This window comes from Sciurus vulgaris, assembly GCF_902686455.1.
Source record: "Sciurus vulgaris genome assembly, chromosome: 15".
NCBI classification, from domain to species: Eukaryota; Metazoa; Chordata; class Mammalia; order Rodentia; family Sciuridae; genus Sciurus; species Sciurus vulgaris.
Genome location: NC_136476.1, coordinates 65786045 through 65930223, shown reverse-complemented (window position 1 = coordinate 65930223; position 144179 = coordinate 65786045).

Below are 144179 nucleotides of genomic sequence, written 5' to 3'. Positions count from 1 at the left end.
AGAACTGGGGGATGAACCATGACCTTGGAATTTGGAATTCTTTACTACCATATTCCAATTCAACTAGAAACCCCAGAGAAATGGAGAGCAATAGCTAGTGGGGTCATATAATCAACTTAGAGTAAAGGGGTCACATGAGGAAAACACAGCATGGCTGTAGAGGACCCTGTTAGTTTTCTGCATGCTTCTTCTTCCCCTCTAAGAGAACCTTGGTCCTGTTCAAATACCACCTTTCTTGCTCTGGGTAAAACTTAGTTACTCTGAATCTACACCTATTAGCTCAGAGCCTTTCCCCCTGGCAACTCTTCTGGTTCTGGTAGAATAAGTCTAAATGGGTCAAATTAGACTACATGGAAGCCAGTATTCCTTGGCTGGAGAGCAATCTCTTCCTTCCCGATGCTGGACTTGAACAGGAGGTGTATTTCCCCAGCTGCAGTGGCAGTCATTTTCCACCATGCAAACAGCAGTCCGAGCTCAAAGCTGATACCCTGAGGCTTCAGAGTAGAAAGATGTGAGGAATCTGGGTTCTTGATATCATTGCCAGTTCACAGAATCAAGGAACCGAGAGGTTGCTTGTCCTCTGGGCCTTCGAAAATGAGATGACCAATTTTTATATCACTTGAGCCTTTTCAGTTGGAGTAAGGGGCAGCTGAAAGCTTCATAGCAGAACAGGCATTGCGCTACAAGAAGAATGTTTGGAATATATAAAGTTTGACACAACAATGAGAAGTGAGTGTTCTAAGTTTGTTGAGACTCATAATGGTGGTCATTTAATCTGGGGTGATATCTGGAAAGAGAAGAGGAGAGTGGAGAAGAGAGGGGAGAGGAAAAGACGAGACTGTGGAGTCTCCCTGTGAGGCCCTCATCCCTCTCTCCCTCCACTGTTGACAAATTCAGAAATTCAGACAGCTTTACAGTAGCAGTTGTCTCAGTGGGTCTCTATAAAGTTTCCCTCTTCTAGCTCTTTTATTCTGTTCTCTGTGTTCTTCCCAGATGAGTGTGAAATTCACCCATCCGAATCCCAGTGATATGGCGGAAAACATTTTGGTGAAGGAGCTTTGGCCAGCAAGATGGCGGACTGAAATCATGGTTTGGTGAAAAATGAAAATTTTGCCATCATGATTTTTTCCCAAATAGATGGAATATCAGTGAATTATGCAGTGAGCTTGTATTTTTTGTGCTTCCGTTTGTGACAAGTGAAAGCTGAAAGAGCCTATGTATCTGGTGGTAGGCAACTCATCGGAAAACCCAGTGACCAGTAAAGATGATTAGTTGGAGTAAGTTAAGTGGTAAAAATAGGAGATCAACCAAAATGAATTAAGCATTGCTTATACTGTTTGCAAAAATAAAATCATAGCCAAGTAAGGGCAAAGGGCAAGCATAATTGAGTGAGAAAAAATTATAAATATTTTAAGAGGGAAAATTGAATTTCCTAATTTACAAAATTTCAAATTCTAGATCTTTTTCTTTATTGTTTATTTTTATTCAGACTTACTATCAAAGATTAAAAATGAAAGCAAGTAAAAAAGCATACCCTCACTCCCTTCTTGTTTAGAAATAAACACTGACAATATTTAATTCCTTCTAGTTTCTGAATGTAGAGATAATCAATAATGTATCCATACCTGAATATAATATATATGTTCACATGTTAGCATTTTTCTAATTGATATGCACATACATGTTATTACTTTTTTACAAAATGGATTTATGTCATTTTGGGTATAAGAAAATGTTTGTAATTCAGACAATAATTTTTTAAGTCTTCATCACATCAACTGAAATCTCTCTTAAAAACCACAGAAATAAGGATTAGTGATGATGAAATAGTAATAAAGTTGGAAAATACATTTAAAATTTTGAAATACTTTGAAAAACAGGTCAAAATGTTTAAAGACATCTGAAGGGTTTGCCAAACTGCCTTAGGGTGCATTCAGATTATTAGTGCTTAGAAAAATCAGAGACTGGGAATATTTACTTTTGAACATGATTGTGATCATTTTCTGCACTGCCTGTCTCCAGTAGCTGGAGATAGTTGTTGGGGTGAACCACAAGTGATGCGGCATTCAACCAAGTTCCAGGTTGAGGGAGGGATCACAGTTGCATGGGGTCATCTGATTTCAGAACTAAAAATCCTGTGTCCTGGGAACCCCTCAGTCCCAGGTAAAACAGAACAGTTGCTCACCCTATTAAATCTCTACTCCCAAACCCAGGGAGTATTGGAATGCATTTTATCTAATGGAGAGAAGGCATTTTGAGTAGCCATCTGTGGGTCCTCATCTAGGAGTTGGCTGGAGTAAGGCTCATCTGCTGTGTCTTTCATATGTGCAAGGATCAGTGCATTAGCATATAGGAAAGGAAATAATTAGGACTACAGACTGATTTAAATGTTGAACTCTTGGTGTTCAAAGAAAAACAACAAAGGCCCATGCAGGAATCCCCACTTGTCTTTGGTCTAGCCACACTGCCCTGACTACCCCTCCCACCTCACTTTTGAGCCTATCTAATCCCTTGGGGATTTGGAGATTTACTGAGCTGCCCCATGAGCCACGGAGCTCAGAAATTAGCCAGAGGCAGCTGAGGACCATTTGCTGGCAAGGGACAATCTAAGTTTTCATAAAGCAGCAGGGCACCGGAAAAAGGAGCATGGACCACAGGATCCTAGGAGGGATATAGCCCCACTTGCTGGTATAAATCAGAGATTTCATGTTAGTGCAGTTAACTGGTCAGACTGCTCAAAAAGAGGCAGAACATGAGCAACAGAAAGATAAGAAAGACATTTTCCAGGTAAAAACTGGAAAGGAAAACAGAACAGAGCAAAAACACAAACCAACAAGCACAAAATACACCCTTACACATGATCTTAGAGGTGGTTATTCTTGGCTAAGGAAGGGAACACCAGAAGTGTGCAAGGCAGCTCTGAGACTCTAGAGGAGGATGGGGACTGGCAGGACAGTCACACGCAGGGGACGCTAAAGCATGTGGGACTCCGGACATGTGTGACTTTCTTAGGTTGGACAAATTGTAATCAGCCTTCAACGACAAGAGGATAGACTTAAGAGTGGTCCACATGGCCAAACAGTTGATGCTTCATTGTATTTAAACAGGAAGTTGGCATCGAGCAAGAAAAACATCCTAGTAATTATTTTCTCAAGTCAATAAGTATGTTGTACAGATATGGTGAGTTTATCTTATTTCGAATTTTTTTTTATTGTAAACAAATGGGATACATGTTGTTTCTCTGTTTGTACATGGAGTAAAGGCATACCATTTGTGTAATCATAAATTTACACAGGTCAATGTTGTTTGATTCATTCTGCCATTTTTCCCCCTTCCCCCCTCACCTCACCCACCCCTCTTTTCCCTCTATACAGTCCTTCCTTCCTCCATTCTTGCCCCCCTCCCTAACCGTAACCCTAAACCTAACCCTAACCCTAACGCTAACCCCTCCCACCCCCCATTATATGTCATCATCCGCTTATCAGCGAGATCATTCGTCCTTTGGTTTTTTGAGATTGGCTTACCTCACTTAGCATGATATTCTCCAATTTCATCCATTTGCCTGCAAATGCCATAATTTTATCATTCTTTATGGCAGAGTAATATTCCATTGTGTATATATGCCACAGTTTCTTTATCCATGATCTCGAATTGATTGATATATCTCCCTATCTCTATCTGATGTAATATGTATTTTAATTTTATTTTATTTACAATTTGGTTTTAAAAGTAAACACAGGGCTTCTGTTTTTAACTGAGATGGATTATAGGGACTAGATTTATCCTTTTTCCTAAAACAATAGAAAAAAAATAAAACTAGACAAAATAGATGAAACACATTTCACAACACTGGACACCAGGCAGTGATGTGTCTTCAACCCCTAAGAGGTGGGAAACCAATGAGCTGAGCCCTGTGAATGTCCCCATTTACTCTCTGGAGAGATTTCTAGGCTGTGGAGCAGGGAGGGGTAATACAGAAGAGCCAGGCAGACACCACAGTTGAGTTCCTAGAGGCCGAGGCAGGAGCACGGCAAGTTCCAGGCTGCCCCAGCAACTTAGCAAGCCCCTGTCTCAAAAGACAAAAAACAAAACTCCCAAGGCCCCAAACCAATAAAGCACACGACTGCACACAGGAGAAGGAGACTATCTGCATGACTTCTGCGGGCGCTGCTGTGAGCCCGCAAACTCTCTGGAAGTAAACGGACCACCATCAGCATCGGCCAGGCAGGAGGGACAGCATTGGGAAGGAGGCAGGACTCTGGAGAAGCTGAGGAAGACAGCCAGACAACTAAGGGCATCTTTGGTTTTCTAGCAGGGAGGGATTGTACTTAATACCCGTTCACAGTGGGGCTTGTCTGGTGAATGATTGGCAGGCTTATTTTGTGGTATTTATGCTTAAGGACAAAATAAACAGTGCACATTTCCTATCACTTGAGTTCCCCTTTTGTTTAAAGTCCTTCAGGACTCAGGGAGGGAGTCTGAACTGAGTGTGACCCAGTGGCCATTTGCAGCACAAAGCTGGGGGTTTACTGTTGAAGGTGACTATGGCTTCGGGGTGTCGTTCACATGGGTAGTGATAAGGATGAAGGAAGCACAAATTAAGCAAAAGGGAAAATGCAAAGAAGTAAAAAGACTACACAAAACCCCTGGATGGGTTTCCTCTGCGTGTGTCCAGGTATGTATTATTTTTCCTAAAACAAGGTGAGGAATTATTTGGAATGTTTTATAGCAGAGATTTCCTAGTACTTTAATTTTATGTCCATATGTATATGATGATTTGGTACACACACACACACACACACACACACACAAATATGTGTATTTATTATATTTATCTTGTAATTAGGCTAATCTTTTAATCTTTATATTCTGGTTTTAGAAGAACATAAAGAACCTGGACTACTCCAACGAATGCACTAATGAGTGGGATGGAGCGCCTCTCACACACACCACAGAGGTGGAAAGCTGAGCTCCTTCACTGGGGGCTCTCGAGGTCTGGCCCTGGGGGATTGGGGAGGAAGAACTGGAGGCAGGGACTGAATCGGGAGGCCAGCAGCCAGGTACACACATGTGGATGGAATGTGGCAAGCAGTGCCAGAACTGTCTTCAGAGGTTCTGCGAGGGAGGCAGAATTTTCAGATTTTTAGGAAGCAAAGGTGACCTTATATGGAATCTACTCCAGTGAGGAATCACACCCACGGTTCACATGGGAGCTGCGGGCACGCGCGATGCCCCGCTCGTGAAATTCCTTCTGCCACTTCAGTATTTAAGCATCGAAATGTGAAGACGGGCATTTTCTGAAATGTCGCTATTACGCCTCACCATAAATAGCAGGGAACTTAACAGAATTATCTCGGTGTCCTATGGGTGATGTTAGAGACGAGGCTTGAGTAGAATGTCACGTTCCTGGGGCTGGTATGTCAGGCCAACGCCCCGAATTCCCATCAAGTTTGGTCCTGTGGCGGTAGAAGTTCACTGTTGGGTTTGGGTTGAGTCACAGTCATGATGACTCTTCATCCAAGAACTGTGGCATTTTGGGGCCCCAAAAGCAAGTGTGAACTGGCATTTGTGAGATTTTCTAACTAAAAACAGCAGCTGAGGTGGGTGACTAGAAAGTGGTGGGGGTGGGGGAGGGGGTTCCCTCAGGAGATGCACCAGGTGGAGCAGCAGAGGTAACATCCAGCTGTGCTCTGAAGGTGCCACAGCAGCCCTGGGACAGGGGTGAGAGGAGGGTTAATGGGTAGGTCTTATGAAAGGAAAATATTTTTTAAAAGTCATAAAAGTCAAAAGGCGGCCTTGCAGAAAGCATTAGCTTGGTGACTAATGTAATCCAGCTACTAATTATTCAGGGAAAAGTTGTCTGTTTGTCCTGACTTACATGTTAGGGGCAGCACAGTGAGTCACTGGGGATTTGGTTGTTCCACCAGAAAAATCAGAATGGGTCTTGTGAGCAGAATCCTTTGGATCAGCAGAGTCCCCACTAATTTTACTTAAACATTTAAGCATTTAGTTTCCTTTTTTTTTTTAAATGTATTTTTATTGTAAACAAATGGGATACATGTTGTTTCTCTGTTTGTACATGAAGTAAAGGCGTTCCATTTGTGTAATCATACATTTACATAGGGTAACGTTGTTTGATTCATTCTGTTATTTTTTCTTCCCCCTCCACCCCTCTTTTCCCTCTATACAGTCCCTCCTTCCTCCATTCTTGCCCCCTCCCACCCCCATTATGTGTCATCATCTGCTTGTCAGTGAGATCATTTGTCCTTTGGTTTTTTGAGATTGGCTTATCTCACTAAGCATGATATTCTCCAATTTCATCCATTTGCCTGCAAATGCCATAATTTTATTATTCTTTATGGCTGAGTAATATTCCATTGTATATTTATACACCACAGTTTCTTTATCCATTCATCTATTGGATGACATCTAGGTTGGTTCCACAATCTGGCTATTGTGAATTGAGTTCAATTGTGAATTGAACATTGATGTGGCTGCATCTCTAGTATTCTGATTTTAAATCCTTTGGGTATAGGCTGAGGAGTGGGCTAGCTGAGTCAAATGGTGGTTCCATTTCAAGCTTTCTGAGGAATCTCCACACTGCTTTCCAGAGTGGCTGCACTAATTTGCAACCCCACCAGCAATGTATGAGTGTACCTTTTTCCCCACATCCATAAATGAATTCTGGAAGTACCTTGTTAAGCACTGAACACAAAGTCATCAGGGACTGAACTTCTTTCAGTTTACAGCATTTCCATCCATAGGGTGGTCCCTGTCTTCACAGTCCAAGAAGGTGGCTGGAGCTGCACCAGTTACATTCCAGCAGGCTGGAAAGGGGAGGCAGAGGGACCCCTTTTTGCTTTTAAGGAAGCATCTGAGAGTGCCCCGTTATACTTAAATCTCACTGGTCGACCTTAGTCACAAGGCCTCACCCACCTTGAAGGGAGATTGAGAAACACAGTCCTTAAGCTGGGGACAGAGCTACTCTGAATAAATTCAGGAGTTTGAGGATTTGTTCCTATGGAGTGGGAGGACAACAAATTTTTGGGAGACACCTGGCATTTTTGACAAGTTTTCAATTAAATGATGAAAATGGACAGAAATAGTAGGCACAGAACATATATCAAGTGATAGCAACTAGTTACCATTCATTCAGTCATTTGTCTCATTCAATCATTCACTTATCCTTCAATAAGCCCCAAATGACATGCTGGTCCTGGGGATAAAGAGATGGCTAGGCTCAAGAATGATTCCTGAGGAGCTCTGTCTGGTAAAGCAAAGCCATGCCATCTAATTAGAATAATTTTTGGTTGGGGTATGGGTTTGGGACACTGAACATCTGTGGGCTTACACTGTGTCTCTGAGTAATTCTTAGTGCCTATTACCCTTGCACAAGAATTTTAAGTTGTACTTTGGTCAATTCCAGTGAACAGAATTTCTCATAAGCTTTCTCATAAGATCAAAACTTGTAGATGAAAATTGGTTTCCTTGGAAAACTTTCAGAGCTGTCAAATACTAGAAGGTGCGAAGCAAACTTTTACACTGTCTGAATCCTTCCCCTCAGCCTGGTCTAGGACTTCAGTCCATCTCATGTTAGTTCTGCCTTTGGAGAACCAAGAACGATTCTTGAGTCTCTCCTTTCCTCTCTCATCATCTTTTGGTGCTTCTCTGAGCTTCATTTTTTTTCACACTAGAAAGTCCTAATACTCCTTCAACTCTTTTCCAAAAAAACATGATTTGTGGAAAGGAACGAAGAGGAAAAGAATATGTGCTGGACATGCCGCTGGGGCTTTGGTACACATTATCTTCTCTCAACCTCATAGTGTCCTGTGAGGAGGGTGACAGTGGTCACAGTTTGCAAATAACCTGCACCAGTTACCTCAGCAAGTTCTCACACTCAGCATGCAGGCGGGGTTTGATCCTGCCCTGTTGGGGACCCATACTGAACATCCCCACATACGTTGCTTCTCCATCCTCTGGCTTCATCCGTTGCGAAGATGCTAGATTGACTCAGCTGCAATATGAGACTTAAACCCCACCTGCTCAGAAGGAAGCTTCCAGGGAAGCTCAGTGCACCTGGACATGGGTTTTCCTCTCCCGGAAGCTTGGGGTGAGCATGGAGAATATGGGCTGTGTGCCAATTCCCTGCCCATGTAGGTAGGGAGTCATGGAAACAGAGTCCTCAGAACAGCAGAGAGGGCCAACGTGGGTCTCAGCCTGGTACAGGAATGCTGATGGGGGTTTCTTGAAAGGTGTCTCAGTCAAGTAAACCTTAGCAGCAGGTGGCTTTGTGGGAACTTGAAGGCTGGGGAAACTGACCTCCCCTATTACCCAGCAGGCTTCATGCTGCTAAATGACTGTGTCCTTTATCTACATCAAAGGAATGTATGCCCCTGCCAGGGCCGACGGTGTTTTTCATTTGGATGTCATTGCTCTTGTCAAAGTATTCTGTGCCCAAGAGTTTGTTGTAATTAATTACAACGTTCTCACAGGAGAGTGTGGAGGATACTGCTGCATTAGAAGAAGAAAGCTGCGAATGAAATGCTATTGGTTCGTATGATTCCACCTTCAAAGAACGCCCCGTGAGAGGTGGTGTTATCCAGTATGTCTCCCTAATTTCACAGAGAAGAACACTGAAGCCTAGATCAGGGCTGAATAGCTAGCTGGCCTTTGGGGGGAAATTTACATAAGTGCCCCAAATTCAAACACATCACTTTAGATACAAATTAGGTTTAAGGGCAAGTCAGAGGCCAGGTATAAGGTGCCCAGTGTCTGTGTGACCTGGCCAGAGTTACTTGGCCTCCTTAAGCCTGTGTTTCCCCTCCTTCAAATGGTGATACCAAATATACCTACCCTTAAAGGGTGGTTATGGAAGCCAGAGGGACGACTTGGACAAAGCACTCAGGATGGCCACAGGCACATATTAAATGGCACAGAAATGGTCATTAAAAAATGGAAACAAATGTCCATTAGAAAAGGAAATGACCCACAGGTCTGTGAATTTGGAATTCCCTTAGTCTACCCCTTTTGGTTACTGACAGCATTTTGCAGAATCTGAGTATTTTATACCTTATTGAATAATTTTGTGTGCTTTGTATATTTTTGCCTGCACAGAATCCTGTGATCTGGATCCTACTACCTCTTTTTTAAGTCAGCTTCTGAGGGCCAGAAAGGTAAAGTGGTTTGTTTAATTTCACACATCTAGCCTGTGACAGAGCCCATGTTATTTCCCTCTAGTACTATTAATTGTTACCATTTGGATAGCCACTTGATGTGAGCCAGGCAGTGTGCTAGTATTTTTTTTTTTTTTTTTTTTTAATATTAACTCTTCCCCTCTCAGCAATTCTGTAAGGTATTATCTCAGTTTTAAAAGGTGATAAAAGTGAGGCTCCAAGAAGTTAAATAACTTGCGTTAGGCCCCATAACTGATAAAAGGGGTTATCAGAATTCAAAACTGGGTCTGCTTGAGACCAAGATCCTTGTCTTTCTTTCTCCAACACATTAACTCTTGCTGCCATCTTCCAGAAGAAAAGATGGATTGTTGGTGGCATGGCAGACATCTTTGGTAATAAGGAACACGTCTTTTCATCTTTCTGTTCCCTGGACCACAGTGTCTGGCACCGAGCCAAGCATCCAGCATGAGGCATGTGAGCTGATCTAAATGGAACTGGTACCTTCTGGGTCGTCTCTCCTCCAGCTATGTAAGAGACTCCTCTTTGGCTCAGCTGCAGCTCTCTGCCAGTTTTCCACTGAATGTAGTTTCTAAGCTATTTCATTTCTTCTCCATTCCTGGATGACAGCAAATATCATTTCCTTTGCTTTTTTTTTTTTTGGCTGTTCTTTGGGAAGCTGCTCCATGTTATGATTTCGCTCATCCATGGCAGAACAAGTCTTCAGTAATGCAACGATAATTGAATTGTTAATGAAAACAGGTTTTGGTGAAATGGAAACCTCAGTTTTCTGCCAGTTAGGAGCATTCAGAAGTGAGGCTGTGGGGAATATGCTGGATGGACTGAGTTCTGCTATCTAAGATGAAAACGAATTGTTAGGAGACGGGAGGGACAATGCCTGGAGGAAGCTGAGACTGAAAACTTCAAAGTCAGCCCTGGGGTACTCGATCACTGAATGGGGTTTAGAAGGCAAGCGACTTAGGTTCACTTTACCCAAAGGTAGGGTCAAAGCCAATGTCTCTTAGGCTGATCCTCAATTTCACTGATGAGGATGTGGAGACTCAGCAGTGGTTAAAGTCATAAAGCAAGTTGATGGCAAGACCGAGCTTGGGACGTAGGTTCCTCATTCTTCATCCTGGGCTCTTTGAACACAAGATTTGGTAATTGATTGGAGAAGAAAATGCTGAGGTTGACCCCCATGTTTCAGGCCCTGATGCTGGCAGAGGGAGGAAGGAAGCAAGCCACAGTGCTTTGACCAGTTTCCTCATGGCCACTAGCAAGGTGTTGGTTTCTCTGTGAGTTACTGGGCTTAATGGCAGTGTGTACTAGGCTTGAGGGTGGTCCTGTTGTGATGGGTTGAGGGCTAACGGGAACTGAGGTAGTAGAGACAAGTAGTATGGATTACACTTTTAATACATTTGGTGAAAGGAAGAAGCACGAGTTAAGGTGGAAACCGGAAGGGGACATAAGAATTATTTTGCTTTTAAGGAATCTCCAAGACTCAAGTCTTGTTTGCAGACTGAGAAGAAACCCGTGGGAGTAACTGGTGACAGGTATGAGAGGGCATGGTGGAAGGAGCAGCGTCCTGGGGAAGAGGAAGGGAGGGCCTCTGTTCCACAGGATGACAGAATAGCTCTGGAGGTGGGGGTGGACGCTGAGAGAGGGAGATAAAAAGACATGGCTGCCGATGTGTTTAAATTCAGAGGAGGAGGTGGTGTGTTGAAAGCCTCTAGTCTTCTCTGTGAAGTGGGAAACATTCGTTGATAAATGGGGTTGGACTTTAATAAGCTTTGCAGGGCTCACAGAGGAGACCAGATCAGCCAACGCTTTCACATAAGAACATGAAAATAAAGGACCATGTGTGAGTTAGACAAATTACCACTGTCTTTGGGAACTGAAGCATGGACAGAGGGATAATGCTGGCTTTGCTAATTGTTCTGTCTTGTGGGGAATAGAAGCTGAGAGCTGATCTTCAGCCAGGATGTTTAGGGATGTGTACACAGAACTGATGTTTGTGCATGCTTGTTAAACCTACCAGAAAACTGCCTCCTGCCGGATCATTACCATTCCCTGATCCATCATGGGCTCCTAATCACTCTAGACCACTGGGTGGATTCCAGCTTTCTTCCCATTTTCTGCTGAAGTGCAGCCACCTCAGAGAAGGAGCGTGAAAGTGAGCATGACAGAGCCAGGAAATTCTTCCCCTCGAAAGACAAGGCTGCTGAGTCTGGTGTGTGCAGACTGCAGTGTCCATGTCCTCTGGGAACGAGAAGAGTGTGGACCTGCTTGTGGACCTTGACTGGGCTGTCTGCCTGCTGTCCCCTGTGTTCAGCCCATATCACTAGATGTCCTGTCCAACTTAAAGTCCACCTGTGCAAACTCCTGAGACTGGTACTTGTATTAGAAAGTGTTTCTGTTTGGAGAAAGATGTGCCTGGGTTTAAGCCCAGGTCTCTCCCACACTACCTGGGCCTCTAATGGCACCTCATATGACCTCTTTAAATGTCAGCATGTCTCTTGGTAGAAAGGGGTGACAATTTCTCCCTTGGCTACCAAGGTTCATTGAGAGAAGTACCCAAGTCAATGAATATGAACAGTAATGTATAAGATAGGTCCCTTAATTAGGAATTGGGGTGCTATCATTTACTGAGTACCATTGAACACTAGGCTTTGTACTGGGGGCTCAACTCTTGTGATCACATTTTCTCCTATGGAAAGCCACTGAGTTTAGCAGTGTTCTCAATTTTACAGAAGACAAAGTGTATTCAAGGGTAGGGCGACCCTTTATCCCTTTTCTCCTGGGTCATTTTTGATTGCTATTGTACTACAGCAATCATTAATGAACCCACCTTTCACTCCCAAATTTGTATAATTTGGAATATTACATGGTCATTCTCTGCAAGGGTGAGAACCTGAGCATAGGTAAAATCCTGTCTTTTTTTTTCTGCCTGTTCAGACCAGAGTCTTCCTTCCTGGGAAGATGTGGGTAAGAGGAACTTCCTTGGTGTGTGTTTGTGTGTCTGTGTACACACTCTTTATTTTAGCTCTGCAACAGGCTGCAACTCTTCTGCTTCAACGGGAAGTGAGAGACTCCCTGGTACTCTGCTGAGCTGTGCTTGGGGTACTTTTAGCAAGGCCCATGCATTTAAGAATAGAGGTTTAGAAGCGAAGCTGTAGGAAAGGACTATTTGGTCACGAGACTGTAGGTCAGATCCACTCATTTACTCTTGGCAGACCACTTACTAGTTCACGCAAGGCCCAGTGGAGGGTATGAGAGGGGAAAGAGAAGAAGACGAAAATCACACCAGCCATCAAGGGTGCTGTCCAAAGGGCAGATGCAGAAATGTAGACTTGAGGCAGACTTGAAGGGATAAGTCAGAGAGTGCATCCTGGAATTTGGGGATGGAGAAATCACTTCCTGCTTAGGACAATTTGGGAGAGTTTCTTGTAAGAGGTGGCTTTTGGGCTAACTTTGAAGATTTGGTAAGTCAGAAACCCACACAAAGCAGGAGATCAGGAGTATTGTAAGTGAGGTAGGACATATTAAGATCATGTTCCAACCACGTGTGGTGGCCCATGCCTGTAATCCCAGCAGCTCTAGAGGCTGAGGCAGGAGGATCCCAAGTTCAAAGCCAGCCTTACCAACTTAGTGAGGCCCTAAGCAACTTAGTGAGACCCTGTCTCAAAATAAAAAGTGAAAAGGACTGGAGATATGGCTCAGTGGGTAAGTGCCCCAGGATTCAATCCCTGGTAATCAATCAATCAATCAATCAATCAATCAATCAGATTCCAGGAACAGTTTGATTTTACTAAAACAAAGATTGTATAAAAGGGTATGGAGGGAAAATAAAGCAAAAAATTTGGTTGGACTCACATCATGGAGAGAACGCATTCAGGACTAAAACAAAGTCTAATTTTAATTTGTTTGCAATGGCTAGACATATAAAAACAGTTTACTTAGTTGGTTTGTTTATATATGTTAAAATTTATAGCAGGAAGGTGAAAGGATCAAATCTGGCAGTTGAGTGGAGGTGGTCTGGTAGAGGGAGGCCAAGGGCACAGAGACTGTTCAAGCGCATTGTCTAAATAAGAAAACCTCTCTCTAGACAGAGAATAGAAAAATAATCCCAATCCAGTGTTTTGCAGGGCAGTACAATTTCCGTTTATGTCCACATGGATTGTGTCATACTGGGCAGGTGTGATTAGTGTCAAGGCTGCTGAGAAGTTGAATGGCGTGACCCAGGGAATATCTCGGAGCTGCAAATGGGGGTCTTTTTCAATTTATGCTCTGAGTAGGAAGTGACTTTCTGATCCCAAAGGAGATTGAACTCCCATGGATCAATCATTCTCAGCACTAAGAACCTGATTAGGCCAGAGAGATTGTGGCTGCCCAGGGGAACATGAGAAAAAAGAATTCTCAGGTCAACGAGACGGACGGCTCTCACTTCATCCATTGATTCTATTGAACAAAGCAGTGGTTTTCAAAAAGTTTGCATACCAACAGTAAAATCTTCCTCATGGTAGAATGGTAGCAATGCACTTCATTTCTCAAGAGCCAGTCAGCAAAATAAAACTTAAGAGTAATTCTGTAAATCTGTTACTTAAAACAAGAACAGAGACAACAAAGATTGCAAAGTCAGCCTAAAATCCCAAGGATGAAACTCTGTGAAAAATGTCTAATTTTTTCCCCTAAAAATTGCTGGAATTCCAACCATTTCAGTTGCATATACACAGTAAAAGCTTTGTGGCTTGTAGAAGTGGTCAGATTTTGGGGTAACTAATGAATATAAGAATTCAGTACACTTTAACAATGTGCTAATTTTAGTATAGGAACATCAAATTTTAGTAATCTTTCAGAGCTCAGTAGGTAACCAAGACATGGACATGAAAAGCTGTGAAATATTTTACTGTTTGCCAGGTAGAAACAGTTCATTGCATATGAGGGGTCACTTTGGCATAAAACATACTGCCAGCATTTTTCACAGTAAGCTGGAAATTAACTGACAAAGAGTCAATCATTTGATCGTGGGTATAAGCCAAGAGTGAGACTTAAAAATGAGAATCCTGGGCTGGGGATATAGCTCAGTTGGTAGAGTGCTTGCCTAGCAAGCACAAGGCCCTGGGTTCGATCCCCAGCACCGCAATAAAAAAAAAAAAAATAATCCTAAAGGTGAATATCACACATTTCAACTCAGGTCCAATTGTGAGAGAGACACAGTCGGTGTCAGACACACCAAGGAGCACCAGGACCTGCATGGGGTAGAGACTGTCCTTGTCCCCAGGTGGGGTGCAGGTCTGCTCTAGCCCCTCAGTGTGTGCAGGCTCAGCTTAGCCCATTGTAGACAGAGAAGCCAAAATAGAGGCACCAAATGGTGCTCATTTCAGAGCATGGGTGTGTGGCCATGCTTGGCAAATATCTTAACTTCCTTAGGAAATTAAAATGTAAAAAAAAAAAAAAAAAAAAAAATAATTCTCTTGTAATGCAATCATTATCAGATATGATTGGGACAGGAGTGGGTTGACTGTTCTGCAAATGTGGCTAAAGTGGGAAAAAACACACCATAGACATTTTATTTTATTGTAGCGCACATACGTGTCCACGTCTTTGCCAGCCTTTTGATGTCAGGCCAAAGCTTTTCTCTGGGTATGGTTGACTGACTGGAGTCATTCTTTCATAAACCGCAGCCATGATGCACAATCTACAATTTCCAGTTCTGCTCTCTTTAACATGTAATAATAACTTGAAAACCTCTGTGAAGCAACTTGGGCATAGAATCCTTCGAGACTTTTATGTCTTTCTTCCCCAGTTATTTACAGCCATCTCACCCACATCTATTTCCAAAGCATTTACTTAGTGATTCATCTTTATTGAGTCTTTTCAAAGTATTTAAATTATTTTTTGTGGAAGCATTTCTATTTCACTGAATTTCATAATATTTAAATTGTGTCATTGTAGAATAAATACAGTTGGCATCAACACATTTGGATGCAAACCCAGATGACTCTTAGAAGCCAGTAATAGACTTGTGGGCCTGCTTGCTATTCCTCTTTGCTCTGGATGTCTGTTCATGTGTTTTGGGTGCCTATCCACTTGTTGTATGGGACTTGAGAATGTGGTTAACTCAGCAAGGAGGTTAAATGGAATGTTCTCCACGTAGGGTCTCATACTTGACTGAACCTTTGAGATCCTGATGCCTGCAGAGGTCAGCCCAGCTGGATCCCCACCGAAGAGTCCAGAATTCTTTGTGAACAAAGATTATTTCCATCTGAGTGAGTGGCATGTTGTAAACGTTTTCACTTTTCACTGCTAAGTGGGATGTTTCTTTAAATCTTATTCTTTTTCTCATAGCTGAGTGATCTGTAAAATTGTAGGTGCTTGGTATATGTTGGTTTGATGACTGAGCTTCAAATATCTACCTCTTTGAAGTGGATTTTCAAAGCTTTCTCTGTACCTTTTAGGGATTGGCATGGAGGTCTAATTATCTCTGTGTTATAGGTGAAGTAGCAGAGACCGAAGTGTCATGGGATCCACCCGGTGTCATCAGGGAGGGTAAGGAGGAGGTGGGAATGCCTTCAGTCTCCACTGCCACACCAGTGTCCTTTGGCAATGCTCTTTTAACATGCATCTCTCATAGTTTACTCTGAGTTTGAACTTGGCACTGACAGTGACTGAGCTTTGTGACTCCAGGAAGTAACCCGCTAGACACCGTACAGTTTGCTATCCAACTTCATTTCATCTCCCCACAGACTAGGGAAAATGACCCACCTTGCAGAGCATTGCAGGACCAAAAAAGAATGACATAGGTCAAGTGCTCAGCATATGCCTTGGCACTGAGTAGGTGCTCAATAAAGGGCACAATAATTTTTTTCATCATAATTGCAACAATGTTCCAGTTGTGACCTAAATGGAAAGCACTGTTAGGAGAATCACTAGCAGTGATTGTCACGTGCCTCTGAGTCTGCCATGCTTCGGGGATCACAGAACGTTGCTGTTGCCTCTCCATCACTTTCCCAGGCCATTCCAGAGTTTTGCTGCCTTTGACTGAAACTTGCAGAATTTTCTTCACTTCTATATGAACAGTAGGAGCACTACTTTGTTTTTGGTAGTCCCAGCAGGTCTGCAATCAATGAGGGTGCCTGCCCGCAGAATGGGGTCACTCCTCACCTAGAAAGACCGGGTCGAAGTGGTCACTGGGGTTGAGTCAAGAGAGACTTTGGCTGAATCGGTAACTTTGATAGTTTCTCTGGGATGATGTGAAAATAGAAGCCAAGAGTGTTGTGCAAGGAGAAACACAGGCACGAGAAGCTGAAGCAGAAGTCAGAGACGGTGGAAACCCCGGCTTTCATTCCCGTCCCTGGGAAAACAAGTGTGCGATCAGCTCATCCACCACGACCCTAAGGCTTTAGAGAGCATCCAGGGGAGATGTTTCGCATGTGGCCCAGTCCCAAGCCTCTCAGTGCTGTGTGTCAGGTCTTTGTGATTTGGCGGCTCCTACCCCATTGCTAGACCTCCCTTCTCATCCTACCTTCTCCCCAAGTATCTGCCTCAACCAGACTAAACCTCCATGCTGAAAGTCCCTGGTTTTCCTCCTTCCCCATTCTTCATCTGGAGGACACCCCCAATCCTTCAAAAGAAACCTTCCCTCTGAAGCTTTTCCTTACACCTTTACCCTGAGTCTCAAACACTTCAATAAAACATTAGTCTCCTTTCTCCTCCTCTCCTCCTCTCTCTTCTCCCTCTTTTCTTCCTCCTCCTCCTCCATCTCCTTCCTTTTCCCTCCTCTCTTCCTCCTTTTCCTTTTTTCGACTTTTTATTCAAGACCACCCAGGCTGAATGGTAGTTCCCAGCCATATGTGGCAATTGAGCTTTAAATTAAAATTAACTAAAATCAAAGATTCCACTCCTCAGCCACATTTCAAGTGAAATAGCCTCTCGTGGCTAGTGGCCATCACACTGGACAGACATGACACAGGATATTTCTGTCAGTGCACAGAGTTCCATCGCACACTGGCTCCTTGAGGGAAGGGGCTGATTTTACTTCTCTATCCGGGAAAATGTCTGGAGGTTAGTGGAGGCTTGAGAGAATGAATGGGTCTGTGGGCTCTGAGGTTGGAATTCCCAGTGGCTCAGCTTTTCATGCAAAATTCCAACTCCTAATTCCTTGCTAACACCCCCAAATGTATCAAACCTACCCATTTTCAGGATAAAAGCAAAAAAAAATTGTGATTTGGTGGGATTCTTCTTGTACTCTGATTTTTATAAGGCATTTTAAATGCATTTTTCCAAAGGTGATAGTGTGTTGATTGAAATGAGAACGAGAGGAAGGGAATATGAAAGCAGGATTTTTTAAAAAATCTTAGATGGATGTCACCTGTAACCCCCCACATCTGTGCTAAGAGACTCATTTGTGAGAAGTGTTTAAAATTCCAAAATCTTGTTTTGACAGTTGGTCACTGAGGTGGTTGAGTTTATCTTTGCCAAAATTCCCATCATTTTTGAGGGAAGTGAAATAGACCTTCCTTCCCTGGAGGAGGCCAAACATTCAGTGGATTCATTGTACGTGTTTGATACAAGAGCTTTCAAGGGCTTTGCATAGGGAGGGAGATGAGGATCGAAGTTGTGCTGCTACCCTTCACCGCTGGCTTCCATGGACTCCCACGTTAAGCCAAGGAAATGTGAAGTCCCTCTTTCTGTGACGATGCCAGAGTTATGGAACTTAGCAAGATCATGTAACTCAGTGTGTCGTTGGACTAATGAGTCACTGACTCCAGTTGGAACCAAAGTCCCAGGCTTCTTGCCTCAAATACAAGCTTTCTAAACTTTTCTGAATCAGTTGGGATCTCTTGTTAAAAACAAAGGAAACAGACTTATTGAATCAGAATCTCCAGGCTAAGATTCTGGAAATCTGTTTTTACCAAGTGTCTAATGTGGTTAATATGCATATGAAATAGAATGCATCGCTTTCCTTTGGCATTAGAGTCTCATTCAATATATATGGATTTTAGCATAAAGGACCCTACCATTTAATCACCTCGCTGGAATTTCGAGTTGGATTTGGTTATTTCACACAGGGTAAGAATCGGACTCTAAGAGCTGGGAGGGATGTTGAGGTCATTTATTTTTCTTCACCCTTGAGGGCCAGAAGGATCTGGTCTTTATCCTCAGAACACGAGAAGCCATGACAAGCCTGCATTTTAAGGTTCATCTGGCTCTTGTGCAAAACTCAGGTTCAAGGTCAGTCAGGGTGGGTGTTAAGTCACCAGTGGCAGGTGAGGAATTTTCTGCACAAGTTCAGTGGCGTGATGAAGGTGGCCTGGGCTAGGGCTTTGGTGGTGGAGATGGCAAGGCATGGTCACCTGGAGATAGTACTTGAGCGGTTGAAGAAGTGAGACATGGATTGAACACAGGGTAAGAGGTTCTTAAGAAAGGAGTGGCTAAGAGATCCACATTAAGGAGGGCAGTGACTTCTCAAACCACCTAGCTGGCACATTACACAGCAGAACAAAGACTGGGGATCCTAAGACTGTTTCTCTGTACCTCCAGATGCTAGATGCTCAGGGACTAGGTTGGAAGACCGACTTTGAACCCTGGCTTTGCCCTGGATAAGTACTGTGATATTAAGTAGTTTCCTTTACTGCTCAGCAGGAAAGGAGGAGGATAGGGATGATAAAGTTCTCTCTTTCCTGGAGGACTTGGGGGAAATTAAATGAGATAATATTTATAGATTAGGAGCACTATGCCTAATACATACCAGGCACCCCCAGTAACCTGGCTGAGGTTATGGTTAGTGTTTTTAAGAGCTACCACATCTTCCTGAGTCTTCTTCAAGCCCAGATCCTTCACTTATTTTTCATATGTCATGATTTCCAGAATAATTCCACTTCTCCAAATACTACCGTAACATAGCCTGTGTGCTAGATCCTCTGCCAGGCTCCTCTTACACAAGATCAAGAAGCCGCAATTCTCACAATGAAGAAGACTGATGCTGAGATCAGAGCAGTTGGATGTCACAGAGTCACTGAATTTGCCTCTGGTGGCCAGAAAGACTTTCTAAGCTGTTGTTCAGCTCAGCCTTGAAAGCGAGAGGGTATTTGCCAGGTGGAAAAGAGGCAGGAGATGGCAGTGGTGATAGTGCAGGTGGTGGTGGGACATTTTATTAAGATAGAGCATGAAGCAGAAAATCACGGAGGCCTGGGAAAGCCTCTCCTTCTTTAAGGATCTGTGTGAAGTTCAGTGGGATTGAGGTAATGAGTTCTGTGACTGGGTGGCAGACAATGTCACTGGAAAACTGGCCTGTAAAAGGATTGCAGCTCAAGACCTTGAGCCTTAACCTGTGGTCCAGTAGGAGACACTGAAGCTTTCTTTTCTTTTTCTTTTTTTAATTATTTTTTTATTTTTACAGACTGCATTTTGATTCATTGTACACAAACAAGGTGCATCTTTTCGTTGTTTTGGTTGTGCATGATGTAGATTCATACCATTCGTGCAATCATACATGTACATAGGGTAAGAATGTCTGTCTCAGTCCACCATCCTTCATACCCCCTTCCTCTCTTTTCCCTCTATGTAATCTAAATTTCCTCCATTCTTCTCTCACCCCCTACCCTGATTATATATCATCATCCACTTATCAGGGAAAACATTCAACCTTTGTTTTTTGGGGATTGGCTTATTTCACTTAGCATGATATTCTCAATTCTATCCATTTATCTGCAAATGCCATAATATTATTCTTCTTTATGACCGAATAATATTCCATTGACACTGAAGCTTTCTAAGTTGAGCAATGTAATCAGAATTGTGTGCAGAGGGTTTTCTGAAGAGGTTACATTTGTCTTTTCTCCAGTGAATCATTGCAAGTAGTTTCTTTCACAGGGCTGATTTTAGAGTAGGCTTTCTTACAAGGTGTCCAGAAAAAGGGAATATAATCCAATCCTCTGTTTTTGCGTGTTTCAATGAAGACTGCCCATTTCCTTGGGGTTAATCTCTGAGGAAAAAAGGGGATGTAGCTGGGATCTCTGTAGTGCTGGGTTCTGAGACTAGCACTAAGAGTGCATGGTGCTCAATTTAGGATGGGAACTTGGAGATGTGACCATTCATGCCCAAGTATGTGGATAAGTGCAGACAGGCTAAAAGTACGTCATCAAAATCAAGATCACCCAGGTGCATGTCTCAGGAATCTGGCAAGAACAGAGGGGATAAAGTGACCCTCAACTTGGTCGTAGCATCTGAAAGAAGAAAGGTTTAACCTCACTTGATTTACCTTCTCGAAATAGAATCTATTTGACAAATTAAAAAATAGAAGACTCCACAAAGTGTATCTTATCTAGCATTGATGATCATTGCCAAGTGTGTTCCATTCAAGTATCTGCATATAACATTCAGAGGGGTGCTTTATGAAGATGTATACAAGTTTTGTTGACAGGGACTTAGCCCTCATTCTGAAATGAAGACAATTCATAAATATACAGTCCAACCAATATATTTCAAAGAACCCTGGGAATCCATATATTTGACTTCTCAGTTCTGAAGTTGTTTAAGACATTAATCTGTTCTGTCTGGATTTTCTGCCTCTCTGTCCCCAGATGATCGATATCATCCATTCTGGTCTGAATCATTTGAATTCTTTGTCATTTAGATAAAATGTTAGCCTCAACTGTGCTTGTGCCATCTTGCTCTGTTATTTTTTCTTTAGTGGCTTGATGCTCTCTGTGTTATGATCACATGGAGATTTTAAAGTTCTTTTAGTTAAAAATTGTTCTCTTGTTGGTGTTTGAACTGAATATAGGTTCCCCCATTTAGGTCACAGCTTGACAATCTCCCATAGTAATTTAAGGCTTCCCTAGACAATATTAGTTTTAGTATTTTTTGTTTGTTTTTATTAGTGCTTTATAATTATACATAACAGTGGAGTTCATTTTGACGTTTCATACCTACAATATCATTTACTTCATTTCAATCCCCAGTACTTCCCCTTTCCCTCCCCTTTTCCTTCTGCCTGATCCCATTCTCTACTCTATTGGTCTTCCTTCTACTTATTTATTGTTCATTTGATCGGTGCATTGTAGATATATAAACAAAAGTGGGATTCATTATAATACACTCATACGTATACCTAGCACCATTTGGTCGATCTCATTCTGCTTTTCATTCCCTTTCCATCCCTCCTTTCCTACACTTAGGTCCCCTTCCTCTACTCCACTGCTCTCCTTTCTTTTTTCATGGGATCCCGTGTTTTTTAAAAATCCTTTTTCTCGCTAGCTTTTGCATATAAGAGAAAACATTCAACCCTTGACTTTCTGAGTCTGGCTTATTTCACTTAGCACGATATTCTCCAGTTCCATCCATTTACCAGCAAATGACATAATTTCATTCTTTATGGCTGAGTAAAACTTCTTTGTTTATATACACCACATTTTCTTCATCCATTCATCTGTTGATGGGCACCTGGGCTAGTTCCATATCTTGGCTATTGTGAATTCCACTGCTATAAACATTGGTATGCTTATATCACTATAGTATGCTGATTTTAGTTTGGGGGTAAATACCAAGAAGTTGGATGGTTGGGTCACATGGTGGTTCCAATACTCGACCTTTGAGGAATCTCCAAACTACTTTTCAAAGTGGTTCTACTTATTTGCAGTCCCACTGACAATGTATGAACATATCGTAGCTTTAACCCCTACATCCTTGCCAGCATTTATTGTTGGTATTCTTGATAATTGCCATTCTAACTGGAGTGAGATGACATCTCGGAATAGTTTTGATTAGTTTCCCTGATTGCTAAGTATGCTGAGAATTTTTTCATATATTTGTTAGCCATTTGTATTTCTTTTTTTTTTTTTTTTTTTTTTTTTTTTTAAGAAATGTCTGTTTAGTTCATTTGCCCACTTACTGACTGTGATGTGTGGTGTGTGTGTGTGTGTGTGTGTGTGTGTGTGTGTGTATGTGTGTGTGTATTTGGTGTTAAGTATTTTGAGTTTTTGCGTATTCTGGATTGTAATCCTCTGTCAGAAGAGTAGCTGTGAAAGATTTTCCTCCTATCCTGTAGGTTCTTCATGTTATTAACTGTTTCCTTTGCTGTGTAGGTTTTTAACTTAAAGCCATCCCATTTATTGATTCTTGGTTTCATTTCTTGAGCTTTAGGAGTCGTGTTAAGGAGGTCTGAGCCTGCACCAGGATAGTGGAGTCTTGCCTTGTGTTTTCTTCTAACAATGGTAGTATTTCTGGTTTAATTCCTACATCTTTGATCCACTTTGAGTTGATTTTTGTGCAGGGTGAGATAGGATCATTATTTTGAAAATGATCTCCTCCCAAGCCTAGGCTGAGTCCTTTTATTCATATGCAGTATTGACCCAGAAGTCTCATTGTGTTCAATACATTATTTCAGGAACTGGGTGCTATGGAATCCATGCCACCCAACTCCTGAATGCAGACAGACTAGAAGTAGTTCTATTTGACCTGCTTCACCTCTTTAGGAACTTTGTGTTCTACCATCTTCCTCCTGGTCAGTGAAATGTGATGTTTAAGCATGTGAAGGAAACCAGGGGCAAACTCTCTCTTTAGTAGCCATCCTTTCTTTGAACATGTGAGACCTGAAAACTCCAAATAATCAGCTTATTTAAGCAAATCAGAGAAAACAAAGGAAGTGGCTCTAAGTTGCCTTCTAGTCATGAATTCTTGCATGTGATATACAAACCAGGGATGCTACTTTTATGAAGAGTTTAACATTTCTATTTAAATGGCAATGATGATATTGACATTTTTTGGAATAAAAAATATTCCATGGTAAATGGCATCACTTAAACTTGTGGGAAAAGGGACATTTCTCAGTACATCCAGGAAAAGCATGGGGTCTTTTGTTGTTGTTTTTTTGCTTTCATTATTGTTATTTATTTATTTATTTATTTTTTGCATGAATTTGGAGGCACTTCCTTATAAGAATGGTCAAACACCTGTCAGGGTTGGGAGCAATATTTTGGAATCTTTTTTGCTCATTTCTAGCCTACTTTATGAACTAGTGCTAATTTGTCTTAAACCCTGGCTATTTCCTTCAGACTCTTATGTGTTTGAAAATGATGCTTATTTGTGGCTCATGATTATTAGATTTGCTTTATGGATATTGGGGGGATATGCCTTATGGATTATGATTCTCCCTGCCCTACATCTCTGGTACAGCTTCCCTTCTGCAGCCAGTATCCCTGCTAAGACTAATTTCTGGGCATCCAATCTCAAATGTGGAGCAGAGGAAGGGATTAAAATAAGGGTTAAGTAAGGAGAAAATCTGCAGACTGGGGGATGGTCAACTGAATCAAATAGAAGAGACATTGGAAATGAGCTGAAATACAAAAATCTAAAAATATTGGTTGACAGTAACCCTCAGTTAACTGAAAGATAGTTAATCAGACTCTCTGTCCCTCAAACAGTTCCATTAACTCTGAAAAAATTCTAAATAAAGTCATTAAAAAAATAAAACAGATGGATGAGGTCTGGTACTTCAAAAGAAGCAAAGTTTAATACAAGATTTTAATGGGACCCACCTGACAAAACAAAGACAGGACTTGAACTTGTGCTATTGGAAATAAAGAGACAAAGAAACAGAGGCATACGGGACAATGTCTTTTGGGTTACAAGAGCTTAAATTAACCTTGAATGCAATTTATAAAGAACTAAAGAATACAGAGGACCTGGAGGACCTGCTTGGAATTAACTTCTGATGTTGCTGACTTCAAAGACTCAGGATATAGACCCCAAACAGAGCAACTCTTCCCACACTAAAACAGGAGGCATATTTCATGGCCAAGGATGCAGCCAAAGAGTTCATTGCTACAGCACAGACAAGAAAAATCAGATATTTCTCTACATTAGAGAAGACAGTTTTTCCAAATCACTCAGCCAGTCCTAAGCAGAACATCCAAGCCTGTATGCTGGACCTGAGGGTCAGAGGCCAGAAAGAAAAGGTGAGTTCATTAACAAGAGGCAGCAGCCAGATTAGCTGGATTTTTATTGTGTTTTCTCACAGTTAGTTAAGGTGAGGGCTTAACTAGTAGTTGCACGACTGATTACAAGATGTAATGGAACCTCCAGTGGGAAGAAGATTCAGGCTGTGTTGAGCTCTGGTTGGAATCATAATCAGACTGTAGGGGTGACCCAAAACATAGCACCTAAAATGTTTTCAATTTTCACCTGAGCTAGACTTGATAGCCAAGGGCATTTGACCAGATGACAGAATATAACAGCGAGTGTTTCTGACAAGTAGTGATTCTATTCAGCTATGGTCATAGGTAGTCTATTGTCCTGAGGGCAGAAACCAAGCACTTCTTAGGAAGGAAGCAGGGACCAGCCTCCAGGAAGATGATGCTGGCCAAAAATAAGGCAGGTGACAAGGCCTCAGACCACTAGCTGATGTGAAGAGCAGCAGTCCTTCCTGTAACAATGAATAAAGACCAAAAAATGGGAACCAGGGAAGAAGCTCAGTCATATGGTTGAACAGTTGTGTAATAACTATGATAAGGATCACCCTGGAGATATGGTGTATGGCTGGCTTAGACAGCAGCCTAATTTCAGAACATCCTGAGTATGCTAATGGACGGGCCGCCCTGGTTGGCACTGGCTCAGGGACCAAGTGGTAGAGAACTCTTCAGGGCTACTGCGGAACAAGGCTTGGAGGACAGGATGACTGAGTCCTGGACTTGGCACAGACAGGTGCAGACTAGTTGGGTTGCTTTGCACCCATCTGGAACTCAGATGGTGAAATCTCAAAGATACTGGCCACCCAGCCTTTAAAAATCTTTACCGTGTTCATGTCTCTGACATAGGGAGAGGATAAAGAAAGAGGCTGAGCTTGATCTTTTTTATTCATCTCTCCAGGTCTGTCTTACTCTGTTTCCAGCCGGCTCTGTACCCAGGGAGGCTGAACTCAGTGGACCACACCAGCATGGTCTCCTTGCTCTCTGTCTGCTGGCTGGGCCCCACCAGTGGGAAGCCCCGGCACTCAGACAGCTGTGGATAGAGAGCAGGGTATTTTTTTCTCTGGCTCCCTCCATGCTGATTTGGGAGTGTCTGCCTTCCTCACTGAGGGACTTGTCCCTTCCAGGTGACCCCTTCTTTTGCCATATCCCTTGTTGGCTTTCCTTGGCTACCGGCTCCCTCTGACCTGGCCAATGGTGGCATCTTCACTGTTTCTAGATCTGCTTTCTTTGCATCACTGTCTTTAGTGATTCCCCTTAACCCCGGAACCAATAGCTTGATGCACTTTTGGATTGTGCCATGCTGTCGGGATCTGACCTGTATATTGGTGCAACCAAATTTAAATGTGAGGATCTATTTATTTATTTATTTTGCTACTTTTACTAACAAAAAACTGGAAACAAACCAAATATCCACTGGTAAAGACTGGTTAAATCATATATTCATATACTACAGCCTTATTTGACCAATAAAATTGTGTTTTAAATGTATTTAATGACATGGGATAATGTTCAATATATAATGTTAAGGAGCAAAAGTATAAAATGGCATGTACAGAGTGGTATCTAGTACTCCCAAATACATTTATTGGGAATAGCTAAAACTAAGAAGGGATAAAATACAGTTATCAAAAGTGCTTTCTGCTGGTACAATTGAAGGCAATTTTTGTTTTCTTATTAATTTCTCTGTGTTTTCCAAACATGCTCTGATGAAATATGATTCTTGATATTCACAAAGCAAACCTCATTGAAAACAAAATAGAACTTCCTGTGATCTAGAAGAATATTTGTCACTGACATATATTTAAGGGTTGTTCTGGTGTACTTGGTACACATTCAGATATACCATCGGTCCCTCATCAAAAGTGGCTGGGGGTCCCTTCTCATATCAAATCCCATGGATATGTGCAGCTTTCCTGTTATATTTACCCTGCTCAGCCCTTTGAGGATAAAGCGAGGATAAAGCCCTTTAAGGACATATCACATGCCTAAGTTTTTCCAGGGAGAATGCTTGCCCCAACTCAGAAACCTCTGTGCTACAGTACGGAGCAGAATGTGGATCACATTCGATGACAAATAGCATTCCTAACAATGCTATTTCTGAATAAGAAAATAAGAAAGCAAGAATCAAGCACCACCTCTCACAGAGGAAAGCCCAGAAGCAAATGGTCACCTCCAATTTTTGTGCTGTTCTTTTTTGTTTCTGCTTTTGAAATGGTTGGTAATTAACTGGCCATGGGCTCCCGTTGCTTGGAGAGGTCCTGTAGACGCCTCAAGCTCAGACAGTCTCCTATGGAAGTCATTCTTTTTGTTTGCCTCTTTCCGTGTTACTCCTTCTGTGGAATTTCTCATCTTGGTGAATATTACTGTTATCCATCAAGTCACAATAGTTACAGGATGATGCACAGAGTTAAAAATCCAAACTGATTATTTCCAATTCCAGGGTCAGTTCAGGCACAATCAATTGATATGTTGGATTAGAACTTCTAAGAACTGAAATGCATATCTGTGCTCTTCCTGGATGGCTCAGTGGCTTCCAAATATCGAGGGAGCATCTATGACGGGAAGATGGTGCACCAAAGCTTGTGGGTGTCAGTGCGGTTCTTTGTCATGCCATTAAATCCTACACGAATTAGTTCTTTGTTAAAATGTGTTAGTATCAACCCTAACAGTTCTTTCCTTTTAACAGGTACTGACTTTAATCCAAGAAAGAAGAGTCCCGAGTAAGTGGAATTAAAGTGTGATTTAAAAACCATTTTTCCTCATTCCACACATAAATATTCTTCCTTATATTTATGGGCATGTGCATTATTGGTGTTCATGTTGGGTAATACCCTTTCTTCTTTGTGTCTTCTCACTCTGGCCTTATTTGCCTCCTAGAAGATCACTGTGCTCCTCAAAGCTCTCTGCTGGGACTTCTTGGGGCCCCCTTAAAGCCTCCTTGGGGTCCCTGCATTGGAATTCACACTTTTCTGCTTTCCAAGTGAGGCTCATCTATAACATTTTAATGAGTGGGGCAATTACTCATGTGCATGAGAAAATCTCTTATAATACTTACTTGAGTCCAGTCCAAGTTTGAGGTAAGAGATAATTGTGCCTCTGGTTGGGAACTCCATACTCTGTTTATGGTATTTGGGTTTTGTTTGTCTTTCAGTAACTTTACCATTTCCCTCCCTCCCTGCTGACTTTTATGGAAATGATCTTCCTGCTGCCTGAAGTGTATCATTCTGCATCTTGCCAAGAAGAAAACCTCTCTATAGGGAGAACGACCTGTCTCTTCCCCTCTGCAGCCATCTGACTTAATTACGTACTGTGCTTGGCCCCTGGAGAGCTCGGCCAGGAACACGAGGAAGCCCTGGCTTGATCGCCAAGCCCTAGGGTCTTTGTCAATTATCATCTGGCACCCACGAGTCTGGCCAAATTTACAGGCATGTCTGTCTCTTAAAACATGTCAGGCCTGAGGAGTGAATCACTTTTCTTTTGGAGCTGCTATAAGTAGAACAATCTTTTCCATTAAAACCCACTTTACTTTCTTCCCATCACCCCAGCCTCCCGAACACACCTTCCACGCCACGTGTGAAGCCTGGGAGACAGCGATGGAACAACGTTCCTTGTTTCCCAGGGCTCATGGCTTGCACAGGGCCATTGTAGTCTGGAGGGGAGGACACAGCTTTGCAGGCAGACAGAGGTGCATTTGAAGTACCCATTCCTCTCTCTGCTGTGAGTTCTTGGCAAAGCCACCTACCTCTCTGAGCTTCCATTTCCTCACCAGTATGATGGCAATTAAATCTACCTCGAGTGGTTGGAGGGCAGAAACTAGATAATGCACACAAAAGTAATTTGAAAGAAAATCTCTGTGTTTTCTTTTCCTTAGGACTTCATAGAACTCAAGGCAGGCTTTCCTAACAAGTTTTGAGACCCAGATTTCCAGGGCTGTGCACGAATGTCAGACCTTCCCAGAGGCCTTTTGATCTTGACTTTTAATATTTCAAGCAAAGGATTTCCCCATGTGACTTGGAGTGTTTTCACCTTTTCAAGGGGGAACTAGCACGAGTCTAGTCCTGGTCTTACTCTCTTGAGATTGCTTATTTGCCACTGTCCCCCATTAAACTCCAAGGAGGGACAGGGTCTGATGTCCCTTCATCTCAGTATACCCAGGTGCCAGCAGCGGCACTGGTGCAGAGGAGGTGGTCAGGACGTGCTGATGGGAGGGGGGCAAAGGAAGAGGGGAAGGCACAGCAAGAGAAGAAGGGAGGAAGGAAGAGCTCCAGACTTGGTATTCTTAGAAATCTCGAGGCGGGATGGTTGTAACTCTCTATGAAAGCAACCATCTTAGGAGAACCTATTATTACACACTGGCTTCCAGAGTTGTTTTCATATTTGGGAGGAAATACATTATTTGTGTCTTGGACTAGCCCCATCCATCTGTCCTCTCCAACCCTGTCCCAGGCTTCCCGGGGAGCTGTGGGCACAATGTGGAGGCTCCTGGTTTGATTTGGTAACTAGGGGCTAATGATGTTTTCCTGCTCAGAGCCAGATACTTTGGGTTATTGACAAGGAGGTGGAGAGGAAAGCCCTCCAAGAAGAATTTTTGGGCTCTTGCCTTATCCTCAGCCCTGCATGTAGCTGCCTGTATTTTGGGAAGCCTGGAAGTTTGAAGAAAACAGCCAAACACTGCTCTAATAGGTTCATTTATTTTTAAAAACAGTTCTATCCAGAGTTCTGTTGGTTGGATGTCAAAAATCAGTTTCCATGCATTTCTTCACTGAAGGGAAAGCACTGAGCTTCTTGCCTTGATTTTCATGCATGTCATGGAGACCACTTCTTCCTGTCTGGAATAATCCTAGTTACTATTTACAGAGGCAGGAAAGAGTTCTGGCCTTAGTGTCAGAGGACCTGAGTTTCAATTCTAGTTTTCTCATTTTCTGTCTGTGATTATAGGCAGCTTACAAACCTCTGATGCTCAGTTTTCTCTTTTCAGTGGAGACAACAATACCTACTTTTATAGTTTGTTGTAAGGTCTTAATGATTTAATGTACATTAAGTACAGTGCCTGTCCCATGGCAAATCTCAGAATGTGCTTGGGATTTGTTGGGGGGAGGAAATGGACTCTTGGCCATCTTTTAAGGGCCACAGGTGACCTTGAGTGCTGACATGGGCTGCAGGATCTCTCATCCTTCGAAGAGACTAGCAATGATTCCAGGTGGACTGGAAACACAGGGCGCTTGCCCCCTGGCTAATGATCACGAGTGGGTGGACTCCAGGTTGGTTGGCAGATACAGTCACATAATGTTTTGTAAACACATGCACTTGGGCAGTGATGGTTTTTCTCCTCCACCATGATGGAAATAAGCAAGTGTAAAATCCCTCCCCATGACCAGTCACCTGACCACATGGGTTTAGGTCCTTGCCTACCTTTATCCACATGCAGATGTTTATCTTATGCCGTGGCAGGGCCAGAATGCAGAAACTCTTACCCATTCTCCTTTTTGAAGCTAAGTGGTTTGCTGAAGTGACTGGCAGCCCTGAGCCTGGGCAGGGGAAGGAGTGACCTGGTTACTGTTAGGGCTGGATTCTGCATGCAATGCTCATGGAAGAAGAGGGGAAGTGGCCATTGTCTCTCTAGAGCACTAGTGCTGCACCTGGGCAGCTGTGCCCCTCCAGGGGACATTTGGCAACGCTTAAAGATATTTCGGTTGGCACAACTGGTGGGGGACGGACTACTGTCATCTAGTGGGTATAGACCAAGAAGTTGCTAAAATCCTATAATGCAGAGGACAGAACCCCACAACAAAGAATTATTCAACTCAAAATGTCAATAGTGCTCAGGTTGAGAAATAACGCTCTCGAGAAAGAACAAGAGGCAATGAAGTCAGAGCACTTCTTGAAAGTGTGTGCAAAATCGTGCATGTAAATAGATTTTTATGAGAGTCTGAAGTTTTTGGGAGATGTACGAGGGCTAAAAATGTCTCAGAGACCTGGCTTTGGTATGAGCCAATGGCTCCAGTCCTGCTGGGCTTCCTCTAACCAAATGGATGGTGAACAAGTGTGTGTCCCTCAGAAGAGGTGGTGGTCAGCAGACCAACTGGTGGGACAAAGAAAAATGGAGTCAGGGGATACGTATGCGCTGTCTCCATGGGAGGCCATGACTGACAGGTAAGCACCCACTTAGCACGCCCCCCACCTCTATATCCCGTTCTATATCTCTGCTAGAGATCAGTGCTTAAATCTGTCAGTGCTTGATGCTGTTGAACTGACATTACTGTCACCTTTCCTGGTTAGGGGTCGAACTTAGCAAGGATTATAGGATCCCCCCCATTCTAGAATTATCCACAGTGTTACTATAAATCCATTACTATCCCAAGGGGGGAAGGGCTGGATACTATTTATCTGTATTCACATTGCTTAGGAGTATCTGCCAGGGAATTCATATTCAATGATCACGTGCTACAGTGAGCAAAAGAATTGAACTGATTTTGTTTACACAAGCATGTCACTCATACTACAGTAATATTTCCTTTTATAAAGTGAACTACTGGCTTCCAGTTTTGTATTTTAAACTGCTATAAGCTTGGCTGGTATGAGTTGGTCTCCCCAAGTCCAACTGCCTTGGAGTGTTGAAAAGATTGGGTTTCAGAGTCTGTAGGTCTGGGAGGCAGGTGTGGGTACGTTATGTACATACTGGGATAATGCTGCCCTGTGGTACATCTTGGGAGACAGAGGGCCAATTAGCCTTTTCCTGGTGATGTGATGCCCTTGTGACTCTGTGTACCATCCTTCAGTCCTAACACCAGAACAAAAGGGAGCCTCAGGGAAGCAAGGCTTTGGTTTATTTACTCTCAGATCTACTGCTCACTCTTCTGCTCCATTCCCAGTCACCGTGAGGCTGACCTTTGGTGCAGTGGGTTTCTTGGGCTCCCATACCCGTTGGTTGCTATCTGGGTTTGGCCAACAGGAAGTACAGACAGGAAATTGGAAGGTGGGAATGGGGGTAAAGCTGGAAGGATTTCTCCCTGTCCTCAGCCTTGGACCATGTCTCCAGCAGAGGTAATATTTCCCTCATGGTTCATGGTGGATCCAGGTTTTGTGAGGCTTAATGCTTCCACAGTTTGGGGGACTCTGAAAGCAAAACAGTGTACAATTATGAATACAAAATTAGATACACAGTCTGAGAAGGGACCTTTGAAGGCAGAGAGCCTGCAGCCTTAGCTACAGTAGCTCCATGGTAAATCTGCCACTGGCAAGCTTCTGGCTTCCATTGTGCCTGGCCCCTGCTTCTCCTCTGTTCTTCCAGCTGGGAGGGGCAGCAGCTCCTGCTTCCAGCCTTGCCTCACCATTATCTGCTTAAATATCAGCTCCTCCATTACCTGTGGAATCGATTATTTTTATTGGAGTCCCTCGGTATTAAATACAGTGACTTCTTGTTTCCTGATTGGATCTCAGATAATAACACATTGAATCAGAACATTAAAAAAACTGATGAAATTATTTTTGTTATCCATCACCTATAACAAGGAGCCTTCTTGCTTGATATGAATACAGTTCCATTGTATGGGAAGTTAGGACAGGGCATTCATTACCCCTAAAGATTTTGGAATAGTTAGGGTTATTTTATATAACTGCTTGGAAGAAGCTCTTGATCCTAAAATAATCAGAAGGCCATTTTGATTTCAGAGAGCAAGGCTGGATAGACTGGAGAGTGTTGACCATCTCACCCAGGTGTGTGTTGAGCATGTTGGCTGGCTCCTGAGGATCCCGAGAGACGGATCCCAACACATGTTCCCATGACTTGTGGAGGAGTATGGAACGCCATGCTAAGGAGTTGGTACAGGGGCTTCTGATCTGGAAGGTAGCAGTCTCTGTGCTCTAGAAAGACAGCAGTGAGGACAGGGCTCTGATAAGGCAGGAAGACTGGTGGTGAAGCAATGGCCATGGCCCAGGTAAGAGGCTGAAAGGTTCTGAGCAGGGGCTGGGGCAGTCAGGATTGGGTGAGATAGAAGGAGTTGAGGATGCCTGCCTGAGTTTTCTACCCTAGAAGGAAAGGGAGCAGACCACTCACCAAGGTGGGTTTCAGTGGAGAGGTTGGGAGGAGTCTGTGCTGACCTTCATCTTGAGGCTACTGTAGGACAGGCAGGTATGGATTCCACTGGGGGCTGGCTTTCCTGTTCTGGACTGGTGGGTGGGGAAGAGAGAGATGAGTTAGAATGAAGACTCTGCATTTTGGAAGGAGGAGAGGCTGGAGGAGGAAAGCTGTTGAAGGCCCACTCTTGGAGGTGGACAGAGGAGGAGGGGTCAGCTGATGTGAACTGGGACAGTGGTGGAAGGGTGTTGGGAAGACTAGAGTCTTCTAGAAGTGTGTTGAGGGGTGTCGAAGTTGAAAGTGCTGAAGTGGGTAGGTAGAGGCTGAGACCTGGTTGTGTTTGGGAAGGTCACTAGCGATTTGCAGGGACCATTTCAGTCTCATGGGGGAGGCAGAGGGCATTTCAGAGGCTCAAAGGTGAGACGCAAAGGTGGGTTTGGGGTACTCTGAGCAGCATACAGTGTAGAAGGGAGGAACTGGGGTCTGAATGTGGACAGGAGAAGTTTCTGGAATGTTTACAGGTTTGAGGATGAGAGTCGGAAGGCAGGAGGGGAAGAGTGGATGGCTGGAACTGAGCAATGTCTTCATCCAGAAGTGCTCTCACTTTCTAAGCAGGTGGTTTGGGGCAGGAATCTCAATCCTAGTCTGAGTTGGCAATACCAGCCTATCTGCCACTGAATCCCAATTCTAGAACTAGAAGTGTTCCTGGCTGATGAACTGGCTCTTCTGATTGTGGAAGCTTGTTTGGAGCTGTGGGCCGTGGGGGCACTGTTTCCCTTCTCAGTGAGGTAGGAAATGGAAAGGGTGTTGCACGTGTGCTTAAAATACACAGATGCCTCCAGCCTGCACCATAACTGCCCTCCCAGAGAGAGCAATTGTCAGGTGATCTCAGGGCCTTGCGGATTCCTATTGGAAGCTGGGCACTGGGCCAGAGCAGCTTGTCGAACCAGGTTACGTGGGAATGTGCCCAGGGCTGCTGAGAACACGCAGCTCTGATCTCTGTGCACGGGCTTGTTTGACTCGGGCTGGTTTTTGCTTTCCATCAAAGGGACACCTGAGCCTCCGGTGTAGGTAATCGCTCTGGGTTCGTCCCCATTGCTCTTGTTTGCTTTGGTTACTGGTGCTCAGCAGAGGAGGCCTCTGTCTTGGTGAATGGATCCTTTCTGATTTCTGAAAGCATTCTTGGCAAAAGAGGTCTTTTCCATTGTAATAACAGTGGCTAGCACTTACAGAGGACCTGCTCTGGGCCAATACTCTGCCAGGCACCTAGCGTGTGTCTCCGACTCACACCAGCCCACTGGTCGTGGTTGGTGTCATGACTGCCATTATGCACATGGGACATGGGGGCTCTGTGAGGCTAGCTGAGTTGCCCAGTGTCACACAACTGGAAGTTCTCTTCTTGGGTCTTTCTCCCTCTCCGTGCTATCTGCCTCTTGCTTGGTGCTGTGTCCTGCAACATTTGTCCACTTGGTGGCAAAAGTCCCCCACACTAGCCCACCTGCATGGCTTTGAGGCTGCAGGACTTACTCCTCTATGGTTCCTTGTAGATTTGATGCTACACTCCAAATAGCAATAAAATTCTTCCTAACTTGCCTCCCTGCCTTCAGACTCTCCCTCACCGTCTATCTTCTCAGTACCCCAAAGCACCCTAAAGATAAATCTGACCATGTCACTCACGTCTGAAAGTTCTCAAAGGCTCCTAGTGGCTACTGGATAGAGGCCAGGCTTCTTACTTTGGCACACAGGGCAGCCCTTAATGACTTGGCTCTCGCCCATATCCCTCGAGCATCCTCCACAGTCCTTGCCTCCAGACGACTTGCTGTTTGTCAAGAAGGAAACTGAACAAATTCTCATGCTCCTTGACCTCTCTGAGCCTTTGCTTAAGATGCTCCTTTTGCCTGCCATGGTCTCATGCCTTTGTCTATTTGGTGAACCCCAAATGGTACCTCCTCTCTAAAGATCTTCCAACTACCCCAAATGGAATTGGTTCTAGAATATTCCATGGTGAATTTTCCTTGGTTTTGCATACCATGCTCTCTACTTGAGGTCAACTCTGGACCTGACATACAGTTGGCACCAGAAAATGTAGTTTCATGGGGATTCAGTGATTTTGCACATGCCCTTGAGTTTGGTAACTTTAGAGTATAGTGGGTCCCAATTTCCTCCCAGTGCTTAAACTGAAACTAGTTGGAGATGGCTGGGTAGAGGGGAGGAGACTTTCTAACCTTTGAGCTGGAAGAGGCACAATCTAGTCCTAAAGAACTACAATAGCTTTTCTGTTTCTTCTGTACCTCCAAGGAGGAAGTTTTATACAGGGAACATTTTATGGTCCCCTGAAGAAAGACAGCAGGTATTTAATGATATAACCTTAATTAAGTCTCTATTATTTCAGGGTTGATCATTGTTCTCATGGAGGTAGGGCTCCAATATCACTTTCTGCCTTCCTTCTGGAACCTAACTGTGGTGTTCACACATGTATCCAGTCAGATATCTCACTCTCTATGTCACCTCGGTGTCCCCTAAACCTGCGTAGGATTGACAAGCTCTATCCCTATGGGGTAAGGAGTGCCATTATTCCCAGCTTAGGGTGGACTGAACTGAGGTTCATGTACGTTTTCTAAGTCCTTTGTAAAAATGGCATCATCTTCCATTTTTCCTCTTTTATTGTAGCCAGAGGTTCATAAAATGGTCATTTGAAGGCCCAGTGAATGTCACTTTTACTGCAGTGTCCCTTCTAACAGCACCAGGCAGGACAGGTGGCCTCTCTTCTTACTGATGTGAACTGTAGGGTTGGGAGTTGTGTTGACTCTTCTTGGCTCCCACTTATTAGAGTCAGTAAATGCTAAGTGCTCGAAGCAGAGTCTATTCCTTACCCAGGTGCTTCCCCTGCCTTCCTTGCAGGGTTTTAATTTTTAAAAGTTACTTTTTCAAAATTTAGATTTCTCAATGCCTAAGATTTTATGTCTGCTCATGACTTTAAAAAATCCTTTTATTTGGACATTTTGAGTACTATTTCTAATAAGAGCAAAGCACATTCCCTAGCAAGAGAAGCATTCCAAAGTACTGATGCCATGAGTGGTTCCGTGATGTCACCCTTTCCTCCTTCCTGGTTATTATGCAAATTGGGAAGGTATACTGCTACTTCTTGACCCCATCCATTGTCACTGATGATCCCCAAATGGAAGATCTTTTGGCATTATTACACTTTTTAGTGTGGTCCAGCTCCCAGATCCCTGTTGTGGACATCTTGTTCATTCACTCAGTACTTCAGACTCGGGAGGTCCCCTGGAGACAGACCATCTGGTCCAAGACTCCTTCAGTTTCAGAGGCAGCTTGGTGAGGCCCAGGTGAAGAGGCTCCCCAAGGAGCACGGAGAGTGAAAAGCAGACACTAACTCTCCAACTCTTTCATTCTCCCACCCTTTACCTGGTGCTGTTTGTATTCTTCCTATTTTTCCTGAATTTATATTGATTAATAGTCTCTGTTTAATGACCACCCCTAATGAATTTTCCAGAATGAGTGAGCATCCCTGTTCAGGGTTTTGTCAATTTAACTTAACACAAGCTGGAATTCTTGTGCTTGTCCATCTTCTTCATTAATAACCCTGCCTTGTCTTTTGAAAAGAAAATGAGGTCTCTTTTAGGCGTGGGGGAGAGAACAGGAGCATGTGTGCAGGAGAGGTTGGTCTGCTCTGCTTGGTTGGAAGGGGCCTAAGCTACAGAAGTTCAGTTTGAGTGAGGGGTGTTCAGAATCTTAACACTGATTGCCACCTGGATTTGGATGGCTGCTTCTCTCACGCTGTTGTGTTGGTACCAATCTCAAAGCACATGACATTGACAAACAGAAGGCTTTGTTTGCTCTCAACTACAGCAAGACATGTGCATATAATATATCTTTTCAAAGAAAATGACCTGAGAATTAATCACAAGAGTCACTGGTCTTGATAATACATTACCTGGAAAAGGAATTCTTGGGTTTCAAAAATGTGGCTAGCAGAGGGTAGGTGGAACCCTATTGAATTAGAGCATGGGAAATAGGTTTACAGAACTTTAACTTGATCCCAAGGTTTGACTTAAAGTCAAACAGATTTGCTTTTATTATTAATTTTATTCTGCTAAAGGGGAAAAAAAATAAAAGGAAAAAGAAAGGATTTGATTGACTTTTGTTTTTCATTATTTTCCCATTTCACTCATTTCTTCACTTGTGGCTTCCAACTGTGATTAGGGAAAGGGCCAAAATATCAGGCGAGGTTGTCCCCCTGGAACTTAAGTCTGACCAAAGCCTGAAAATATGAAAACTCCACCAAAGTGAAAGAATCCAAATCCCAGGCCTGTTGTGCACACCATGAGTTTAGGGGCATTTTCCTTAGACTTTTTAAGGTTATTACGGTTTTGTTTCATCAAACTAAGTGTTTGAACATTTTCTAGTTCACTGACAGATCTTAAAGTAGGAAAACTGGCCATCAGAAGAGGAAGAAGGTGGAGGAAGGGCACAAGGAATGGAGAAATGACACCTTTTTTGGACCTTATTGTATCCTACATATTTGATCTCATAGAATGCTCATAAAAATTTTATGAAGATTCATTTTGCAACTGGGGATATTGAGAGTCATCGAATGTGAGTTTCCTACAGAGGCAGAACTGGGATTCAAAATCCAATTTGATTCCAGAGCTCATTCCCTTTCAACTTCCTCTTTCCTGATTACCTATTTGAAAAGAGCACAAAATGGCAGACCTCTTTCTTTTTTGCTATTCTCCATAATCCCAAGTTATGTTTTTTAGTTTACTATAATTCCTTAAAGGAACAATAATTAATTTTCTCCATAAAGCCAAAAACATTGGTCAAGTCAATTGAAGTGGATTTAGATGTTGAACTGGGTATTTATGTCTTCGTGATTAAACAATGAATTATGGTAATCATGGCTTCCTGCTAAGGTCCCCGTAGCAAACGTTCTAGAACCACCCTAACCTAGTTGGGTTGGTATAGGAAAAGAAGCTCTGAATTTATGGACAAGAGACTGTGGTTTATATCCCATCTTTGTACTAAATTGTTGGGTGACCTCCGGGAAATTTCTCCTTTCTGGCTCTGAATTTCTGCATTTAAACAATGACAGGGTTGAATTATAGTTTTTACGAGGTAAATTTCAAATTATAATATTCTGGGATTTCATTTTACCTGATTAAATGAAGCATAGTACAGAGAGGGACTTTGTTTATTTGCTGCTGTATCCCCAGCATCCAGAACATGTGCTAGCACATAGTTGGCATTTAGGATATACTTCTAAGTATGTGAATGAATCTGCTTTATTTATAAATTGGGTATAGATTAGTTAACTATAGTTCTATAGTTTTCTGAGCATCTATTGGGTGTCTGTTACTGTGCAGGGCACCAGATATCCTTGAATCTGTTGTTAACATGGTCCCCATCACATGCCAGTGAATAAAACTTTTTTTTTTTTTGCCAAGTATTAATTTCCTTTAGGTTATAAAATTGTCTTTTCAAAGAGTCCATCTATAGATTCAGTATTACTCAAGCATCTATTAAGTGTGGTAGGGTTCCTAGTTAGTCAATTACATTTCCAATGTTTACTTGCCAACAGTTCTCTAACACTGCCTGCTATTTAGAAGTATTATAAAAGTAACTCAGGTAGAAGGTGTCTCCAATATTACCAGTTCCTCTAAGACTCAGAGCTAGGAAAAGGTGAAGATTGGTCAAAAGGATAACAAAAGAAATTCCATCTTGCTAAGGGAATTCTCATATTGTCAATTCTTTTAAGTCTTCTGCAGCTTCTTTTGGGAAAATGGAGAGGAAACAAATGAGGAATTATTTACTCAAGATCCCACTCAGAAGGATCATACAGGGCTTTCCCCCGGAATATTTCTCAAATATAAGTGTAACCATGTTCATCTCCTGCTTACATTCTTCATTGTCTTGCCATTATCCTCAGGAGAGATTCAAGCTCCTTAACACCTTGTTTGTAGAAAGAAAAATGAGAGAGGATATGCTCTTAGACTTTGCCTGTGAGTGATAATGGGTACGGCAATATTTTCTGGGAGGAACCATTTCTACTTGATTTGTGGTATGATTGAAGTTCAACCTGATCTCATTCATTTATGTACACACTCATTCTTGCTTTGTTCATTTGTTCTTTGACACTTTTACTTATTCCTCTACTTCTACTTCGTTTTTAAATCATCCATGCACCCATCCTTCTATTCATCCATCCATCTATTCATCCATTCTCTTGTCCATTCACCCATTTTCTCACTTATTCATACAATACTTGTTGATTACTAAGTATCCATGTTTAAGTCCTCTATTATTTGCCTCCCTACTCTAGTTACTTCCTTGGATTTTCTCCTAAGTGGCTCATTAGCACATTCGGTTGGATTGTAGGGTTGGAGAAGGTTCCCAGTGGAATCAGACAACCAATATCTACTCTATCTGCATACAAGTGTCACTAAGGAGTGACAGTAGCAAGAAGTGGAGGTGAAGGAGCTGGCTGCGTTGGTTAAGGTATGTGGTATTCACATGTCTTTACCCAAAAAACGCAGTTTCTTCTCTGAACTTGAGCATATGGACTAGATCAGCTTATACCAAAAAGGTCTTTCACGGAGTACTCTCTCACTGAGATTTATAGATATGCAGACCAATAGGAATTCTCTAGGCAAAAAAAAACTTGGGAAACATTAGGTTAATTAAAAAAAAAAAAAACATTTGATATATAAAAGATTTTAAGAGATGTTTGTATTACAGTACTTTTACGAGCTTCTACTATGGTAATGCATATCCTGTTTCTCTGAAAGGAAGATTCAGCATGAAGCTCTGATGTATCAAGAGTGGATGAACCTTCAGAGCCTCAGGTATCCTTCCACGTGTGTAACCCTTCAAGTGTTCAAGGGGTGAGCTGGACAACAGACTTGGCCCTTCCACATCTGGAACTGCTGAATCTAATGAAATGCAGTACAGAGTGACATCACTAAATCATTAGATTTCTTTAGCATATAATTTGGCATATTGAAAACTGGTGGTGGCCCTGGGAGGCGAGGTGGGGCAAGACTTGTTGACAGAGTGGAGGGAGTCACTAAGTCTTTGGCTCTTCTCTTCACACCATCTAGCTATAGAAAGTGCAGACAATTCATAATGTAGAGCGATCTTTTTCTAGAGGGCAAATCACTTAACTTCCCAATCTCCCCACGTGCCAAGTGGATAAAAAGAGCTCCAAGTGATTTCCTAGCTCAAATGGATTTTGATTCTGCAGTTTGCTCTCTGGATACTCACCAAGAGCAGGCCTAACCTTGAATGTGTATGGGAATTAATCCTGTCATGGGGGAACTGAAACAATATTTGTTTTGATTATGTCACTGTTAATTAGGTAAAGTTCATCCTGACCCTGACTGAATGGTGCGGGCAGGGGCTTGTAATGTGAGAAATGAATCCAAGTGAGACTATATTACCAAAGCTGAGAGTAGGAAGCACTTAAGTTCAGACTCTTTTCGAAGTAAGGTGTATGACTAGGACAGTTTCTTTTCTTCTTTTTGGTACTGGGGATTGAACTCAGGGCTCTTGACCAGTAAGTCACATGCCCAGCCCTCTTTTGTGCTTTTTATTTAGAGTCAGGGTCTCACTGAGTTGCTTAGTGTCTCACTGTTGCTGAGGCTGATTTTGAACTTGCGATCCTTCTGCCTCAGCCTCCCAAGCTGCTGGAATTACAGGGGTGCACCACCGCACCCAAAAAGGACAGTTTCTGAAAAGGTGAAACCCATCCTTGTAAGAAAGGGGTGCTGAGCTGATTCTTATATATTCTGATTTATATCATAGTCTTCACCATTCACTTTTGGCTAATGCAATGCTAACAGGAAAACTAAGTGCCATGGGTTCTCTTAAAAACTTTGCAAATAATATATCATTTAATCTGCACAATAGTTAGTTAGGAAGCACTTATCCCTATTATAAGCATGAGGAAAACAAAGCTCAGAGGAGTTAAGTAACTTGCTTGAGAAATCATTTCATTGCAAGGAGATTCAAAATCAGGTCTATCTGATTTCAAAGCAGTGTTATTCTGGGATTTTCTTTTTTCCTTTTTTTTTTTTTTTTGATACTGGGGATTTTAACCCAGGGGTGCTTAACCACTGAACAATATCCTGAACTCTTTATTATATTTTACTTACAGAAAGGGTCTCACTAAGTTGCTTAGTTCCTTGCTAAATTTCTTAAGCTGGCTTTGAACTCCTGATCCTCCTGCCTCAGTCTCCCAAACTACTGGGATCATAGATATACGCCACCATGCCTGGCTCTGATACATGTTGAACAAGCAATTTGTGTGTGTGTGTGAGGGGCAACAGCTTTGATTTGAAGTGTTTGCTGATTTCTGTGCTATAAATATTCCCATCAGGGTCAATTTCTAGCTACTAATGTAGTGTTATTAAACACAGATTTGAGAGAGATGTATACAGTTGGTTCTGTGGAGCTGGTAGGAGCAGCTTCCAAAATACTATTGCAAAAACTGTGCTTTCCCCCATGGGCCTGAGAGATTTGTTCATAGTTAGCGTTACTGAGACCTCTTCTCAGTTCCTGGATGTGTAACTGGACAGGTAAGGGTATCTTTCTAACTTAGCCTTGTCATTTGCAAGTGTCTGGATTTTTATCCCATTACCAAGAAAATAGTGTTCCTTATGTCACAAGAGTGCCCTGGACCCCTAAGAGCTACCCAGTCCAGATATGACATGTTGAAGAAGATGCTGGCAATGATGAAGGTCACAGTGGGGATGATGACATGTAGTGTTCTCAGTAGTTAAAACAGTGATTATTGTTCAGAATGTAATATGCTTCAGAGACTGTTCTAGCACACAGAGAAGCAGCAGAATGGAATGGTTAAGGGTGTGGCCTCTGGATTTAGACTGCCTGAGTGTAAGTCCAACTCTTTCTGTGCTTATTAGCTATGTGATTTTGCACAAGGGATCATAATGGCACCTATTTAATAAAGTTGGTGTGATTCTCTGTCTAGGATAGAGGATTATATGAGATCAGCAATATATATAATGGCAACTCCATGCTCAATAAATACTAGTTTCTATTATGTTATATTATCCTTCCACAAGCCTTCTACTAAGGTATTTTATTCCCATTTCATGTATGAAAAAACGGATGGGTGAGGGATCAGGAAAAAGGCCCCAAGTTCAACAGTTTGTGGGTGGAGGGGCAAGGACCAGAACTCTGGTCAGCCTAGCTATAAAATGTGTACATTTTTCTTTCAGGCCATTTTGAATATAAGAAAACTAAAGTAGGAATTTTGTGAAATGTTCATCCAGAGAAGAATCCCAAATGGGGAATGAATGCTCTCGTGAATGTGTTTACGTCTTCTGAGGGTGTTTAATGTGGGCTTTAGGAAAGATGCCTTTTCTCACTGTACAGTATAGATGGAAGAGTTGTTGACAGGGCTCAAGACAGTCCGCTCTTCCAAGCTCAGGATGAACTTTGCACCCAGGAGCTTGTGGCAAATGCCAAATCCTACCTCAAATCTCCACTGGAGGTGATATATTTCCCATAAATCAGTATATGCCAACCCCTTTCTTTCCTTTGCAGAACAGATGCTGGGCCTTTTAGCAAAATACACAGGCTAAGAAACAGTCTTATGTTAAGGTATTGAATTAGCCAAATTCACTAATTCTTACTGATTAGTAGTAAGAGTGGATAGTGAGCCAGAGAGAGGACTGTGGGGTTCTGCTAATGGGGCTTGCTGGGAACACTAATACTATGCATTTTTGGGGAGTTCTTTTTCCTCGGCTCTGTGCAGTGCATTCTGAAATTATTGCAATATGGACTGAGCATAGAGAAGTTCAGGTTTCAGTTTTTCTCTGCGTAAACAAGCAAAGCTTGGGCACTACTTGGAGAACAAATGGAACGATAGCTTTCCTATTAGCAAAGGTCCACTGTGAGGGCCACTTAGTAGAAATAGCATAACAATCGAGTGTTGTAATTTGCTACGGGCTGCTGAGTAAATATACATGGTCTATTTTTGTTATATAGCTAAGAAAATTCAGTCCCAGTGTCTGTCACTGAGGCCTCAGTAAGGGGTGTTTCATCTTCCATAGCTCAGTACTATCCATCCTTTATGATGAGCCAGAGCTTAATAAATCAGGTGTCTCCTTACCTGCACACAACATCTCAACAGTAAAAGAAAAAAGAATCTAATTCCTCACTACATGCCATATACCTTGGCAGAGATTGGGACATGGAGCCAGGTATGACACAGCTTCTGCCATGATGTTCAGCCTCACCTTGAGCCCTGAAGAATGCAGTCTGCTGTCCATGGATTGAGATCTCTGAAACTGTGAGCCCCCAAATAAAAGTTTCCTCCTCAACAGTTGTTCTGGTTGGATCTTTAAGTCACAGCAGAGAGAAAGTTGATTAAAACACTGCACCATGATAGTTTCATCCTCACTGAGCTCATGATACAGTAGAGGAGGGCAAAATGGTCTTCTTTAAACTGTGAGAATGCAGTAGCATTAACCTTTGGTGTCAGTTTGACTTTTTCACCAACCACTGTAATTAAAAAGTTTTTTGCTTGTCCATTTGGCATGGAGGAACTGAAGGGTACAAGTCTCTATCTCTTTCCACACATAAACCATTGGGAATGTGAGAGATTCCTCTTGGTGAACATGGTCTCACAGGGCAGGACTTTACTGACTGTGAGTAGTTTTTAATTGCGATCCATGAAACATGGTTCATTGCCTACCTTTTGACTTTAAGCCTTCTGAGAAGGAGAAGATTCTTCAGGATGATCCTCTGAATGTGCTAAATATTGCATGAGGGCCTCTGATAGAACATAAATATGTCATACTCGTACCACCAGCCCTCTCTCTATACTAAGAGCAGACATTGTTAATCCATCCCTGAAACTCTTTCCATCTGAGCCCAGCAGTAGACTTCAAGTGTCTTTTCTATCAACTACTATGAAGAGAGAGATCAAATATATTTATCCTTAGCCATCTAGGACTTAGAACATAATAGGTAACCTGAACTGAGATAGTCTTATTGTCAATATACTCTTTGCACTGTATAACCAATATTGATGGTTTACTCGAGTTAAAGATGTAAGTCTTAGAGAATCAGGGATCAATGGAAGACTGAAGAATTTGGAAGAACTTTCCGTTAAGGAGTTATTTCAGGTGTATCTTTCCTATTGGACAGTAATGTAATAACCATGCTTGCTTTCTAATTTGCAAAGAAGAATCTTCCGAACTGTAAAGCAGAGATCCAAATTAAAATATGCATTCTAATCCTCTGGAATTCTGTTAAGATGAAGTTCAGAATCACGAGGTTTAAGATGAGGCCCCAGATTCTGCATTTCTACATTTCTAAGTGTTGCCAATACTGCTGGTCCTTACTCCATACTTAGAGAAGCAAGTCTCTAAGGAATCTTGAGCCAGATTTGGAGGAAAAATATATCAAGATGAAAGAGACATTTTGGAGGACCTTGTTTAGAACTATAGGGTTTCTAAGAGTGAACCTCACCCATGGCCAAATCCTTAACCTAATATAAAGCACATTTGTATTGACTCTCAGTTAGATCAAGGGCTTTATGTTTTCCTTCTGGCCCTGCTTCATGCCAATGTGGGAGCTTTGCCATGGGAATCTATGTTGCCTGACTATATCACACAGAGGTCTTGGCAAAATTACTTAGTGCTGAGGCATGTAAGTCATTCTGTGCGCTGGGCTCTTTGGATGTAGCCTTTTCCCTTTGGAGGTTATAATCAAATTGTTCTCCATAAATTACCTGTGGGATATTCCAGTTTCTGGAGAACAAAGTGTCCTTGAGGCTTAGAACAGCATGAAGAGTACCCAGGGCTGGGTGGAGAGTGTCCTGAAAGGTATTATTTACAGCAAAAACTCTTTGTCCTCTTGTGGATTTTCCCACTGATAAACCTCTAACCCATGTGCTATTCACATCTTATGCCCTTCTAGAAGATCCTGTAGTTATCTCCATGGACAGAGATTCTTTTTTTTTTTTTTTAATTTTTAAAATTTTTTTGATGTATTTTACACAAATGGGTACAACTTTTCATTTCTCTGATCTGATATGTTTTGAAAACATTGTAATATTTGTTGAATATATTTCAAATATATATCTAAATTTATTCTGACATTTATAGTCAAATTTTTTTTTACAAAACTCAAAGTTATATTTTAAGATATTAGATTATATAAAACTGAATTACTAAATCTACAGACTTAAAATTACCTTAATACAGCAAATTTGATAGGATTTCAAGGACAGAGATTCTGATAAAGGAAAAGTTCTAGCCTGATAGCAAAACCTATGTCCATTTCTGGAAGTAAATCAACAGCCCATAAGAAAATTCTCAAAGAAACTGATACTATTAACATGCTCTCTTACAGAAAATGGTTCAGCTAAAGAGTCAGCATCTTTTCAGATACTTTCATCAACCATCACAGCACAGCGACACTGGAAACAGAATCCCACATTTTTTTTTTTTTCCTTTAAATTGCTGCCTGCACATTCACAGGGAACGCAGTTCTACCTCTTTATTTCCTGTAATTCAGTGGCTGTTGGTGCTAAGGCAAATGTTTGTAATGACTAGGACAACTTGATAAATGGAACACTAACCTTTTAGGGAAATTTCCAGGCTAATTTTCTACTTTCTTCCTTCATCATCATCATTCTCTCTCTCCTACAACCTCCCCTTAACATGACCACTAAAAGCTCCTCTTTGTCTCTATAAATATGCAATAAATGTACATTTGAAGGTACACCGATACATTGTTGGTGGACTACAAATTACTACCACCTCTCTGGAAAGCAGTATGGAGATTTCACAAAAACCTATGAAAGAAACCACAATATGACCCAGCTGTCCCACTCTTCAGTATTTATCCCAAAGAACCAAATCAGCATGCGATAGTGATACAGTCACATCAATACTTTTAGCAGCACAATTCACAATAACCAAGATACGGAACCAGCCCAGGTGCCCGTCAATGGATGAATGGATAAAGAAAATGTGGTATATAAACGCAACGGAATTTTACTCAGCCATAAAGAAGACTGAAATTATGATGTGTCAGTAAATGGATGGAACTGGTGAACATTGTGCCAGACTCAGAAAATCACGACATTCTTTCTCATGTGGAAGCTAGAGCAAAGTAAGGGAGAAAAACTGTGTGTGTGTGTGTGTGTGTGTGTGTGTGTGTGTGTGTGTGTGTGTGTGTGAAATGTATCAGAGGGAAGATCAGTGGAGTAGAAGGTGGTTGAGGGGGAGGGAGGAGCAACAGCAAATGCAGAATGAATTTGACAAAATTACACTATGTGCATGTATAAATATACCACAGTTGATTCTACCTTTATGCATATCTATAAAGGATTAATTAAAATATATAAATGACTGCAGGTAGACCAGTGGAAAAGAAGAAGGGGGAATAAGAGGAGGGAGGAGGAAGGGGAAAGCGGGGAGGCACTGGGGACTGAAATGCAGTAAATTAAATTCCATGCATGTATGAGTATGTCGAAATGAGCCCAACTATTATGTGCAACTATAATGCACCAATAAAAGAAAAAATCAACAAAAACAAAAAACACATTTGAATTTGTTCTGTGCCTTGCATGTGAATAGTAGCTTACATTACGAAGGTGTGCTTTTGTAAGAGCAAAGGCCCAAGAAAAAGAGGGAAATTGGTTCAGCATTTTCCCAGAAGAAGTGATAGACTTTCCTTGTGCATTCCCTCTTGGTCCTCTTCCCCCATCTCTGCATTCTCTTCTGCCCTTTTCTCTCTTTATTAGTGTAGTGCAGAGGAACGTGCTTGGACCGTGGAGCCTCATTCATTCATTCATTCAAGTGATACGCATTAAACCTGAAGCATCAGGTACTATTCCAGGCAGTAGAGAAAGAGCTGCACAGGAAGCTGGCCATCTCACTGTTTTTATGAACCCTTCATTTTGTTAGTAGGAGACAGATGACAAGTCTAAAATACTTAGGTGGTAATAAATGCTCAGAAGAAAGAGTTTGAAAAGATGCAGAGTAATGGGGTGCTATTTTACATAAATTCTTCAGGAAAGCTCCCTCTGATGCTTAAGCAGAGCTCTGAATGAATCCATGTGCACCTCAGCAGGAAAGCTTGCCATACAGAGGTACAGAGGCCTGGAGGGAGGGATGTGTCTGGCCCATTAGAGGAATAGTATGTGGATAATTAGATTGTGTGTGTGTAGTTTCTGACACGTGGCGGGGGTCTGACACATGGTTTCTGACACATGGAGGTGCTCAAAAATGTCAATCAGAACCCATTCTCTTCCCCTTACAAAGTGCCTAAGTGATATTAGATTGAACCACATGAAACTGCCCAGTTTGGTCCACTTCTAGCTAAGGAAATGGCAATTTCATATGATTCAACTTAGTCATCGAATGGTAACTCAACTGTACAGAAGTAGAGTTGAGTTACCTCTCCTTTACTAGTCTGTTCTCTCATAGTAAAACTTCAAGGACACATTTCCCATTTCATAAGATCTCCAAAAGAATACCATTCTGGTGGTGGTTTCTAAGCTGCTCTCCAATGCTTTGTTGGGCACTCATTTTCACATTGGCACACATGGGACACAAGGTCCCAACTTTGTCCCCACATGATGCTTAGTGCTTACAACACAGATGTGTGGACTGACAACTCAGTCTCTTCTTATGGAGCTCTGCACTGCTTCCCGAGGACTCCTGTGATGTCGGCCTTTCCTGGAAGCTCTGATCTGCAAGGCGGTTGCTATTGCCATTCCCCTTCACCCTGGCGAAGATGCTGTGGAGCAGCCTGTGGTGTCAGGTCCAGGGGTGAACACTTCCACCCAGCTCCTCTTCTGCTGGAGCTGTTCTCTCCACTGCACCCACATCCATGGGCTTCCTTAGTCTTGAGTGCTCATGGTTCTGATCAACTAGGGGTTCAGTCTCTTGGCATATCTCAATAAAAATATAACAAAATAAAATAAAGCAAAATTATTTTTTACTTTCCAAAACTTGGCAGAAATTTAGAAAGTGGTTAATGCCCATCAACAGTATGATTCCCCAAGGATGCACTTTATCTAGAGGCAGTTTTAAAACCTCTCCCTCTCCCTCTACCTCTACGTCTCTTTGTCTTAGTTCTTGGTCCTGGAAACTTGGGTTTATATATGCAAGCTAACTCATTAAAGCCTCAGTTGGCCACTGGGCTGGCCTTTCATTCTGAAGGGCTACACTACCTTTCCACAAAATAGCCTTTGGATGCATTTTTAAAATAATGCCAAGCTTTTCAATGCAAAAAATAAAGTTTTCTTTATTTCCCTCTCCACCATCTCAAGAATAGGAAAAGCATCCTTAAGACTTTAGTAAGAAAGAGTGAGGCAGTTTAAGTAAAATTGCCTTGTTTGGTGTACAGGGTCCCTTAGAGTTCGGGGAAGGAAGACATAATAAGAATGAAGACCCTACAGACAAGTTCTGAGCTTTCTATCCTTAAACATCTGCAACCAGATTCAAAGGAAGTGGAAAAACAAAAGTTATCATGGAAGCAGAGGGAAAAGCAGATAATAGTTGCTGTAGCTTTTGTCTAGATCAGTCTATAGTTGTATGTACATCTCATCTATTCCTAGGGCAAGTAATATTTACATTTTACAAATAAAGAAGGTGAGGCCCATAGGGGTTAATTGGTTTGTTGAAGGTTAAGCAGTGATAAGCAGCAGAGACAGATTTTGAACACAGGTGTGTGGGTCTCATAGATTCTGCAGGTACACCTGATGGACTCTTTGCATTTTCTTTCTTTTATTTTCTATAAGGGATGCATTGTGAGCAAAGAAGGGCTCATCTCTGAGAAACTGCCTGCTATTTGGGTTATTTATACTAATCTTCACGGGAGCCAGACAGAAGCAAAATTCAACATTTCCCACCCGAGACAGAATGGCATAATTTTTCCATGGACTCTACATTGGAGCTGAATTCTTGTCTTGAGTGAACTTGGGTAAATCATTAAATTTCTCTGATTCTTAGTTTCCTCATCTGTGAAATGAGGATAGTAATCTATCCCTACTTCATAAAGTTTGTTATGAGCATGAAATGAGCATAAATCATTTGGTCCCAACCCCAGAAAATAGTACATTAGTTAGCAGCGTGGTCTGTGGTCAAAATGCCCGTCACCTAACTCTGGCTACGCATAGGGAGCAGAGGAGACCATTGTTGCACAAGTTTTGATGCTGACTCCTGTCTCCTGCTTTCCTTTTGCTTCAGTGACCCAGGGTAGCTCAGTGCTTAAGAAGCAAACCTTTTAAGTATCTTTCAGCCTACTCAGTTTAGCACACCTTCTAGGAGGAAAATCCCCGAATGTCCACAGACTCTGCAATCCATCTCCAATGCTGCAAAATATATCAGGACATCTGTATTTATCATCCACTTAACCTTTTCATTTTTTGTTCTTACTTGGGCATTAATGGGAAGAGTCCTAGATTGATTTAGTGGACTTTCAAGGGCTTGCCCCTCAAGCATCCGTTGTCCCCCTCCTCCTCCTCAAGGGCTTCTGATTTCCACTGGGATTTCACATAGTTCCACAGAAATTTCCAGTACTCCAGGCTAAGGAGTTTTTCAGGAAAGTTGGGACAGTTGCCCACTTACTTTCCTACTGGATCTGGTTGAAAACCACATGGACCTGGGAATTGCAGACAGCCACCCTACCACCATGAGGGAAGCTGATCTCATGTTAAAATTGACCCTGGAGAAGGCAGAGTGAGAGACTGGGGAGACCTGGTTCTTGGTCATGCCACTGACCTGGTTAAGCTTTCTTGATGACGGTACCATCTCATAACTCCTTCTGTTATGAAAGTGAGACGTATGTTTTCCATGTGAAAACCTTGCAACTGCAAAACCCCCAAGTGACACACAGGAGGCAGGTGGCCTGTGTGGCTGGGCCAGTTCCTCAAGATTCGTAACCTTTGGCACATTACTAGGTCTGAGTCTCGATTTCCAAGTTTGTAAATGAGGAATTAGATTATGGAGGTGAAGGTGCTTTTCAAACTATAATTACAAAGGTAAGGTGTTATGATCATCATCATTCACATGTGAACATAATGCATGCTTCTGCGTTTCTTTGACACCAGAGCTCTGTATTGGCGGACCCCCAAGAAGCATACAGGCTCCTTGACTGGCATTTGGTACATTTCATCCTTGCTGGTTTTGGTAGGTGATGATGAACTGTGGATTCCACAGAGAACCTACCCTACAGTTTGCCAAATCACTACGAATAAGTTTGTTCCTGATACTGTAAATGTGAAAGTCACCCAGGCAGTGATTTTCTATTCTTTAATTTCCTTTTACCTATTTTTTTTTTTTGAGGTTTTAAAGCAAAGTCCAGAGGCCTAAAACAATGTCATGATAATAATGATGAGGTTATACATCTAAATAACTCAGTAGATGGAGGTCCAATGCCTTTAACCCAGAAACCAGTAAGAGGGACGAGTGATCATTTTGTAGTAGTTTCTAACAAGAGGAATTTCTTGGTGTGTGAAGGGAAAGGAAGGGGAAATTATACTTACCAAGCAGTTGCCTTATGCCCAACGCTTTCCTGTGACATTTAAATGACTCTGTAATGAATCTGTTACACCATAGTAAGGAGCCCTCTCTAAACCCCAGACAATATTGAAAAGAGAAAGAGCTGCCAGAAAATTCTACAAGCATATCTGTAATACCTTTATGATCCAGTGTGAAGCAAAGTGAAAGACAGTCAGGCTTGTACTGAGGAGCCCTGGGTTCTATTGACCGAACTTTCTAGAGTCTGGAATTTTCATTTGTGGAAGGGGAACACCAAAACAAAGCTGTACTGTCCTCTTAACAGACTTTGACAAGGGATTAGGATGAAATATACCCACATATATTAACCACTGTAATATGCTCCCTATTATTACTATTTTTATTAATGTCAGGTAACAGTGATATCAATGACCTCCTAAGCTAATTTTGATTTCAATTGCTATATCTCCATTTCTAACTTGGAGATTCTTGATTCAAGGTAATTCTTTACTTTTTGCTTGCAAAATATGCAGAGAAAAATGTCATCCCGGCAGAACAGAAAAATACCACATGCGGGATTCTTTCCTCAAAAAGTTCCAGCAATTCAACTAAGGAAGACTCACAATTTGAACAAATGTTTTATCCAGGTGCAGTAAATTATGTGAAATAGTATGACATATTGTAACGCATGTTAAACGAAAGGATAGTTGTACTTACGAACATAAGTGATAGGAGCTTAGCTCTTTTATTTATAAAAATAAAAGTCATACACAAGACCCTGGGATACAGAACAACAGTAGAATACAGAAACTTAGATTTATTCCATTATTGGTCAAAAAATCCTATTTACTACCAGACTACTTAAATGGCTACTCCTTGTGTAATGTGCTCTTAAATCAACATAGGGATTAAAAGTATGACTTTTTATTCCTGTGTTCTAGATCAGTGCTATCCAAAACAAATAGAATGCAAGCCACATGTAAATTTTTCCACATATATAATTTAATTTTTTTCAGCAGCCACATGAAAGTAAGAGGAAGAAGATCAAACTAATTTCAATAACTTATTTAACCTAGTATATCCCAAGTATTAGCATATGATCCACATAAAAATTGATGAGATATTTTGCATTTTTTTAAAAAAAGCAAGTCTTCAAAATTTGGTATGTATTTTATTTTTCTATCAGCTCATTTTAGACAGCTGTGTATCACACATGTCACAGACAGTTGTGATGAATGGTGACTGCAATGGACAGGGAAGCCCTTGATTTTGCAGAGAAGTCTCTGGATTCAGAAAGATCTGGATTTAAATACCTACTCCATCCCTTGTTTTCTATGTGACTTTGAAGTCCTGCAGTGTTGTCATGACACTTAATTGAGAAGAATCATGTGAAAGTTTACCTTTCCCAGCATTTGCCCATAGCAGGTGGTCTGTGTCAGGCTTCATACCAATATTTCAAAATGGCGGTGTAGGGTGCGGTGGGAGAAAGGCAGAGTCCTTGGAAGCAGGAAAACCTGGATGAAGCTCCTTACTCTGGGAAGAGCTGGGCACAGAAGTGAGGACTGGATGGTTAAAGAGAGCAGAGGTGCTGAGCAGGGTCAGTGAATGGAGGCTGAATGAGCATTTCCAAATTATACTATCTGGTTACCATGTAGTTACTCAAAAAGCCAAATCATGGGTCTTCTCTGCTTCTGACAGGAAAGGTTAAGCAATGTCACTCTGTTTAGGGGAGAGCTATCAGGGATGATGGTACACCTCAAAATCATGTGCCAGAAAGAGTGGTTGAAGGAGCCATTATGTATCCAATTGAGAGAGAGTTGCCGGGGAGAGGGCACTGGGGGGAACATGATCTTTATCTTCAAATAAACCAGCTTTGTCTGGCATTAAGAGGCAGAACTAATGTGGAAACTACAGGAAGGAAGAGTCCAGCTCAATAAGAAATGTCTTTTTAAAAACGGAGATATTTTTGAAAATGTGCTGTTTGCCTTATAAGAGATGTTGAACATGTTATTAAAAGATGACCTTTGACACTGGAAGGGATACTGAGGTGGGATATAAGGAGGCAACACACATAACACTTGATATTCTGCATATCATTATTACTCATTTTAGGTAAGGGTAACAGTAAATGCAGTGACCTCTTAACTCTGGTGTAATCGGATTTTATGAAATATGAGACTACTCCTTGGAACTTTCTTGGAACTTTTCTTGGTCCACTTTCTGCTAACATAGCAGAATACCACAGACTGGATAAATCATGAAGAACAGAAGTTTATTTGGATCATGGTTCTGGAGGCCAGGATGTCCAAGATCAAGGAGCTGCATCTGTGGTGTCACCCCAGGAAGGAAGGGCAAGTGAGCACTCATGGAATGGACACAGGGGCAAGAGGGAGCTGAATTTATTATAGATCCATTCTTAAGATAATAATCCTTTCCCTCAATAATGGCATTAATGTATTTATGAGGTCAGAGACTACCATGATGGTGGCGATTAGATTTCAACCTGGGTTTTGGAGGGGACATTCAAACCATGGCAACCTGCTGCCCAGTTATCCAACATGGGACTCTACTAGCTTCTTCAAGGATGTGATACATTGGAAACCGAGTAACTTCCTTGGCTCTGGCCATGAGGAGAGTGACTTCCCAAGAGTCAAAGTGAATCTATCTTTGTCACAGGGATTTCCCTCCCAGTCACAATGGCATCCCAGGTCCCTTGGCTTGGCCAGCCCTGGGGGTGTGGGCACACTGTCCTGTGTTGGGGTTTCACGTGGTACACTCAATTTCCTTCTGATTTTCTCTCAGCTTATTTTCTGAGTTCCCCTGTCTTCCAATTTGTGATTCTTCTCAGATCCCTACTCCTCAGCTCTAGGGATTCCTGAGGGGTCTGGCCTTGGTCCCCTTCCCTCCTCTGTGTCCTCACTCTTCCACAGTGATCTCATCCATTCTCTTGGTCCTGTTGTTGACTTCCACATCTTCTCCCTCCAGCTGAGGTCCCCCCTGAGCTGCCCTCAGAATGTCCCCACCTGCTGTGTCACAGGCTCCTCTAACTTGCCGTACTGGATTTGTTCCCCAGCCTGTGCACACGACTTCAGGACACCAAGAAGCCCACCTCCACTCAGGACTCTCAGGACCCTGCAGTGTTCCTCCGTCCCTTCTTCTCTGCCTCTGCAGCCCATGGCCAGGATCTGCAGGTCTGGCCCCGTCTACATCTGCTTCCCTTCATCTCTCACCCAGGCTGCTTCTCTCGTCCTCTTCACACAGCATTTTCCTTAAAGCTCTGAAATTTTGGGGAGGCCTCAGGCCTGAAGGCCTCAGGCCTGTTCCTGGACCCCTGCTTCTACCACGCAGCTCTGATCTTTTCTGTTTCATACTGTGAGATCCCGTTTAACATTTGGCTTGAAAGAGGATTCTGACATATTAAAGAAAAAATGGGAAAAGTACTCTTTTCAGAAGAGAGGTTTTTAATCTCTCCTAAACCACATTCTAAATGCACACCAGAGAAATATTTTCTAAAGCAAAAGTCTAATCATGTCATATTCAAGTTTGAAACATTTCCTCAAGTCCTCATTGCCTAACAGAGAAAAGGTCAGCTTCCATACCAGGACCCAACCTTCCCCTTTCTCTGACGGTATCCCACATTCTCTTCCCATGATCACATCATTTTCAATATCCCTGAATACTAGGACTGCATCAGCCATTTGATCTCTTAGCTTCTACTCTTGGAAGTTGCCATGAAGCTGCAACTTATCTTGTAAGTCTTGGTTCAAGAATCACCTTCTCTCTGAAGCCTTCTTGAGTGCACAAGAAATGGCCATTCCTGTCTTTTATTTCTATACTCTATCCTTCATACATGGGTTCCTGTAACATTTAGTGCTCTGAGCCATTTATTGTCTCTCCCGGATTCCACCATGAGCAGGATGCATGGCTGTCTCCTTTTGTATTTGTGCAGGTGCTCAGAAAAGACTGACTAAAAAAAAGTTTGATAGCAGAGTTGAGCAGACATTATTACCTTGTGTATATATATGACTGCCTGACCAATGTGATTCTACAATATGTACAATCAGAAAAATGTGAAATTACACTCCTTTTATATATGATCTATCAAAATGTATAAATGCATTCTATTGTCATGAATAACAAATTAGGACAAATAAAAAATAATTTAAAAAGTTCGAACTTAAGAATTAACATCTAAAAGAGCGAAGCTTTGAAGAAATCTTGTACTAACTTCCTTTGTAGAAGGTTGCAGGTGATTTTTTTAAATATATTTTGGAACTAGATTGTAGGATGACCAGCAGACACTCTGATAGCTCAACAGCAGCTTACAAATGTGTTTGTATTATGTTCTAACCAGTTTCCATCTAGTCTCTCTGGATTTGATTTTTGGATGACACATTTTTATACCATGTATAATAATGGTAAAAAGATTACTTGTACTTAACTTTGTACCTACAAACTATTTTGATTTCTGTCATCTTGCCAGATAGTTACAACAATTCTGCAGGTTGGAGAGGGAAGACATTCCTTTTATTTATTTATTTATTTTTATAGATATGGAACCAGACGCATGACTTTCCTCAAGTCACACAGCTGATAGGACATAGAGCCAGATATTCAAGGCTTCTTACTTCAAAGCCAGTTAGCTACTCTGATCTACTTGGGGTCCCATTGCCACCAAAGGGGCACCCCCCTATTTCCTGGTAGAGAAATAGGTCAGTGGGGTCAGGACGAGAGTCCTTGTCGACTCACCTGACACTTTGTCACCTCACCTGGGGAGTGGGGTTTTCCACCGCTTTGTTTACTTGTTCCCCCATTCCTTGCCCCGGGGTTTCCCTGTGTCAGGGCTGCCAAGTCTCCGCTATGGTCATTGCAATTTGTTGACAAATAACAAAGATGCTCCTTGTCTTCTGTCAATTTTACATCCTCTGGGTTTGCCAAGTGAGCCCGACATGCCAGGAAGGGCTTTGTTGTGGTCTGTGACTCACTGAACTCCCTCCTCTGCCCCTCCCTGGGTGCAGGCTATTACAATCTGCCAGTTGCACAATTTCAGAACATCTCTGGGTAGATCAGCAGGGGATGAAAAAAAAAGCTCAACAGACCAGCGATTCAGAGACTGCGATCATGGAGAGGAGCTCTAACCTCATCTGCATGTTGCTTCTGTCACCATCCAGAGACTTCTTGGAGGCTTTCACCGCGGGAGGGAAACCCTTTTTCCTTAGGTTCACACACAAGGTCTCCCGTGTCTGTGGAACAGGGCTGTGAGCAGGAGAAGGGTCCCTTTCACTCACGTGGAAGTAGCTCAGTTCAGTTCTGTGATGAGGGTGGCTTCCGGCCTGGCCTGCAGAGATCTTCCAGGAGCTCAAGGTTTGGTTCTGCTCTGGGGTTCCTGGAAATGCATTTTTTGAGGGGAGAGGAGTGACTTTATTAAGACAGCAGAAGGATAATTTGAACATTGAAATTCAGCAGAAAATGAACAATTTTCCCATAGATAATGTATTTATAATAAATCATAAATGGGCTATAGGTGTGACCAGAGTTTATTTCAATGACCATTGTTAATTGCCACGATGTCTTCCAAAGGTCACTGATGAAACTCAGCCTGGAGAGGTAAAGGGAGTTAGTGTCTGGTCAGCATCCTTCCTTCCACCACCACCTGCCTCATCAGCCCACTCACTGGTCTTTGGGTAAGAGCTGCCCTCTGGTAAAAGCCTGGGGTCCAGATGATGAATGAGGTGCAGTCTAGGTTGTCAAGAAGGTCCCAGGTGGAGAGAGACACAGATCTAGGAAGAGATCGTTGTAACATACTGCGCTAAGTGCAGACTTTAAATACCCACAAGGTGCTTTGGAAGTAGAGAGGGACAGTACCTAGCTTGAGGTATCAAGGAAAACTGCATGTGGGGAGGCAAGACTTAAGCAGAACTTCTGTTGTATTTGTACAGGAAGGGTTCTTGCCCAAATCTTGAGTTTTAGAGGACACTGCTGTACCCCTCCTGGTGGATGGAGGAAGGAGTCCATGAGTCCAAGAGGAGGCCCCACCTGCAGCCAGAGCCTGCTCCCTTCCACCTCTCAGAGGCTGCTGCTAGGTCCTGTGTGGGCCTCTGTCCTGGGTCCTCTGTCCCTGCATCTCAGGATGACCTCCTAGGCATGGAGGGTGTCATGTGTGGGGAGAGCACTGAAGATGTTTGGATGTGAGGTTTGGAGCAACCACTTATGTGTAGGAGAGACTCTGTCACTGCAGGATGGGGCTGGTGCTTGGAAAGGAAGGAGGCAGGCCTGGGTTTAGAGCATAGGTCTATTTATTTCCCTGTGACGTCGGGGTCTAATGCAAAGCCCAAAGGAGTCCTATAAGTCTCAACTTGAACCTGGCCTTCCAGATTGTTGAGGTTTGCTTTTGGAGGTTAAGAGGATCACGTTTAACTGGATGACTGCTGGGCTTACAATTTTTCACTAGTTGAGATATTTGCAGTTTGGGCCACTGTAACCTCGTCCTGGGCCAGCCCGGTCTAACGACTGATGGTCTGTGCCATCTCCAAGCTGTACATCCATTTAGGTTCTTTGGGATCAATGGGACTCAGCCTCAGGGGTTCCATTTGTTGGGTATGCAGGCAAATTACCAGTCACAGAAATAGATGCTGAAATAGTAGTATCAGATGCTGAAAATCAGAGTAACATGTTGAAAGAGTGACCTGTTCCTGAGGCATGGAGGAGAGAGACCTTTCCTACTGGAGTGGTGGGGAGCAGGTTAGAGAAGCCTTGAACAGGAGCCTTGGGGTCTGAGCCTTGAAAGATAAGCATGTGAGTCTGGTGTGGGCACGCAGGAAGACATTTCAGACTCAAAGAGCAGAGGCCCATCAACACATGACAGCGTGACACTTTGGGAGAAAGTAGTCCAGTACATGGGGGGAAGAACCTGAGCAGGGAGAGGAAAGCAGGGGCTGGATTATGAGAGGTCTTATAGCTCAGGCTAAGAAGGGTCTTATCCTACAGGCCATGAAGGCTTCTCAATGGTTCTAAACAGGGAGTGAGGTTACAGGTGTTCTGTTTCGAAAGGATCTTCCCATCAATTGGGTGGAACAGATTGGAAGGTCTAAGCCTAGGCCTCAGTTATAATATGCATGGTTTCTCTTTTGGTGGTGCTGGGGATTGAACCCAAGGCCTTGTGCTTGCAAGGCAAGCACTCTACCAACTAAGCTATCTCCCTAGCCCCGCAGTTTGCATAGATTTTGCCCACTAGATTTCTATTGCACTAGTTCAGTAGGTTGTGCTCCAGCTATTCATTAGATTCACTTGGGGGATCATTTAAAAACACCAATGCCTGGTCCTGGCTCCAGGCTGATTGAACTTTCAGGGACTTGGGTCACCTGTAATTTGTAGACAAATCCTAGGTGATTCTGTGGCACACCGAGGACCGGCAACCTCTGTAAACCACTTCTATTTACCACTGCACAGCTTGGTGTGAGCTAAGCACATTTAGGAGGTGGGTCCTGACTCTCACCCACCCACCTATGCAAACTCTGCCTTCCCTCTTTTGCTCTGCATTTCCTGGGGGAAAAGGCTTCTGGTTTTGCATGCAGCATAGGATGTTTCTCCTGTGCCAGGAGCTCTTGTCTTTGGGATGACTTCTCAACTCCCACCTGCAAAGTTCTCCCTGGGGAGCAGGGAGTGAATATTGCCTACTTGGCACCCTTTGGTGATTTTGCAATTTAACTGTTTCATGCCCACCCACAAATGGTTAAAACTGGTTGCTTCATCTCTTAAAGGAGTGCTTTGCCCTTTAGGCTTAATAGATTGTTCTTGTGTGCCAAACCCTGTGGTGGCAGACTCCCTCTACCTCCCTGTGCAGGACGTGAGTAATAGAAGGAATTGGCTGCAGGGGAGTGTTCCAGTCCCTTCTGAACTGAGCTGGACTCGAGGGAAAGGCTGTGTCCTTGTTGGCTGACCCACAGCCAGGATGTCATGAGTTTGGCTTCTTGTCAGATGCTCCTGTGAGCACTGTGGTTCTCTACAGAGTACACTTGAGTCCTGGACAGTGGGAGAGGGTTTCCCAGGGACACTTTCTATGACAGTCTGGGTCCTAGCACCTGGAGCTACTGTAGAGGGGCAGGAACTAGGGGCTGGGGAGACTGTGAAAGGGGCTGGATCTGCCATATTTAATCTTTTGCATATATTAGAAAGGTACTAATTCATGAAATGAATGAATGATTAGGAAACACATCCAAAGAACTGAACCAGGCCCCGTTGATGCATGGCACTGATATCGACTTCACCAGGAGAGAAATCAGAACAACAAGCTTATGCAGCTGGAGCAACAGGGGCCTCTGCAGAGTCGGGCCCAAGTCCAGTCAGAGGTAACCTGGAGGGTCTCCTTCAACTTCAAGATTCTAGATCTCTCCAGTGTACTTTACCTCGCTTCCACACCTCCCTCCCACCTGTGCCCAAGGAGCACCAACATTTTTTTTATCTATTAATGCCAAATGTCCCCATGTCCTTCCCTCTGCCCTGTTGAGTCTGCTTCTTCCAATATAAGGATGGGTTAGTTCCTCATTTTCATTTCATTTCAGAACTTTTATGATTATAAAACAGTTATAATTATATGTAGAAAACTTAGTGGTAAACAGGGGAAGTAGAAACAAGAAAATAAAAATGGCCCCTTAGACCCTTCAACAGATAATTCTGTTTGTGTTTCCTTTGGTCATTTCTAATGCATATATAAATATATCCTAGAGCTAATTAGGATTTATGTAGAACTTGTGTTCTGCTATTTAAACATACCCTAGCGTATTTCTGCACATCATCAGTCATTATTGAAACAATTACATTAATTAACTAAGGCACACCAACTATAGAAAGAGTGTGAAATACAGAAAAACAAAACGAAGATAAAAATCACAATCTCAATAGTCCGTGATAATCAACATTAGCTTTTTGTGGTTTATCCTTATGTATCTGCTACTTTTTCTGTGAGCAATTGAGCCTGTGTATGCACAGAGTAATAAACATTCATAAGAAAATTTCAGGCATGACGGAGATATGGAATGATGTCTTCCTTCCCATTCCTTTGACCCAGGTTCCCAGCTCTGCAGTTAACCCTTGTTTATAGTTTCTTTGGTAGCCTTTGAAGATACGTATAGACGGAGATAGAATCTGCTTATCTTCATATAGCTCTATCTGTATATCTATATAAGCATGTGACAGCCACAGCTAAGCGTCATTTTTTATTCTCTGCAAATGAGAACATACTCTTGGTACTGTGCCTTGGATTTCCCACTAAATATCTCCAAAATCTTTCTGAATCCATGCAAATAGATATGCCTGATCCTTTTCCATCCTGCACACGGTGGCTAGTACATCATTAGGTCACTTAACCAGTCTGCAGTGAATGAACTCTAGATTGCTTCAAGTTGGTTTAGTTTTTGCCATTACCAGGTTGTAGTAACAAGCATCCTGTTCACGTATTGTTACATTTGTCTCTCTCTTTCTCCCCCCCCACATACATTTTGAGTTTGTTTTGAGAATTATGTTTCTAGGCTGGCTTTCTCCTCAGTCACTATTATATGACTGTTTTTCTTATAACTAAATCTATTTCTATGATATATTTTAAATGATTAGACTGTATCCCATTAGGCATAATTTATTCAACAAATTTCCTAGTGTTGGACCTTTAGTTCATACCCCTCCCTCTCTTTCTCCTCCTCCTCTCTCCTTCCTTCCTTTTTTCTCTCCCCCTTCTTCTCTCTCCCTTCTTTCATTTAATTATCAACATTAAAATAATATCCTTGTAGCTAAATTAAATTTTAGTGCATTATGGTCATACATAATATTGGGGTTTGACATAATCATACTTGAATGGGATATAATTTGCTCCATTTCAGTCCCCAGTGCTTCCTCTTTCCCTTTCCTCCTCCCTCCCCCGCCTCCCTTCCTCCTCCTAGCTAAATCTTGATGCCAATCTTTAATTATTCCCACAAGTTAGGCTTCTGGAAGTACATTTGCCAGATCAAAAACCACTTTTCAGTTTTAAAATGTAAATAGCCAAATTGCAGTTGAAAAAAGTCTAGTTAAACTTCTTCCATGAATATATAATCATGTCCATTCCTCTATATCTTCACATTTTCAAGTTTAATACTTAGCACTTTCCCACTTATATTTGATAATCACAGTATTTTACTTTATATTTATTTAAAGGTGATTAACTTTTAAAATGTGTTCATGGGACATTTGTTCCATTACTTGGTCTTGTTTGCACATTTCTTCTGCCATTTTAAAAGGTCTCTACCTAATTGATATTGTTATTCTCCTAATTGATTTGTGAGATCTACATTTTATAGCTAGTTAATCCAATGTCATGTATAGTGCAAGAATTTTATCACAGGTCTCCCTGGTGTTTTAACTTTGTGGCAGGTTGTACAGAAGTTTAAGATTTGGAAATCAGTTTCATCCTTCATAGCTAACTTTGAGTACTCTGCTTACCAAAGTCTAAGACCATATCCATATTAACAGGTTGCATTCACATTTGTATCTTTGATCCACCAAACCCTTGTTTGTATACATTTCCTGAAAGTCCTAGCTAGTTGAATAGTACTCATTGATTAGGTTTTTCCACTTCAAATTTACAAGTCTACTTGCTCTAAAACAAATCTGAATTTGATTTTGAGCTATTACTCTTTCTACTTACTTCTGCTTTGTCCCCATCTGTTAATTGTTCCAATGGAGAACATTTCAACATCTCACTGGGCAAGTTTCCACCTCAGTTTTATTCTGTATGTGGATCCAAGAGGTAAAATTGTAATCATAAGTGGAAGCTGCAGGAAGATAGCTTTGGCTCATTTTAATAGCTTAATAACTTAGCCACTGAGAGAGAGTCTGATTTGTAAATGAGAAAGTAGTTATGAGGGGCAATTATCAGTGATATGAAGGTCACACCTGCACCAAAATGGGACTTTCTTCTTGAGTAATGAAAAATATTGAAAATACTTGAAAAGAGAGTAAAAGTGTCACACTTTCAAAACATATTATGCAATTTAGGTATTCCATCCAAGATAATTTTTCATGTTGCTGGTGGTGTCTGCCCATCACCTTGGAAAGCTCCCTGTTTATGGGGTTATTGAGAAGACTGATAAAGATTAATTACTTGAGTGACCCTCTGGTACATTATAGGTGCTTGGTATATGGCGATGATTAAAGATAAAGATGAAGATAGGGATTCAGCAGGATGTGGTCTCCCCTTCTCTAGGGTTTTTCCAGCAGAGAGTGAATGGTCATGAGATGAGAGCATCAAGGGAGTCTTCCTGAGACCTGGATGTGCATTGAAATCACCTGGGGGTCTAGTTAAAGCAGAGTTTCTGATTCAGTGGGTCTGGGTAGGGCCTGGGATTCTACATTTCTAAGAAACTGACATGATGCTGATGCTGATAGTCTGCAAACCATGTTTTTATTCATTTTGGTGGGTAGGTTTAAGAGTTCCAGTTGAGGTTAGAGGAAATGATGTGGGACCCCTTTCAGCCTCCAGATTCTTGAATCTGTCTAGACAAATCACTCACAGTAGAAATAGGAGCACCAGGGAGGGGTAAGTGTGGTGTATATTTAGAAAAATCTATTTGTTTATTGGCAATGCTTATGCTACAAAATTTAAAAGACAGGAAAATTGTTGTTCAGTGAATAATAAATATTTTCTCCCCCCCTTATACTCCAGACACCTTGTTCAAGATTAGTTACCAGGTGTTTTGTTATATTTTTCCAGAGGTAATAACGTACGCATGTATAAGCATATATTTTACCTGTTCTATTTTGTGTTTTACACATGAAAATGTATCGTGGAAATTATTTTATGTTAATATAGATTGGGTGGCTGCAACAATTAAAATAACTACACATGGATATGCTGTAATTTAATTAAGCCGGCCCTATTGATCAATATTGTTTTCAAAATTTTGCTCACACAACCAGCGTCACAGTGAAGATATTTGGAGTCATCGCATATCAGACAAATAGAATGTATTCCTGGGAGCAGAAGTGCTGGATCAAAGGACATGGGTACTGAACATTTTGATGGGTGGTGCTGAATTGCTCTGGCTGGTGTCTCAGGGTGGATGACAAGTTCCTTTCCCCGCATCCTGGCCCACACAGTGCATTGCCAAATGCTTTGATCTTTGCTAGCAGAGCCATAGCTCTGATCTCATTGTGTTTCAATTTGCATTTCCCATCTTCTGTGTGCTCTTGAGACATCTTATCAATTGTTTGGGAGCTGCTTGCTATCCTTTCCAGGAACTATCTGTTCATGTTCTTTCTTATTGCTTTGGAGACGATTCTTTATTAATTCAAGGAACTTCATTCTTTACTCATGATATGAGCTATAAGCATTTCTCCGATTTCTTTCTTTTAACTTAAAACATCAGACATAGTAACATGTTATAGTTAGTCCTGTGGATCAGCTCTTTGTTGTTGTTGTTTGTGTGTTGGTCATACTGAGAATGATTATCCCACACCTTCAAAGCATAAAAAAATTATTCTGTTCACTTCTAGTATTTTTCAGTTTTATTCCTTCGTGTCTAGATCTTCAATACACCTAGGATTGATGTAAGACGTGAGGTGTGGATCCACTTTATTTTTCTTTCTGGATGGCTACCTAGTTGACAAAAATCTATTGAATAATCTTTCTCCCACTCACTGATTTAAAATGTACCTATTCTTACACATGTTCCCACATATATTCACATCTATTTCTTAACTTTCTATTTCATTTTATCGATTTGTGTGTTTGTGAGACTTTCTTACACTATTTTAATTTTTAATTGCTTTTAAAACATTAAATACCCAGAAGGACTGGTCCTCACTCATTACCCTCTTTTTCTCCCACCCCCTGGACTTCTGTTTTTTGATTCTTCTTGCTTGTTTGTGTCCTATGTAGACTTGAGGAAGGGCTTGCCTGTGCTTGTCTGGTTAAAAAATTCCAACTGCTAATTTAGTTGGAGGTGGATTAAATGTACGGATTGATTCAAGAGGATGGGTGCTTTTTATGATGCTGAGTGGACTTATCAAAGAACACAATGTGCCTTTTACTTCTTTGCTTTCTTTTTGTAGCATTTTAAAGTTTTCTATATATAGATTGCACTGATCTGTTTTCTTCAACTTGATCTTGGTTATTTTCAGGTCTTTTATCTTTTCTTGTTTCTATTGTAAAGGAAGTTTCCCTTTCATTATGTCTTCTACCTATTATTTACATATAGGAAAGTCATTGTTTCTGTATATTAACTTGGTATCCATTAGCTTCAGTGAATTTTCCTGTTTCTAAATATGTATCCATGACTTTTCTTTTTCTAAATATTTTCAGTGTCTTTGGTGTTTTGCAAGAAACATTGTGCAGTGGTTAAGACTGAGATTGTTCCTATGCTATTCACTTTGGCACATGTTTGTGCATTTGAAATCAACAGGAAGAGTTAACGAAGTTTCTCAGGGGAAATATTTTGATTATTTTCATTCCTGTGCTGCTGTGTCTAGAAGCCCAAGTCCTGAGGTAAAACTCACTGTTTACTTTGGATTGTCTAATGAGAATATTATCTGAAAGTACTCATAACTTTATTGCCACCTCTTTCCCAGTTTTATATCTATTATTTCTTTATCTTATCTAATGTGTTGGTTAGTAGTTTCAAAGAAGGTATAACTACCCATGGTGGCAAAGTGCTTCCTTGCCCTGTTTCTGACATTAGTGGGAATGCCTCCTCTACAGTTTTCCTGATAAGCACAGGGCTGCATTAAGTATATGGTTGGGACATACACTTTCTAGTGTTGAGTAAGTAACCAGCTGTTCTTATTTCTAAATACCTTCTCAAAAATCAACAGTGAATTTTGAAAATTTTAGGTACCTTTCCAGGGTTTATATGTGTGAGCACATGATTTTTTTCTTTCAATCTATTAATATGACAACATATTAAATTGTATTTGAAATCTCCTGTTATTTAGTGAGGAATCTCCTCTAAAACCTCAGTCTTGCTCTGCTTACACTACCAGCAAGCTTTCTTTGAGGCCCTGGAGGTGGATTACCACAGCCATGTTTTGTGGTTATATGGCTTTCTGCTCTCTTGCTCCGAGGTTCCACAGTGCCCCTAAATGGGGCGCCTAGGTCAAGCCACAAGTTCATGTCTTTTCTCCTGCTGTAGGAACTCACTTTCTGTGGCCTTTTGTAAACTCTTTGTTCCTCAATATTTAGCTAGAAAGATGTGGAGGGGAAAGGCCCACTTGTTAAATTTCTACTTCTGACAACTCAGAGCTACCGGGGGTCCCTCTGACTCCCTGGCGGGAAGCACTCACTGACTTTGCACACGTGCCACATCCGTTACCTCACTGGAAGAGTCAGCAGCCGGGAGCCTCCCAACACAGCCCCGGGCATGGCTTGTGCCCACTGATTCAGGAACCACAGCCTGAGACCTGGACTCAGTCAGGCTGGTCTGACATGCGTCCTCAGCAGTTTCTGTCCGTGTCGAGTCAGCCCCGCACCTGTGATCGTCAAGCATGGAGTCATGCTTCCTCAAGTCCTTTTATCTCCTCATCTCAGACAGACCTGGGGCCATGATGGTTTTCCAGAGGTAGCAAAGACTTTGCCCTGGGAAATCTCATCTTTGCAAATGGGAGAGAGTGTCAATTCAGTATAATCTGATAAATAGTCATTGGCTTCTCCCTTTCAGCTCCATGCAGGGTACAGAAGAGGCGTGTAGCAAGATGAAGAGTCTGCCATTAGTGTCATGGAGTTCTCAGTTAAGAACTGATGATATAACCCCAACAAATGGGGTTAAAAATTCTGCTTCAAGTTTCCCCCTTAATCGTTTCTTCTCTCCTTCGCACTTGACATAACAGCCTGTAAGTCTTCGCGTGGAGCGATTCTCAAAGTTGGAACCCGGAAGAACAGAACCCCCATTTCTAGTATTTGTATATGCTGTAATGTGCCAAATATGTTGGCACAGTGGTACACGTATATTCTTCATGACTAAAATACATGTACCTACCTTGCAGTTGTGTGCTTCAGAGCTGTTTAACTGATAGGGTTGATAATTGAAAACCTGAAGGTTACCTGTCTAATCATTAGATCCTGGAATGCATGAACTCTGTCTTATTCATAGGAGCTCAGGGAAAATGAGCTTCTACCTGAACAAAATGATAAATGCTTTCAATAAGATACAAACAAGATGTGAAGGTTAGAAAGGGTAGAAACACGATTGTGCGTTAGTTCAGGATCCAGAGAGCCCTGACTTCTGTTTCTTTAAGGAGGATTCCAACTACTTACTATATTGTCTTAGTGAGGTACTCGTGTTTCTAGACCAGGGTCTGCAATCTTTCTCCATGGAACCAGATAGTAGATGTTCAACTTTGCAAGCTTATAGTTCTACAACTACTCAACTCTGCCACTATCACAGACAATATGAAAACAAATGAATGTGGCTATGTTCCAATAAAACTTTATTAACAAAAACAAGTGACTGGTTGGCCCAGGGACTGGACAGTGTGGATATGTATGACATACAGTGCTTGCAGGCACACCTTGGTTGTGCCTTCTGACCTACCAGGTGACATCTTTTGGTCCTGACTTCCACCTACTGTCTGATGCCAAGACTATCATCTATTCTGTGTTCTGAACTGAATTTCCTTCGAGTTCATGTGTATAGATCAATCTGCTTCCCATTCAGAGCTGTAACCTCCCTCAGTAGACTTCTTGTCCTAATCCATTGGATAAAAATCAGTGGTCCTCTGACAACTAAAGCCTAGAAGACGACAGGTTCTCGACTAGGATTTCTTAAGGTGCTGTATATGGAGCACCTGGAGTGGAACCACCCAAAACTGTTAAGAATGGGAGTTCCTGGCCCATCCCAGAGTTAGGATTTTTGCTTTAGGAATCATTTAAAACCAGGTTTCCAGGCAATTCAAACAGGCCAGAGTTGGAAACCTGCTTCTGTTCTGACAAAAGCATTTTGTAAAAACAGATTCAAGCCCTCCCTTTGAATCTTATTCACTAGATCCTTAACTCTTTAAAACCAGTGTAGTCAACAAAAGTTAGAAAAATATGCCCACCACTAGCTAGCCTGGTTTCCTCCATAGTGTTCACTGAAAATTTAAAATAAACAACATGATGAACAGGTTCATGTCTGTGTGGGTCTCAAAGTTGCAGGACTCTTTTTTAAGGTACCCCTTAACAAGCAGCCCTTCCCAGGTGGAACCTGAACACGCCACATCCCAACTTGGAAAGGACCTGGGAGGCTTCTCTCTGCTGTGTTTTCCCACCTGGTCTTTTGGGATTGAGAGTGTGCACCTTGGATTTTCCTGATTAGGACTCCTGCAAGGAGTTCAAACACTTCCACAGTTTTCTCCCAACAGCCCCTGTAAATGGATGACTGGGTTAGGGAGACACTAATGACTCTACCTCAGGGATTCTCACTTTGGTGGTCTTTTAGTGAATCTAGTTTACTCTTCTCAATGGAATATATATTTTACCCATCATCAAAAATTTACCCATTTTTTAAAAGGTCATTTTCTTGCCTTCATGGTCATAGGACACAAGGTTTAGCTTCCAGATATTTAATCAGTGAATTATTACTGATTGTCCATACCCTACACGTGTCAGAATGTGCATAACAACATATATAATGTGTGTATTTATTTTCATGATTATGGATGTTTGAAGCAAATTCACATATTATTGACTTCATTGGTTTAAAAATTTCCTGGCAATGTAGAGGGCCACGTTAATTTCTCCATCTTTCAGGTGAGTAAAATGAAGCTCAAGGAATGAAATGAAGGGTCCAAAGTCACATGACTGGCATGTTGCTGAGCCAGGGCGGAGTCTTGAGATTGCAAGAGGGTCATTCTCATCCTGTTTGGTAGAGCCCACTTCTACCCTGGGCTCTCTGAAGACGTTCTGGAAGAAGACATCATGGAATACTTTGCAAGTAAAGAACATCCAAATAGTAAAACCGCTTGAGGTTCTGGCACCCTGCACGCTAGATCTCGGATCCAGCTGGTATAGGAGTGTGTCTTTATGATACTCCTCTGGAAAAGCCACAGCAGCCGCTAGATGGCAGTAAGTGAACGTCAACAGGGAAAAGGGCTCGTACTCCTGATTTTGAGTATCCTGGAACGGCCATGGGGAAAGCCAAGGGCATCCCAGTGGAACTAACCTTCCAAGAACAACGAATTCTGAGAGATGCTGTGCCTCTGAGCTCCAGCCTGAGGCAGGCGGCCACACTTTGGTTCCATGAGAAGCTAGATGGTGGTTCTCATCCAGACATTAGCATCGTCTGCCATTCTGATTCACTTGTTTGGAGTAGGGCCCAGGCATCTATATTGTTTTTGTTAACCCCCTGGCCCCCACCCCAGGTGCTCCACTCTGTTAAAAGTGTGATAATCTATACCCCAAACAAAGCAGACTCCTATGTGACTCCCAAGATGTGACTTAGGATGTGACCCTAAGATGTTCCTGGCAAGCCTCAAGTAACTGGGGCTACAGAAATAGAAGAGGCATTGCCATGGTCTCTATTCTCAGGAAGTCATAGTTCCAAGGAGGCTGAGATTTAAAATCCTAAATAGGATCCAGGCATGGAGGCATTCCTGCAGTCTAGCCCCTGCTCTGCCCTGCATGCCCTTCAGTAAGTCAAGTGGCCTGCTTCAAGACTCACTCCTTTTAGTGGGTCTCGAGGAGATTTCTTTCTGGAAAAATGAGGACATTGAAATAGGCACCTCCACAGACCTAGAGAACTATGCTTCTAAGGGTAGAATATTTTCTCAGTCAAGCTCATGGGGGAAATCTGACTGCTCTTAGGGAGAGATGCATTCCCTGGCCCTTGCACTTCAGGCAGGGCAGAGGGGACCTACTGAGTTTAAGGTCTGATGGCTTTCATTGGCCAGTGGTGGCATTTTAAAGCATTACTGAGCAAATTAGTTGCTGATGACAAAGCGTCTAAAAACAACCACAAATTCCACGAGCTTGTGGTTCCAGATATACATTCCAGAGCAGCAGTGGAGGTGGGGATGGGACAGCCATGGAGTCCCCCTCCCCGCTCCCTGCTTCCATCTCTATATCTCTGTATCCCTGTATCCATAGCTTCAATACCCTGTCGGAATTTCCCCTAAGCTAAAAGGACCTCATAAAGTAGCTTCTTAATCTGTCCCTCTCAGGGGTGGTGGGCACAGTCAGGAATGGAGAGGAATTCACAGTGGTAGCTTGGGAGACCTGATTGGCAGTTTATACTTAGTAAAGACTTGCCGAGTACAGGCAGAATCTGACTCATCTCACTCATTTTAATACCTGGCACAGGGCCTGGTTCAGAGTAGGTGTGAGCAAATGTTTGTTGAATTAAGTTTCTGTAGTTTGAAGTATTTAACTATGTCAAGTTGACATTAAATAGTCAGATCTTAGCATCAGAAATAGCTTTGATGCTATTTGTACCTTATAGACACAGAAAATTATGAAAGAGATCATATTTCCCTCTTTGTACTGCCCTCTAGGAAGCTCAGAGATCAGATAGTGGCCCACCTCCAGCAAATAACTAAAAAAGACTTTGTGTTACATATATTCAATTATACAATGCCCAATTTCACTTTTTCTTTTGAGATTGATATTTATTGTACTGAACTGCATCAAATTGCCTCATATTCTCTTTGGAACGAGGAATAAGGAAACTCATTAAATCCAAGGCAGGTTCTGGAACAATTCCTGGTACGTAATTGAAAATCAGAATATTTAATGAATACATGAATAGTTGGTATTTTAATCTGAAGCTTAAACTTGAACTCAAAGTTTAAACAAATTTGTTGATCAACCTGAAAGTCACTCTTTCTAAACAAACTGGATGGGAAGACATCTGGGGACAGGTCAAGTGAATTGCCCAAGGTCACACAAGATTCAGTGGCTCTAAGGCATAAGCCCAGTTAGACTTTTTCTTCTCTTCCACTTACCTCATTTTTCTTTTAGTCTTTAACTACCTCTTTTGATCATATGAGAGAGAGAATGATCCTCAAAAAGCCTTCAAAAATGAAATATAAAGACAGGTGTTTTCATCTAGTGACCTTTCCGTGAAAACCCCTGGGATTGAAATGAGAAAGTGTTGCCCCTGGGATTTGATGAGCTTGTCAATAACCCTATTGTTTCTCCTTTGACCTCATCAAGGGGGGCTCATTGGTGACCCACAGTATGATTTACTTCCTAAAATGCATAAGGAGAAAAGGTTAGAGAGTACTGGTAGCTCCATTCAGCCGGCAGCCACAGTCTCCCGGGAGGTGGGGAAGGAATCGTTTTACTAATAAGGTTTATCCTGGACAGATGCCAGCCAGCCTGTCGGCCTAAAACATGAACCACTTTGTCTTGTCAAACATCTTCGTCTAAAATGTGGCCAGGGGAGAATTAAGGCAACTGAATTTTGATGGCGATTTATCTCTCATGTATTTATCTTTATTCAGTGATCCTGTAGAGAGCAAAAGAAGTCATGTTCCTATGTAATGACCTGCTCTGTCGACTTTTCCAGCATTTTTCCAAAACACTTCCCTTCGGTTGTACCATTTTTATGCTATTCTACATCCACAGTGGACACCTCTGCCCAGCAGATGAGTTTTTAAATTGAAGAGTCCCTCATCAAGAAGTCTTTCCCCCACTTATTCATGGCCCCTGGTGTACCTTGACAGACGTAGATACACGTGTGTAATTTGCTCTACAGCCAAATTGACACCCACTTCTGACCAATCACTTTTCACTGGTAAGTACCTCAGTGGAAGGCATAGTCTACCCTCCAGTGCACTTGGAATCTGGGGATCACCATCTACCAAGGAAACAGTCTATAAACAAACCCCGAGCCCTTTATTACCCCAAGTAGCTAGAGCAAATGTCTTGCCTCTGAGCCTGTCTTCATGTGCTTTCCTCCTTCCTAGTGTAACTTCTCCTTTTTGGCCAACATGGAAGTTCTGGCTCAGATGACATAATGTCCACAAGAGCTCCCCAGGGACAATTTATTGCTGTCTTATCTGTGTTCCCTTAGTGGACCCATCTTCATGAGGCCTCACTGTGGTATGTCACCATTATGAGGTTGTGCGTCAGCTTGTCCCCATGCTCTGTGAGCCTTGGAGAGCAGGGCCCATCTCTCCTTCATCCATGGCTCTCCTGCACCTACCTAGGGACAAGGCTGTGGGAGGTGCTCACGTGCACATTCACTCATTCCACTGTTGATTCATTGCGGTTGCTGCTGTTGCCTTATTCAGATTTCTTACCTTACTTGTGAGGAGCGGACTCTGCAGAAATCCTGGCCAGAAAGAAATATGATGTGCTAGTCAGAGCAGCTCACCTGTTGGCTCACCAGGGTGAGTGTGATGTGATGATCACACAGCCCAAAGGCCTGGGCTTTGTTCACAGGCAGATACATCTGAGTCACGCTCGGCCAGCAATTGCCTGAGTCTCAGTCCAGGGATGGAAGAGACCCAGTTCCCGCCTGCTGTCTCTTCTGGAGATTTCAGCCATTCATTTTGACTGCTGATTTTTTCTGCTGTGGGGATTCTCTGAGTTTGACTTAGTCTCACTTTCCATTTGAGATGAAATTGCTGAGGCAAACACCTTGGGGAGGGGAGCATTTGTTTTAGGAGCCCTGCTTTTAATCCAAACTGAGATGATCAATTATGAGCTGCATGCCCAACGTACCAGACAAAACTCAGGTCTTCCTCAAGCTAGAGGTGCTGTGGACTGAGCAACACAAGTTGTCACTGGAGAGAAGACTAACCTGTCTGGGGCCATGTTCTAAGGCAGGGAAATTGGATAGATAAGTTGAAATGCTTAGCATTTCAGCATTTGCCTATTTTCCTTCAAGAGAATAGAAAGGAACATCTTTTGTTTAATAAAGATGTGATAAATTTGGAAAAATGAAGTTGGCATCTGAAGGTCAGTATTAGGCCTCTATTGGCCTTAAAGTTTTGAGCTCTTAAAAGTGTGGTTGCTTTTCCCTCCTCTCCCTGCATCCTGGTGTGTATTAGGAAGATCATTCAACCAAGTCCACATTCCCAAGCTCTCCCTTGCTTGAATGGCCCCATTCAAGAAGTTCTCCAAACTTAATTTGGCTCTTCCTTTGACAGTTAGCCCCAACCCTTCCCTCCTCCTCTCTCCAATCTGGGAAGCCATTCTGTTTTCACATAACACTGTCAGTTAAATACATTTCTCTTCTAATATTAAGCAGGATTCTGTCCCTTTTGTGGTTCCTACCAATTATTTCAGTTCTACCTCTTGGGATAGAATAAAGATGTCCCTTCAGTGCCTCCTCCCAAAACTTATGCGCCTTTAGCTAAACGGCTCAATTCTTTAAGCTTTCCTTCATGTGGCACCACTTAGGATTTTTGTCACCTGAACTACTCTTCTTGAAGGCTCATGTCTCACTCAATGAAGCCCTTGTCAACAGCCATAAGTGACTGAGCAGAAATTTATATACTTAATGAAGTTACTTGAAAACTCAAGGATCATTTCCTAACTTCCAGGAAAACGCCATGCAAGTCATAGATTCCATTTGTTCTGCTTCAACTTTAGTCTCATCCTCCTCTATCCAAATTCTGAGAAAATGCCTCAACTCAATCCATTCAGGCTCCGAAAATTTCTCCTCTCCTGTCTTAGGCTCAGTTCTTTTTTTCTAGGGCAGAAGGAAAGGTGAAGTGGGTGGAAGAGATTGCAGACACATCATTTAAAATTTTCTTTGTTATGGATTTAGACTTGGTCATAGGAGGATGAGGGTGAATGGTCACCTAGGCTGGCACAGCAGGACAAGTCTGCACCCCTTCTTTTGGCACTCCACTTCCATATCGTTGGGTTCTTGGGGTAGACTAATTCTTCTGGTCTCTCATAGTCGATTTTCATGAACTCGAAAGACTCAGAGAACTTATTCAGGATCTGGAGTTGAGGGGGACACAAATTCCAAGATCCTGCTGATTAAACTGGTTGAAGTTTCCTGGCAAAGATGTAAGGGGGAAAGAAGAAACATTTAAGTTCTTCTAGTTTTCTTTGGTTAAATTAGAAGCCCAGTTGCTTGTAAGTGAAAGATTAGTTCCTTGCATAGGAAGTGAATAAGATGGAGGTGTTTCCCTCCTCTAATCCCTCCCAGTTTGATTGACTGGACTGTTGTCATTTGCTGAAGTCATTTGTGGGGGTGAGGTTGGCACTTCCTCCTGTGGCTCATTTCAATCTAGTAGGGGTCTGCCCTATTGTTTAGGGTGCAGGGGCTGCCTGGGATGCTCTTATAAGCACTGAGATTTTCTCTTCTCTTCTTGGGCAATGGACTTGCCAGTGATTTCCTCAATTGTCCTAATCTACCCCACATGTGACAGAAATTGATCATATATTTCAATCAATGACACCAGCCCTAAGGCATTTTGTTATTTTTAAAAATATCTTTAGTTATTTTGACATACATTTAGGAATGAGAAGAATTTAATCCTTGGGCACAAATGGATAACTTGAACCAAAACTTATTAAACCTAAATTTTGACCACATGGGGTGAGGGCAGCATAAGAAGGACTGGGCCATAGCGTTGAAGCTGTTTTTTTTTTTTTGCTGGGGATCGAACCCAGGGCCTTGTGCTTACAAGGCAAGCACTCTACTGACTGAGCTATCTCTCCAGTGAAGCTGGTTGTTTTGATGTGATCATGATGAAGTTTCTTTCTACACATTTCTGAAGCATGTCCATACATATTTTATTTTTTACAACAGATCTAAATAGGGCATTTTACCTTTATTACCTGTTCTCTGCTAATTCATAGGAAAATGCATGAAGAGGTTTATGAACTTACCCAGGAGTGGTGGACTTGTGAGCCCCTCAGATCTTTCAGCTTCTACGATTATGGATCCCTCTACTCTAGGTAGGAATTTGGGTGCTATCCTCACTATTTTTGCAAAATTTATAACTACTTGTGATCATATTATTCTGGTTCTTTTTCTTTAAACCAACTCATTTTAAAACTTAAATAATACATTTAACAAGAAAACTTTGTATCCTTAAACAAAAAATAATCTTGCTTTCTATAACTGGAAAGTAATTATGAAAATAAAAACAGTGAAGTAAAGCAATGTTCTTGTATTTCAGCTAAGTACTGATTCTTGTTGAAGTCTCTGAGCCTAAGTTCTGTTGAATTTTTGTTAAAAAAGGGCAATTTTAGCATTTTTTAAAAGAGAGGTGTTGAAATCATGTAACCTCCAACTGAGACTTTCTCCTTTACATCATCAGAAATCCAAAAACAGAATTGGAAAAGAAATAACTTTCCCAACATGCTAATCAGGGTTATTTAATATTGTGTCTGTGTAGGATCCTCTCATACCTAATTTAAAAATTCTTAAGTTGTTTCTCACTCTGTGAGAAATACTGCATAATACCATGGTTACACAATTATGAAGTAAATATCAGCTGTAAGTTTACTGATTCTGGTAGACTATGTAGATGTCAACAGTTGTGCTAGATCAGTTACACATATAGATAAGTCAGTATTATCTATCCATTTTCTCACTAACATTGAATGAATACCTACCATGTGCTTATCATGTAGAGATGAAGAAGACACAATTCTATCTCAGAAGGTAATATATGATCTCATTTGCATTAGCAATGGTACAAACTCCTAAGTTCTCTCATGTGAAATACATGTCAACGATTCTGTCTGAGGGTGGAAGAGGAATGCTCCAGACATGTGGATATCTGAGCTGGGTATTGAAGGATTGGGCTTTGTCAGCTCTTGGTCTCCCAAAAATACTACCTCTACAAAGAAACAATGGTAGGAAAATGCAAGGTAGTGTTTAGGAGCAACTAGTTCTCTAGCTTGGTTAAAGTGTAGAGCCCACAGAGAGAAATATAGTCTGGGGTTGAGAGGTCAGAAAAGGAAACTGGAGTGTAAGATCCAAGACAGTTTGAGATGAGCTTTGTGTATTATGTGGGAGAGTTTGGATGGATCCTGCAGATAGTGGGGAATCAGTCAGAATTTGTAAGCAGGAGATGACATGATTAGATGTGCATTTTAGAGAAGTCACTTTGATAACACTGAGGAGAGGTATGAAAGGAGAGAGTAAGATAGCACAGGGGCCTGACTGGTATGCCAAAACCAGCTTAAGTGATTCCATGCAAATTCTATGCATAGTTGTCCTAACCCAGTAAAGAGTTTTGGCAGCTATTATCCGGGTCAGGATGGATGATGTTCTGAATAGAGGGTTTGTTGCCATGGACTTGGCAGAGTTGCCCCGGAATTTCTATTATTGTAGAACTGCTTCTTAAGAGTGATCCAGTTAATGTGGACTTCTTCAAGGTCAATATTGGAAAAAACCCTACACATTCATTTCACAACAAAACAATTAATAAGTGACCTTAGCCTTCCTTTGATTTTGAATGACTTGAGTGATTAGGGACTGATTGTGTGTGTGTGTTTTGCAATTCTCTCAATTCATTGATGATATACAAGATGGGGAATCCATGCAGCAGGACAAAACAAGAGGATCTTCAGCATTATGTAACTCACTTTCATGGGGGAACCTGAGATAGCTACATATCTTGATCACAATAGATGCTCTGCAAGGGAACACAGACATTGTATATAAATAGTGTTCTCCCCCTACACTATGTATGTTGTAGATTAACAATTCAATTCTCTTTTAATATTTTATATTACACCTTTCTGTCTACTTTGTAAAGAAAAGTAATTTTAACTTAGTAGATTGGAAAGTAGAATCTCTTTATAACAGCACAATACATTGCAAAGTGACCTGAACACTTTTGACTGACAGCAGAATTTAAGGGTTTGTCTGGCTACTTCCTATATATATTGGCTGGGACAATTTGCTTCACCTATCTGAGGCTTACTTTTCACATCAGTACATCTGGATGCTTGAGCTACCATGAATTTCCTTTCGTGAGCTGACTTTGGGAGGTTGCTGGCAATTGCCCAGGGTGGTTGTTCTCAATCTCCTGAGGAGTCTTTTCAGACATTTTTTTCTTAGTCATCTCCCTTCCTCGTGTAACTTTAATGCCATGGATATACTTTATATCTGTTTATGTACTATGATGCTTTGGAAGGGTACAAACCATTATACTATTAAAAACATCTCTTTGTTCACCAAGGACCAATCTTTGACTCTTGAGTGCTCTACTGGTTGAGAATGTATGGCTCAGAGAACTTGTCCAATAGGGACTGTGAGGCCATGGTCATATTTAGCAAAAAAGAGGACTGGTACTATCTGCTACATGCATGGAAAAGGGAGCAGCAAGTTATGAACTTTACATTGATCTAGATGGTCTATACATGCTTTACCACTTGAACATTCTGAGATTCCATGTTCAATATGGTTATGAACTCTATAGTAGCTTGAATTTATTAGTTATTGTTATTATGGTTAATCTGTTGAGTGTTGATTCAGTATTGATATAACTCTCAATACTGAAAAAAAAAATCTCAAGGTAACCAATTTAGTAGCCGCAGGCACACAGACCATATTTGTGAACTCTCTTGTTTATAATACTTAATATAGGTATCTCTTAGAAGAAGAGGAGAACATCTAAGAGATACCTATATACCCTTGCAATGCATCTAAAATTATTCACATTTGTCTTTGTGGATTTCTTAGGATAAGTTTTGGAGGGAGAAGTATCTGTTTCTCCATGGAATAACATCTAGTGATTTCTCAGAGGAACTTGAGTTCTTTATAAAGAGAATGTATCTGCACCTTTCTGTTCCAAACATTTATGGTATTCAAATCTTCTTTGAGTCAGGAATTATGTTAGTTGGTGGGGGTGGAAAGGCACATAGTTCTTACTCAAAAGGAGTATACTGAGACTTTCAGCAGAAGTAACTAGTGTGGTCAGGCCCAATCAACTTACAACTAGAGTGAATTCACATTCCTTTAACACCTGTGGCTATAGATTTGAGTCTTTCTTAGCTTCAATGACCATCAGGTATCCTCTTGGAAGTATTCTCAGTTCTCAGAGTTCCTTTGAATGCTGGCTTAGGTGTGCAAACACACAGGTCCCTTTTGTAGATCTGTTCGAGTCTCTTTGCTATGCTGTGGAGCTTCTGTTATTGCCAGTCACTCCTCCATCGAGTGTGACCATCCACAGCTCATTACCTGTTCTCTGTTCCCTGTTCTCAGGAGAGGACACTACTTTCTTCACCATTTCCCCCAACATGGAACAGGCTTTTCTCTTAATTTATCATACCACACTTCAACCCAGATTGCAAATTTTGAACACAACTTTATTGAGTATTTAGAGTGTAGGAGGTAGGTATAAGAAAAGAATATTAAAAAACAAAAACAAACAAAAAAACCTGCTGTTTCAGGGAACACAGATCCAGAACCCCCTCCACAGGTCTCTTTATGGTTATTTCCCATCCCATCTCAAAGAGGCCATTTTACTTTCTAGGTGTGAGTCTCCTTCACCTATAGTATGTCTCCTTCACCAGAGTCTAGACCTCAACTTATGAAGGCAAAGAGTGAGAATTGGAATTTTATTCTTGTCTTCCTCCCACGTCTACCAGACCAGTCTCACTTCCTTAGTCCTCACATGTTATCCTTGGCTTGTCTACTCTTGAGGATAATGCCCAGCAGGGATACCCATTCTTTTCAGGTAAAACTCTGTTGCTGAGGCTATGGTCCCCCAAAGAGCGCCATATTGGAATGCAAGGTTTGATCATCGTTTCAACAAGGTTGTTGTTCATCTTGAATAACCTCATGATTTAGTTGAAGATGACTTAAACATAGGCAACCTAATGTTAACTCCAGCTTGGAGGTGGGCTTTTCATTATTTTTTCCTGTAGTATTTTTGGTCTTTATTCTCAGTATCTCCTGAAAAAATTTTAGAACACACACACACACACACACACACACACACACACACACACGCATATTCATGCACACATACATTGTCTCTAAGTACAAGTAATAATGTAAAATCATAGTGAAGATTAAAACCATATAGAAAAGAATGCTTTCTCCAAGGATGCTACCAAATCTGCAGTGACATAGCTAGGCTGAAACAAGTATCTTCTAACTCATATACCAAAGAGATTCTTTTCTTAGTAAAACTATTTACATCCAGATTAATGGTGACTTCATTTTTTTCTCAAATACAATGGGTGGATATTTTGCTTTAATCTGGGTAATTAAAGGGCCATTGGATTCATATTTCAAGGGCAAAGGACAAAGGGTAGTGCGACCCATAGGCTAATTTGGTCTTTCGGTTCCTATAAGATAAAAATGACTTGCAACATTTAGATGATTTTGTCTTTTCAGTTTCATGATCTGTGGAAAATATCAGCATCCACTTTGGTGAGATTATTCTATTACATTAGACCAAATTTTGGCACACAATTTCTATAATGGATCAGAGAGTAAATATTTTAGGCTTTACAAGCCATGAGATCTCTGTCTAACTACCCAATTCAGCCACTGTAGTGCAAGAGAAGCCATGGACAATACATAAATGAATGAGAATGTCTGCGTTTGAATATATTTTATTCATAAGCACTGTAATTTTAATTTTGTATAATTTTCACATGTCACAAAGTATTGCTCTTCTTTTAATTTTCCCAGCCACTTAAAAATGTGGAAAACCAGTCTGAACTTGAACATCATGCCTAAATAGGTGAACAGCTGGGTTTGCCCCTCAGGGTTTAGTTTGCTGACCCCTGGGCTAGGGTCCTGATACATTATAAAATTATATATTCACATTAAGTTTTATGATAAGTCTTAAAATAAAGGAAAACTCAGAGCACTTTGGGACCATGCAGAACCCATAAAACCAACTTGGAAGAATCTCTATTGCTTTAGACTTTGTGTGTGATTCGAAACACATCCAGCTCCCTCTGCGAGCATTGTGGAGCCTTTTGCGGTTTCAATGTGTGTGCCCTTGGAAAAAGACAACTTCCTACATGTCAAAAAGGGAAAAAAAAAGATCTTGGAAGGCTTCTGGCTATTCAAACTCAAATGTGAAAGACAATTTTGATGAACTAGGCAGAAACAGGGCAGAAGCATATGGTTTAAATTGTACTTAACGGAGACATCTGTTTCGATCTTACCACTTTGAGAAGTGTGACTAGCAGTTCTGATGGGTAGTGAGCACTCCCAGGGCTGGCTCACAGAAACCTGGCTGAGTGGGTGCAGGTGTGTGCAGGCCATTTGGAGGCCGGACACCCATGTATATGTGTGCGCGTGTCCATGTCATGGTGAGACAACTAACACTTGCTCATCATTTGCCTTTGGTAAAATATTCTTCCTTCACTTCCACCTGTCCAAGCCCATTCCTTTATCAAGGTTTAAATCAAATGTCACGTCTGCTGAGAAACCAGTTTCCATTTCCAGCCACCCTTCCTCCTTTCTTATTTTACTTTGTTTGCTCACTCCTCCAAGTTCAATTTAGGTTATGGTTGCATCTCACAAGATTATGGGCTCTTGAGGTAAGAATGATTATTCTTTTTCCTTTTCACGTGCTCTTTGTCTCATCTAGTACTTAGTACAGGCTACATGCTAGAAAGTAATTTATCAAATGTGGCAAAACGATCTCTCTGTGGTCGTGACCATGGCTAAATGAGACTCCTTTGATTTTAAGCACTTCACCTGTGTTCAGGAAGGCTCTTTTGGATATCTGCATGTATATTTGCAGGGATATCTTTTGGATATCCCTGATGGAGGGGAGGGTCCCCCTCACACTCACAAAAGATCCTTCCTCCCATCTGAGAGCTTACAGGAACCCTAGTCCTTGGTTGTGCTAACTGTTCTTCCCTTCAGTAGGTGGTCACGGGACTGATGTCGTTAGCACTAACTTGTATGTGCACCTACATACCTGCCTAGCTTGACATATGACTCACTGGAGTGGGGGGGCCAAGGTGTTGTCCATTTCTGTGAATGTGCACTCAGCTGTGGGGTGGGAGACAGGGAGACAGAAACACTCTCAGTGCAGGCTTTGGATGCTGGCTGGCTAGGTAAGACTTTGAATCAGATACCATTTGAGGTCATCTAGACTGACCACTTTGCTGTTCAAATGCAAGGGACGGTGCCTGGGTGGTATGTATTCGGCTCAAATCTGTATAATATATCACTGTCAGAGCTGGATTCTGACTAACCCCTTTGATCCCAGTCTAAGGTTCTGTAAATTACCCATTTAATTAATTAATTAATTAATTAACTAACCATTATGGAGGCCTATCATCCATTGGGACTTCTGCTGAGTGTGGGGAGACCCAGGACGACCCAGGCACACTTCCTATCCTCTCAGATCCTGCAGCTCAGTGGGGGCAGTGTGCAGGAAGTGTGCTTGTTTAGGTTTCATGCGGATTTGGGTGTGAACCCCACCTCTGCCTTTCTCTGACTCTGGGAACTACATAAATGAAAGGCCTATGCGAACCTCTTAAAGTCATTGTGACACTTTAATGAGGTAATTCGTGTAAAACCCTCAACCTACTGCCTAGTGTAGCAAATGCTCAATGACAGGTAGCTGTCAGTGTTGTAAAGGGGCACTCAGTTCTTGGACCAGCCGGTTGTCTCAGAGGCTGTGTTTGCAAAGTGTAGGAAGGCAGGGAAAATACTTGGAGAAAATTTGACTCAAAATCGCAAGATGTACTCCCTTCCCTTGGACACAACTGATTTTAATCTCTCTCCTGAAATGCAAAATCCATTTTCCTACCTCTTTCTAGACTGAGGGTGAGGAGAAGAGGGAACGTGATGTTCAGATGAGGAAAAAAAAAAAAAAAAAAAGCATCTGTTCAGGGATAGTTACATTCACTGTTCCCTGGTCACCCAGCTGACTGCCGCCCAGCCTTGCCCTGGTCTGGTCACCTCAGGGGTTCCCCATGCTGGGCATGGGCTCCAGGCTGCCTCCCTGACTGGCTGGCTTCAGCGGGTCACTGGTTCCCAGGCACTTTTCAGATCTCGTCTGTGGACAGAGTCCCATGGGGTGCAACTCACCCTGGTTTCATGCGGTGTTGCAATCGAAACTATTGAATCTCAAAATGGAATATAATTAAGGCTGGGTTAATAAAGCGTGTTCCACTCGTAGCCAGCAAAGAGTGTCATGTTTCTGCTTACAGCTTTAGGCAAGGAAACTTAATCTCCAGCTTTGTCAGGGCAGACTGAATCAGAGGTGTGTCATGGAGCGGAAAGCCTCTTGTTTTACTTGTTGCAGTCACTACCCGACCAGCCTCATCTCTGTGGCTTTGTACTGAACACACAGAAGCTCATGGTGGGGCCCATGCTACCTCTGCAGGAACTCTGGGAGGAATTAAGGGACCTTGCTTTGTGTTGGGTCCTGATACCCATCCAGGAGAAAGTATCCCACAGGCACAGGGGTTTTTGGGGCTCAGAAACAGCTGGCTGTAAGCAAAAATGGAGCATGCTATTTTAGACTCCAGGGCTCCAGAGCTGCAAGAAGTCTTCTTGGCTTTGTCCAGTGTTTGAGTCCTTCTCTTTCCTCTTTCCTGCATGTTCTCTTGCTCATTCTTCAGGACTCAACATGGTGGGTTTCTCTGACATCCCAAGCAGAGATGACCATCAACACTTCTTTACCCTTGAACCCTCGTGCTATCAACATTGAATCATGCTGGCTGCTGACTTGGTTTACCACGGTCCAGGCCCTGTGCTGGGCATGTTTACGTGATTTAACCCCACCATGCAGCCATGACTTACATTAGAGATGAAGAAACTGAGGCTCAAAGAGGGTGAATACATTTCCCAGGGACATAGAGTGAATTCATTCACCCAATAGAAGTTTATTTAACACCTGTTATATTCCAGGCACTATTTTAAGACCTGGAGGTACAGCCCTGAACAGACCAAAATATCTATCCTCAGAATTTATATACTAGTGTTTGTAAGTGTGTGTGGGTCTACACTTGTGTACAAATCATAAATAGATAAATTACATAGCATGTTAGAAAGAGATAAGGAGAATAACATAAAAAGATGCAAAGATGAGGCTGAGCTGCAATCTGACCCCACATCTTTATGTTCAACATGGCCCAAACCACTCAGGTACATCGCCTTTGGTTTTGGTGTCTAGTAATTACCAATGAACTCACCAGCTTCTTCCTTCTAGATTGCAAATTTCTCTGGAGCAGGACCTCTCCTCTCAGTCCCCTGTCCTGGTGCACAGCTCATGGTGTGACATGGAGTCAGAACTCAATAAACATTTGTGCAGTATGTGAATGAATGATTGACCACATGATGACACAAGAACCGGCAGGAAAGCAGTAATTTCCCAGGAGTCTGGCTAGTCTTAGAGGCTGGCTTCCTCCACAAACATGTCCTGTTCCCCGAGGCAAGTGATGGAGCCTATAAAATCTGCAGAATGGGAAAAAGTAATGACTGTTTTTGACTTCCTTATGGATGGGTCATGAGGATTAATGAGATGGTGTGTGCTCAAAGACTGTGACTTCTTTGGAGACAAGGGACTTGTTATTTGCAGTAGAGCATTCACTGTTCAAAATTCCATGCAGGATCTCGTATGGTATTGTCAAGAGGGATTGGTCCCAGAGAAATGAAGCTTGCTTTACGGACAGGATTTCTTGAGCAAGTATTGTGAGCTGCCTGTCTTAGTTTGTGGGCCTTCATAGACATGCATGACCATTTGGAGCAACTGTGAAAACACATTTATATCCCCTTTGCCAAAGGGGGCTCTCAATCAGGATCAAAATCAAGTGTCTGTGGGTATTTTTTTCCCATTGTGCAAGTTAAACTGAGTTTTTTAAAAACAAGTTTTGAGTGAAATCTCCTTTGTTGGCTCCACAAAGGCAACTTTTGGAAAGCTTGTTGGCCAAATGCCAAATATAAGTCACCAAGAAAAGTGACCCTGGATCCATGATCCCTAGAAGAAAAGGGTTCTACCATTGGACAATGGGGACAGAAAATGGGAAATCCCAGGAACGTCACAACAGCATGAAAGCTAAACAGGAAGGTTTTGTTTAATCCTCTTCTGTTGCTGACGACTCAGCACCCCAAACCTGTTCAGTCACTCCTACGCACAGAATGCAGGAGGGAGTTGCTCTCAGTATTTTCCTGTTCACCGGTGCTGTGTCCTTAAGCATAATGAACTCAGTCAACTAAAAGCATTTGCCAAGATCTGTTTGACATTGGCAAGTAGGTCAGTCCCGTAGCACTTGCTTGATATGGACAATGTGCACACTCAAGACTGGAGAGCTGTTTCCTGGTGGGGAAAATCCCCAATTATCACGCAGCAAAGGCAGGTAATGATGGCTTGCATTTCTTTAGTGTCTCTTCTCTAAGAGTTCAAAGGTCTTTATCTCAATCTCTACAGCTCTGTTGTGAAGGCAGGAGAGTTATCATCATCCCTGTTTTGGAGAAGAGACAACTGAGGCACATTTTGTAGAGCTGTCCCACTTCATGTGGATGTTACCTGGCTTAGGTTCAAGTCTCTTATCTGCTATGACAATCAATCAAATTAGGGCTAGGCACTCAAGACCTCTGCAGTATCAGGCAGGTCTATGCTGGCCACCCCATATATAGTAGCTTATTTATTTCATCATGTAAATCAATCTTACAAGGTAAACATCATAGTTGCCATTTGCTAGTTTAAATAGTTTGTCTAAATTGGTAAATAACTTGCCACACCAGTGCTTACAAACTGTTGTGTCCAAGTTCAATGTCTTTGCCTGCCTGAAGATGTCCCTTTTGCCCATAGAAAGACAGAGCAGGGTTGGGCTCGGTGGCACATGCCTGTAATCCCAGCAGCTTGGGAGGCTGAGGCAGGAGGATCAAGAGTTCATAGCCAGTCTCAGCAACTTAACAAGGCTGTAAGCAACTCAGTGAGACCCTGTCTCTAAATAAAATACAAAATAGGGCTGGGGATGTGGCTCAGTGGTTGAGTGCCCTTGAGTTCATTACCTGGTAACCAAGAAATAAAAAATAAAAAAAATTAAGAAGACTGAGCTGGCTCTGGTTCCATTGGAGTTAAACTGTGCCTGGGCTTCACTGTCATCACCCAAGGCAGCTAATCTGACATGTATTTGGATAAATGTTTTACTCAACATTTATTTTAGTTGGGGAGGAGAGAAACTGATTTTCTATTAGCTTGAATTCCTTTCACTTGATGTTTGTGTTTAAAATGAGGAATTCGTTATGTGCTTGGACCCTAAAGTGCCATTTCTATGGATTTGGAACAGCTGTCCAGTTTCTAGTTTTTCTATCACTCATAATTGGAAAGTGTAAATCACTCAGACTCAGCAGATGACTTCCAAGAAGATAGTCACCCAGTCTCATTCAAAAGAAGTGGAAGAACTGCTTTTCCTGGTTCCTCTTCTAGCAAAACTTTCTTACTTCTCTGTTTCTTGTCCTTTCTGCAGCTTTTTGTTTGTTTTGCTTTTTAGGATGGTTGTCTGAACCAGACTACTTCTTGCTGAGCCTATTAAAGGCATTACACTTTAAATATGAATACAAGGTCACCCACTGTCAGTGAGCAGCATGAACCCGCTTGGCTTTGGTTTCAGCTTTCCCCCAACCTTCTGGGGCCGCTTAGCTGGCTGGTCTCAGGGTTGGTGGTCAAGTCTCTACAATGAAATCAACCACAGAACCAGGGCAATCCCAGTGAGTCATCCATTTGAGGGTGCTCTCTATCCCAATGATCAATTATATCCTCAATTATATCAGTTATGTAAGTGAAAATCTGAATTTACTGCTGTATTATTCTGAATTATTCCTGTGGATGTATTAAATTTTTGTGATAGAGAACTTTCAGTCCTATGTATATTCTGATCTTCTTTCCTTTTGGGACACCTAGGAGAAGCTTGTGTTCCAACATTATTGCAGATAAATGGGTTATTGACTGATTCTAGCCACTGAGCTCTGAATGGAAGTGATGTGTCTCACTTTTGACCAAAGTGTTTATAAGTGAGGGACCCCCTGACTCCTTCCCTTGGTGGTAAACCCAGAGGCCCTGTGTTAGGATGGTAAGAGTCACAGTATGATGGCTGGCTTGCCCTCCTACCAGGCTGGAACCCTAAATGACTAGGGTAACTGAGCCCTCTGCTGACTTGCAGTAGATATATGCCAACTATGAAGACTTTATCATATTAAACCCTTGAGATTTGGGGGATCTAATTGGTATCCTGACTAATGCAGCTGGTATCCTGTCCTTTTGCTCTCTGGATTTTGGATTCCTTTTATGACTTAAACCTCTATTTCACTGTACTGTATTTATAAAACTGTGATGCTTCATGGACAATCTAGGTTTTGCTCAGCTCCTACTGAACTCTTTAGGGGGTGCTCATTCGGCCCTTGCTTTGAGCATAGGAGGCAGAGGGGGAATTGAAGATTAAAGAGAGTAGTGAGAAAAAGAGGAGAAAATGGGATCCTGGGGGATAATAATGTTCTAATTAGAATTGGGTAAATAGGGAACAAAGAGAATGAAAATCTATTCTAGTCCCATGAGACTCTGTCATTCTTGGACTTAGTCAATAATACTTCACCAGTTCACTTCTCTCCCTGCTAGAGTCATCTGATCTGGGCCAGATTCTGAGCTTCAGAGATGTGCAGGACTTAGGCCTTGGCCTCCAGTCCCTGACATCCTGATGGGGGTAGCACTTACATAAAAGAGCATTTGCAGTTTGTTGAAGCATGGAAAGCAATAGAGAGCTGCCCAGAGGCAAGAATGTTTGGCCAGTGGTTGGTGGTATGGGTCACAGGGTGCGGTGAAGTTACTTTGGGGGCAATAATATCACTGAGGACTGAGTCAAGACTCTGAGGTCCAAGAACATCATCTACTCAGTTTCTCAGACCCTAGCAAGTTCACTTCATGCTGAGTAAATCCATAGCCTTGACTCCAGTGATGTAGAAAGAGAAAGTGAATGCCTGACTTTTATAAGAATACAAAAATGCCCTCCAGATACTGCATCAAGGAAGTAACAGTAAAAATATATCACTAAATATAAGTGCCTTTTATTTAGGTTTAGGATGTGCCCGTCACTGTGCACTTCCTATGCATTATGTCATCTTGTCCCACAACTAACTTGCAATGTTGACGATTATCTCTATGTTCCAATTTCTGAGATGAGGAACATAGATCTCCAAGAAATTTTGTTAGTTGACTAAGATCTATAAGAAAATAGTGACGTTGGGTTTTGAATCTTGCCGAGTTTGATACCATAGGCCCTATTCCTACTTAGTACACCTAAGTAACAGATTAGGAAGGAAAAGAAATCAATCCTGGGTGGTATCTTGGTGAACATGGGAGCAGAGCAGCAGAGGGTTTGGAGAGACAGTGATCCCCATCTGGCATAGACTCTTCCCTCTACAGACCAGAAGACTGTTATTAGTGTTGTCTTCTAACTGCTCAGGGACAGTTTTGGCTTCTTGGGCAGGACTCCACAGGCTCTCACAGTTTCTTCTCTTAGGATCTTTTCTTCTAGACCAGCACATGTAGCCCTCGTTCAGAGATCAGTGTTGAAATGTTAACTCCCAATTTGGACATACTGGGCTCGGACAACTGTGCTTTATCAACAGAATTGAGGTAGTAAATACTGTACAGAATGCTTTTGCTTTACAAAAGCATACAGATCCCCTCCCTCCTCTTCACTGTTTTCTTTTACAAGAGTCGATTACCATGGGTCAGTTTTCACCTTTCCCATCACTGCATAAATTTTTCCCATTGCTTCTGGTGGGAAGGTAAGTCAAGTTCACTTGGGAAGATGGTGGTCTCTTCCTACTGTGAGGACATCCTAGTTTCACTCTTCCAGGGACAACAGGCTTTGAATGAGGACTCCTAATCATATACTGGGCAGAGTAACACAAGAATGGACTCAAGGGTCTTCACAGTCACATTGCCCCACAGAATCTGGGGCAGGCTGCACCAGAGGTGGGTCATGTGGTTGGACTTGGAAAATTGAGCAAGACTTTTTTACAAAGAGAAAATGGGAAAGACGTTCTTGAGGGAGGCAATGGAATGTGCAAAGCCTGGAGCTGGGATTCAGGGTAAGTTAGCAGATTCATGTGGCTGGAAGTCAGGGTGCTGGGGGAGACTGAAAGCTGTGGCAGCAAAAGGCTGTGTCCTCTCCCTGGTGTCCAGCAAGGACTGAAACAGAGCAGGTGTTCAACCATAACTTGTTGCCTGAACACTAGGTGATTGAAAAAGTGAAGAAAAGGAAGTACCAGGCCTATGTCCTTCCCTGGACCCTTTACATTAATGAGTCCCCATTGAGATCTCAGTGGGATGGGCCACCAATGCCAGCTCTTTGTTCCTTCTCTGCTCACAGAGACTCTTTGTTACAGAAGAGGCCCCTTTTCCTTCACTTCCTCTCCGTTTTGCGATTCTTTCTGCCAACAAGTTCAACACTGTCCCCCTGCCATGTCACTTTTAGTTTCTTTGTTTCTCTACCTATCTGGTTTTAATGGAAGGAAACCCAGAGCTGGAGTTGAAAGTCTTGGGTTTTAATCTTGGCTTCCTGGGGAGGTAAACTTTAGTCATTAACTTGATCACTTGATGCCTCAATTTCATCACATATAAAATGGAAATAATTATGTTTATCTCACAGAAATGTGAGATGGCTCAAATGCACTACTGGGGTATTTCTCATCTAAAAATGTTCAGTATGTGTGGTAAGAAGGCAAAAAACATCCAACTGGGGCCATATGAGTGGGAAAATTTGGGTTGAACAAATTCTCAAGCTTAGTATGTGAGTATGTCTTACGTCACCCCAAGGGGAGAACGGTGACAGTGGGCATCAAATGCACTACTTGACGGGCAGCCTCTATTCATTGCCTGCCTAGGAGCCCAACCCATTCTATTCTCTGCTATAAGAACTCCTATTTCTCTGTAGCATCAATATGCATACCCCTGTATGTCTGCTGTGTGGCAGTTCAGGGCTCAGTGTTGTAATTCAGTTAGCTCTCCTCCTACAGAGCGCAGCAGGTGATTTTGGACAGAGCCTCATGGGATGAGCAGGAGCTTCCACGAGGCACAGAACTGGAGGTAGGAGCTCCATTCAGAAGGTGCAAGACTCACCCATCCTGTCATGGCTTGTGTGTGAGAGGAGCCCCAGCTTACTCAGATCTTTGTCCCAGGTCTGAGTAATGGGGTTTTGTGAAAGTCAGGGGCTAGAGGGAAATGACATAAATCATTAGCTTCTTGTTCTCCAGTGACAGCGTTATTTGCTCACAAGATGAGGCCCATGACCTCCCTCTGGTTTAATTGCGTGCTGTGTTTGGGGAAAGCAGGCATTCCAAAGTCTGACCTCGAGGCACACCCTAATCCTCCTTGCCTGTGTGACAGGGAGCAGCAGGGAGGAGCAGCTCCCAACAATGGTCAAGGCCTTCTCAGCACTTGCCTCTTCCTCCAGCACACTCCCAGGCACCGCCCCTGGGAGGTGGGTGTGAGTATCTTCCTGTGGAATTGGGGCCCGAGAGCTGAGGCCTGCCATTGGTGGCAGCAGCCACACTCTGCTGCCTAGAAGCCCACAGCTTTGCAGAACAATCTAAACCCAGTGGCCGGTGGGGATGACAAGTGTACCTAAGAGACAAGTGCAAATCAGGATCGTAGCAAACTAACTGCACAGCCTGTCAACACCTGGGAGCAGGAATGGAAAGTGAACTTGGGTTCTCCACGCAGGCTAGGGGGGAGTACAACCTTGGATTCCAGTTACAATGCTAGTTTGGGGAATTTGTCTCAGGCCACACAATTTTGGATCAGGCGTTCTTCTTTGGGCTTACCTCACATCTCGGTACATGAGGTTGTGAACACTATCCCTGTTCTCTGGTCCCTTCTCCAAACTATAGGCTCCTTTTTTTTTTTTTTTTTTTAATTAACTTTTTAATTTGTTCTAATTTGTTATACATGACAGTAGAATGCATTTATACATTTTGATAAATCATATATAAATGACTTGTAATTTCTCATTTTTCTGATTGTACATATTGTAGAATCATATCAGTCATGCTCGGTTTATACCCAAAGGACTTAAAATCAGCATACAATAGGGACACAGTCACACCAATGTTTATAGGCAGCTTTTACATTAAGTGCTTATGCCTCAGTTTCTCCAGCATAACCCAGAAATAAAAAAGCAAGCCCAACAAGTGAATGAATGCATTTATTTAAAACATTTCAGCAGTATTCAAGCCTGATTGCCTAGGCCTATTGTTTTAAGTACCACTCTACATTCCTTTAATACTGAAAAACGACTAGGATTGCATTAAAAAATATGTAGGACTAGCAGCCGTATTGGAAGGACCAGTTTGTTTATAGAGATAATAAGCCAAGGGCAGCCATGTTATATCCATGATACCCCACCTTGGAGAACGAGGTCAAATTAAACTAAATTTGGCCTCAGGAGGTCCTTGAGTTCTTAGGGAATGAAAGGCAGTCTACCTCGCAGTACACCAAGTAACTGAAGATTTCACACAGGAGTGTAATTTTGTAACATACTGTAGCCTCATCTCAGTCAATCACAGTAGCTAGGTCTCAGTCAATCACAGGGTCTAACCCATCAGACCATGTTCAAATGAGGCAAATGCCAACCTGTAACCAGTTCAGCTGCCTCGGTACCTGACTTCTGTTTTCTGTCCATATATGGTGCCTGCTCACATTGCAGAGTGGGGCCCTCTGAACCTGTTCTAGTTTTGAGGACTGACATATTTGTAAATTGTTTCTGGCTCAATTAAACTGCTAAATTTAATTTGCTCAGTATTTTTTTTTTTTTTTAAACAAGGTGTAGGACAGTTGACAAAGTCATGTCCCACACAGAGTTTCAAACCAGCACTCACAATAACCCTCAGGCCAAGAGGAAGCTGTGATTCGTAGTTTGCAGTCAGGCACCTGAGGCTGAGGGCGGCCCCACTGTCCCTGGAGCTGAGGCTCGGCTCCTATGCTGCTTCAGTAGGACTTCCACTCCTGTCGCCTCACCCAAGTCAAGGGTGGTTATGGCACATTTATTTGTTTAATAATAAAGGTGACTAATTTCTATTTTCTTTCTCAATGGTTTAATAGGCAAATAAGGTTTTTTTTTTTTTTTTTACAAAAATGCACCAAAAGAAAAAATGATTGCTAACCTTTAAACTAAGAAGGAAGTGATTATTATAATAATGGTGTTGATGCAGCCCATCTCCCGTGCCCTCAGCAAGGCGTGATGCCTCACAGTTCTTGTGTCTTCCAAAGTTCTTCCCAAGGCTTGTGCCCCAGGGGGCGCTGCTGACACCCTTGGGAGCTCAGCGGGGACCTGGGAGAATACGGTATGAAGGCAAAAATTAAAAAGTATTGAAATCCAGGCCACTGAGAGGAGAGAAATATCAAATATTTGAGAAAACATGACAGAACAAAAACAGTAGTACCACATGATTGGGGGATTTATGTAGTTTTTGGCATTTGTTAGATCCCTCATTTCATGCTCAGGCTTTTTACTGAACATTATCGCCTCTAAGTGCCTTGCACGCCAGGAGGAAGCCAACCTGACCACCCAGCAGGAAGCTTTTACCTGGGATTCAAGAGAGGAAGTCAGCTTCTCTCTAAACTCCCTGACAACTTCTATGTGGGCTTCAGGGTGACAAGTTTAGGACAGTTAAGAAACTGTTTTCTGCTGGGGTGGTGGCACACACCTGTAATCCCAGTGAGTCTGGAGACTGAGGTAGGAGGATTGCAAGTTCAAGGTCAATCTCAGGAATTTAGTGAGACCCTGTCTCAAAATAAAAAATAAAAAGGGCCAGGAATGTGGTTCAGTGGTTAAGCACCCCTTGGTTCAATCCCTGGTACCAAACAAAGAAAATTCCATTTTCACTCCCCTGGAGCCCTTATCCTTGCCTAGTGGGAAGATTTAGAGATTGACTTGTATGCAATTTTCTGGGTGAAATCAGGTGGACATTTTCTAAGAAGATTCTGGAAGCTGCTTAGAGTCTTCCCATTTCCACCTGACTCTGGACTCCTGGTAGCTGCTAAGTGAGAGCTCAAAGGTCCCATGAAAGCTGAGGTCATTTCCACTCTCAAGCCTGACTTCCCTTCGAAAGGAGGAGAAAGAAACCCGTCCAGTTGAGCTGAAGCTGGCGGCCTGTCTGGGAGCCACGAGGCTCTCTCCCCTCACGCAGCCTCCTGTGGATGGACGGCCTCAGCCCCACCACAGAGCTGGCAGTCACTCCCCAGACCTCCCAGCAGTTCAAGCCATCTGTCAGCAGCCCTGCACAGAGTGCACTTCGGCCCTCTCAGCAGCTTTGATCAAAAGTTGGATTTCTTGGATTGGTTTGCAGTAGAAGGACCAGAGTAGCTCCCAGGCCCAAAGCAACCTGGGAGGGCAATCCTTTATCTTTTGGAACCAAGGGCCAGGAACCTCAGGGTAGAGAGGAGCCTCCTGGGTGTCTGTCCTGCCAGCTGTCACATGGTATCTAGCTTGCATGCTTCCAGAGGCAGGAGCGCTCCCTTTGTTTCCTCCCTCCTTCCCTGTGAATCCCATAGAGAGGAGACCTGACTCTCTGCAAGTACCCTGGGGAGAACTACACAGTGCACCTGGGGCCACCGGGCTCTCACAGTGACTCTGCCAAGAGGCCAACTCGGCCAGTGTAGAAAGAACCAAGTGTTCAGGACTGGGTGGACTAATCTCCACTGTGCTGCTAACTAGCTCTATGTCCCTGGGCTAGTGACTTAGCAATCAGGACTTCAGTTTTCTTTTCAGTAAAATGGGTAATACTGGTACCTGCTTCATAAAGCATGAAGGATTACCTGAACAAATGTAAGTAAATTCCTGGCATACAGTAGGTGCCCAATAAATTCTCCCCATTTCCTCTTCCTTTCTGGGGAAGGAGTGTCTGCTCTGATACTTGGTACTGACCAGTTGACATGAGGGTGTCCTGGAAAACAGTATCTTCAGTTAAACTTGTTTATTTCCTCAACTGTTTATTCAACAAAAATTGACAGAGCACCTACTATATGCTGAGAACTATCTAGAATACTCAAGAGAAATCAGACATGGACCTTTGCCACCACTCCCATTCCTTCCCATCTACTACCAGATCACCTGAAGCAGAGGTAAGGGTCAGAAAGAGCCATCTCCCTCTCTGGAGGAAGGAGGCATTACTGGATTTAACAATGCAGGCCCAGGGCCCAGTCATTATTTCAGTGAATCCTTAGTGCTCTTGCAGACAGAAAGGGCAGGTGTCTCCAGGAGCTCAGGTGCTGCTCTATATAGAGATGGAATAAAGTCAAGTCCTCTGCAAACCTCCCCGCCACCCTCAGTGCTACATGTGCCTAAGGGGTACTTGGACAGGAAGACAGACCCAACCTGTGGCACAGCAGATGGGGGACATTGTACCTTGGGTAGTTGGAGTCTAAAGCAAGGAAATTCATAATTCTGTGATCCTGGCCTGGGAAGAAATTCCCAGTAGGAACCCAGCATGTGCTCAGAAGATCCTTCTGGACACCTTGACTTTTCTAAGTCAATTATAAAAGCTTTCAAAGGAGTTGGGCATGATGAGGTTTCAGACTAGTGGAAATCAATAGAAGTTTCTTTCTGATATTTTTCACATGGTACCCCCAATTCAGTTCCATCTGTAATCCGGATTGTGGTTAACATTCTTATCTTGCTCAGCTAGGCCACTCTTGCTGTGGGGTTGCATTATTAAATGCAATAACAGATCTTCCATCCTTGGCCACCTGTGTGTGTTCCCTTCTAGGTGCAAATTTCAGGAGAATATGGACAGAGGGACCTGATCAGAGCAGAGGATACAGAATGTTAAGTGGCAGCAAAGAAGATGGATCTGAGGGCATAGTCTGTATTTCTAAATATGAGCCCAGTTGCAGATGTGGGGAGGAGGCAGATGGCCATGTTGGGGGCCCTCTGGGGTGGACACCATGAGAATTCACTGCTGTGTACTCAGTATCTAGCACAGTGGTTGATCCAGAGTAGATACTCAGCTCAGATTTGGACAACTCCTCTCATGGGGATAGTTGGCAGGATTAATTGAGTTAACACATCCAAAGCATTTGGAATAGGTAGAAGGAGCACTCAATGAAATCTTGCTGTGAAAGACACCTGACTGGGAGCAGAGGACTGGGGCCCAACCCCAGAGCTGATTCCATCCCCATGCATCTTCCCCAACCATCCCTCACCCAAAGGCACACCCCAACCACAGTAGGCCTCAGTTATCCACACAATCCTCCCTGCCTACCCTCTGTTTTATAATTTTTTTTTTTTAATAGATGAGGAAACCCAGAAAGATTAAGTAACTAAGTCTTAACCTAGTTTGTGGCAAACCTGACTAGCACTCCTGACTCTCCATCTGTCATTCTTTTAGTGAATTCAATATCTCTGAATTTAGGAAGGAATGCGATTCACCCACACAAGAGCAAAACAAAGTGTCTTGAATTTCATTCCTGCCTTCAACTAATATTCAGAACTGTTGTGATCAGTAACTCATTCCAACGGCTCTGATTTGTTCGAGTGCAGTTCAAGGTATATTAACAGTGGCAGCAGAGGGGGTCTCAGTGGGAGAAGCCCTCCTTCTAAAGTGCCACATGACTGAGCAGCAGAACATGCTCTGCCCTGTGGTCTCTGGAATTCCGGATGAAATTTGTTCTGTTCCACATCCCCTCTCACCTCCCAAAGGGTAGAACAAGTGCAGGCTGGGGCGGAGAGATCCACATGTCAGATAGAGGGAGGGCTGTCTCAGAGGCTCACTGGAGGGTGTGCTATGGAGGGCTGACTTTTGTTCTGGAATTCTCAAATAAAAAACAAACAAAAAAATCTATCATCACATTGGTGTGGAGTTCTTGCTTCTCAAGAGTTGAATTTCCTGGCGCCTGTCTCCTCTTGCTACAGCACACAGTATTCCCAGGAGTGAGAAATCCAAATGCCAAGAGAAGATGCGTGGATAAGCTTGGGAAATGAATCTGGCATTGAAGGTGGCCTCCAGTTAGTTAACCTTAGCTTACCTTTGCAGGCTTGCCTTCCATGACTCTCTTCATGCACCTGTGTTCTAGCCAAAGGAATTGCTCATCTTCTCTGGCCCTGTGGCCTCCCTGCCTTCTGCTCAAGCAGGTCTTCTCTCTGGAACACAGACTCTTTGTTTCCATACAGAATGGTCCTCCATGATCTTCCATCTGATACCTTCCCTGATCTCCAGAAAGATGCTCCTCCTTCTGCCCCTTGTCCCATTGTTCATTCAACAGATAATTATTGAATTCCTCACATGAACAACGTACTATTCTAGATAAATCAGTGACCAAACAATGTTTCTAGCATAGTACCTGGAAACTCTCTCTGACTTCAGATAGTTTACATTTGTATTTCCTTTGACTTGCTGCTATACCTGGACATGTCTTGTTTTCCTGCAAGACACTGTGTCCCTCAAGGTCAGATTGGTGTCATGCCTGACACCTCTATGCATCCTTTCAATGACTTCTCATTCCTTGTGGGCCTCAGTGTTGAGCATTTTCTTTTAGATCTTCTATGGACCCAGTCTCATCACTGTCCTCCTTTGCATTCTCTACTCAGTTTTTTTCTAGTTTCTTCTACTCACCCTTCACAGTGCCTGGGCAATGCTTTCCTTCTGCATGAATATTCTCTCTTTTCCTCTCCATTCAGTTACCTTCAAGTATCAGCTTTAGTTACCTTCAGTATCATTACTTCCTGAGGGAGAGCCCCCTTGGCCACCGAGTTAAATGCCTTGACACTTTCCTGGCGTCACAGATATGTCACTTATCTCAGTTACCAGTGTAAATGCATGTGTGATGGTTTGACTAATCTCTCTCTCTGTCTCTGTCCAGATGGTAAGTAACTGAGTCTCTCTTTTTTGTTTACCATTTGCGGTCCCAGCATACAGTAGGGAGTTGATAAACATTCATTGAGTGAACGAATGAATGAATGTCTACAGGTGGAGTTTCCAACATGCTGTCTTACCTGTACACTTTGGGTTGTCAACTCATCTGTCTTACTTTGAGTTTCAGCAAGCACAACCTCACTGACCAAAGCAATGCTCTGTGATACACATAGAAGGTGCTCAATCTACTGGGATTCCTAAGTGAATAAATCAATGAATCCAGCATTTGGTGGAGCAGGATGCTGGGGTGAGCAACATATATTGAAGGGAATTTTGTTCCAGCCAAAGCTGACAGTGGTATGTTTCAGTGGCACAGACAGACATATTGCAGAAATGTGACTTTGGCCTGAGGAGGTCTGTTTAATGTTGTGTCAAAAGTGAGAAGACTGTTCTTCCTGAAATTGTCACTTGAGGAATGTGAAGGTTACATGAAGACCTTGTAGTTGGTGTAGAAGAGTAGTTGAAACAGAGCATGAAGTTTTCTTCTAGTGGGAGAAAAGAGTTACTCTTCCCTCTCTTGCTATTTGCCATCTTTAAAAAAGACAGTAACAGAGAATGCCACTGTGGTTCCAGTGTCTTTCTCTTAGTACTGGGCTCTGAGCTCCCTGAGCCTTAGGTGTGACAGGTATTTTCTACTTGTGCGAATCCATGAGCAATTCACTACTGTCTCAGCCACATGCATAAATGAGTCCCTATATTAAATTCCTTCTGTTTGAATACCTGGAGTGGTTTCTGTTTTCCGATTGCACTCTAAACAACTGTTCATCAGATAAATTTATTTATATGGATAGATTAGGCTACAATTTCTCTGAATATTCCTAATCTTGTGTTTTAATTAAAGTGACTCAAATCTCCATGCTGAAAGCATATTAATGATCCTGCCAGGCCATCCTCCCTCCCTTTGCCTGTCTAACATGACATTATCACTCACAGCCTCCTGGCTCTTAGAGCCCTTGGTCTTATATTTGGCCTCCTGATACCCTTCCCAAACTCTCCTTAACTTGACAAATTGTTTGGATCTCTCAGCCTGCCTCCTGAAATCTGTCTGCAAGTCATACTGCTTTCAGTAAAGCCATAAATCTGGGAGACATTGCTTCTACCACCTTGGTCCTTCATGACCCACCTGATCTCCCTAAGAGAGGAGAATCGGGCACTCAAGTATGCAGTGCTATTGCATGCCTCTGTGACTTCCCACGTGCTGTTCCATCACCTGTAATTCAACTCTTCCTTTTCTACCCAGTAGTCTTCTACTCGTCCTGTAGGACTTAGATCCAGCTTCACATTTTCTTGAAAATCTTCTCTAAGTTCTGATGGTTCTGGGTTTAAGGTTTGCAAAGTTCTGGATGAATGCCCCCAGACTATCGTATAGTTGGTGATTTATTTGACTATATTTCTCTATAGCTTTGTACTTTTTAGAGGAACTGTGCTTTGGTTATTTCTGCATTCTCAATGCTATTCTTGGAGCCTGACACTAAATCAGTGCTAAGAAAATGACTAAAGCATAATTGAGCTTGTTGCCTTGGAAAGAGCTGAGGTCAAGAATGATTGTGCGTCTATCTACTCCCACTCATTCAAATATAGCACCATGCTGGGTCACTGTATTAGACCCACTGTGGTATCTAACATTGACATATAGGACGTGGTGAGACATCAGTGGATTTACCTAAAATTATATTTCAGAGTCGTTGAACCCTATGAAGCTATTGGTCAAGGTGTTTAAGATTTGAACCCTGATGAAACCTACTGAGTACAACAACTACATTTTAGGCTAATTTGTACAAGCCTTCCTGCTCTTGGCAAGAGTAGATCAACAAAACTAACCACATCTCAAGAACATTCAGTCTAAATAAATTTGAGTGAAGTTTAGCCTGTCAGTTTTCCCAAGAGTTAGTTGTATCTTTTTTGTTGCTTTTGGATAGCTGAATACCTTGTTGTTTTTCTTTTCTGTCATAGCTCTGGACTTTGACAGGTCATTGTTTATGATTTGGCAGGTCTCATTGGTAACGTACCTGTCGAATGATTAATTACAAAGATTTAAAATATGAACTTTCAGCACATGGGGAGAGGGATTATGTTGTGAGTTTTCTCATTACATCCCATTAGCATCACATTCAGAATGGGTCAGCTCTTAGAAAAACAATGGACAGTTGTCCCAGGCTCTCTCCATAACTGGTGTAAGCTTTTGAAGTTTAGAAGCCTATGTGTGACTTAAGTGGGGCACTACAGATACTGGCAGAGCTACACATTCCTTTGAGGGCACACCCAGGGTATGACTGTGTTCTGAGAGCCAGGCCTTCCCATCTCAACCCTAGACTGAACCAAGAATCTGTGATGCAAAACATCTATGGAGCTACTAAAAGGCTTTCTGGTCCATCCCCACTTGATAAAGTAGGAGAAAGTGTTTGGACTTGGATTGAGAACACCAGAGTCCAAATCTCTTTCCTGATTTGGGCCTTCTCAAAGGCTAATCATGGAAGAGGTATTTTTCTTTTCATTGACCAGTACCTTTGGTTCCATGGTTAAAAGCCTGAAGATGCCTGCGATAGGGAATTCTTGCCAATGGAAGTGAATTTTACCAATCCTTGGTGTATGGTGCTGTGTGATCCTGGAGAGCTGCCCAGGTTCACTGAGCCTTGGTCTCCTGACTAGTTGAAAGGAAGAGGTTAAATGTGCCTCACGGGGAGAGGCAGGATTGAATCAGACAGTGTTTCAAAGTGCCTGGCTGTAATGACACTCAATAATGGTAAATCTCTTTGCAGTCCTATTCCAGTGTGGGGGCAGAAGGGACTGATTTAGTAACTCTTCCTCTCTGGCAACTTCCAGTATGCATGAAACCATTCATGAAAGGGGTCAGGAGAGCCTGCGTCCAATCAGCACAGAACATGTGAGTCTGGATGGGTGCTGTTTTGTCTTTACAGAGGGGGTCATATTTTGGCAATGATTTAGTTATTACACTGAATTTTAGATGACTGAAATGTTGACTGACACTGGGAAACTTTAAAAATATGGCTATTGTGTTTCCATTTGTTACTATCATCATGATTTCTGATTTGCACTAAAAACCAAAATTAGGAATTTCATGGCACTTCTATAAAGACTTGTTTGAAGGTATTTCTGGTTAGTCAAACCAAAGGGTAGGGGGACTGCAAGAGATTTTTATATAGACATTCATACAAATGATTGACCCATTCCAATTGTTCCAAACCCACCACAGTCTTGGTCATTTCTGAAGAATGCTTTCTTCTGGGGCTTTCTTCCTTCAATATGAATTAAAAGCTCAAAGTGCAAATAACTTAAGTTCTACAAACATCTAGGTTATTTCTTTTTTTGCTCAGCTTCAATCTAAAGATGGCACGATACCATCTTCAGATCAGAAGGATTTGGACATTTACATGTGAAACTTCTGAAAAGTTCTTTCTTTTCTAAAAATGTTGTCATACTAAAAGAATAAAAATTCAATGACAATGTACATCAAAAATAAAATGAAGACCAGAGCTACAGGCGGTTGCCAGAGGAGAAGCTGCGCGGCGAGCTGTTTGGACTCAGAACGACTGCTTCTGAACCCCGGGGCCTGCCCTGAGGACGAGGAGGAGGAAGAGGAGCGCGGCCGCTTGGATTCAGAGTGACTACACCAGAGCTGCAGGCGGTTGCCAGAGGAGGGGCTGTGTGGCGAGCTGTTTGGACTCAGACCACTTCTGAACCCCGGGGCCTGCCCGGAGGAGTAGGAGGAGGAGGAAGAGGAGCGCGGCGGGGCGTTTGGACTCGCAGTGACTGCATTAGCGCTCCAGGCGGCTGCTCAGAGGAGAAGGCGAGTGGTGAGTTGTTTGGACTTAAAGTGACAGCTCCTGAACACAGGGGGGCTGCCTGGAGGGGAAGCACGGTGGGTCGCTTGGTCTTGAGTGGCCGCACCAGAGCTCTGGGCGGTTGCCCAGAGGACCCGTGCTGCGGGTCACGTGGATTCAGAGCCACTCAGAGCGACCGCTCCTGAACACCCGGGGGGTTATCTGGAGAAGGAGGAGGAACGGGGAGGGTCACTTCGACTAGGAGTGATTGATTGCCCAGGGCTACGGGTGGTTGGTGGGAGGTGGAGGCACGCAGTGAGTTTCTTGGACTCCTAGTGACCGCACCGGAATACTGGGCGGCTGTCTGGAGGAAGAGGCATGTGGCGGGTCTCTGGGACTCAGAGAGATTGTACGGGGCCCCAGGTGGCTGCTCAGAGGAGGGGCCGCATAGCCAGGCGATTAGGTGCAGAGCAGGGTCCCAGGATCTAGGAGGCTTCTTGGTGGAAGAGCCCCACAAAGATAGGCTTAGGGCGGAGCAAAGGTTCCAGGCCTGCGGGCAGATTCTCTGAGGAGGAGCAGCCTAAGGAGATTCATCTGCGAAGGGTGAGGCTCCCAGGCCCAGGAGGTAGGGCCGGGCCCCTGGGAACTTTGCAGAGGAAGACAGCCCAGCCCAGGCGGTAGCTGTAAATTGAGGGGAACCTCTAGGAGGGAACTGACCAGCGAGACCTCCGCACCGGGTGAGTCTTTCCTGCCAGGTGAGGTTTCCCCACGAGGACGGTAAAACCAGAGACTCAGGCCCAAACAGGCCTTGCCTCAGCCCGCAGCCTAGGTCCCCTTTGGATGACCATTGGTCAACAACTGGAGGCACCTCTGCCCACTAGCAGGGATTATACCCCACCTGAAGGCCACCACTCCTAGAGAGGCAGCTTCCTTGTGGAGCACCGCATTATCAACTTCCTCCAAGACTTCAGCCTACTGAAGGCTAAGGGGGGATATATATAGAAATCTTCAGGGACATGGTAAGTCAATAGAGGAAATCTGCAATATCTCAGCGGTTCACTGATACCTGAACAATATGAGAAAACAAGGAAAGAAAATGCTGCAAACAAATCTAGATGTTACATCAATAAAACCCAATGACAGCATGGCAGAAGAAATGACAGAAAAGGAGTTCAGAATGTACATAATTAAAAAGATCAGAGAAGCAAACGATGAGATGAAAGAGCAAATGCAAGCATTGAATGATCGCACCAATCGACAGTTAAAAGAGCAAATACAGGAAGCAAAAGATCATTTCAATAAAGAGTTAGAGATATTGAAAAAAAACCAAACAGAAATCCTTGACATGAAGGAAACAATAAACCAAATTAAGAACTCCATAGAAAGCATATCCAATAGGATAGAACACCTGGAAGACAGAACCTCAGACATTGAAGACAAAATATTTAACCTTGAAAACAAAGTTGAACAAACAGAGAAGATGGTAAGAAATCATGAACAGAATCTATAAGAACTATGGGATATCATGAAAAGGCCAAATTTAAGAATTATTGGGATTGAGGAAGGCCTAGAGAAACAAGCCAAAGGAATGAACAATTTATTCAATGAAATAATATCAGAAAATTTCCCAAATCTGAAGAATGAAATGGAAAATCAAGTTCAAGAGGCTTATAGGACTCCAAATACACAAAATTACAACAGACCCACACCAAGGCACATTATAATGAAAATACCTAACATACAAAATAAAGACAGAATTTTAAAGGCCACGAGGGAAAAGAACCAAATAACATTCAGGGGGAAACCAATACGGATTTCAGCAGATTTTTCAATCCAGACCCTAAAAGCTAGAAGGGCCTGGAACAACATTTTTCAAGCCCTGAAAGAAAATGGATGCCAACCAAGAATCTTATACCCAGCAAAACTTACCTTCAAATTTGATGATGAAATAAAATCCTTCCATGATAAACAAAAGCTAAAAGAATTTACAAAAAGAAAGCCAGCATTATAGAACATTCTCAGCAAAATATTCCATGAGGAAGAGATGAAAAACAAAGAAGCAAATCAGCAAAGGGAGGAATTATCCTAAAGGAATTGTCAAATAAAGGAGGAAACAAGTTGTGTCAAACAAATAAATAAATAAAATTTAAAAAATGAACCAAATGACCGGGAAACCAAATCATATCTCTATCATAAAACTGAATGTTAATGGCCTGAATTCATCAATCAAAAGACATAGACTGGCAGATTGGATTAAAAAGAAAGATCCAACAATATGTTGCCTGCAAGAGACTCACCTCATAGAAAAAGATACCCATAGACTAAAGGTGAAAGGATGGGGAAAAACATACCATGCACATGGACTCAGCAAAAAAGCTGGAGTATCCATCCTCATTTCAGATAATGTGGACTTCAAGCCAAAGTTAGTCAGAAGGGATAAAGAAGGTCATTTCATACTGCTTAAGGGAAGCATAAATCAGCAAGATATAGCAATCATAAACATCTATGCCCCAAACAGTGGCTCATCCATGTATGTCAAACAAATCCTTCTCAATTTCAGAAATCAAATAGACCATAACACAATAATACTAGGTGATTTTAACACGCCTCTCTCACCACTGGACAGATCTTCCAGACAAAAATTAAACAAAGAAACCATAGATCTCAATAACACAATCAATAATTTAGACTTAACGGACATTTATAGAATATACCATCCAATCAAGAGCGAATACACTTTCTTCTCAGCAGCACATGGATCCTTCTCTAAAATAGACCATATATTATGCCACAAAGCTAATGTTAGCAAATACAAGAAGATAGAGACACTACCATGTATTCTATCAGATCATAATGGATTGAAGTTAGAAATAAATGAAAGAGTAAAACACAGAAACTATTCCAACATCTGGAGATTAAACAATATGCTATTATATGATGAATGGATAACAGAAGATATTAGGAAGGAAATTAAAAAATTCTTAGAGGTAAATGAGAACAAAGAAACATCATATCAAAATCTCTGGGACACTATGAAAGCAGTACTTAGAGGGAAATTTATTTCATAGAGTGCATTTAATAAAAGAAGTAAAACTCAACAAATAAACGACCTAACACTACAGCTCAAAGCCCTAGAAAAAGAAGAACAGAACAGCACCAAAAGTAGTAGAAGACAGGAAATAGTTAAACTCAGAGCTGAAATCAATGAAATTGAAACAAAAGAAACAATACAAAAAATTGACAAAATAAATAGTTGGTTCTTCGAAAAAATAAACAAAATTGATAAACCTTTAGCCACACTAACAAAGAGAAGACGAGAGAAAACCCAAATCACTAAAATTCGGAATGAACAAGGAAATATCACAACAGACAGGATTGAAATACAAAACATAATTAGAAGCTATTTTGAAAATCTATACTCCAAAAAAATAGAAAATTTCGAAGACATCAACAGGTTTCTAGAGACATATGAATTGCCTAAACTGAATGAGGAGGACATACACAATTTAAATAGACGAATTTCAAGTACTGAAATAGAAGAAGTCATCAAAAGCCTACCAACAAAGAAAAGTCCGGGACCAGATGGGTTCTCAGCCGAGTTCTACAAAACCTTTAAAGAAGAGCTCATTCCAATACTTCTCAAAGTATTCCATAAAATAGAAGAGGAGGGAACCCTCCCAAACTCATTCTATGAAGCCAATATCACACTGATACCTAAACCAGACAGAGACTCATCAAGGAAAGAAAATTTCAGACCAATATCCTTAATGAACATTGACGCAAAAATTCTCAACAAAATTTTAGCAAATCGCATACAAAAACATATTAAAAAGATAGTGCACCATGATCAAGTGGGTTTCATCCCAGGGATGCAAGGTTGGTTCAACATGAGGAAATCAATAAACGTAATTCACCATATCAATAGACTTAAAAAGTCAAGAATCACATGATTATTTCAATAGATGCAGAAAAAGCATTTGATAAAATACAGCACCCCTTCATGCTCAAAACACTAGAAAAAATAGGGATAGTGGGAACATTCCTTAACATTGTAAAGGCCATTTATGCTAAGCCCATGGCTAATATCATTCTAAATGGTGAAAAACTGAAAACATTCCCCCTAAAAACTGGAACAAGGCAGGGATGCCCTCTTTCACCACTTCTATTCAACATCATTCTTGAGACTCTGGCCAGAGCAATTAGACAAACCAAAGAAATTAAAGGGATACGAATTGGAAAAGAAGAACTCAAACTATCCCTGTTCGCTGATGACATGATTATATATTTAGAGGAACCTGGAAATTCCACCAGAAAACTTTTAGAACTCATAAGTGAATTCAGTAAAGTAGCAGGATACAAGATCAATGCCCATAAATCCAATGCATTTTTATACATAAGTGATGAATCTTCAGAAAGAGAAATGAGGAAAACTACCCCATTCACAATAGCCTCAAAAAAAATAAAATACTTGGGAATCAATCTCACAAAAGAGGTGAAAGACCTCTACAATGAGAACTATACAACACTAAAGAAAGAAATTAAAGAACACCTTAGAAGATGGAAAGATCTTCCATGTTCTTGGATAGGAAGAATTAATATTGTCAAAATGGCCATACTACCTAAAGTGCTATACAAATTCAATGCAATTCCAATTAAAATCCCAATGACATACCTTACAGAAATAGAGCAAGCAATTATGAAATTCATCTGGAAGAATAAGAAACCCAGAATAGCTAAAGCAATCCTTAGCAGGAAGAGTGAAACAGGGGGTATTGCAATACCAGATCTTCAACTCTACTACAAAGCAATAGTAACAAAAACGGCATGGTATTGGTACCAAAATAGAAAGGTAGATCAATGGTACAGAGTAGAAGACACCGACACAAACCCAAATAAATACAATTTTCTCATACTAGACAAAGGTGCCAAAAATATGCAATGGAGAAAAGATAGCCTCTTCAACAAATGGTGCTAGGAGAATTGGAAAACCATATGCAACAGAATGAAACTAAACCCATATCTCTCACCATGCACGAAACTAAACTCAAAATGGATTAAGGACCTCAGAATCAGACCAGAGACCCTGCAGATTATAGAAGAAAAAGTAGGTCCAAATCTTCACCTTGTTGGTCTAGGACCAGACTTCCTTAATAGGACTCCCATAGCACAAGAAATAAAAGCTAGAATCAACCACTGGGATAGATTCAAACTAAAAAGCTTTCTCTCAGCAAAGGAAACTATCAGCAATGCAAAGAAAGAGCCTACAGAGTGGGAGAATGTCTTTGCCAATCATACTTCAGATAGAGCACTAATCTCCAGAATCTATAAAGAACTCAAAAAACTCTACTCCAAGAATTCAAATAATCCAGTCGACAAATGGGCTAAGGAAATGAATAGACACTTCACAGAAGAAGATCTACAAGCAATCAACAAACATATGGAAAAATGTTCAACATCTCTAGTAATAAGAGAAACGCAAATCAAAACCACCCTAAGATTCCATCTCACCCCAATTAAAATGGCGATTATCAAGAATACGAGCAACAACAGGTGTTGGCGAGGATGTGGGGAGAAAGGTACACTCATACATTGCTGGTGGGGCTGCAAATTAGTGCAGCCACTCTGGAAAGCAGTGTGGAGATTCCTTAGAAAACTTGGAATGGACCCTCCATTTGACCCAGCTATCCCACTCCTTGGCCTATACCCAAAGGACTTAAAATCAGCATACTACAGAGATACAGCCACATCAATGTTCATAGCTGCTCAATTCACAATAGCCAGACGGTGGAACCAACCTAGATGCCCTTCAATTGATGAGTGGATAAAGAAACCGTGGTATATATATACAATGGAATATTACTCAGCCATAAAGAATGATAAAATTATGGCATTTGCAGGCAAATGGATGAAATTGGAGAATATCATGCTAAGTGAGATAAGCCAATCTCAAAAAGCCAAAGGACGAATGATATCGCTAATAAGTGGAGGATGACACATAGTGGGGGGGAGGGAAGGGTTAGTGATAGGGTTAGAGTTAGGGTTAGGGAGGGGGGCAAGTATGGAGGAAGGAAGTACTGTATAGAGGGTAAAGAGGGGTGGGAGGGGTGGGGGGAAGGGAAAAATAACAGAATGAATCAAACAACATTACTCTATGTAAATTTATGATTACACAAATGGTATGCCTTTATGCCATGTACAAACAGAGAAACAACATGTATCCCATTTGTTTACAATAAAAAAAAAATAAAATGAAGTAATTTAGACAAATACTTTAATAATGAACTTATAGCATATTTGGTTTAACCACACATTATTTGCCATCAATGTAAATCAAATATGAGATGAACTAGCCATAAGGAAGTTTAGCTTTCCTCTAGTCTTTCAACATAATGCTATATTTATTCAGATACTATTAGTATGCAGTTCCAATTGCTTTGATTTTGACAGAACTGTAAACATTGTTGAATAAAATCTCTAAGCAAACAACATATTTTGGGTGAACCCAAATTCCAGGCATGAAGTATGAGGGCTAAAACTTGCAGTTCTCTTTTCTCCTGGTTTTTAATTTTTTTTCCTTACTTCCGCCCCCGTTCCTCTTTCCCCCACTCCTCTCTCTCTTATTTATCGGTGGGTTGGTCCGAGGAACTGCATCGTGCTTCTACGAAAGGACTTGTTGCCTGCTTACTGACTATTGGCACTGGTCCTTCAAATGTGATATCTTCACTGCCTTCAGGTTATCATGAAAATGATGCCAGGCTTGGAGAAGAGCATGTGAAGTTTGCATGTTGTGTCAATGCAGTGCTGGGCTTAACTTTATATTGACAGGACTATTTTACAGCTCTGTAGGGACATAGGACAACTTGTATATTCTTGTCTGGTACAGAGGCAGATAATTCCTGTTTGGTGGAAAAAAAAGCCTCAAATATTAAAGATACTGGCTTGCTAGGCAAGGGCCATTTTTGTATCTAACACAGAAATATATTAAATTGCTAATTTATACTAGTTTCTCCAATGTTCTTTAGACTGGTCATAACATCTTACTAATTCCCTCATGAATTAATGAGTTCAATAAAGTCCTTGACAGGTGCTTATTTTTATAAATGTAAAATTATATTATACCTAAAAATTACATCTGAACCATACATATGAAGTTTTGTCTGTCTCTTGGAGGAAAGTATGTTTTAGGTTTATTCAAATTGGTGAATTTAATAAATTCCATTACTTCTAATGAGCTATAAGGTCTCATTGACCAAAGTCAAGGAGTCAAGTTGATCTCTATAAAAGTTCTCTGTAATCTTCTGACTCTCTGCACGTACTCCACAAATGTCTTACTCCTTATTGTTGTTATTGCTAATGGGAAGATGAGAGGGAGGGAAGGCCAGCTCAATAAGAAACATGCCTGGTGGTAGAATCAGACTTACGCCAACTGTTACTATCTTGGGCCAGAGGATGGAGGTAGGAAGGAAGTACCGTGAGAGCACAGATAAAGAAGTCTAAATAAATGCCCTGTGTATTAAACTGTGTGTCAACCTATGTTTTAGGCAGAATATCCAAGGAACAAAGAGTTTTGATTATACAACCAGGGGATTATGAAAATAAGCATATAGATGGATTTGAGGATCCTTTGAAAGAAACTAATATTGAACTATGATGACAAAATGGTCACAAAAATATTGTAAAATAAAAAAATTTTAGAGACTCCCTCATCATATTTAGGAAGAAGTTCAAATGCTCTCATGAGAGATTCTTAAATATTCTGAGCTTGATAGCTCTTTATAAATTAGCTCCAATAAGAAGCTTATTTGTACCTGAATTACCCAAGCTAAAAGCACAAATTTCTACCCTAGTGTGAAATTTATTGAGTTAGATTCTTTTTAGAGGGTAGGTACAGCGATGCAGGAATGTAGGTGATATGTGTGTGTGTGTGTGTGTGTGTGTGTGTGTGTTTTGTGAATTTTAACATGCCTTCAAGGCATTTGGATGAACCTTTCAGTATGGAAACCTTTGGTAGAAGATCGTTGTATGGATGAAGGATTGAGATCCACATAAGACCAGAACATTTGCTGATTTTGTTGTAGAAATATTCTAATGCTGGCAGGCAGCAGTATGCTTCTCAGAACGATAGGACCCTTGTAATTACTCTGTTGTGGGGGTCTTGAGCTGCATCATTATCCCTGGGCCCAATATTAGCCAGGTCTGAACTTAAACTTTCTCACTGTCTTCAAGCTATTTTGTGCTTTGGTTTGTCCTCTAAGGAACTCTTCCTTCTGTGGAGTAAAAGTCACTACTAGGTACAAGCTTTCTAGAAGGCAAATTGCTTTGCAGATCAAAACCCCTAAAGCTAATCACATCCATTGACTCTTTTAACCTACATTTTTTCAATCTGATTTAACAAAAACCAACAGTCAGAATTGTGCACATTGTTTCTTTACATAGTTATTTTGAGCAGTGCTTTTTGTAATGTTTTAAAACAGCAATTTAAATGTCCAACAATAGGGGAATGATTCAATTTTTGCCACTTAGTATCAAATAGAATGCAGTCATTATGATATCTACAAATAATTGTTAATGGTATGGGAAAATAATTATTGGATGCTCACTTTGTTCCTGGCATTTCTTGTCTCTATTTTTCAAAAATTTTATGATGAATATTAATTAACTTTGTGATTATAGGCATGTCATAAATTTTACCTTTTTATTTCTCTATTCTACCAGGAAATTTGTTAAATAATTCTTCAGGGTTAACAAGGTGCTAATGAGTGCTGCTTGAATTAAAAGTGATTCTATTTAGAAATCCACCATCCTTGACTTACAAGTCAGCAGGCCATGTGCTAAATCCAAATAGGAAAGGCTTCTCATTATTATTTAATAGGCCTGAATTCTGAGAGTCATTCTTTAGCAGTTTCAATTACTTTATTCATTTTTAAGCCAGAAACTTAATTTTCAGATATGGATTCAAATTTCCTTTCTTCCCTCCTCCCTTTAGTTTTCTTCTAATCTGCCTCAATTGATGAGGCTTTAATTTCTTTTACCTGCTTAGAAGAACATATATGCAAGAGGCTACTAACTTGTTGGCTGGAGTGAAAGGTCGCCATGCTCAGAAATAACCCATCCAGCCTCTAAGTCCCATGTGGCAAATGTGGAGAGCCTGTGTTCATGGCCCCTACCCACAGAGCAGAGCAGTGCAAATGAGTGTTTCCAGGGCAGATAGATGCAGAGAGGCAAGGGAACTGACGGGAAAAGGGGGTGATGAAGAAACAGACGATAGGAACCCGTCAGGGGGAGAGGAACTGGAGAATACATTGGAGGTGATGGACAGTAACAAATCGCTGAACCAGTGAATTTGAGTTCCTCACTGGACCAGAGCGTTGTCTGCGCGGGCATGGGAGAGATGCAGGCTGGTCAGAGAGGAGGGGCATCCCAGGTGGGATGGTTCGGTGTTGATCAGTAAGATCCAAGATGCACCTAGGCTGGCAGTGAGAGGGCAGAGCCGGGGAGGGGCCATCCACGTGGACACTGAAGTCATGGAGCCCCAAGATGATAGAAGTGAGAAGCAGGGAGAAAACTCACCAAGTCCCAACCTCTGCTGTGACTGAGGTTGCCGGCAGTGAGGTGGCTCTCATGGCGTGTGCTTTAATGGACCTGGGGATTTTTTTTTTTTTTAAATTAGGAAATATGAACTAGAAGGAGAAATCATGCAAAAATAGCAAAGAGGATCAAAGAGAGCATTGCCCCAGGAGAAAAAGAGATTACACATCACCTCACTCTAGAGAGCCAACTGGAAATTTAAGTTTGTCAAATTTTCTCTTTGAGTTTCATTCATATTTAAAAAAATCTTTTCAGACTGTTTAATTTATAGCTTGACACTTTGTATATCTGTATGTCCATTTCATCCTCTGGATTCTAAATTCTCTTGTGAACCCTGTGTAGCAGTATCTGGCCGGCATACATGCTTGGTGAGTGTCAGATAACTTGTTGGATTGAAATGAGTTCAGGGGGCTTTTAGGATTTTGATTTTTCTAATTAAATTGAACCAAATCTTTTTTTTTTTTTTTTTTTTCCTGGTACTAGGGCTTGAACTTAGGGGTGCCTTACCTCTGAGTCACACCACCAGTCTTTTTAATTTTTAATTTTGAGAGACAGGGTCTCACTAATTTGCTTAGGGCTTCACTAAGTTGCTGAAGCTGGCCTTGAACTTGGAATCCTTCTGTCTCAGGCTCCTGCATTGCAGGAATTACAGGTGCACATCACCACACCCAGCAAAACGGAACCAAATCTTGATGGAAATCTGTCATCAGAATCTCAGATAGCTTCTGTCTACTACCTCTGGGCTTTGAGTTCTGCTGTTGTTTTGATTCGGAATTTTTTATACAGGCATCTATATTCCACCAATATTTTCTTTCCCTAAAACTTCTCTTATGCATCCTCCACCATCACTAGGTCTCAGGTGTCCCCCAGTGTACAGCCAGTCCCCCTGCCCTCCACGTGGGAGCACATGAACCCTCTAGGATGCACACCCATTTCAATGGTTCACGGGCCTCCCCTGGGTGGAATCTGAATTTGATTTCTGGCTCTGTCAAGACAGAGGTGTGAGATCTACAGAAACTTACACTCACATAGGAAGAAATGAAGGATCAGAAAGGTTAAATACCTGGCTCAAGATCATATGCTTTAGTATCACAATTCAGGATTATAGGATTATAGAACCCGGACTTTTTCCATTGCCACCAAATACCTTCTCAAATGTTTTCTACCAGTTTGGGAAGGACATTTTTTCATTTAATTCTAATGAAGTATCTAAGTGCAGGCCTTGGTTCATTATGTTATTTCCAGCTCAAATGGAGCCTGAATAAGAACGACAGTCACAAATCACTGCTGTGCATCAGGAACCTGCACCTCTTCCTGTTAGCAGAACGTGATTTTAGATTACACCACCTGCTGTTTCATCCTGGGTCAGCCCCCCAATGTTATTTCCATTGTAAACAATGATCCAATTGCTCAGGTTTGGGAGGAAACACCTTTCCTGCACGGCCTGGTCATGTGATGATGGGCAATCAGGATAACTCTGACTTCAGTGCAATCATGAGTTAGGCAACCAGCAGGTCACAATCAGGGTGCAGGGTGACCTCCCTAGCCAAGTCATTTCCCATAAGCTGTACGTCTGCAGAAACAAGGGGCTTTTTAGTAGTAAACCCGTCCCATGTGTCATGGTGCTACTCAAAGGGGCAGGTTGAGATAGGCAGATCATTTCAAGTAGAAAGAGCATCAGAATAAAAAATTACAGACCAAAGGCCTGGCCAAAGTTTCTACCTGTGGGGCCTTGGGCAGGTCCCCTGGTCTCTCTTAGGTTCAGAGTTGTGTCCATAAGACATGGTTCCCCTATTCCTTTCATGGTCAGTAAAGAAAACCATATGGAAGTGACCCTGATGAGCTCCATAAATATTACTTTGTACAAGTATTTTTAGAGACATAAATTCTTGATTGTTTCAGAAGTGGCTTGGGGACAGAAGTTTTAGCAGTGGCTTGGTAATTTTGAATGACATTTCCCTTCAGGTGCACTATTTTTAACATATTAAAGCAAGGACTGACAGGGCTAGTTCAAGGAAGATGCCTTTCTCTCATTCTTTACATGTTTCTGAGGGTTCTCGATGTGGAGTCAGTCTTTCCAACAAAGGGAAGGAGTGACGTTCTGAATGTGCTCCTATATATCCTAACACTATGAGTAATGGCAGCCTTTTGTGAAGGTGAGGTTTTTGTTTTGTCTTTTTGCAGTGCTGGGGATTGAACCCAGGGCCTTGAGCATGGTAGGCAAGCGCTCTGTCACTGAGCTACACTCTCAACCCAAGTGAGTGTTCTTAAGAAATCAGAAAATAACTAAGTCTTGTTCTTTTACTATTACTCACACCAACAATATGAACCCCTCACAAATGGTGTAGAGGACTTTCAGGTGCATTATCTTCTTAGAACCAAACCCTTAGCACCCCTGTAGGTCTAAAGAGTAGCATTTGGTGTTGAACTTAATCTTGACCTGATGTTTGAGAAAATGTATTTATTCTTCCACAAATTCATTTAAAATACAATTCTAATTTGTAAACAAATTGGATCACATTTATTATCTTCTTTTGGATTCTTGACCACCTGATGATTTTCATCTTGCCCTCTATCTACATATCTGAAAATCTCATCTGTCAACTCAGAATAATAATAATGTTTATGGTCCCTGGAGTGGGTGGAGTGTTTAGATGGAGGCCTAACAAGTGCTCTTACATCCTCTGCAGTGCTGCCAAACAACTCTCAAAATAACAGTATCTCCTGGGCCCGCGAGACCTGAAGGCAAGTCCTTGTTTTGGTGCAGGGGAAGCATGGCCAAAAGAAAACACTGCAGAGTTCACCTGAGCTGAGCGGCCGTCCATCCTGTTTATCATGCACGGAGCGCCGGTGTTATTTCAGCCATGGTGTCCTTCTGAGCGTGTTGCTCCAGTTCTGCTGTGCCCATCAGACTTCCTGCCATTACTGTAGAACTTACCATTATAACCCTGTGTCCCAGGAACTGGATATTTAGCTATTGCTGCCAACAAATATCCAGAGGATGCAGAAGAGCCTCCAGGTGAGCTTTGTGTGTGTGTGTGTGTGTGTGTGTGTGTGTGTGTGTATTTGCATGCGTGCATATGAAGAGGGGACTTGGTCAACAGCAGGGTGGGGACTAGGACATTGGTGATTGACAGTTTTAGGTCCTCTGTTTTCTAGAGTCTCTGTGTTGGGGGAGGGCTTAAATGCCATGAAGACAAATCAATCCTTTGTTTACCTTACACACATGGTACTATACAAACAATATATATTCATTTTTAAAATTAGAAAATACACATAAGAAGATGAAAACAAGAAGAAGTTTAATTTCGCCACCCAGTAATAGGTATATTTAGCATCTAGATATATAGCTAGCCAGAGGTTTTTCTATGGACAAGATCGAACTACGCTTCACTGTTTTTTTTTTACTTTATTATGAACATTTTCCCATGTAAATAAATGCATTGCTATATCATGATTTTTGTAGTATTCCATTGTGTTAGTTTCTATAATTTGGTAAGAAACCATCTATTCTGGGATCTTATTTATTATGTTTAATGTTTGATTAACATCCTTATACGTATGTGCTTTTATTCCAAAATGAGGTTCAAAAGTCTTCAGTGTTGGGAAATAGCCCATTGCTACTGCCCCAACAATGGCGGTTCCCAGCAGGGTGTAGGTTCTAGACAGTGGACCCATCAATGAATCTGCATGATATGAGGGTCTTTGGTGCACAGTTCTTGTCAAAATGTCTTCCTGGGACTTGTCTGTTTTCTTCCTGGTCTCTGAAATGACCAACTGAAAGATTTCTACTCTGGCTCCCCCACTAGCCGGTCATGGATCAGTCCTCCCAGGCTGCAGGATCACATACTGTGTCAGTAGTGTCACATGTTGTCCAAGTTCTTCCACTGGTGTCCCAGTGACTATGCATCATCTTTCCCCAACCAAGTATTTTACTGCTTTATCAATGATTATATCCAGACAAGTGAGCACGAACAGCAACTCAAAAGTCCGAGTTATCAGCACAAACCTGAGTGAGGGGAGAGCTTGGTGGCACTGGCGGGTGGCAGCTCCTGGGAGACAGCTGACAGAACAGAGGCTCAGAGCATCAGAGGGAAGGTCCTGAGCTAATGATAGGAAATGGGAGGGGTACCTGTAGTTGCCATCGGGCAGGGCTGCCACGTAGGTCAAGATCTTGGACATTTGGCAGGAAATGTGGTCAGTGCAGAATAATGTTTTATATTTTCTGGTATCTAAGCTCACCCTGGCCAATTTTAAGCTTGTAGGAGTAGATCCACGCAGGCAAAATGAATGACCTCTGCGGACCCAGGCAGTAAGACAGGAGAGGAAGGAGGACTTCATCAATCAGTATGAAGTCCAGGCCAAACAAAAGAGCAGAGAAAACCTGGCTCAGGTGCTCCTGACTACTGCGAACCTTCACCCTGCATTTCCTCACTGTTTCCTTTAAGGAGTCTTAAAATGCAGCAAGATTTGCAATTTAGTTGCAGTTTAACATCTAACAGGTAAAATATGTCTAGAAAATTCAGAAGTAGTCTTAGGTAGGTTTCACATTCCATTATAGGTCCAAATGTGTGCATGCGTGCACACACACACACACACACACACAAACACCCCCACATCAAAAGTCACAGTGCATCAGTCACACACATTATAGCAATTCAAGGAGGCATCGAGTGCCCTTTGGTGCAGACTGCTTAATAGTTCTTATTGACTGAAAGCCTGTAATTGTACCTAAAGCATTTGTAAAAGCACACACGGCACTGCCAGACAGTAACAAGCTATTCAATTTGTTCTAAGATATTTCAGAGTCATAAGCATTTTGTTGCATTGGCATTGTTTAGGAATAGCATAAAATATGCAGATGTGTATGCCGATTCTCTGGTAACTAATTGCAGTGACCAGCATGACCAAATGGGTCTGACCAGGGCCAAGGGGAATTGGAAAATAAAGATTCACAAACACAGATTTTGAAGATTAAGCTAGGATCAGGTAGAGCTCTGCTCTCTGATGGAGATGCAGATCTGAAGAGTTACACCAGCAATCTTTATTTAGGTATGTCTCATTATCAGGTTAAAGACTATGCAACCATTATTCTTTGCATTCAGGAAAGTTACAGAAACTAGGACATCTTTGTAGCTTTTCTGCAGTTGCAATTCACACTTGCAAAGTGCAATGTTAGGAGCTTTGTGTAACTCTCAAGAAAGTCCATCGGTAAGGTGGGCAGGGACCAGAGAAGTGGAGCTGGTGAAACATTGTGATTGTCTAGCATAAGAGTTCCTTCCTTCCTGGGAGCTGTGTGCCTGAGATCAAGATCAGAGCTGACAGAACTCTTGCAGGGCATTGCCGCAGTAGCTAGGTATCCTGTGCCCTTGCACAGAAATATTCCCAGGCACTGGGCATGCCACAGCCAGGAGGGCATCAGAAACCCCCAATCTCAGTAACTGTTCTTCTATCCTCTGTTACCACTCTCAACAACTAATGGTTCTAGTTCTCTCTAAGGGCTACTCAGAATGTCTCCACCATTGATTGTTAGACACAAGAAATAGTTCCTGCATCTTCTCTTGTGCCAGGTGACAACTGCAGTTTTAGCTTTAGTCAACATTATATTTCAAGCCTCATATGTAAGTGTGTGGTTCTCTGCATCTGGGGGCTGTATATGACTGACATAGAGGGCACTGGCATAGAAGGTTTGAGGTGGTTCAGAGAGGAATATGAGGGACAAAGACAAATGACCAAAGAAAAATGCCCTGGTGCTTGGTCAGCTGTCTTTTCTTTTCATCTTTTCCTGCAATATTCCAAAGAAGAGGAAGAATCAAAGAACCTGCCATTGGGTGTCCTAGCTGGGCAGCCAGCTTCCCTGTTACATGTAGATGTCACAGACAGATGTTAGGAAATCAGCAAACCAAACCCAATGCTAGAATGAGAGACTCAATTTACAATGGCAGTGTTCAGAAATATCACCTCTGGGTCAAACCTTTATTTCACAGAGAAATCTGGAAAGAGATCCAGACAGGGGACAGAACATGTCTGAGCCACTACTCAGTAAAGGAAGAGCCAAAAAGGGGATAGACTCTGCTCTCCTATCTTTAGGTCGATGTTACTCCCAGGGTATCACTTTTGGGAACAATGTGAGATGAAGACGTTCAGATGAGCACTAGTATGTTGTGACCAGTGTCCACTGAAATGTCATTTTAGATGAGTAACTGCTTAGATGTACACTGAATCCCATTAATCTAAAAAAAATAAGTGCACATTTTTTCTGGTGTTGCCTTTTAAATTAATGGCTTGGTTACTGGGTCTGGCAGGCAGCAAGACATATGGTTGTTTTGATGGGTTGTTAAATACCTCTCTCCATTCTCTCTTGAAGAGCATGTTCTGCTATTCCTCTGTGGAATGTTTTTGTCATTTGTTACAAAAAGCAGGTACATGAAATTACAGAATCTCAAGCAAACTTCCCTGATCCCATAAACATTTGAGTAAAGATGCTCTTACATTTCCATGAGGCCATGTTTTCCAGGGGATTTTGAGACTGCTTGTATTATCCCCCCGGAGATGGGTCTTAGGATCCTGATTTCAGGGCTGTGGAAACTGAGGCTCAGGCAGGGAATCTGTGTATTTTGAACATTTGTGCAGAGTCTCTGCAGGTCAAGTTTTGGAGAGATGCCAGTAGGATTAGGGAGATCCATTTACCCCCAACTGCTATGTCCCCATTTGGACCTCCTCATTTTGAGCTTTTTCAAAAGCTTATTGGTTTCTTCTGTCACATCTCTTCAGTTTAGCAAAACTGATCATTTCAACTTCCCATGCCCTGAACATTATAGTTGAGGTGAGGGGAGAGCTTGGGTCCCCTGCAGAATTCACAATTCACACAGTCCTAAAATTTATGTAATTAACCAGGACTGTGGCATTCTGTGATTTGTATCAGTTATTTGAACAGTTTATCTCCTTGGTTTTGGGAAATTTCTCCCTTAATATTTGAACTGGAAATTTCTCAAAATGTTATTTCCTTTTTGTAATATTTCACTATTCTATCATTAAAAAAGTAAAACCATGGTCACATCAGTCTTTGTGACATGATATTTGAGGTTTGAAAATATGATGCTTTTTCCTGGCTCTTCCTTTGTTCAGATTTGGGTTGTTGGTAAATATGTGTCTCTCTTTTGGGGCTTAGGTTTCTTCACCTGCTGTAACAGGAAGGTATTGGGCTAGGTGACATTTAAGAGGCCATATTGGTCTGAAATGTTCTACTTGCATTTTCTTTCTGTTTTTATCAACACTGACTTTATAAAATGAAATTGTTGACTAGTCTTTTCAGTTTAGGAACTTGTAGCAGAATTTGATGGTCTTTGAGACTTAAGAATGTAGGAAGCAGGCAAATCTTCCCAGAATAATCTCAGTTTGGGGTAATCTCTATATGGCGTCCAGATTTCTCAGAAATTGTCCAGGCACAACCCTCTTGGCTCCGGATTCCTGTAGACATGTGTCAAGTGCAGTGAGCTCTTGCTCTGCTCAGCGTCATCTTTGACATGCCGGGAATATGGATGCTTTTAATGAATCACAAAACCCTTAGCAAACTGTCAACAGGTAAAATTGCAGACTTTTTATCTGGATTAAAAAAAATTACACACATACAATACAACCCCCAAACATGCCTTCTAGCTCTACAGATGATGAAGTCCTTGAGGGAAAGATCATAGTATCCTCTGCAGAGGACAATGCAAGGTTCAGAGAGTAAGTGAGAGGACTGAAAGGGGAAGGAGGGACCCAGAGGACTCGACTCCATCTCCGAAACCCACCAGTTAGAGTTAAGTTTATGGCGTTAATCCAACCTCGTGCCAAGACTTCTTGAGCCACATCATTGCCTTCTCCAGCGCTGGGGTGAGGCAGAGTTCAAGTTCAATTCCTGTTGATCTGAGAAGTAGCATCGCTTTGCTCCAACAGTCTTTCTTCACCCCAGGCTCCATTAGGTGAAAGCCCGTTGACCTCAAGAGCCATGGAGGTGTTTCACCATTATTCACCGAATAAAGTCCAGATTGGACAGAAAGGCATTCAAGGCTATTGAAATTTTAGTTACAACCTATTTTCCTTGGCGCTGTTTCACCCTGGCTGACTCATGGTTCTAAGTCTTCCTAGCCTATTCTTGGTCAGCTCTGGTTTATTTTAATACCTGGTTTACTTCTGGTTCTGGCTCTCAGGAACTGTCCCGTCCTAACATTTCAGACTTGGTGTTTTACTTCTTATCCCCAGTTTGGACTCTGTCTTGAGGACTTGGTTTAAGGTTTCTCGTGCTTTCCGGCTTATTTTCAGAGCAAGAAGCTCCCCCTTGCCTAGCTTGGAGGCTAAGCTAGAGAGAGATGGATGAGACACTGCTACTTTTTACTCCTCTTAATTTAGGAATAAAACTGACTCAATAAATAAAAGTAGGAAGATGTTACAGGGGCTCTGACAGGAGCCCGAGGGAGCGAGTGAGGGACCCAGAGGGGCAGATCAGTTGTGCTCGCTTGGTGGGGATGGTTAAGCAGGGAAGCCTCAGATCCAAGTTGCTGAGTCCCCAGAGAATCATATGTGAAGGAGAATGCCTGGTTCAGAACCAGAATTTCCTGCCTGAAACCAGGCAAATAGAGTCTTTGGAAAGAAGTCCATGGTTTGTTAATGATGCCTTTGCAGATTAAGCTGTATGAGAAAAAGATCGAGTGTCTGGGATGGAAATCTTTGACATTTGGAACCCAGAGTGCCCCTTAGCTTGCCAGCCTAGCCAATGTGCTAATTCTGTCTTCTTGGGGGAAATTCCCAGCAGCTGCTAAAGGGATGTGCTAAATGTAGAAGGCCCGCAGAACAGACTCTCATTTTATCTGGCTAAGACGAGGGCAATGGCTTTTGATATGACCTTTCTTCCATGTGGACTTGCCTCTTTTGCTTGGAAATTTGTCTCAGAAGCAAAACATCAAGTGAAGTGATGAATCCTGAATATCAGAGGGTGGTAGTTCCTCCAAAACCATTTCTCCAAGTGTATGCTGAGAATGCCATGATCGAAAGTCCAGCCCAGGGCAATGATGTTCCGGAAGGTTTGGGCTCATGATGGCGGTGTCTCCTTAGTACCCATCAGCTAGCTGTGGAGCTGGACCATTTGGTAGGAAAGCAACAGAGCAGAGAGGAGGGTGATGGGGTGGGGAATTCTATGCCTATCCCCCACAGAGGTATAGGGTGATGGTACCTGGCTCTATGAGAAGGTCTCACCAGACACATTTTTCCATGGTGACATTAGCGATGTACCTGGTATCCCTGTGGGAAGTGAGGTGGTGAGAGGAATGGAAAAGAACAATGTTTTCCAGCAGGACCATTACATGATGGAAATCCTGACACTGATTTGCAAATATCTCTTTCCTCTTGGGAAAAGTGAGGGAGGTTATTGCCTCCTGACTACCTGGGGCTTTTATTAACATTGGATGGCCATGGTGTTTATGATTTGGAGTTAATGAAATTAACCTACCTTCAATTAAATGCATGTGAGTTAACTTCAGGGTCATTCTATTGAAGTGGAAAAAAAAAGCCACAGGACATATTCAGTATGATTCCATTTATATAAAGTTCAATAACATAAACAATATGTATGTGTGTATACATAAATGTGTATGTGGTGTGTGTGTGATAGTTTAAGAATGCAGACATTTATGTACAACCATAAATTTAAGCAAGGAAATATAAACACAAAATTTGATGGTGTGATTTTAAAGTTTGAGAGGGAATGGATTGGAATGGGTGAGACTTTTGGATGATGATTTCTGTTTCCTAAAATGGGTGGTGAAAACAGAAGTGTTAATTGTGTAGTAATTGTTATATGCCACACATGTTTTGTGCATATTATTTATATCCACAATCTTATGTAAAACAGTTAAACTGAACTCTTCTAACTAGCAGAGTAGGGTGTAGCAGGGGGAATGTGGTCAGGGGAAGTGTATGTCTGATGGCCAGACATTGTACATTTGAAGGAAGGACATTTGGCCAGTTGCCAGTTTCTTATAAGTTAGCATGATCCTGGATTTCCTTATATCAAAAATTTATTTATATTTTGAATAAGAACCCAAGTTTACAAAAACACCCCAGAGGCCCCTGTTGAATTGAGGGTTCTATTTCTTCCTGTCAGGGGAATGTGAAGGAGTGCAGTTGGCCTTCATGGATGCAGGATTCCTCTCTACCGACTCAACCGGCCAAGCGAATGGACTGTCATTGGACTCACAATGGTTGTTTCTGTTCTGAACGTGTATAGACCTTTGCTTCCCTCATCATGATTCCCCAAACAGTACAGTATAACTGCTATTTACAGAGCATTTACATTATATTAAGTATCATAAGTATCCAGAGATAATGTGCATAGGTTATGTGTAATTACTGCATCATTTTATATAAGGGACTTCAGCATCTGCAGATTTTGATATCCCTGGGGTGAGGATTTCCTGGAACCAATCCCTGGTGAATACAGAGGGACAATTGTAATGTAAATGGAAAGAAAAAGCAAACTAACAAACTATGTATGCAGTTTCGTTCTGAAATTATTTTTAAAAATTTGTGTACCTATGTACATGTATACATTTCTTTATTTAAAGAGCTTAGAGAGTGCCTATTAAAGTACTTAAAGGGTTTACCCTCTGAAGGCTTGGTTTTCAGGACAGAGGATAGGTGGCACAAACAAGCAGCCAGCTCATTCCATTATTTCACCCCTCCATGCCGCTGTGGTCCACCCGCCCCTCCACCGTTCTGAGCTCTCTGGGGGCAGTACTGTTTTCCTTTTTTATGTTTCAATTGTCTATGGAAGACTCTTCTTTGGTGCCTTTCAAAAAGGATGAAAATTTAATTGGTCCTTGGAGCTTGTTGATAAGCCTGGAGGCCAGGGGACTCACCAGGAGCTAGGAAGGTCACCGTGGCAAGAGACGTGAGGAAGAGTGTGGTCTGTGCTGGACAGAGGGTGCCATGGATCAGGCAGTGTGCGTAGCACACACAACCTGCCCCCTGCCTCCTGCCTCGTCCCTCTTTCCTTTGCAATCTATTCTACTGTCCCTGGTTAGGTTTCCTGAGAAGCAGACAAGCATCTCAAGTTGGTGTAAAGAAGTTTATCGGGGAGAGCTCTTGGTATCGACATCTGGAAAAGCAAAGGGAAGGAGAGGAACAGGCCAGAATTGAGAGCAGGGGAAGCTGGCTGAGATGGGGTTTCTGTGGAAGCCTCGGTGGATCCAACTGGGACTTGGAAAGATGAGACGACAGGTCTTCAGAGTTCTTCTGAGTTGGGTGATAACACTGGGCCTTTAGAGCTATCTATGTTGAGCAGACAATGGACACTGGCCACCTCAAGAAGTGGGGATGACCTTGGTTGATGGGTCAATTCCAAAAAGGCAATCCCCTAAAGGAACTGAGCACATTCCCAGAAACTGCATCTCAAGTCATTCATTCTTCAAGCAGGATCCGGGAGGCACACCACAACAGCCACGTCACTTCCACGCTGCAACCAGAACATTTCTTATTAAAGCAACTTTGACTATTGCTTATACTGTCCCCTGCCATAGAAACCCTTCTGCATCTCTCTACTAGCCACAGGAAAACAACCAAACCTGTATTTTGGTACCTAAAGCCTCTTATGACCAGAGTCCAATTTTCCTTCCTTCTCTCTGACTCTATTCCTCACCCTTGTCCAGATCCAATAAAAATACACCACCATATTCCAGCTGCACCAGACATGGCCACATGCTGACTTGCACTGTTCCATGCCCTTTGACTCTACCTGCAATGATTTGCTCTCTCAGACTCCTACTCAACTTTCAAAGCCACATTCAGGTGTTCCCTTGTTTGTGATATCTCCCCCAAATTTTCTAGGTACAGAGTCTCTCCTTGGGTTTTACAGTCCATTTTCCTTCTCTTCTTCTTTTCTCTGCTCATATTATTTTCTTTCCGTCTCTCCTCTCTTCTTGTTAGTTTTGCTCCTCCTCCTTTCCGTACTCTCCTTTCCCTATTCTTTCTGGCTTCTCTTTCTCTTCCGGGCACATTTATGTCTCACATGAAAAGCTGGAGCCTGTGGATTTGCTCGTGCCCTTTATTGTAAGTGCAGCGCACTTTTGGTGTGCAGGGTAGTGGACATTGCAACCCCCAACCCTTAATGCAGACATTTATTGTATCCCTACCCTGACATGCTGCACGGGTCAGACTCTGAGTTGCTGACATATCCACTTCCATGGCCCAGGGCCTCTTGCCTTATTGGGCAGCCTGTGCAGCCTTTCTCACGCACAGCATCAGGATTGATCAAACACTTCCGAACCCAAGTAACATCCACTCATCTGAAACTGCTTATGCATCTGGTTCCCTGAGTCGACTGAGAGCCCAGGACTTCTGCCAGTTATGAATTTTCCTTGCATTTAGCACACACCCCCATGTAGGGAGGACCTCATTATATGTCTGCTGAATAAATGAATTTTGTTAATATATTTTGTTTTTTTCTTTGAGAAAAGGTGTAAGGGTGAAACAAAAGTGAAGTTTTTTGTAAAAGAATCAGGAAAAGAGTAATAAATGACCAAATCCTTTTAAAATATATATATATATTTTTATATTTCCTTTCCCCGCTGGTTGATGTCACTTAGGTGTTCATTTGTGTGCTGAACTATTTGTGGCCAATGTAAAGACTGGTGTTCATGCCAACCTAATCCATAAGTACACTGTTAGCAGTCATTGATTTGGTCCTACCTGTGTGCCTGATCCTCAGAATAATTCTGCGAGGTAGATATTGCTGTAGCTGGTGGGGCAACTGAGGCTCAGTAAGCTAGAATATCTAGATCAAAGTGATACACTTTTAAGGGACAGGCCAGGATAAGAAAGAGTCTGATTCTGGAACTCCCCCATGCCCAATCCTACCTGCTGCCGGAACTCAGTGTGTACGGGAGACACGTGCCTGTTCATGGTGGGAAACCCTTTTGGGGAAGGAGTCTGCTCTTTTAGAAGAAAGCCTGCATCATTCTTTTTTTTTTCCCATTTGAACTATTTATTTTTAAAATTTTTATTCATTGTACACAAATGGAGTATAACTATCATTTCTCTGGTTGTACATGAAGTACATGTGTCTTCATACATGTACATAGGGTACGGATGTTTACCTCATTCTATTAACTTTCCTTCCCCTGCCCACTCCCCACCCCCCATTTCCCTCTACACAACATCCTTCTTTCATTCTTCCCTTACCTCCCCCAGCCCCTGTTATGTATCATCAACTATTTATTAGAAAAATCATTCAGCCTTTGGTTTTTTGGGATTGGCTTATTTCACTTAGCATAATATTCTCCAACTCCATCCATTTATCTGCAAATATCATAATTTTATTCTTCTTCATGGTTGAATAATATTCATTGTGTATATATACCACAGTTTCTTTATCCATTCATCTATTGAAGGGCATCTAGGTTGGTTCCACAATCTAGCTGTTGTGAATTGAGCTGCTATGAACATTGATGTGGCTGTATCTCTGTAGTATGCTGATTTTAAGTCCTTTGGGTGTAGGCCAAGGAGCAGAATAGCTGGGTCAAATGGTGGTTACATTCCAAGTTTTCTAAGGAATCTCCATACTGCTTTCCAGAGTGACTGCACCAATTTGCAACCCCACCAGCAATGTATAAGTGTGCCTTTTTCCCCACATCCTCGCCAACACCTATTATTGCTTGTGTTCTTGATAATCGCCATTCTAATTAGGGTGAGATGGAATCTTAGTGTAGTTTTGATTTTTATTTCTCTTATTACTAGAGAGGTTGAACATTTTTCATATACCTGTTGATTGCTTGTACATCTTCTTCTGTGAAGTGTCTGCTCAAAAATATGGAACGCCTCACGAATCTGCATGTCGCCCTTGTGCAGGGGCCATGCTAATCTTCTCTGTATTGTGCCAGTTTTAGTACATGTGCTGCTGAAACGAGCCCTGCCTCATTCATCTTACGGTGCGAGAGGACCTGCTACACCGGCGTGGGATTCTGTGTGTACCTGGGCAAATTCAATCGTGTCTTGCATAGTGAAAGAGTGGGCTAAAAGTGATTATGAGAAAGAGTAGTCTTAGAGTATTCTGGAGATGAAAACGTCATGGAACAACTGTACACTATTATTAAGTACTCTTATTACCGGGAGAACGCATTTGACAATGCTATTGCTGGCCACATATCATCAGGATGATTTCTCCATGCCAGGCACTAAGCTAAGCACATTCTATGCAGCATCCTGTTGAATCCTCACATCCTTGCAAGGTAAATGCGGTTATCATAGATACACCATGACCCAGCAATCTTACCCTTTGATATTTACAGAAGAGGAATTAAAAATTCATAAAATGCATGTATAAGAATACAAATAGTAGCTTTATTCATGATAGCCCAAACTGAAAAAAGTCAGAAGCCCACTACTAGGACAGGAGTTAAACAAACTGGCAGTGTTACTGAGCAATAAGACAGAAGAAAACTGATATATGCTAGAATGTGGATGAATCTCAAAATCACCATGCTGACTTGAGTATATACTGCCACTGAAGAGTACACACTATGTGATTACGTTTAAATAAAACGAACTTGGTGAACAAACATCAGAGCAGTGGTTGCCTTTGGGATGTGGTGGAGAAGGATGAAGGAATTTTCTGGAGTGATGGAAAAATGTCCTGTGACTTGCTACAGGATTAGGTTACATGGGGCAATGGATTGATCAGAGCACGTGGGAATGTGCAGTTCAAGTTTGTGCATTTCATTAGGTGTACGTTATACCTAAAAATGCAAATGTTGAGATATTTAGAAGTAAAATGTACATATATCTGCAACTTTTTTTGAAATGTATCAACAATAAGATGACTGGATAGATGGATGTGATAAAACAAGTGTAGGCAATGTCCACGTGGAGTCTAGGAGGTGGGTATCATGAGTATTGCTAATGAAATTCTTTGAACTTTTATGTCTGTTTGAAAAAAATCTCATTCAAAATGGTGGGAAAAGAAGTAACAGATACCCAGAGATAGTGTAACTGGAATAATTGAGAGTAGAATAAATTACAGTGTCTCATTTAGTCCTTTTTCTGATACAAAATAAACTCATTCAACACAACTCAGAGAACTCTCCTCTACCTCTGCAATGGAGTCAAACCTCCATCACATTTAAGGCCCCTTATTCTTGGGTCCCACCAAGGTTTGGCTCACCTCCTGTCACCCCTGCCATGTCTCGCTCATTGGCCACTTGAGATGACTTCTTCCCTGCCTTCTCTCTGTTTTTAGGCTCCTTTGCCTTTACCATATGCTACTTTCTGTACCAAGAAGTTTTATCCTTGTTAAATCTTTAATTACCTATGAGTTCAGCTCATGTGTCCCTTACTACTTATTGATTCTGTACCCCATCAGGACATAGAGGCCCCCTAGGATGGCCAGAGTCTGTGTGTCACTTGGTTTCTGGGCCAGAAAGCTCCTAGCATGGAGCTTGGTACAACAGAGCAAACTCAAAAACTATTGGTGCACACAGCAAGCTTGTGTGTACTGTGGACAACCTGGTACCCTGAGGACAGAAAGAAGCCCAGAGATAACCAGCTACTTCTCTGCTAGTTCATGATCATCTGTTATCAGCTAACATTTTACTTACCCATCTTCTAACTTTCAAGTCGACCATATGTTCTCTCTCATCAGGGTCTGCAATGCATTAAATATTATCTTATGGAAAACAAAAATAAAAATGAATGCTATCTAATCCCTCAGGTACTCTCCATCAAACAGGGAGTATAAATGCATGTAAGACTCATTCATAAAACTAATTCCAACACAGCATAGTTGGTAGTATATACTATAATATGGGAAACACATGTGTTTGGAGAATACCATGAAGAAAGCATTCTAAGAGGGGGTGTTTGGGAAAGAATTGATGGAAGAGGATATTTTGAGCTAAACCTTGAAAAAAAAATGATGGTCAGACTTAAGCTTGAAGGAAAGGACATGGTAGGCAGGGGTACCCCCTGGAGCAAAGGCCTGATGGAGCAGAGAACAGGGACCGGTTCTGACTCGATGTGGGTTGAGGAGTTTAGAATCTGTTCCTAGGTTATGAGGAGTTAATGAAGGTTTTTGAGCAGGAATGTGATAAAATCAGGTCTGCCTTATACAAAGATTGCCTTTGTGTCACAGAGGCATGTGAATTAGCCACGGAAAAGGCATGAAAGGGGTCTAACGAAGCCATTGCAGTACCCAGTTTCTGCCACCACCTGGACACAGCCTCAGCAGCCAAGGTCTTTTGGAAAAGCAAGACAAAAGAGAAATGATGGAACTTCCATGTCTTAGGAATTTTTTGTAGACCTCTGGGTGGTTGGAAGAATGACCAGAACGTGTGTTTATACCGGCAAGGCTCATGGAGCGGGCTATCGGAAAGGAGGTCAAGGGAGTATGGTGTTTGTGAGTTCAACCGAAATGACTGACTATGAGGTCCAGTAGAGCAAGGAAGGGGCCAGATGGAAGAAGTGGCTGTCCCAATGCAGGCAGTACTCAGCTACTGTGGGAGTGGCAAAGACAGACACCTAAGGGGATTCCAGGGGTGTGCAATGGTGACTTCTTATGCTCCACATTGTCTCACACCTTCTGCAATGGGAATGGGTCTTCCCTTCATGTTCTTCCCAGCACACACAGAGGCAGGAGTAGCAGAGACAACATAGGCTTCAGAGCAAGAGAACACAGACTGAGTCTCAGATCTGTATTGTTTAATGCTTAACAACTCTGTGCTTCCTTTTGATGCCCCCTGGTAGGGCAGCCGGGATCAGTGGTCAGCAGGGTGGGCTGTGAAGCTAGTCAGTGCAAACTTGTATGTGACCTTGGGCAACTGACTTCTCAGTGTCTCATTTCTTTCCTCTGTATGACAGGGATACTAACACTGCCTTTCACTTGGAATTGAGGATTAAATAAGATCATGCAAGCTAAGCTTTTAGTACAATGCCTGGAACACAGTAACTAATTAATAATATAATAAAAATTTTTGTTTATTAACAAAATAATTATTAACAACTAAAATAGGCATAATGATCTGTAGCTCTGAGAGTTGTTAAGAGTATCAAATCTTGAACTTAAAAGTGTAAAATGCCACATAGATGCTAAGATATTAATTTTGATGGTAACAATGTCCATTTGAAGCGAAATGCTCCCTAGGAATGGTACAGAGCCAGTATTGCGTGGCTGCTGAGGGAGCAGCTAATTCCTTGCTGGATAGTTGGCCTGATCTGTCTGCCCTGACTCTTTGCTCTGCCTGGAATCAGCTGGCAAATGCTCATCCACCTGTGCTGCCCTGAGCAGGGTGGTGGGTCTAGGAGCCAGCTGTTCTCAGTGCTGTGGGTCACAAGGGTGGTCCTGCGGTAGCATATGATGGATAAAGCAACATCCATTCTGAAAGCAACCTTGGATGGTTGCAAAAGCCCTTACACACGGACTCCCTGATGGTGTGGAGTGCAAAGTCCTGCTGCCATTTCCAGCATCAGCACCTGTAGACCCTTTGAGCAGCTTGCTGCTGGTCACTCACAGCTGGGCCATGGAGGAATTGCCTTGGGAAGTTTCTCTGCCTGATGTCAAAGTGTGTGTTCTTCTTGTTGCCATTCATTGTCTCCTTGGATGAGGGGAAAGCAGTGATGAGTGTGTTGGGAGAGAGGAAGTTTGCAGAAATGGGGTGACCAGCTTGAAAGTCCCCCTGGACATTGACATACAGCTGGCCCACTGGAATGGGTAATAGACCCGTCCAGAAAAGTGGTAAACGTTGTTCATTTGAATAAAACCATCTTTCCCATTTCCTGCAGTTGTGGCAAGAGCTGATGGTCAGCCTTGGTAATTGCTGCAATCGAGATGAGCACCAGGGTGGGCTGTACTAGTGCAAAATTATTTTTTCCTTTCCAGTCATTTTTGCTCCCAATTTCCGCATGTACAAAATTCTCTCCATTCACTGTTTCAAAACTCAAATGTCATCCCTCCTCCTCCCTTTCCCTCTTCCTCTGTCTCCCCTCAGTCCTAAAGCTTGCAGGTTTTACTTCCTGGCTGTCTCTGGTCTGCAGTCCCTCCTGTCCCCTGGGGTCTTCACAGGATTACGGTGGCAGCTCCATCAGCCTCCCTGCTTCCCCTCTTGATATCTTGCTCCTCACGTGCACAGGCACCAGCCTGAGCTTTCTGAGCAAAGCGCTCTTCACGTTACATTCTTCCGCAAAGCAATTGAGGACGTGTCTGCAGCCTATAGAGTAAAGCTCAAGTTTAAGGGCCTGATGTTCAAGACCCTTCAAGAGCAGACATGTCTGTCATCTCTCTTGCTGGCCGGCAACACCCTCCTCGCTTTCTTACATTCTGTCTTCATGAGTGAGCTCAGAACCCTTACCTTATTTTTCCTTTCTTCTCCTGAAGCTTTTCTTGATCCTCTTAATCGGCAATAGTCTATTCTTCCTCTGTGTTCTCACAGTCCTGTTTGGGCATGCGTATTTCTTGTTGCTGTATCTGTTTGGACTTTTCTGAGTGTTCATCTGCCTGCCCAGAGAGGAGGCTCCATGCAGTCAGAGCCTGTGCTGTGTCCACCCCTGCATTGTAGACAGCACCCATCACATTTCCCACACACCAGGCTACAGAACAGGCTCAGTGAACACCCAGCCATTACATCCATTTGATGGCACCTGCCTAGCTGAGCTAGATTTCAAAAACAAATCCTTATGCCCCATTCACCCATGGGTGCAAAGCTTCTGAGATCTCTGTGTATTTATGGTGGCAACAATTCCTGGGTAGGGAGCTATTCATATGGGAACTAGAACCAAGTTTGAAATCAATAAGTTAGCAATTTGAATATTTCTTCTCACCAGCAGATTTTACACTGAATTGAGATCAAAAGGAAATTTAATTATTAAAATAAAATCAAATGAGTGAAACATTGATTGCTCTGTGGGGATTTTTTTTTTCTTTTTTTTTTTTTTTAAATAGCATAGGGACCATGTGGGCCCACCCAAACCCACTGGTTACTTTTCTTGTAAAATGGTAGTATGAAGACAGAGGATCCTTCACATCACAGAACCATAAATGTGTTTTCAGTGAGCTAGAAAGAGAGTTTGAACATCATCTTATATTCTGTAACATAATTTCACTAGGATTAGGTAGCCTGTCAGGAGAATCTCAGTGCCTATGATCTCTTTGTTCCTAAAAATCCTTGATCAAGGAAGAATTTGATTCCCATTTGCATTTAAGCATTCAGTAAAAACAGTGTACTGGAAAACAATGATTTGAGAAAGCATTTTATAGTTTTCTCTTGGTAGTTTAAATGCATGACTTCTTAATATCTATGGCACTCAGGAATGACAATTTTTCAATTCACTTTCTCAACCGTGGCCTGATATCATGTAGCCAGTCTTACCTATTTCCTTTTCCTGCTGTTCTGATTATATTCCACTTTGTGAAATTGAAACTTTGCTTGTGCTGCAATGTACTTTTATTACAAATAAACCATAGTTATTCTTTATTGTTATATCTGGTGATTTTTTTATCAGCCCATAAAAACATACTTTGTTATTTTTTTTTCAGTTGCCTAGAATTCTAGTTTTATAAATTATTTGCCCAGGAATGAGCATTTAAGTTTATAGTCTTTAGTTACATGCAACAAACATTTCCATATGTCCATCGTTGGGCAATGGAAGACTGTAGAACTGAAATTTCTAGAATTCAGATTCCTGAGACATAGAATTTTCACTTTGACATTACCATGATGAGCAGGTTGGTAGGTTTACTATAAATATAGCTGGGAGCTTGAGGTTAAGCAATATATCTTGTACAATAAAAACCATTTTATATGTACATTCCAAAAATAAAAACATGAAGGGCACATATAATAATTTAGGTTGCAGAGAGACGAGTTTAGCACACTTTGTGATTCTCCTGTAGCTTCCACGCTAGAATCTGCATCCTACTCAGTGGGACCGTACAAAAAAACCCAGTCCCTTTTCCTGAAATGATAGCACTTCAGGAATTTGAAACTCTTGGCCTTGAAGTTCTCAAGTGCTGTCTTCTCTAGGTGAGTAATTCCTTATCTTTAGGAATTCCTAAGGGGCTGGCTTGAGTCGTTCTCCTCTTGGACTCAAACCTCTCTTCTGGAGATTTTACATCTCAATCTTCCCTGAAGTGTGGAGGATACAATTTTTCTGGTAATAAAGCTTAGGTTTGCAATAGTTTTTCTCATTCGCTATAATCTGTGCCAAAGAGTCCATGAAAATTCTGTGTCTCAGATCAAGATGCTTTCTTTTTGTGCTTGGAAGTTCTAAGGAGGCACGCACATCAATCCTTATTAAATTTCATGTTGTATTATTAGATTCTAACCTTTCTTCCAGTTTGCTGTGGCTTTTTTTTTTTTTTTTTCATTCTGGTTACCATCCAAAATATATATTTTCTCTCCCAGTTCCATACAGTCCAGAACAATGTGGAGTTGAGGACTGTCCCCACTGGGGCTTCTGGAAGCTTCTTCTGAAGCCAGTCTTGAGCTATATTTAAGAAAGGTGATCTTACAGAATGAATCAAACAACATTACCCTATGTAAATTTATGATTACACAAATGATATGCCTTCACTCCATGTACAAACAGAGAAACAACATATATCCCATTTGTGTACAAAAAAAAAGAATGGAGGTCTTGCCATCTGCAAGCCACCTATAGAATGTGTTTCCAGGAATTCACAGGGAGGCCCATGTCACTCTCCATTGTCCTGTTTCATTTTTCCATATCATTTGCCCTCTTCAATTTGCATATTTTTTTTTTTTGTTTATTTTCTATCTCTCCTCACTAAAATATAAATTTTGCATGGACAAGGATTGTTGTTTGCTCTGTTCACTGACAGGTCACTAGTACTTCCAACAGGGCCTGGCATATAGCAGACACACAGGAACTGGTCTCTTAGTCTTAATTTTTTCCCCTGAGTAATGTCATGTAGGAATAACTTTAAAAAACTGAATTGTTAGGACAGTATAGATACTATTACATTGTGTTATCAATATATGCACCGATTGAGAATCAACAAGGAAATCTGCATTTAGTAGAAAATCCAACTCTCTTCTGGATGAGATCCCAAATGGAGATGGAAACAACTTGGATTCTAGCTCCTCCATTTGTCAACTGTGTCCTTAGTGAATAGTTCCTGCATCCCTCCAGATCCTCAAGTGCCTTGTCTATGAAATGGGGATATTAATACCACCTTGCCACAGGAATGTGCAGATTGAATGAAATCATGCAAACCAAGTGTCAGGTTCATTAAGTGTTGGTTTCCTTCCTATTTCCCTAACAAAGAAGTTTAAAATAAATCAGAAGTTTTCCCTAAATCCTTCAAAATAATTTCTCATTTAATATAGAGACAAATAACTCTTCAAAAGGGAAGTGAAATCACATCGGTCATGCAGTCATAAGTACATGAGGAAAAATGAGAAATTATACTCCATTTATGTATGATTTATCAAAATGCATAAATGCATTCTATTGTCATGTGTAACTAATTAGAACAAATAGGAAAATGCAATCATAAAAAAGATATTTCCATTATAAAAGTAAGAAGAATATTTTTTTACCCAAACATTTGACGCTTGATGGAATGTTAAGTTTCTAAGTCAGTAAGATGAAGTTTTGTCAACAAATTACTTTACTGCAAACTAACAGAAAAATGACTTTGGTTTTCAGAGTAATTTCAAATTTAAGGAATGCATATAAGAAATTGTGAATATGTATTGCTACAGGCAATTTGTTTCTGGAACTGTGATGATTGAGAAAGTAAATGGATCTAACAATCTAGGTTTTTAATAGTTAAAAATAAGTAATTGACGATTTATTGTTTCCCTTTTTTTAATAAACATTTTTAGAGGTTGCTTTAAAAAAAGGGGAGGTAAATAAATAACCAGATCGGATCAGACATGATGTCATTAGAATAACTTTTGGTAAAGCCAATTAAGCACTCACTCAAACTCTTAACGCTCTTAATAAGAGCGTCCCAGAAAACTTTCCCACTATCATCAGGTGGTTGGTCCAAAAAAAAAAAAAAAAAAAGATCTCATGATCTTGTGCCTAAAAATGACAGGAAAAAGAGATGTTCAGGCTTAAAATCAATAAGCAATACATCTGAGAAAGGGACCCACGCAGACCGTGTCCTGAGAGAGGTGTCCTTCCCTCTTGCTTTTGACAGCCGCTTGTGCCCTCAGTTCCTCCACAGGGGACACTTGTTTTGTTTATTTGCTTGTGTTGTGAATTTGATCCTTTTCTTTCTTGCATTACAGGTGGCCCTAAATCAGGATTAAGTTGTGCAGGCTGTACAACATAGTGCTAAAATGTTACTGGAGCAAATACTGGGGTGATATATGTCACCAAATCCAGAAAATGACAAAGAAAACATGTATTAAAATAAATCTGTATGTACCTGATGTGAGGACAGAAAGACACAGTGAACCCGGAACTACGGGAATCTCCCCAAGACGGGGAGCAGATGGGTCTGGACTTGAAAATGAGTGTGCGGCTTAAGACCCGTATGTGAGAGAGCTACACCACACAGTGGGAGTGGCCCCGTGTGTGGTGGGTCTGGGGGCCAGGGACACTCAGGAGACAGCAGCGAGGCAGGATGTGGGGTTCCACAGACGAGCAGCAAAGGCCCCATGTGTTGGTAGGGAGAGCAGTATATGCAAAAGGAGCACGCGGAGTCTTCGAGCCAGAGAGTTGAGCCCAGGGTTCAGGTGGTTGGCGATGCTGCAAGGATCAGTTCAGACAAATCATCCTTGATTAGAGTCAGGGTCAGGGTTAGGGTCAGGGTCAGGATCAGGGTCAGGGTCAGAGTCAGGGTCAAGGTCAGGATTAGGGTCAGGGTGAGGGTTAGGGTCAGGGTTAGGGTGAGGGTGAGGGTCAAGGTCAGGATTAGGGTCAGGGTGAGGGTTAGGGTCAGGGTTAGGGTGAGGGTTAGGGTCAGGGTTAGGGTGAGGGTGAGGGTTAGGGAGAGAAACCAGGACCTGTGAAGCAATAGTGACTGTTGGATAGTTTTCTAGGTTCTTTGGGATGAATCAAATAGGGTCAGGGACTAGTTACTAATTCAACAGAGAGTTTCAGCCCTAAGCCCTCAACATTTAGGACAGCAATCATCTCAGTTTTCCTAGGACTAAGAGAATTCTAGGATTGCAGCACTTCCAGTGCCCAAAGGTCCCAGGCAAACAGGGACAAGTTTTTCCTCTGCCACCATCCTGTCCCATCGCTCCACCAGTTGAAGTAGGGGCTCCTTGGACCTCTTGTTTAGGAGCTGTCCTGGCTATTCTGTGGCTCACTCTATCTATTTCCAATCATGGCGGTGTGGGTGGGCCTCATGAAGCTGACACACATTAAATTAGATGTAGAATCTGATTTATAAGAATTTGGAGACAGATTTATTGTGGGCTTTATTATTATTATTATTATTATTTATTTATTTTTTCATGGCTAAACTGAGTTTTAGTTTTCTCCAGGAACTAAAACCAGGGCTGACATCTAGGCCCTTCTCAATGACAAGGATCTTCCAATGAACTCCTGGGCTGAATTTCGTATACACCAGTGCTGGGAAAAAGACAAAGGTTCTGGCTCTGACTCGCCTGCGGTTGGAGATTGCCTGCCCCACCTGCCACTGCATGTCCTGAGTTGGGGAAGATCACTGTGGAGTTTTTCTGCGTATTCATCCAGCCAGACTTTTCTCTACAGCAGGATTTCAGTAGCTATGTCCTGTTAACCATCATCAAGTCAAGATCTTTAAGCACGAGCAACATTCATTTCTTCCAACAAATATGTATAGAGAAAATGCTGTATTCTAGAGAGTTCTAGCTTTGAGGATTTAATAGCAACAAATGGAAAATGTCCCTGGCTTCAGGGCATACATTCTAGGAGGAGGAGTGAGCAGATTATAAAATAATAGACAAATAACCAGTAAACAAGAAAGTTCTCAGTGCTGGAGTTGAGCAGAAAATCAAGGCTAAATTCTTTGATGAAAAGTTCTTAATGATAACTTCTTGGTGGTCAGGAAATCCTGTTCCAAGGAGGTGACATTGAAGCTGATTTTACAATGACAGAGGAGTCAGGCATGCAGATGTGGAAATGGGGCAAAAAACAAAGCACATTAGGAGGTTTTAAACTAGGGGAGTGATAAGATATGACTTAAAAAATCAATCAACAGCCTGGCCTGGTGGCACACTCCTGTAATCCCAGCAGCTCGGGAGGCTGAGGCAGGAGAATTGTGAGTTCAAAGCCAGCCTCGGCAAAAGCAAGGCTCTAAGCAACTCAGTGAGACTCTGTCTGTAAATAAAATACAAAATAGGGCTGGGGATGTGGAGCAGTGTTCAAGTGCCCCTAAGTTCAGTCCTGTGACGGGCCCCGCCCATCGGCCATTAAGTCTGAGATGGCGCTGAGCGGAAGTTCCTCGGAGCACTTAGGTGGTAAACAACTTTCAGGAGGTCTGACAGCGGGAGCATGAGATGCACGGGAACACCGCATGCCACGGGGCAACTGCCAATGGACTGGCTGAGTCCATGTGATGTGCACGTGGACAGGCTGCTGATTGGCTGATGGGCTCTATAAGGGAATGGTTTCTGGGGTAGGGGGAGGGAGAAGATCTACGGGAACTCTGTAAGAACCTGGGGTAATAAAACTGCTTGAGGAAGATCGTGTAAGAGTCGTCATTGCGAGCGACACAGTCCTAGTACCTCACCCCCCAAAAAATCACCAGTATTGAAAAGAATGGAAATATCCAAGTAGAGGCAGAGGGTCCAGTTAGTGGTCTGGGAAGAGATGATGGTGACCTCAACTTGAATGGTGGTAATGAAGTTGGAGACAAAGATAATGATATCTACAGTGGAAGTAAAGCCAACAGAATTTGGGACAAGTTTAACAAGAACAAGGGGAAGTTGGTTGAATGGAGACCCTCAAAACACAGGTCAATCTGGAATCACAGTATGTGACTTTATTTGGAATGAGAATCTTTGCAGACGCAATTAGGATAAGCTCATTCTGGATCAGGGGAGGCTCATCCATGGATGAGTGCCCTTGTAAGAGAGACAGAAAAGAGACAGAGGTTCAAAGGGGAAGGTCTTATGAAGACAGAGGCAGAGAAATGGAATGATGTATGTACAAGTCAAGAAGAGCCAGGATTGCCCATGGGCTCCAGAAGTAGGAGAGACACGGAATCAAGTCTCCTTCAGGGCCTCCAGGAAGAATCAAACCTGGCAGCATGTAGCTTCAGACTTCTGGCTCATGAAACTGAGAAAAGAAATGTGTGTGGATTTAAGCCAGTTTTGTGGTAAATGTTTTATGGCAGCCACAGAAAACTGATAGGGGAAGGAAGAGGGAAATTTTTAGCTACTTACTGAATGATGATGCCATTTATGGAGAAGGGAAGATTTTCTACAACTAGTCGTGTCTTCTTGCAGGTGGCAAGGGGGAAGGAGTCCCACATGAGGTAGAATTCAGATCCAGCTTGCAGGCCCAGGTGGGAGAGGGCAGAAGCAGAGGGCTCCAGGTCTAGGGTTAAAGGTAGAGGCAGGGAGAATCAAGAACATTGTTTAAGAGAAGAATTGACAAAGGACAGTGGTTCCTCATTGCAATCTTCTTTCTCTTACTTGGTGCTATAGACCAAATGTTTGTGTTCTGCTAGAATTCATATGTTGAAACCTAAGCCCAGTGAGATGGGATCAGGAGGGAGGAGGTTAGGTCATAAGGGTGGGACCCTCATGAACGGGATTAGTGCCCTCATAAAAATGGTCACTCATCACTCTCTCTCCCTGCTCTGCCATGTGAGGATGACCATTGGGAGTCAAGAAGTGGGTCCTTACCAGGCACTGAGGCTGCCAGTGCCTTGATCTTAGACTTCCAGTCTCAGAAGTGTGAAAAACAAGTCCTGTTGTTTACCAATCACCTAGTCCATGGCTTTCTGTTATAGCAGCCTGAACAGATGAAGACACATTACATGGACTTTAGTCATTTCCTTAATTTCTTTGAGACTGAATTGTATTTGCTTCATTTAAAAATAGATAGAAAAAAAAGTAAACAAAAAAAAAATGCAGCATTTTTTCTTTCAGAGCCAAGAAAATATTTTTCATGTTACCATTTTCCTTAGATGTTTCTCTGAAGATCAACATTTCTCTTTTGATTTCATCTCATGATATCCAGAAAATTGGTTGTAATGTGCTAATGCAGTTTAGGGGGAGCATTGCCCATTCATAGAAGTAGATTCTGCTACTTTGCAACATTTGGGGACTAAAAGAGTGTCCAAGCCTGCAGTGATTTGGACATGTGACCAGGCATCAGATGCCCTGAAAGCTCTTCTGATCTTTTCACCCCAGGAATTTCTTCATTTTCCATTCTCGAAGAGGTCCCCTCCAAAGCCAGATCCAGAAGGAATCACTTTACCCTAATACAGTATTTATAAGCATTTCAAGGTATTTTATTGCAAAACATTTTTCAAATTGAGGAATCTTAGAAAAGCTTTTCAAATCATTAAGGCGTTTGCCTCTTCCTCTCCATGTAAGATCACAGGTGCCTTGATAAAAATCAAAGGAATTGCTCAATTCTTCTGTGTTAGTTGCCTATAAATTTTCAGGATTCGGTCAGCAATCCCTGGATGTGCTGACAGATTCTTTAGGTTTTGGTTTCTGTGGTTAGAAGACATCTCGGAAGCCGTAAATAAACCGCCTTCCTCCTTCTGCTCAAGCTGTTCTCACTGCCTGAAAATCCACATCCCTCACGGTCACATCCATCCTGGCCTCCCAGTCCTTCAGGACATTGCTCAAAGGCCCCCAGTTGTATAAAGTCCCCCTCTACTGTATTCACGATGCGTGGAGATGTGTGGAAAACTCTGGGCACCCCTTCCTGACTTCTCTCCAGTCAGATGTGACCTTGGTCAACTTTTGCTCCCTCCCATGGTGATCTCTGTGCCTTTCCTGGCTCACCGGACATTGCTTGCCCTGAGTGTGATAGTTTCTTTCATCTCGTTTCTTTCTTTCTTCTAAGCCTCTGATCTATACTCCATCCGCCCCGCATTCCTCTCTGCAGCGCCTCACTCGAGGACTTACGCCTTCTGGGCCTTGGGCAGGGTCCGCGTGCATGGCTGGCTGGCTGCCTGGCTGGCTGGAGGTGTGCCGAGCACCCATCCTGCCTGCGGGTTGGACGTGGCTCCTTCTGTGCCCACAAGCTCGCCTCGGCAGGATGCCGCAGGGGCATGGACCGCTCTGGCCGGGGGCCTTGTGTTTTGAACCTAGGTCCTGGAGCCGCTGGTTGCGTTCCTTCATCCCTGCAGCTCAGCTCTCCCTTGATTCAGCTTGCTCTTCAGTCAACCATCAAACTTTCCAACTCATCACTGTCTTTTAAAAAACTAGTAGTCCAGCTTGTCTTTTGACCATGGCTCTCCTAACTAGGGCTTCTCTGCCTTGCCTAGACTCTTGGATTCCCTTGGATAAGACACCTTGAGCTCAATGCATTCCCTGGGACTTTCCATGCTTTACTATTGGCCCTGTCAGGCCTTTTTTTTGGTGACTAATTACTTTATTAATATAAATATCACATTATCGATAGCTTATTTGTATTTTACAATTTTTGTTTCCAAGTATGGACCCAAATATTTAGACCAATATTATTTTGCTATGCCAGTACTGTGACCTGTAACAATTTTTTTATTTTTTTATTCATTGTACACAAATGGAGTCCAACTTTCATTTCTCTGGTTGTAAATGAAGTAGAGTCACACCTCTGTGTAATCATACATGTACCTAGGGTAATGATGTCTGTCTCAGTCCATTATCTTTCCTTCCCCCACCCCCTTCCCACCTCTCATTTCCCTCTACACAATCCATCCTTCCTCCATTTTTCTCTTACCCCTTCCCCATCCCCATTATGTGTCATCATCCACTTATCAGAGAAATCATTTGCTCTTTGATTTTTTTGGGATTGGCTTATTTCACTTAGTATGATATTCTCCAACTCCATCCATTTACTTGCAAATGCCATAATTTTATTCTTTATGTCTGAATAATATTCCATCGTGTATATATACCACAGTTTCTTTATCCATTCATCAATTGAAGGGCATCTAGGTTGGCTCCACAATCTAGCTGTTGTGAATTGAGCTGCTATAAACATCGTTGTAGCTGTGTCACTATAGTATGCTGATTTTAAGTCCTTTGGGTATAGGCCAAGGAGTGGGATAGCTGAGTCAGATGGTGGTTCCATTCGAAGTTTTCTAAGGACTCTCCACACTGCTTTCCAGAGTGACTGCACCAATTTGCCACCAGATCTTTTTAACAGCATGTTTTTCACTCTATTGACAGTACCCTAAGGAAGAACTAAATTCCAGAGATGGTGTACCCTCTCTAGAGAGACAAAAGTTTAGAAAAAGATATGTGGTGACAGCAGCTCATTTGTCCATCCAGGTTTCATGGAAACGTGGCTTCAGAGTGTGCAAACCCTGCCCTCCTTGTGACCCACTTGATAGGCTCATTTCCTAAGCCGCTGGAGTTTGGGGAGACCCCAGTTCATTTCATTGCTTAGAAAATAATTATGGGTCTGAACCAAGGAGAAAAGTTCTTGTAAAGGTGAAGAATTGTTTTTCCAGAGTCAAACAGGAAAATCAGGCTTATTGCTGCCCCAATTTATTTTATACAGTCATGTCTACCTCATGCTGATGAGGCACAATTTATAAGGCATCTCTCTAATAAACTAGGGGGTCAGAGCTCAAAGACTTTTAGGAACCATCCAGACGGGCATTTCCCAAAGTGAGGGATCCTGAAGTCATTTTGCTGAAGTATCTGGATACAATGCCAATACTGACTTGTATTTTGAGAGGTATTCCTTTTTACAAAAATCCTACACCTTTCTGATTAGTCTAAGAGAAGGTTGCAATTTGGAACCAAAATGCCTTTATTACCCCTCATTATTTACTCATTGTCTTTATTTATTGATTTGTTTATAAATAAAGTGCAAACAAGCCCAGCCTCAAAACCTTCTGCATCTCTGAGGTGAATTTTATAACACTGTCATTATCATTGGGTTTATTTGTCAAAGTTAATATCTACATGCGGCAAGGGACATTCATTTTATCTTTAAGGTGGTGACATAAAATTTCCTTGTTGTTCGACTCTGATGTAAGTAAAAATGTGAGCTCATTAAGAGAAAAACAACATGTCGTGACACCTATGGAGTCGGTCTCTGGAAAGCCCAGGGTGAACAAGCAGATAGTCCCTGCTCTCTGAAGGCTAGGGGTGGGGAAAGACAATGGTATTGGGGATGTTTTCCTTTTTCTCTTTTTCTCCTGTTGTGTCATGTGCACTTCTGATTGTGAGCTGCTTCAAAGCCTTCGAGAGGGGATGAAGTGCCCATGCTAATGAGTTTGTGTCTTTAAAATTAGGTCAATTTTGTTAAACTTCATAGCGTCTCATCTTTGTCTCTCTAATTTGAAACCTCCAGGAATTATTTCCACTGAGTGTGTGAATTAATTCTTCCTTGTAGCAATTAACTCTCGGAGAATAAGTGACATAATGGGAAGCCAGGAATGTGTCCGGAATTCCAGATCCGGCCATGCCTGTGGCCAGTCGTCTGAGCTCAAGCCTCTCTCCATCCTACCAGGATACTGAACCCAGGGCCTATCCAGGAAAAATCCACCAAGTGCTCCCTCGGCCTTAGTCCAGGATGGCTGGACACTCCTCATGGAGGCTCTCAGCACACATAAGCCCCTTCCTGGGTCAAAGCTGAAGTGTTGCCACAGCTGAGAAGGGAGCAAGGGTAGTGTCTTCAGGAACCACTTCCCCTTCCCCTTTTCAAACCCGGTGTGTGTGCACGGAGTGGGGAGGACATCAGCGTCTGGAGAACATCTGGGCAGCAGATTGGTCAGAGGGTTCTGTTTTTCTTTTCCTCTTACAGCAAGGAAACCCTGCTCCACTCCTGGGAAAATGATTAATGATAGCACACGGAAGCCAAGAGCACACGAGCTTTTTACTTTCTTTTTTTTCCCTCCTACCTGTGGACAGATAAGCTCTTCCTGTGCATTTTGGCTCAGAACACTCAAAATTCCAGCCATTGCCCCGGCCTGTGGGTTTTGCTGATGGCCTTCCTTTCTGGTGCCTTTGAGCCATTGTCCAGTGTAAAGAACACAGAAACTTCTGAAGCATGAACTCTGCCTTTGCCCGGCTCTTGGTTTTCCCTCTATCTCTGTCCAGCAAAGGCAAGCCACAGCACAGACAGACAGGAAGGGATGTTCACAAGTGTGTGGTGACCTGACAGAACAGCTGACTCATGGCGGAGGTCAGGGTCACCCCCGTGGCCACCTGACTGCTGACACCTCCAAGAGAACAGCCTGGCCCCACCCCCAGCTCAACCCTTCCTGCAGTGGTGTGAAGCCTCCCGGTTCGGACTAGCTTTGAAGCGTGGTCTGACCGTGCACAGTGTAGGGAGTGGGGGTCTGGAGCCTTTCTGCAGTGGACCACCAGTGCAGCAGCCTCTCTCTTCTCCACAATCCTGACTCCCAGTGCCATTATTAAAAAAATCCAGTTTGATCATGCTTCTCTCAATCTGAGTTTCTCCACAATCCTCCCTTTTCCCACTCATGAGCACACAGGGCGACCCCTCTGCCATGATCTGGGTCTTCTCTTCCATGCTCCTGCCTCCCTATTGGTACCTTCTAAGCCTTCATCAGCTCCTCGTGCCATTCTCCTCATCCTCCCACCCTCATACCATAGCCAGAGAAGGTCTGGTGAGGGGCCTGAGCCATACTGCACCACAGAGAAGTCCCCTGTCCCTCATCCACGCAGCAGCATCTGGGTATCTGTGGGGGATTGGTTTTCTTTGGGCTTCTCTGATCTTCTCAGAGCCCTGGATGTTGAGGTAAGATAAAGGAGAAGAACTCAGCCTAGTGTCCTCTGAAACCCACCCATTTCTGCACCGCTCCTTCCTCCTAGAGCCTTAACTACCTTGCCCGTGCTTGTTCTTTCACCATCTCCAGGCCCATTTCTCTCAGCCCTGTTCCCACCAGCCTGCCTCTGACTGGGTTATTTTCACCTCAGAGCACAGGGCTGTGCTCACCCTCTTCTTTGTCTCATGGAAGCATGTGTGAATTCTTGGAGGCAGAGAACTCGCCTCATCCATCTTTTGCCCTTCATCTGCAGGTCAGGGTCTGGCACATAGAAATCACTCTACCGTCTGATTAAAGTGGAGAGTGGAAAGTGGAATAGCTGGTGGGGACACACCTCCTTGGATTTGTTATTGGGGATGCAATAGAATCCTGTATGATGCTGGCCCCTCTCCCCAAGGGCCTCTAAAATGGAAGCAGAAGCGTGTGAGGGTAAGTCACAAAGCAACTCTTCATTCCAGAGTCTTCATATTCAGCCAATATTGACTGAGTGCCTTTTCTATGTTGGGAGCTGGACTGAGGAGGAAAGACAAACTTTTGTGGCATCTTGAAGCCTGTTGTCCGGGGGAATGAATATATATATATTTATATATATATATATGTAAATTATTACATAAATGATAACATTTAGAAAAAATAAGAGTTAACTAATGTATATAAATAAAATAATTCAGAATTAGAAGGAAAAAGAAAGAGGAGAAAATAATTTAGTTTGCGGATTTTAAAAAGCAAATGGTACCCAGTTCCTTCAAACCCTTGTAATCCATGAGATATTTTCTTGCCTCTACCACTGGGCACTCATTCCTGCATTTCGCAATATGACTGCTTGTGTGTTGTCTTGCTGTTACACAAGACACCTCTAGATTGTTTATATAAGTATATGAACTGCTTTACTTAATAATAATGTAAAATTTTAATAATTAAAAAAATTGAGTCAATAGCATAACATATGCATAACGAAAAGGGGTTAATAAGCTTATTAATAAGGCTAACATGCATATGGATGAGGTTGAGATATTTACACTCATCAGTTAACCAACCACTTAATATTTCGTGGTGTTTGCTACACAGCAGAAGGGCATGCAATGATAAGATCAAACATGCTCTGAATAGTTACGTTTTTCTATTTCAGAAACATAGAAATAGATGCTGAACTAGAAAGAGCCACTCTCTCAGAAGAGAATGATTGAATGAATGATGTATGAACTGCTTTAATGTCTCTATATAATACCTATTTCTGGTTTATAAAGAGGTTATCAAAATAATGACATTTTATAGTACTAATGTGCTATGGTGCTTATATAAGGCACGTTTTGCATTATATTTTCAACTATACATTAGATAGAGCATTATTCAAAGAAATTTTGTGAAAGTATACAAAGTTGACTAGACACTAAATTATAAAGAACTCAAAATAAAAAATAAGCAAGATTGTGCTTTAGATCCTAAAGTCATCCTAGCCCAAAGGATACATCTTTTCTCATCAGTCAGTTAGTGAGCCATTTATGTGTCTGCAAAGTATTTTCACGATAACTCAGACAGGAGAATGCAAAACAGCATGGACTTGAAAACAGTAAGAACAGAACAGCATAATAATGGCTGCTTGAGGAGGTGTCCATTTCTGGAACCACACACTTAGGTATCAATTTGCTTTAGAAGGGCCCTTTTAAACTTTCAAAATATATCGATGACGAGGCTGAATCTTCCAAAGAGGTCTAGGAAATTTCAAACTATTTTAGCCCTGATCTGTGGAGTAGAACTCTGAGCAAAGGTCATCCATTTGTCTAGATATCTGATGAAAAGCCATTTATGCAGGAGAATTCTGGCCTAGTTCTAGGTCCTGGCCAGAAGATGTGCAGAAGGCCAGTTGCCAATTATTACTCCCCTCCCAGGCTCATACATACTTGAGGACAATTGTTCTCATAGCCACATGAAAGAATTCCATAAGACCTGTGCCTAGCCATGCAGCAATTAGGTCATAGCTTCTTGATATCTGCTCGAGACTTAGATACCTATCAAATGAGACTTTGGAAGATTGAAAGAACAGACATTCCCCATCTGTATATATGCTGCAACTCTTCTGGACCAGTGTTGATCAGCAGAGAGATGGGCTCCTCAACCTGAATCGGCTCATTCTTTCTATGATGTGACTTTGGTATGACACCATCACAGTGACAGTCAAGTTTGTTATGAGCAACAGTGTGTTCAGCACAGATGTGCGCCCTCTGAAGCACTGATGGGGGGAGGTGGGTTGGCACAGCACTTCTAGCTGGCAATTCAGTGATACATATGAAAGAATTTCAAAAGTTATGTGCTGTTGGGCCCAGCACTTCCAGCAACTCATTCTTCCATGTCCAAGAATAAATGGAAGTTGTATATGTGTGCATAAAGATTCAGCTACGCTAAATGCAATGTGGTATGTTGGTTTGGATCCTGGAGCAGAAAAGGGATGTTGGTGGAAAAACTAGTGAAATCTGAATAAAGCCTGCAGTTTAGTTAATAATAATGCTTCAAAGTTGATTTTTTAGTTGTGACGAATGTACAAAGGTAACGTGAGATGTTAGCATCAGGGGAAACTGGGTCGGGGACATATGGGAACTTTCTGTACTCTTTGTAACTGTTCTGTAAACTTGAAATAATCCTAAAACAATGGTTATTAAAAATATTTATCTGGGGCTGGGGATATAGCTCAGAGATGAAACAGTTTCCTAGCATGTGTGAGCCCCTGGGTTTAATCCCCAGTACTGCAGAAGAAAAAAAAAAAATCTATAAGGATTTTTGTTGCAGCACTATTTTCTGTAAAAGTGAAAAGTTGGAAATAATTTAAAGATATAAGCACTTGGGATTACTTAAATAATTTTGATGCCTCATAGATGAAATAGCAAGTCATTTGAATGATACTTTCTAATTTTACTGTTAAAAACATGCTTATAATATGTTAGGTAAAAAAACAGCTTTCAAAGTACTAATAATAATCACAAGTATTATTACTATTATTATTATTATTCCAGTGATTCTGGGAATTCAGCCCAGGGCTTCACACATGCTAGACAAGCACTCCACCACCTAGCTAAACACCCAAGTCTTTTTAGTTTTTATTTTGAGACAAGGTCTCACTGACTTGCCTCGGCTGGCCTCCACCTTGATCTTGCAAACTCCGACTTCACCCTCTGGAGTTGCTGGTGTACAGGGTGCACCCCATGCCTGGCACTAAATATTATTATTTTATCAAAATATACACATAAAGAGAATTGGCAGAACGTTCTGAGTCAGTGGGATTCAAGAGATTAACATTTTTTGTGTGTGCATGTGTGTATAAGAGTTTATGTTTTTTCTACATGGCGCCTAAGTTGGTTTTGTAATAAAAAAGTTTTAAGTCTATTTTTTTAATTTGCAAAAGTGAATTGAGTGAGTCAGAGTGCCCTGACACAGGGTGGCAGTGATGACTGTGCCCCCCCAACAGACGTGGCAGCAGGGGGCATGAAGTTGTCCTCTGAGAAGTAGACTGAGAGGACTGCGCAGAAAGCACTAGTATTGAGTCAGGCACAATCTCTTAAAGAATCAGAGTGACTCACTGGCCAGAGTTAGTCTTGGCTACAACCAAACTTGACATTCAGAAACAAAATTTACAAGGTGTCTATCAGAAAGGAGTTGGTATGGAATGGACTTGGGGGACAGAGAGTAACAGGACCAGTGTTGGATTCCATGGAGGGCGCCCTATCAGTCTGGCCTCAGTTTCTTTTTCTCCCTCATAGGTCTGTACACAGTGGGCCAGAAACCTCAGCGTGTTATCTGGCCTGATATCATTAAGCAATGAGATCACACCTGGTGAGTTCCCTGATTCTAATTAGGGTGAGGCCCACGAAAGTCTCTGGTGACTTGGCCTTCCCCACAGCCTGTCCACAGTTGGTCAGGCTGACACCAGCATCCATCGCCTTGACAGTGAGCTTCCTCATTGGGAGTGAGCAGCTCATTTGATAAATGTTTCTGTGCACGTTGTTAGAGTGACTCAATGCTCTGGGCCCAGTCAAATCGATAGCTCTGACTGGAAGAATTTATGAGCCAGAGAAGGGAAGGGCCAGATGATGCACTCTGCAAATTGCCCAGGATAATGGCTGACTTTGACCCCTGGCAAACCTCAGCCTCTTCTCTTCAATGCTACAAGTGGCATTTCCCCTGGTATATGCAGCTTACTCAGTTCTTTTGGGGAGCTCCACCTACTGCATCTATCTGGCATTAAGAAGACCCATAGTCCCCTTGGACAGTGCATCAGGGCCCAGCGAAGGGAACTTGGTCAAAAACTCAAATAGATACGGGAACCCAACACATGTCCACGAAGGGTTGAGTCATTCCCAGGTATTGAACTTGGTGGCAATCCCTCACCTCTACTGTTCATCGTGGCTCTGTTGTGGTGAGAAAACCATTAGACTTGGAATTAGCAGATTTTTTTCCTAAGGTTTTTGACCTAATTATCTAGGTGACCTTGCATGAACCAGCTCTTTGACCCATTGACCATAAAATAAGAATAACAATACTTAGAGCAATGCTACAAATTTAGTTGCTCTGATGAACAAGGAGATGCCTTATAAATTAGAAAGAATTTTACAAAGAATTGTGGTTCTCTATTCATGAACTATAATTCAAATTTGTGTGCATGTGTGAGTGATGTTTGAAATGCAAACAAATTGTATACTTTTATGTCCTAGGAAGTAGAGAATCAATTAGTCTGTTAGCATGTAATTATGGAAATTCATCAGTTTCCAAAGAGATAGCAAGCAATGCCATATAGTGTTCAAAACTTTATAATTGAATATTTAACTTATGTGAAGAGTCTAAGAACTGAGTTTTGTTCTCAATGATTGCTTCGTATCCAGATTAGATTTCAAGGTAATGTTTTTAAGATGCAATTTCATAAAGGAGATTCTTGAGCTGCCACAGTTCCAAAACACTGGCTACTGGCTGAAACCCTCCTTCTTAGAAGTTCACTTGTTAAAAAAAAAAAAAAAAAGAAGTTCACTTGTGATTGTCACATGGTCACACAGGGTACTGCAGGAGAAAGAACTCTGAAACTGAAGTCAGAAGACATTCAATTCACTGTGTGGCTTCTGGTACATTCTTTCACATCTCTATGTCTCATGTCTCAGATCCTTACCAGTAAAGTGTGAAAAAGGCTTCTTTTGCCAGGTGTGTGTTTGGTTTAAACAGAGCACTAGAAATGGAATTGCTTTGTAAACTAAAATCCTTTTCTTGTTATGAGATGTTTACTTTTTATTTTTCATAAAACGGTAACACCAAATAAACATTTTGAACTTATTCCAGGACTGAGACAGGGTGTAGGGCAGGCCTCCTAACCCGATTGCTTGGTGCTTGGCCATCATCCTCCAGGGCTCTGGAGCTTGGACATGTCCACTGACAGGACACTTCTTTCTTGTTGAAGCAACTGTGTCTACTCTGGAAGGGAGCTACTTCTGAAATTCTTTCTGTGAGTAGTAACCCCCTCTCTATTTGCTGTTGTTTTTAGTTCTTTCTGCCGTAGTGACAACAAATCCATACTCTCTTATGCTATGGTACAACCTCAGAATTCAGAGTCCACTGTCAGTTTCCTCCATATTTTTCCTTCCTTCATCTCAAGTCCCTCTAATGTTCTTTGCCCGATACATTTTCCAAACTCTTTAACATCTTGGCTAATCTTCTTTATATATATGGCAATTGGTCAATGTCTCCCCTTGAGATCTGTCAGTCACCTGAATCCCGTAGTTTAGGATGGCTGATGTTTATGGAGCATTACTTTCTGCTGGGCACAACTTTAAGAACTGTGTATAGTCCTCACCACAACACACAAATCAGGTGCTCTTATTATCCTCTTGATTAATGGAAAGGAAACAGAGGCACTGATATTTCATCACTTGCTCTGGGATTTAAGCATAGTTTATGCTATGCTGAATTGTCCTGTGTGGGAAAGGTCATTTGTCCCTGTCTTTGGACTGATCAGCACAGAGGAATGCTGAACACCATTCTGCATTAAGAGGCCCTATTATTGGCACACACAAGGCTTTACACTTCTGTACAAGACCAAGTGGCTTCTTTCTGGATCTTGGTGTTCTCACATGTCATCTGAAGAGGTTTGATGAAGTCATTTCTAAAAGACCTTCAGAGTAGTAATTAATTATTGGATGACCCAGAAATTTACAGCCAGGGCAAACTTACACTGCCTGGCCTGCTTCCTGTGCCAAAATATATGCTCATTTACCTATGATTTAAACTTTCCAAAGTTAGTTGAAAGAAAGTCTTTACTAAGAAAATCCTGTTCTAATCTTGGTCATTTTTTTTCTTCTATATCATGGGAACATTTGAAGGAAAATAGATTCTGGAGATTTGGTCAGATTAATTCCAGA